Source organism: Diorhabda carinulata, chromosome 5 (assembly GCF_026250575.1).
Source record: "Diorhabda carinulata isolate Delta chromosome 5, icDioCari1.1, whole genome shotgun sequence".
NCBI classification, from domain to species: domain Eukaryota; kingdom Metazoa; phylum Arthropoda; class Insecta; order Coleoptera; family Chrysomelidae; genus Diorhabda; species Diorhabda carinulata.
Window position 1 is genome coordinate 23064256 of NC_079464.1, and position 144179 is coordinate 23208434.

Here is a 144179-nt window from a genome sequence, read left to right on the forward strand (position 1 = left end):
TATTTTTTATTTTTGTATACCTTTAAAATATTTCTTTATCCACACTCATTATATTATAAGGTCATGATTCAACTGCTTGGCGCCCTTTTTATTAGCGAAGATATATGAGTTTTAACTATATATATTTTTTATAATATATATAATATATAAATAATTTCGTCTATTTTCAATTTATCCGATTTATCATTTTTGAAGTAGCTTTCTAAGACACTCGACGAATTTCTTCAATCTATTTAAGGGTCAAAACATTTTTACATTGACTGGAGGCATTAAAATATTGAACAGATATTTTTTTAATTAATTTAGAAAATTTTCATCTCGTGTAACGTACTATACTTTTTCTACGTCCATTCATATTTTTCCATTTAATAAAGAACGTGCTTAAGAAAACGTGTCCTATTTTTAAAGAAATTGCATAATGTGCTGCCTACATTTATTTAGAGGCATTACTCTTTAAATTCTAAATATATCTCGCTAATGCTAAAAGTTTTTATGATTTTTAATTGACTAATTTTGTGTAAATAAACCAAATAAAATCTTATGTAAATAAAAATTTGATTGTAATTTGATTAAACCAAGAAGTTTAAGTTATCTTCTCAATATGCACGTTTATGTTATGAGATCTCATTACGTGCATGTTATTGTTAAATGTCATTTACAAAGAATGTTGGCAGTGCGATTTTTGACGTATACAGACATAGGCGTAGAAAAAAATATTTTTTCTACGACCGTGCGTTTTAACCCACTTTCCCTCACGCATTTTAGTTTTGGAAGTGTCACTTTCCCGCACTAGTGCGGGAAAGTAAAGTTATACAAATTTTGACCTTATTAGATAGTTTTTTACTTGGAAGGTTATAACTATTGTTACTACAGGTAAATAAATATTTACGAAATAGTCCATCAAATAAAATTAAAACCTTTTCTAGCTTTTTGTAGTATTTTTAATTTTTTGAAAATTTTTTCATATAACCATGTACATTCTTCAAAGGAGTGTCACAAAACAACTATTAAACCACCCGGGTTTGATATCAGTTGCTATGACAACCCAGGCGTGTAATTGTTACTAAAACGTCAAAGTTGTTCAAAACGTCTTGGAAGTGACCGAATAAGAACAATCTTCTTCTAAATTAAACCACATTAAACCGAATCCGATACAATACTATTAATGGATTCATCTGACGAAAAACTTCCCGAAGCCATTTTGAAGGCTGCAAATGAACCTAATTCAGAGCTGTTACCTGCCAAATCCAGACTAAGGTATGAGAAGCAATACGACCATTTTTTTACATGGTGTAAGGAGAAAGGGGCCAAAGCTTATAAGGAAGAGGTATTTCTGGCGTATTTTTCAGACCATAGTAGGGTTTTGAAATCTAATACATTATGGTCCCGTTATTCGATGGTAAAAAGTTTAGTAAAAATAAAACAAAATTTGTATATAGGAAACTTCCATAAGCTAACGTCGTTTCTTAAATAAAAAAAAAATATTAGTTTTCGAGCACAGAAAGCGCAAGTTGTTACCAAAGAAGATATATCCAGGGTTATGCTAGCTCCCGATGAGTTATACCTGATGATTAAAGTGAGTACCATTTTTGCACTGGTTGGCGCTCTCCGCAGATCCGAGCTTGTAAATATCACTGTCGACGACATTCAAGATAAAGGCAACCTAATTGTTGTGAAAAGTTCTGATTCCAAAAATCATTCGTCAAGATCATTTGGTTTATCTGAAGAAATAAATGATGGAACCTATTTGACGCTGTACAGAAAGTACGCAGATTTACGACCTCCTACCACTCCACACCGCCGATTTTTTATTCATTATAAGAATGGAAAATGCTCAGTTCAATGCGTTGACGTAAACACTTTTGGTAAGATGCCAGCAGAGATTGTTGCATATTTACGCCTACCTAATCCGGAAAGTTATGCGGGACACAGTTTCAGCCGTTCTTCGGCAACGTTCCTAGCAGACTCCGGCGAAGAAATAACCAACCTAAAGCGCCTCGGTGGCTGGAATTGAACAGGATTCAAACCCTGTTTAAATTTTAAATTAAATATCCTTATAGAAAGGTGATTTTCCGTGTTCAAATCATTATTTATTTAATGAAAAAAATTTAAGGGAATGTTATTTTAAAAAATAATATTCTTGCTCTACTGCTCAACGTCATTTAATCATGTAATATTTGAATACTTGAATAAAATTTATAATCTCCGTTTTTGCTACTCAAAGAATGCGGATATCGTCACTTGTTTTTCAGGTATAAAGGAAAGAACTATACAAATTGTTTCTATGTGTTGGAAATGAACATTCATTGTTAAGAAAACCACCTAGAGAATATTTATGCCTACTTCAATTTTCTATAAAGCAAACAATACAGTAATATTTTCAATAATAATATCTCACGCACCTATTCTACACATGCAATTCATATTTTGTACAGAAATTACTTTTAGTTAAGTTTTGGAAATATAACGAACTAAACAAAATTCATTCATATTGAAACAATAAAAACTAGGGAGGAGTTATTTTAAATATCTTTGAAATAATTTCTATTTTCATTATAAATATCTAACAATAAAATTTAATTCCTAACAAAGAGGTTTTCTGTGAATTCTGCGGCATTAAGTACTTTAATGAAAAAAATATATTGCTAATTAGGAAACATTTTATACATTGCGAAGATTTGCGATAATAATGGTATTTTTATAGGCTTATTTAGAACCTAAGATATTTCCATGACGACCTTTTCCATTTCTCATAGTCATTTAACATTTTCACAAGAACAAATGATTATAAAAGCTAGGAGAGAAAATATTGTAGCGAACAGCACAGGTGAACTACAATCTACAATCACTTGGTTGAATGCATTTTCTATAAAAATGCTAACGGTTAAGTCAGTTCAAAAAGTTTTTTGTGCGAAATACACTTATTAAACAAAGTAAATTTCTCATACTGATTATTGTCAATTTTATCATATGGTTTATATCCAACATACGTTGAAAATTAGTAATATTCCAAAGAAAAATGATTGGATCAAGTGGTTGGAATGAATAGTATTAGCATTGTATAAAGAATATTCTTTATACAATGGTATTAGCAAAATACCATTGAATTTAACGTGATAGAAGGATAACTACATATATCATTTTTACAGTTACATTTTAATAATGACTGTTTTCATCCAATCTCAAAGATAAAGGTAATCACATACTCTTTCGACAATAATTCTTATATTTTTTGTGAATTTTTAAATGTGTTTTATATCACAGTTCAACTTACAAAGATAAACCTCTACCAACGCCAGAAGCACCTATTGTAAATCCTTTTATCAATCCATGTAATAATTTAAAAGAAAAATTATGAATTAGAAACATGATGCTTTAAAAATTATAAAAATTCGGATACTGGGAAATTACTGCGCAACAGAAAAAAATCAATGATAAGTTTATTTGAAAAGAAATCTTGTTATGTTGACTGACTGTGAAACAATATTTTTGTAACATTTTGACACAAACTAAGAAATAATGGACTTTTTAGAAAAACTATCAGACAAAGTCTAGAACGTAAGAACGAGCAGTAATTGAGAGAGTTTCTAAGGCTACGGGTCTATTTTTTATATTACTTGTAAATAATGATTTTGATATAATTAATTTCCATAAAGTAAATAAGTAATTTTATTATTAATTATTCGACTTTTTAAATTATTTAATTGAGTTAAAGTTAAGGTGCTACATATAAATAAAAGTGACAATACTATTAAAACATGTATTATTTCTAAAACGTTACCAAGAAACATAATAAATAATTAAAAAATAATAAAAATAAAAAAATAATGGATTGATATTAGAAATATCAATCAATTTAAAGAAAAAAAATATAAAAATTTCATGCTACATGACAGTACTACATAATATTCTTTTATTGTGAGGCATTCTTTGTATTTTTAATTTTTTTAATAGCTAGCGAAACTCCTTAATATCAAAATCTATAATACAACTTCTGCAGATTATCGAGAAAATTGAAGTAGCCTAAAATATTTTGCCAGCGTCATCGATTTTCAAAAATGGTATTATGCCAAGCATAATTACCCAGAATATACGAAATAAGAATAAAGAATTGATATTACTTAGGAATGTTGAAATAAAATTTAGTACTAAACACACTGCAACTCAATTCCCTAATTACAAATTACAGTAGTTCCATCCTATAATAAGACATGTTGTACGTAGAAACCAATAAGTAAATATATAAAATTTTTAGTAAGTAATTGTAAAAAAAAAGTTATTATAGCAAAAAGTTTTATTATTGGATATGGCTATATTGTTTTTCAAAATATTCTTCATTAAAATCAATACACTTTTGCAAGAATTCGAACCAATTGTCTAAGCATTTTTCCATTCCAATTGAGGTACCTCCAGAACATGTGATTTGTACGCATCAACTGCTTTTTCAGATGTAAAAAATGTTGTACTCGCAATTTATTTTTGATTTAGGGAAATAAAAAAAGCATTGAATTCCAAACAAGATCTGTACGACAGGTGACCCATCAATTCGATAGTTCCACTATCAAAAATGTTTTTGTTTAAACTGATATGAGATAGCTCGAATTGTCGGGATGGAGAATGATTCATCTTCTGCGATTGGTTTCCCTAATTTTTTTGAACACTTGTTCTAATAGGACTGTGTTGACATGTCCAGTTATTCCGAAAAAACAGGCGACCATTTGCTTCTAAGTGCTTTGTACGCAAATATCTTTTGTTGAATTTTGCTCTTCTTGAAACACCCATGCAGTCGATAGATGTTTAGTTTTGGGTTGAAAAGCATAAATCCATGATTCGTCGTGTGTCACGTCAATCAAACGATCTTGCTATACCAGTTTACGCACAGCATCGATGTTTTCAGGCACAACAACCAATTTGAACAACCTTCACGAAAATCATCCTGTAGAGAAGTGCGACCAAAAATGAAAACCAGCTCAAGATAGTTCTTCTTTACCAAAATTCGAACCACAGCTCTTAGTTTGATCCACGTCAAAACTCATAAAAATTGTTTCAGTTATCTATAAACAACTCAAATAGCACTCGTATGAGTTCTGAGTACGTTCACCATTCAAAATGTCAAACTTTATTTGAGAGATTTGACATATTCACATCAGTATTGCCATATCTCAAAAATTAAGTAGTAATCCTCATACATCATTGCTTTCGAGTAATTACCGGTAATTGCTGTGCTAAATAGTTGTTTGCTAGATTTGTTATTTAGTGAATTTCTCCAATAAACCACTATGAAATGAAACCAGTAACTCAACTGATCCCTTCTCTTCGCTTCTAACCTAATTACAATAAAAAATGGCTACTGTCATTTTTTATTTTTCAATAAAATTTAAACTTTGGAAACATCTGGTAACCTCTTGATTGCCAAATCTGGAAAATATGCCGGATGCTCAACTAGTTCAAAACCTACTTGAGCTATCACGGCTGTTGAAATGACACACTTGACACTAATCGCGTTATCCTGGTGCAAAATAACATCTTTGTGCAAATTTTATTTCATCGCCTCACTTAATTTTAGAACCACGTTAAAGTAATAGGGTCCTGGATTTGTGACTAGCTTTTGTACGTAATCTACTAAAATCACACCTTCAGCATCCCAAATGAGTAATAGCTAAATGTTGCGTCTTAAGTTTTTTTAGAGGCGTTGAAACCTCTATGTTTCCACTCCTGACCCTGAATTTTGCCGTTACATCGTAGTGAACACCCATTCTTATTAGTTTTGCAAGAAAAATTTCCTTCGTCTGGTCTATCCTACCACAAAAATCTTTGCGTTTGGGTTAACGGTTCGGAGGGATCAGTCTAGGTATTCAATATATCTGTCTTTTTCACACCCTATATTTTTCAAAATTTATTGACTGAGTTTTTTTGGCTTGTTTCTGTTATGTCTATTTCACTATTTTACTAAACGTGGCGATAATTAGTAATGATAATTGGGGAACTTTGAAACAAATTTTCCTCTATATGATATTAACAATATATTTCAATAACTAACAATTTTTTTATACATCGCATTACCAAACTTAAAAATTTGACCTACTGAATCGACGAGGTATTTCTGCCGTTAAAATTATATTAAGTGATAATTTAGCAACTGTGACATAACTCAAGTAAAATGGTAACAGTTAGCTCTTTTTATTTTTGACAATAAAGGTGAGTGGAAATGATCCGATTCATCATGGTAAATTATCCGTTAAAATTGTGAACGGTACGGCATTCTTTAGTTTTTAAACTCTCGTCAAAATAGGTTCAAAAACCTAAAGAAATATAATTACTTTGAAATTATTTACTTTGAATGTACCGATGCGGTAATATGAAGACAAAAAGTAATCTATAATACTCATTGTTTTACAAAAATATTCATATGGATCAATTTAACGGTGTTGAAAAAGTTTAATTTGATAGAAAGGTGTTCAATATTTTTTTAATTGTTAAATAATTATACTTTTGTAATATTCAACTCAAGATAACTTGGGCTTAAAATACAAATCCAATTGTAGAATCAGTTATCAAAAAATTGTACAATTCTGAAGATCAAACATTTTTTAATTGTATAAGGTTATCAGGGGAGGTATTAACAGCTACTTTACCGAACTAGTGGAATGAACTTATTAAATTAAATTAAACACAACACCTATACAATTAGTGATGTTTATTCCAGCTGACGTGGAGGCAATTGAAGAATTGTAGTTTTCAATTTCAATTGAATGTTTTGTAGAAACGATTTTTTTGTTTTCTCAGGATGTTTCTACATATCCTTTAGCGACATTACTGGATTTCCATCCACCATGTCTCTTCAAAATGTGCATATCAACACCAGCATCAGCAAGTAGGGATGCTGATGATCTTCTAAAACCATGTATATTGTGACGGATTTGGTAGCTCTAAAACGTTGCTATTTCTTTTGGAATGCGCCCAAAAGTATTGATACCAATTGGTTGAGAAAAACATTTTCCATTTTTATATAAAATAAAAAACCGGTCATGGACTATATTTTGAGGTCGAAGTCGAACATATTTTCGGACGTTATTCAAGTAGTCAAAACCAGCGATATTTCCTCTGGTAATAGCAAATTCTCTTTGAATTTTAGTTTTGGTATTCGGTATTTTGATCGTTAGGAAGGTTACTTCGTCAATTACATCACCAATTTTTAACTTCATCAATTCTTCTCTTCGGCAGGCGCCTAACACACCCGCGATTAAGGAAACCTATAAAAATAATATACTACATGGAAATATCACCATATTTATGTATAATCATCATCAAGAATTGATCATCATTGGCTTCTTTCAAAAATCTGTGTATATTTTCCTTTGAAAATATACTGGATTTTTTCGGCTTATGACCTTCACTTTTCCGCTCCAAAAAAGCCAATAGCTGTGAATATTTACTTATGTCCACATTTTTCTTCACAGATATCATTGTTCTCAGCATACTATAATGTGTCCATAATGATAATATCTTTTCTTTTTCAGCTTTCCCAGCCAAATAAGCTAATAAAATTTTCTCCGATATATCCCGGACTTTTTTTGAACTGCACCAGTCTTCGAATCGCTTATATTCTTTTTCGTATCTATCGCGGGATTTAGCGGGTACTATGGTTTGTATTGCGTTATTTGCAGCAAGTTCTATATCAGAATCCACACTTTCATTGTCGGAACTCATGTCGATACGATAATCAACAATGAGCGCAACGCTTGTTTGTTACATGATTCTAATATCATTAATTTCAGGAATATTGACTAATTTTAAGTAAATAATTAACATTATTGGTAGTAGGTAAATTAAATGTAACAGACAAAGTTCCCATTTCGTAATATGAATCTTTACGACATTTTCAAGTTTTTTTAAAGTTTGTGGTTTTCCAGGGAGCCTTTACTGTATTTTATACGTAAAAATTCACTCTCCATTTATAAAATTACTTACATATGTAGTGCAATGGACCTTTATAATCTTTTATTCTCTTTATTAATATAATTATTAATCTAGTTATTAAATGTTACATCTTTCCATCTAATTTTATGGATAACATACTTATCTTACTTATATAATAATATCGTGTCAGCTCTATTTTGGTTTAATAATAAAATTGTTGTTCAAATAATAATTAGGACGAAGACACAGCGAAATAACAATGTATATCCAGCTTACGACAGAGTGACAAAGAAATGCAATAAAGATTGAAAAGAAAATTTAATTAATAGAGACTTAATATAAGCAAAGCGTGTTTGATAACCTTTCACTGAATCATGTAAACGCAAGTAGCTATATTCATCCTATTATATGGCGGTCTTGCCATGGGGTAGGATACGAAGAAGCAAGAGAGGAGACATTACTCGGTGATTCCGCCATCACACTTATAATATAAACAGATACCCTTGTGTATATGTGGAAGGCAGTTGAAGATCTATATGACTTCTAAGAATTGCTATATTTTCAATATCCTCTGATGCACTTAACATATAATTAAATCGGTTTAGGAGATCCCTTAATATTGGGCTTGTCATGGTCTCTTGAAGCATTGAGTAAGTAGCTACAGAAGTGGATGTTTTGCTTTAATTCATTCTATCTAAAGACCTCCTTTGCTCTATGATTCCCGCAATAAATATAAATGAGGTAAGATGTTTCTAGTTAATACAAGGGCGCCATTACTTATGAGAGGACCTACTATGTTCAACTAGCATCCTAAAAGATACCAAACCAAAGTCTACCAATATTTGGAAGAGAACTGACCATTTTCGATCTGTGTCAGGAAACAGAACCTCATTTTGTGCAACTATTTGAAGCAGGTTTAATTTTATTAACTCTTAGTTCGTATATTACTTTCTTGTAGTCCAAAATCCACTATCATACCCAACGTGGAACCTACTTTGGCCTTTTTTTGAACTAGTGGAAATCTAGTTTTCCCACAAAATATATTATGGATATATTTCTATTTACCCAACCACAAACTAGATTTCGCTAGTCATATCTATAAAATATACGAATTCGGGCTCTCTTTTCATGTACGTGATTTGAGATATATGTCACTAAACAAATGTGACAAGCCATGACGGGGTAAAGTCAGTCTTAAACAACTTCATAGCTTATAGACGTGCTTTCATCAAAAATTGAATTATTGATGAAAAAACATAGACTGTGATGACAATTTTAAAGAGCCGGGCAAAATAAATAATGTGAATAAAATGGATCGAGAGACGTATCAGTTTTCGTCTCTACACTGTTGAAAGAAAACCAAAATACGATAATCATCATCATATAAAGGCACGACCCCACTCGCAATAGAACACCGTCGTACATGAGAGAATATTTTATGGAAAAGAATTCTACAGAAAGATAAGATCGATGTTATAGTTTAGACTGCTTGATTCTGAAAAAAATTAAGGTTACAATGGAGATAATTATTTTTTTAAATAATCTTTAATTAAAAATAACTAAAACAATATGAATAGACAACCCGAGAACTTACCACCGACAATGATGTAAGTAAATCATCTATTTTGAAAGTTTTGCATAAAGAAAAATACTACCCTCCCAAAGTTCAGTTGGTTCAGCAGTTGAATAAAGATGATAGAAGGTAAGAATTCTAAGAATTGATGATGGACTGAATGAACGCAGATTTGCAGTTCATAAACAAAATAGTTTATTCTGATGCAGCGACTTTTCATTTAAACAGAAGGAGCCTAGAAAATCCTCACTGGATGTGTGATTCTCACACTCAGTATCTTAAAAAAGTGAACATTTGGGTATCATTAACAATAAAATTATTGGACCTTATTTTTTTGAGGGCCCATTTAATGGTGAGGTCTAGATTTTTTGATTAACTTCTTAGTACCTACATTAAAAAGACTTTTTCCTCGATCCTATATCGATCTACCAATAAGACGGAGCTCCACCGCATTTTGCACGTACTGTTAGAAATTATTTAAATGAGGTCTTCCCCAATAGGTGGATTGGAAGACGCGGAACGATCGAATGGCCAGCTAGATCCCCGATTTGACTCCTCTCGATTACTTCTTATGGAGTTATTCAAAATCCAAAGTATATTTCAATAGACCAGACAATATTGCTGATTTAAAAGTTAGGAAAACAGGAGAAATTAACAAAATAACCCCTGAGGTCATACAAAATGTTGTTGGAGAATTCCAAAATGGCCTCGGTTATTATTTAAATTAATTAATATGATTGTAAAATACATTGAGAACTACATTGCAAATATTATGCGACATTCTTATCTTCATTCTACGTAAAGTTTTGTTATAGACATTGTCAAAATTTTACATCTTAAAAATTATTTTTTCCAAGTTATAATTGCACCAAATTTAGAAAACTTTATATTGCTGAACAGAGGACTAAAATCCCTTTCCAATAAGGTGCCACACGACCCACTTTCTCATTTAAAATTTTCTAGGAGGTGCTTATAATTCAGAAAGGGTGCTGGAGGGGGATAGTATTTTTTTGATACTGTAAATTGCAATTTAAGAATAAAAATCGACCTGTTTCAGTGTGTGTACATATACATGTATATAATATGGGTTGAAATACATTGATTAAGGATTTAAAAACATAAATAGTATACTAAAACATCATGCGATCTTTATTTTGATCCTACAAATGGTTTTTTAACTTTCTAAATGCTTTAACTTTTATTTCATTTCCACCCGTTACAATAATTTGATGGAATTCTGAAGTGATACCATATTTTTACAATTGTTCACTGGACTATAAGTAAGATATCCGTGTTTAAAACAACACCTATCCAACTTTTGAACAACTTATTCCATATTTCAGAGAATCACTGTATAGAAAATTATTGGTAGGTTCCTTTGTTATAGAAATTAACTTTTTGACATTTTTGCTTTTTATCTTCTTCATGCCGATAAGGCATACATCTTTTCTGGCACTCCTCATTTGAGAAATGAAATCAGTCAATGCATCATTTTTGCAATGTTATTAAAATACCTGCATATCACAAAAAAATTGTTTCTACCTACAGCTGAATAATCAGTAAAATTGCCTCTTGTGGACGGTCAAATCTAAATCAATTATGGACATCAATTGATGATGACAAAATATTACTACAAACATCAAATTTAGTTTTGTGCGCAAAGTACTAACCAATCTAATTCTCTTGAAATAAAATTGGAAAAAATCTGATTGTTTGTGGTCTTTTTCGCATTACGGGACTCATTTTCCATCCATCTATCCAAATATGAACACGTTCGTGGAGCTGAACATTATTCAGTTTGTCTTACCTGTGTTTAGAACCTCATCATTAGCACTTCTAATCAATTTGACTTACGGCTCTCAAAATATAATAAAGAGATATTTTGACTAAGTGAAAAGCAGAAAATACTAAAACAGAACCTACGCTATATTGATTGATTGAAAATTGGAAGATTGAAAATTATTAAAAAAAACCAAATATGCAAAAACTAAATTAGTAGAAATGTTATAGTTGCAGTTAATAAAATTGTGAAACTTGAGAAAACTGGGTCAAAGTTGCCCGTGTCAAAAAAAAGGGCGACTATTTATTCCATTCTTGGGATGTGGATCTTCTTGATATCTTTGATCAAAAAAAGTGCTAAAAGATTATTAGAGAAATATACAATTTCGAACCAGAGCAGGAATTTGCGAATTCAAACAGTGTATCCAAGATACCTAATTGTTTCAGTGGCATGGAATCTTACTCGCATGGATTATGGTTAGGTGAGTTATACAAGATCTATTCACATTACGTAAAAACGTAATTGGAATAAGGAATAACCATTTTTCTTCTTCGTAATTCGCTCTTAGTCAAGCCATTGTAAATCATAATGCACGGAAAGAAGACCATCTCGTATCAAAAGTAACTTTGTGAGAAACTCATATAATCTATACTTTTTGTATTTATCATAATTTACCCAGATAAAGTGTTTAATAAATGAAACAATTAAACTCTTTTTATTTTCTTTATTCAATGTGGTTTGCAGCTTTGTAAAATAAATCACACGAAATGGCGTACTTTTAATCTGAAAGAACATTAATCAAATACTACTTAGAGATAAAGACTAAATACTTTGACTGTGAGATATAAACCTAACTCGAAACGTAATAATTCACATCGATTTTCTAATCTTTAGCACTAATGAGTATGTTTATCCCTACATTTATTATGTGTCGTTTATTAACGCATTCCTTGTTGTCTATTTGGTTGTGATACTTAATCGATGTTTTATAAACTCTTCCGTCTTCAGGGTTATTAGATCGCTATAAAAACGATTTCACTTTATCTATTTCTCCCACCAATTTGTTCTCGTTTGAGTTATATTTGAATAAGTATAGGTACTGAACAAGATATAAATTAAACTATTATCAGAGCTGGAACTAATACGGATCATTAAGATTCAAAGCAAGAGTGGGGAAATTTTATTATTTGTCTATAGATATAACAAAAAGGTAAGTTATAGATTAAATCACATATTCTGAGACCGAAATAACTTTATTGATTTAGTAGATCTGTGCATATAATTGCTTATATACCGAGGACGATAAAAACCTGTGTATTAAGGGAAAGATGGGTAAAACTGAATAAGTGGGCAATATGGGGTAAAGGTAGTGGAAATTACTACCTACCGTAACAATTTTAGGCACTTGAATTTCAATCGCGCTCTTCTTCCCTTGGATTCTTCTGACTCATAATATTTTAATAGTATGGTGATGTTAGTACACAGTTACCAATAAAAATGCGCTATAACTAGCGTTTCGTCCGTGGGTCCGTCTGTAACAGCGATATCTCCTCACAGTTCGAGTTTTTTGCATTTAATTCCTGTATAGCTGCAGATGTGTCAAAACGGGAAAACAATCAGGCATTATCAGGAAAATGTTAATTAAAACAACCAAAATGTGATTTTTCCCATACAAGGGAAGCTACAACAAACGGAAACACAACAATCGATGTAGTCTTCGCAAAATTGAAACTTGACAGTAAGTTATGTATTAATTAGATTTCGATAAAATATAGTTTTATTAATGCATCTAAATTTCTTTGATTTCAGATCACTTCTGTTTTAAAATTAGTTTTTTCAATAATTTTTTGAAGAAAAATGAAATTTTACGTTCCGACTTTTCTTTAAGTCCTTATCAAAATATGATATTGACACTGACAGTTTGCTTATTTATATTTATCTATAGATCATCTACATCATGAACATCAAAATAAGAATAAAATCAAAACAGAAAATGTTCTAATAAGAAAAATTAATTTTTCCTTAGTGCTTACATCTCAAATATATAGCAGTATTTAATCAATCAAATTATTTGTAGTTTTATTAGAATTTATAAAATAAAGCATCAAATTTTCCTTAAATTATTCAGGTCTTTTTTATCATTTATTGCTTTTTCGTTTTTATGATTGTAAAGAATTCCTAAAAATTCTTCTGGTGGGTGCATATTTTTCACGTTGTAGTTCCCAGTACGTCGAGGTATTTTTAATTAGGCAGCAATGGTACAGTTACTTTCGCTTAGACTATGAAGACTTGCAATTAGTTTCAACCGGTAGTTCCTTGGTTTCACCCATTTCAAAACTTTTTGCGAGAACGAAACAATTCGAAGACGAACTTGACAAAAAGATGACTTATTCCAAAAAGTATAAATCACAGCACGTTCTCGCGTCTCATAGGGCTAACTAAGGCTAAACTACAATCATAAACACCGAATAAATTCCCAATTCACAATCCAAAAATATAAACAAATTACAGACACTATTATGTTTTGTTTGTAAGACTCCGTTTCAATCTTCGCTTGCCAACACGAAAGAGAAATTTGTTAAAGTGTATAATTTTGAAATTTACTGAATGGATTATGGGATTAACAAAAGTTTTGACCAGTAGTGTATGTCGGGGTATGACTGTTATATTAATGTATGTTAACTAAATTATCTGAACATTTTTTATCATAACAATAACTGAGTTCATATTGAACAAACTTCATGTATATGTAAATTTGGCAATTAAATTTTGTATAAATGATTGGGCTTTTTAATTTAATATTTTAATTGAATGTTAATTATAAATTATATACAAAAGTTATCATTTATAATTAATCTAAAATTAAACAAAATTCAAAACCAAAAACAATTGTACAATTGAAGCCGTACTTTTTTGCGCAATAGGGTCCTTGCAGTGGTCGGTAATTTGAGTATTTACCATATTTAAAAATTTATATATCACTTCTCATTTAGGAATTTAGATAGAATTGTATCATACCATTAAAATATTATGAATCTCAAATATAAATTGATGATAATTTGAATATATAACACGTGAAAGAAAACATGTTCTATTGGTTGCTGCGGTTGTGACGTAGTAAGTAAGTAAATACTGAAACGTGGTCACCTCGTGTCGCCTTTCAAACGCCATTCTGTTGTTGTGAGTTGTTGTTTAGTGCGATTTGTGTTTTTGTAAGGCTATTCTAATTAAAATGATGGCCGAGATAGGATTTATCGAAGCAAGATCGGAAAATCTACCTAAGGTAGATGCATTCATGACTGCTACGTTCTTTGCTAATAATAAATCATTTACTTGGGCTGAAATACGTGAAGTAAAAGCAGATACGTAAGTACTACTAATTAAAGTTTCTTATAGTAACGTCATTGTCACATTTGTTTGCTTGAACTTTATTAAAATGTAGTGGTACAGATGATAACTTCGAAGGTTTTTTGTCGTTTTAATCCCAACGGACGAGGTGTTTCACGAAATGCCCTTTTCCGGTCTTTCTGGCAAAAAAACTGCTATTCTAACCAGAACCTGAATTCCTTTGCATTGTGTTAATTTCCACATCATATAATTCTCCAAATCTATTTCAAGCCACAGTCAAAAATAACAATAAGTTAACATTTTTTAAATACCAATAGATAAAACTTAAATTGAAATGGTCTTCCCAAACATATACAAAGCTACCAAGTTTGAAGCTCACATAATCACTTCTTACAGCTTGAAACCATTGATTTCGTCGCTTTTCTTCTCGAGGGATTTGCACGAAAACTTTATTTGGTGTTTTTATACTAGTGTTTGAACACTCTGGTACAATGCACCAACGATAAGTCATCTTGTATTCTACAAAATTGAATACTCACAGCCAGCAACTCTGTTTAAACTGTATTTACTTCTAACCTCATTTAAGTCTGTTTGCTTACTTTCTACGTCACACTCAGTCATGTGTCAACAAATGCGTTTTGGCGCGTCATTTAGGTATTCAAACTTATTTATTTTTTTTATGAACTAATATACAGTTTAGAAGAAAATTAAAAAATAGGGTGTGATTAAGAACGATACACTAAACGTAGTTAAGGTAAAAAAAAAGTATGCAAGGACCCTATTGGGAAAAATAGTTAATAGAAGCGTCATGGAAGCTGATAAGCTAAAGTGAATAAGGTTTTTTTGGTAATTATATCAAGGTAGATACTCAAATATTTGTGTATAAGTGTTTTTTATTAATATAGATAAAAAAGATCATAAATAAATATGCATGTATACAGGATTTTAAGTTATATATGGTAGTAAATTATAATTTATGATGAAAATTCGTGATAAAAGTGGTTTTTTTATTATAAACTTTATTGCTAATAGATTTGATGTTTATTGTTGATATAATTCTTTGTATCCTCTACACAATATACAGTTCTATTCAAAAGTTCTCTCCTCCGTTGAACGATAATTCATAAACTAGTAATGTTGAAAACTGAATATTTAGTGTTGTAAATTTCACTACTAGTACTGATAGACGGAATATTTTTCAAAATATGATGTAACAATGTAACTGTGTTATTAGAAAATAATAACCTTTTATATACCTCAACTTTTTCTTTAGAAAGTATGAAACACACCAGATTTAAGAATATCCTTTATCAATTGTAATTATTTTATGATAAATTTTACTTGCGACATTCGTTATTTATTTTATCAGTATCACTAATCAGCTCTAGCCGTTTCATCATAAAGTCGTATAGGATTTGCATCGGGCAGTCGGGCAGATAACACTTTCAGTCATTATCTGTTGAATCTCTGCAACATTTTCTTCATATCTGACATTAATTCCAGACTGGTAGTAACACAGACTGGCAATTGCATATGAATATAGAACTAAAAGAGAGGTAAATTAGGACAGATAAATCTTTGAGTTGGCTCTTAACTATGCAAACAAATATACATATCATAAATCTTAGCGAGAAAATCTAAATGGACATTAACGTCGTTTAGGGGATTTGTAATAACATGTAGATGTACTAAATTAAAAAAAAAAAATCTTTTACTAAAACAAATCCAATACACATTTTAGTAGGTAATCTCATTGAAAAAATTAATTAGAAATTAACTAAAAAAGCTTATCTTGTTCATAAAAAGATTTTAAAAGAAGTACTTTAAAATTGATGATTCTAGTTGTTGATTGAAAGTTTCTGTAATTATTACCTACAAATAATAATAATTCGAGCGATATTTCAATTACAAAATTTATTTATAAATAGATAATCTAATAGGTATGATTGCGATTCTTTGTCATACATCAAAAAATTGGTCCGTGTCATTGATGACGTATTGTTCTCCAACTTGATACTAGCAATCACCGGATCAGTTTATTCTTAAAATTTCATTATTTATGTCTCACTGTAAAGTTGTATATTATCAGTCAAACCGGGCAATCAGACAATCCGCAAAAAAAAATCATTACTACATTCGTCAAGTTATCGACTATCCTATGAGTAGCACATTACTTTATTCCATTATTTTGAGATTATTGTTTATACTAAATGCAAACGCCAAAGAAAGTTAAATATGCAAAAATAACAGGCAACTATGCTCAAATTCTTCTACTTAAGAATCCAAACAAAAAACCATGTATACGGCAAATATGGTGGTTCCTTTTCCTCGCTGAAGATCAAAAGAAAATCAAATTATGCAATATTCTTGAGTGAAAATGTATAAAAAGACTATAACTAGAAAAATCCGTATAGCAAAAGAAAGCGTCAAATGCTTCCAGCAACACCAAACAAATGTTGTATAGTAGGAATATAACCGCTCAATCAAGTTCGAGTTCTTTGAGTCATTCATTGTGATGAGGCAATCTTCGTTCAAACCATTTTTTTTAAGCTAAAGTTCATTGCATGTTTTTGCTTTTTCGGAGTCACGGAGTCCCATTTTGTTCAGATCACTTGTTACTTGACTTTCTCATTGGCTTTTTGATGTATTCTGATATTTTTTGAACTTCATTTCATATTTTTCATCCGTTTTATGTGTCCTTGCCATCTGTGTCCTTATAAATCTGGTGATAGTCTCTTCATTTAACATTTCTCTAATTTCAGCGTTCATAAGGATTCTATATTATCCGTCACTAAAGTTTTTTGGTCCATATATTCTTCTTATCATTTTTCTTCTGAAGGTGTTAAATTTTTCCTCATCAGCTGTTAGATTCATCGTTTCTCCTCCATAGGTTACTATTGGACTTATTGCTGTTCTGTAGATTTTCATTTTAGTACGTGTGCTGATTTTTTTGCATAGCATTAGAAGCCGGAATTCATTATATGCCCAGTAGACTGATTGGATTATTTGAGTAATTTCATCTCTTCGATCATTATGGTTGTTAACTGTTACTCCCAAGTATTTCAAATTGTTAACCCCCCTCGAATATATATTTCCCTATCTCTATAATCAAAAGTTTGTCTCCATTTTTTTCTTTTCAATTCCATATACTTAGTTTTCCCTCTATTTAGCTCTAGCCCCCTTTTACTAGCTTCACAGTGTGATAGTAGGAATAAATAAGTGCATCATAATGGCTAAGAGGCTGATTGTCTCAAAAGTTATAGAATTTAGAGCGGATTTAAAGAATCTTGAGTTGGAAACTTCCTGAAAGAAGAGTGAATTGGTAGAAAACCAGAACGTAGCTGTGGACGATGGCCGCTTGAATTTGGAAACATTTTTATTTAAAGACGAGACTTGCTAATGACATTTCAACTAATATGGATAAACAGAACTTCACGATATCTTTTAATATGGATGGGAGGATTTTAATTATGAAGGAACATATTTCTGTGACTATTTCCTTCGAAAAATTTAAGCCAACCAAAAAGCTGTAATATTTTATGTTTACCTAGCAACGATCATATTTCAGCGATAATACTGCACTAGTGCAAATTATCGATAATTTGCACTAGTGCCAAATTTTCGTCTAGGATTAATAAACATCATTTGGTTTTAATTTTATATTTTAAGAAAAGGAACAATTATTGAAAATGCAATTAGAATATACAACTTTACTGGAGGCCGACGATGGTGTTTCTATGCTGCTTCCACCACTTCTTATTATAATTTAAAGAATAACAAATTTTAAACACAGAATTAAGTTTATTTTAAATTAAATTTTTCTCAGGAAATAGTCTGCCAAAATGCCCTCTCGTGCATGTCAAATTGTCTCATAATTTTCTCTCGTCCGCATTCGCGCACTCGAGAAAATTAAATTATCGACAATTTGACATGCACTCGGGACATTAATATTGAACATTAACAGAAGTTCTGCCAATATCTGTCAAATTAGATTGACGAGAAAATCAAAAAGTTCGAGAAAAACGTGGCAGAATTATGAACACAAGATACACCAGCGGAGAAAATAGAAGTAAGCGATTTAAATGTAGCCAAAAATAGAGGCCAAGATAATAAATAGTAGCAGTTTTATTTAAGAAGAGACATCTTAGATAAATGATGTAGAACAGCCGCTAGATGGAATAAAATCGAAAATTAATTTACCGATATTGTTCAATTTTAATAAATGGTTTCGTGTAAATTTCAATTTGTTCCCTAAAAGAGAATGGTTGGTAGACGCCACTGTATATCCATATCTATAATAAACAAGCACATACATACTTACATACAGTGCTACTGTTTCAAACCCTTGGACCTGCGGCAGTTAAACCGAGTTTTAAACTTCTTGCAGATTAACATAGCTGACGTGTAATAACCACTTTGTGATTTCATTCATTATTTATAAGGTTTTGAGTTACATCTTTTATGGAGATTATACTCAATATCGGATTAATTATTGATCACTTTTGCTTTCCCTGATTGTTATCTATTAATTACGAAGAATATTTTCAAAATCTTATGCACTAATGGCGCTTCGAATAATAACCGCGTAGGTTATATTTGTATCTATATTTATCTGGATATAAATTGATGAAGGAAAAATAGACACCCACAATATTTCCATAAAATGAAATATGAAACGAAAAATTTGTTGTCACTCTTTTAGAAGTTTATTTATTTTTAGCAAAAGTTCTCAACTTTTCTTCGATATGTTTCAGATCATAAAGAATCAGAAACAGAGTAGAATATGGTCAAAAGTGAATGGTAATTAGTAGAAATAGTAAAATTATTGCTAATATACCCTTTTATTTCAAGCCATATTCACACAATTTTAGGGTTTTTGAAACGTTTAATCATATCCAATTTTGATTTCCAAAAGTCTTTAGATATTATATTTAAATCTGGTGTTGCCTAGAGACCTTATTGACTTGTTATAAATGATTTTTGATTCTTCATTTGTTCGAAGTCAGCACAGTTATCTCATCTATCTAGTACATACATTCTTAGTATAATTCGTTAGGAATTGAATAGGTCGACACTGCAATGACTCGTGTTTTTGATCATATATTATGATGGGTCTAATTAACAATAAGTTTATTCCGATTTTCAATTATTAGGTGAAAATAACAATAATATATTACTATATTTAAGAAAATTTTGAAGGGGCGGCAATATGCCGGGATTCATAAGCGACGTACTGATATAGAAGAAAAAATAAAATTTTCTCATTAAAAATTTTCCTTAGGCCCAAACCAAGTCTGATAATCTATAAAATATTGCATCAATTTTTATTTTTCACCAATGTGAGTTTAGTAATTTTATTTCTACTATATTTGTTTTTATTATTTCTATTTGCTAAACTATGAATCAGGTTTATTAATATAAAATGTATTACGTTTTGGAGACAATTTAAAATTAATGATACTGAAGGAATCTCGGCGAATAATTGAACTAAAAGCTACGTTTACATCTGGCACAATCACAGGACAAGTATAGGGATTTGTATCAGAACTTGTGTCGGGATTTGTATGAGTGTATCAGGATTTGTATCAGTGTATCAGTTGTCACATTTGCGCATTGTGTTTGAACTCCTCTGTTTATATTTTACTTTTGAAAATGTCTTCTTCTGAAGAAGAAAACATTTTGTTTTTGTGTATGTTCGAGTATACCTTAAAAAATAAATCAAAAAGAAAACGTAGATGGTGCCAAAGGCAGTTTTTAAGTGATCGGGAAACTGCAGGCGGGCATGCTCTATTAATGAATGAGCTTATTTTGGAAGATGGTAGTTGCTTTAAAAATTTTGTGAGAATGGGCACATCAGATTTTGAACACTTATTAACATTAGTAGCTCCACTTATTAAAAGGAAAGACACAAATTTTAGAAATGCTACTTCTCCGCTGATCAGCTAGCTGTACCACTCAGATTTTTGGCAACTGGGGATTCTTATTCATCCTTGATGTATATGCACCGTATCTCAAAAAGTTCCATATGTTTAATTATTGAAAGAGTTTGCGAAGCTCTCACTACAGTGTTATAAAAGAAAATAAAAGTAAGTACAATACAAATATTAAGTACACCTATATACCTATACCTATAAGCCTTTAGACTTATACTAATTGACTTAATTGAGGCGTGCAGAGTCAAAATGGCCCTTGTCCACTCCAATCGATTTTGAGAAAAACTTTTACGGAATGAGGTTAGTACTTAATTTTATACAATTTCCTTTTAGTATTTCGTTTTTTTTGCTTGTCCAGGTTGTAGGTACTTCGAAGAGATTTTATTTTGCTTTAACTTCGGCAATGCCAAAATCGTCCAACTTCACTTCATCTTGAACGCCGTTTGCCGAGTGAGTTTGTTTTTGTATAACGGACCAAACTGGTTCCACAAACATTCTTTTTCTCTGTAGGCTTCAACAAACTTCACATTCAAATCATCGCCCCACTTTTACAGTGGCATATCGAACTTTGAATCGCGAAACACAAAACGAAACAAAAGGCACGTGCACTCTCTGGAACTGGAGGCCCAACTGGACTGGAACGCCTCCTGTCATTCACACGATTCAAGTGAGTCACGCCAGTTGAATTTTCGGTGTTGGGGGGAACTGGGCTAGTCTGAAACCTACTCATGAGGCCAGTCAACTGGAGCGACTTTTTTTCACTGGACTGGAGCGTAAGGACGCCACTGCCATCCAGTGGCGTCCTAACTGATAATTCTCCACCATGAACTCCATAAGTTATCTACATCCAATATATTCTACGAAATTGAAAGGAAGATCTTGCAAACAAACCATTTCAGAAATCAATATATCTAACTCCATTTATTTAGGGCTAAAACTACAAACAATTTTTAATTATTCATCAAAGTATCTTTAAGAGTAATTTGTTTTTTGGCTTCTTGGAAAGGTGTTGAAGTCGAAGACTGTACTACAAATTTCTTTTCTTACTTGTAGTTTTTCCATGTCCTTTATAATCTTCCTCCTTTTCAGACTGTCAAATGCTTGTTTAAAATCGATGAATAGCATTTGCATATTAATGTTGTGCTCATAGCTTTTTACAACCACTTGCTTTATAGTATGTATGGCATCTACTGTAGATTTTTTCAGTTTATCATTTATTAAAGTTGTTAGTATTTTGTATACGGTATTAAGCAAACTAATACCTCTATAATTACTACATATGTTGGGATTTCCTCCTTTTAGTATTGGTATAATCAATCTTGGCATTGCTTCTGTTTCCCACACTCTTTCTATGATCTTAACTATCTTGTACTTTAGTTTATCTCCTCCATATTTTATTAGTTCATTCACTATTTCGTCTGGTCCTCCTATTTTATTGTGTTTTGATAAGTGGTGCAGTTATGTCTCATTATCAGATTGTTTATTTCATTTTATAATAACAAGGATGTTTAAACCTCACAATGGATTTATTCATTTTTGTAACAAGTATTTTATATACTATTTTTAAGATAATAAATAAAATTGAGCTAAACTTTTATTTAGTAAGAGTTACAGTGAGGATCAGATTGAACTAATCACACTTAATGAGTTTCCTAATCATAAAACACTCTCTACTACCTACAATATTATATTACCACAGAATGTATTTGTTAATTTTATGAATCTTTAAAAATAAATATTGTACATATTACATTATAGCTTAAAACTTCCTATTTCACCCACACTACTCAATAAAAATCTTTTAAGAAAACAATTTTCTATTGGAACAAGTATTTACAAAATGCTACTAGATAAACATAATTGTCATGTAATATTGGTTGGTCTAGGTCTCAGAATTAGTTTACCACTGTCGTCACAAGACATATTGAAATCTCCTAAAACTTCTCGTGTCCTTGAGGTAATTATTGAAGCTGCAATTACTCTTTTATGTACTCCAAGTAACAATATCACAACTGAAAGTAGAATATTTATTAATGTGATTACTTCAAACAATGATTTTAAATAAAATTACTATAATAGAAGTGAATAACATTTGAAAAAATATGCAGAATTTGAAATTTTAAGTAGCATATTAAGTTTTTAAGCATTATTGAACTTACTTAAAACTATTGTAGACAGAATGAAAAATGGATGATTAGTTAAAGATTGTGATAAAGAGACTATCCGAGTTTCTGGATCAAATATCCATTGACTAGCCCCCGTTGCAACGCACAGGGAAACGCCAAGAAGTACAACTAAAAAGTATTCAATTAAACACAGTTTGACATAATTTTTAGAATACTAACTTCTCCATCTCGTTGTAGAAGGATGTAAACAAGCTATTACTTCAGTCAGACGTCTTTCGAAAGCCTTCAAATCTGCAACAACATCTATTTTATAGGTAAACATAATGTTTCTTTAAGTAGAATGGTAATACCTTCACATGCTGTTTGTTCTAAAGACATTCTTCGGATTTAATTGGAACTCGTCCAATAGTCACTTTATTTTCTAAAATGTTACATTTATTATCGATTCAAGTACTCAAAATCAAACATCTACAATGAAACTTAACCTTACTTTTGAAAATACTGCCAACAAAAATGACAGCTTGTATAAAAATCCCACTGACAGAAAAAAACATTTAACTCTATTATATTTTTCGTAATACTTTCCACTAAAAACCATAGAATAGAAATTATATGAGTTCTTTTGATAAATCATTCACCGTTTATTCTTTATTTCGTATTTTTTTAATGGATATTATTTTTTGACTTTTTCAATGTACATCCTTGTACAATGTACCTTTCAAAGTATTCAGTATGATCCGCAGCTCTAATAAAAAAAGAAGAAGTGGAAGACCCGAGAATCAATTTGCTTAAAAAAGTTCATTAAAATGAGTTATAGTGCTTATTGTATATTAAATATCAGAAAATGCATAATAACAAAATTTTCTCTTTCTTTTCCAAAAAATGGTTACGCAAAAAAAGATTCCGGTAGTAAGTGTCTTTTTCTCAAATATTCACCCTATTTCAATTATGGATTAATTACAAATAAAAAATGATAAATTTTCATAAATTATACTTTTAAGGTATAAGTATGATAGGAGGAACCTTAAAGAAAAAGAAATTAAGTAAATTGGGACCTATCACAGAGAAAAAACTATTACCAGTTGAAGAAGATCCCAATAAATTGGTTTCATATGTTTGTGGTACTAATATTTACAAAACTGGAGAAGATGTAATTTTAAAAGAAAATTCTGAGTATCCAGATTGGTTATGGAGCATAAGGTTAGGCCCTCCCCCCACATTAGAAGAATTGGATCCAGATTCAAAGGAGTATTGGAGAAAAATAAGAAAAATGGGTATGAGAAGAAATAACCAAATGGCAAAATTCAAAAAACTATAAATAAAATGTATAGATATTTTTGTGGGTTTACATTTAATTTAACAAAGAAAGTCCACTATTCATATATATGAACTTAAATAGAAAAATATCATAGTGTCAAGTAATATCTTATTGCCTTGTTGTTTATTTTTTAAATAAAGTAATGTACATTTTTATCTTACTGATTTTCAAACTATTAATGATTTATTTGGACTAAAACAAGCTGAATATTGATTAAAAGCAAAATGCTTTCAAAGAATATAGAGCTTAATTTTTGAAGAAAACAAACTAGTAATAGTTTTTAATAAGATTTGTTGATACAGAATCTAGTGGTTAACACAATGACAATGACTTCCAAGGCAATTTTATTCACTAATTTTAAATCATGAAAAATACTAATTTATATACAAATTTATCACTTAAAGATATAAAAAATGGACTTTTTAAAGAAGTTTTATTTCTCAGTTGAATTATTTAAAAAAAAATAGGGAAATAGGGTCGGGGAAATTATGAGTTATTTTATAGTTGGCAATCAACATGTTAAATTGTTTTTGAAAGGACAGTAATATATTAATAGTCTGTTACTTAATACCATATGAAAAACTATTGTAAGGAAACTGATCAAGGTAATTAGGTCATGGTCATTTGATATGATCCTTTCTACCTAACCAAATCATTACATTATAGCACGGTCTTACACACAGATCTTCAAATGAAGGCAGCAGGGAAGCTCAAATAACGGGTACATTGCCAAATGATGTAACATGACAAATTGGTCTGGGTTTAAACACTGTGCTTTATAGTAAAATGTTGAACAACATAATAATAATTAATGTGCTTCTTCAAAAATTATTATAAGCACAAAATGAGAAACAGACTCAATCAATTCGGACTGCTGTATCAACTCAAAAGATTGAAGAAACATTAACTGAACTTGATAAGACCATTGCTCTTCTGAATGTTACCAAGATGTAATTTGTGCAATATTGGATTGTGTGTATTTAATGGAAGTAGACCTTGCTATTCCTTGTGGAAGAGTCCTTGGGTAGTTATTGTGACTTGGGGTTTCAATATTTTTCGACATTTCAGCTTAGTGACATAAAACTTTAGTGTAAAATCAGCCTGAGAGGGTAAATCAATGATAACTCTTCAATTCTAATTATTATACAACTAAATAAATATCATGGAAGAATTGACGCATGAAAAACGTAATAATCAAATGAACTTGTATATCAAGTTTTGAAATTTACTCCAAAAATTGAAAGCGATAACCACAGAACATACCCTAAGATGTTATGTTCTGTGGCGAAAACTGTGAATAAAATCTCGTTATAGATTGAAGATCCAAACGGATAAGTGATCTATCTGATCATTAATTTCGAAAAGCCCTAAACTGATTTTAGTTAAGTGATCAAGGAAAAAAATTAAGCCACGGTCTTACATGTAACATCGTGAATTAAATTTATATTCTTCTTCACTTAGTTTTTGTGCCCCACCTTGTATGAATTGGTTTTCGTATTCAACATAATTCAGTATATTCCTACTATTATTTTGATTTTCTGCGGTATCGATTGAGCATATTGACGAACAAAATTACAAGGGTTACATAACTTCTCAATTGGAAGCAGCGCGTTGCAACGACCCAGTATTTCATAAACCTATTCAATTAATATCTGTTCCATGTTCTTTGACATTGCTTTGATGTTATTTGTGATTACACTTACCTAATCTAAGCATAACACTGCATAGTCGAAAAATCCACGTTTCCAGGAGGAAATTTCACACTTTTTTAAATAATCAAAATAATGAGGTCTAAAAACCAACAAATAACTCCGTACTCAAAAGCTTACGGAAAAATCATTTGGTTACCCTGCGGCAGCCATTTTTAAATGGGCATCAACTCATTTTGACAGTTCATTAGATTCCCTCATGGCGAGTGACAAACATAAAAGAAGTTTTACTTTATATCAATAAAAAAAACAAGAAGAAGAACCCGGTGTTAATTTTGTACCTCAACTGAAACTACTAGTTTTTTGTAAGTTCAAAACTTCATGTTCAAATGATTAAAAATTTGATCATTCACAACCCATTAAAATATAAGATAAAAAGCGGTTTCCTCGTTTAGTGATTGATGGAGTCATGTAAAAACATGGCGCAATGGGTTGGCTATTTGGTTTCAATTAAATGTGCTGATGATATTGGAACCTTTCAAGGAGAGATTATCTCAGCAAGTGCATCGGCAATAACTTTAACTAAAGTATTTTGTAATGGATTTCCTTGTGATCAAAATGAAATAAAAATCAGGTACAAATAAAACTAACATCTGTGATATATTATTTAAAAGGTTTATCTAGCAATTATTGCTAGTAGTTTCAAGTTTTACTTTCAAAATTATTTTTAATTACTAATTTTTTCAATTTTAGAGCTGATTGTATCTTAGATTTAAAATTAATTGACAAACAAAAGGACAATTTAGAGGAGCCTAGCATTATTACTATAGCAAAACCTATTGCTAAAAGGGTTACAAGGACTCAGAGTACATCAGAAACACATAATACAATTAATAAAAACCCAGAAAGTACAGGAGTACATAATAAATCTAAACCTATTGATATAGAGGTTGGTATTAGTTTATAATTAAATTTATTTTATAAATTATTCCAAACTTAATCCTAAATTAATAAAAAGTTATTGAAAACTGAAAGACTTCGACTCAATAAAACATCTCTAGAATGTATATACAATAATATTTTTCTTGCTGTTTAGCAGAACAGATACCAAAATAATAGATTATTTCTAAAGTATATTTTAATAAACTAATAATTTTAATATTGCTGATTTGAAGTATAGGATAATGGAAGAAATTAACAAAATAACCTCTGAGGTCATATAAACTGTACGAGAATTCTAAAATCGCCTCGTTTATTGTAAAGAAGTGAATGGTATTCATTTTGAACATTTAATTTAATTGTAAAGTACATTAAAAAATACATTCTAAATATTAAGCGACATTATTATTTTCATTTTATGTAAAGCTTTGGGATAGAGACATTATCACAATTTTACTCAGTTATGATTGCAGCAAATTTTAAAAAAACTTCCTATTGCTGAACAGAGGGCTGAAATATTTTTCCAACAACGTGCCACACCACTCCCTTTCTTATTTAAAATTTTTGAGTGGGTGCTTATAATTCAGAGGTGCTGGAGGGGGATAATCTTTTCATACTGTAAATTGTCAATTTAAAAATAAAAATCTATCTGTTTCTGGTTTTTCTCTTTTGGTACATTATAACATCTAAATTGAATTTATTCCATTCATATGGACTTTAAGATTTCCCAAAAATTCTTGTGTACACTATAGCCCAAGAGCCCACGACGGCCAGACCTTCGTTATAAAAACTGAAAATTTCTCTGTGTATGTATCCAACTGAGGTAAGAATGACCACCGACTATTAAGTTCTGATTGTGGTTACTTGGGCAGGTAAAAGGTAGTAAAGTTGTATAAAATAGTACCTAAAATTCTTAAAAGTATAAACTCAAATTTGTTAATATTTTCTTCATTATAATTATATTTTCATTATAGTATGAAAGCTGAATTTTATTAACAGGGTGTTTCTATATTCAATCGATAAATTCTCTATCAAAAAGAGGTCTCAATAAAAAATAAATTAAATGGAGCAATTTATACGCGTTTTCTGGAAGAAATAAATGAATTGTTGGAGAATGTATTGTTAAATCTTAGACAATACATGTGGTTTCAACACGATGGGGCATCTGTTCATTCTATTTGTTGTGAACTACTTACGCTTAATCATTATTTGAAATTAAATGAATAATTTATTAATTTTTAAATTACTTACGTGCTTGCGGACATTTTTTTAGAGATAAATTTCTACAACACCGTTTATTTTAGCTCCATAAAGGGTAATCAAATTTTCAACTAATAATAATCAGGCAATTTAAAACAAAATTAAAAAAGAATTTGCTCCAGTGGCATAAAAATAGAGGAATAAAAGTGACAACTAACCCTGAAACGCCCCACTGGTTAAATTTTTTCAGAGTTTTTTATGTCACCATTTGGGGGAAAAAAATTTAAAGGCGTTCTTGATTTATGGCAAATTTGTGATTTTGATTTAAAATATTGAACACTCTATAACTCAGCAACTAGGCCCCATAAAGATTCATATTCCTTTATCAACATGAATCATTTATTGAGACCTCTTTGTGGTAGAGCATTTATCGATTGAATATAGAAACACCCTGTTAATAAAATTCAGCTTTCATACTATAATGAAAATATAATGAAGAAAATATTAACAAATTTGAGTTTATACTTTTAAGAATTTTAGGAACTATTTTATACAACTTTACTACCTTTTACCTGCCGTCGTGGGCTCTTGCTCTACTAGGGATATTTCAAAGAATCCATTTCCACAAAACATAAATAATAATTTTTTGTGCTAATTTGAATAATTAATATAAATGTTTACATACAAATTTTCAGCGATTTACTCAATGAAATATACCGTAAATAATAATATTCATATATAATCCTGTCTGGACACATTAAAAATCCACCTAGGATGATTGTTACGCATTGTACCATAAAATGCATATTGTTGGAATTCATCTTATGTGTTTGTAATCTAAAACACTGTGTCGAAAACTTGAAAAAAAAAAGAGTGATTTTTGCAATTTAATTATTGAAATATTTTTTTAATCATTATAAAAAAATAGTTCACACACATGTATTAATAGATTCTTTTTGATTTTTTGTTCTCGGCCGATTAAAAAAAAAATAATTTTTAAGTAATATTTGACAAGAAAGACTATCGTATAAAAAAAGTGGCAATTGAAATTATCGCTGCAGGTTCCCACACCATGCTTTTCTCGCCATATTCTTTTGGTACATTTTTTTGTGAAATTGATGGTTAAGTTTCCAAGACATCATTTTTTATTAATACTAGAAATAAATGTAGTTGGAATGTCTATAATAAAATTGTCATCAGTATTAAAATCTTTAGAACTTGTAATAAGCTCTGATTTAGTCTGTAACAATTGGATTAAAAGCCGGGTTTAATACCGTTTATTTCAAAGTTTTATATTTTAAGAGACTATCATAATTGGGAGGTCTTATCAGTCATAATTGCCAGGGTCATACGTATGCAATCTCCTTGAACGCACTCATTCTATTTCATAAAGGCTCTCCAGAGGCGGAGAGTTCTTCAAGGGTCTTTGGTGTTGAAGCAAGGCTCTTCTACTAGCTCTTCCAAGAGCTTCACAGTTGCAAAAAATATGTATTGTAGTTTTCCCCTCTATTCAAGAATCAACAGTACAGATCTTCAAACTTGTATGTCTTGATCTGTGATAACCGGCTTCCATTTGCTCTGTGGTTAGGCTTTCTAGTCCCTCTACTGCCCCCCTCTAGTTAGCTGCAGTATCATCCCCACTGAGTCTGAGAATTTTGATATGATAGCTTCTTAGATTCCCATACCTTAAGATCTTCCTCGATCCATTAATAAAAGATTCCCAATGCATTGTTCTAAACTATCAACTGACTTGTGATATTTTTTGGAGTATTGTATACATATGAGAAATTCTTGGGTGCAATATTTGAAATGGTTTTCTCCTGACTAAAATACATTTTTACTTGCAGGTAAAGCCATCAAATGAACCAACAAACAATTCTTTTAAAAATAATACCCCAAACAAAAAAGAAAAAATCAATAGAAAATGGATGAAAGGTTGGAAAGATGAAGAATGTTTTGGTATGTCAATGGAACAGAGCAATATCAGTAAAGATTTTGATTTTGAGAAAAATTTAGCCCTTTTCAATAAACAAGCTATTTGGGAGGAAATTAATGCTCATAAACCAGATGTTGTGAAACATCTTTATAATAGAAAGCCTACAAAATATAGGTATGTGGTATGTATTTGTATTTATAACTTAGCAAAGTAAGTAAGTTTCTTAAGTGGACTTCATTAGTAAATTCATATATCTCAAGTTAACGGTTTTTGTAGAAACTTGAAAAAACTGAAATCTTCATGGTTTTTAATTATCTTTTGTCTGGAGCGACCAAAAAAAAACAAACCCCATCGCATTCCCCTATATTAACAGAAAATTTGCACTTTTCTATTTATATCTCATCACAAGTGATGCAGGAAATATTTTTAAAAAAGCGAATTTCTTCATGAACCTCTTTTATTTTTTATAAAACTGCATAATAAAATCATTTTACTATAAATCTGTTAAAACTACATAATTCAGATTTTGACATAAATTTAAAACTGTAACAACTTTGTATGATTTTGCTAATTTGAAATTGAATCTACTTTTCACTTGTTAAATAAATAAATTTTTCCACTTGTTATTTGCCAGGGATAATAATACATGAACTTCTGAAGCCAAGTAGTATTTGCAAAAAAATTTGGTCAAATAGGAAAAAATTGTACACCGTAAATATTTTGGACAAACAATGTTTTCAGGTAATATACACCTTTTGGAAAATCGGAATTTGATAAATTTAATTACTAGACGAGAAGTTTTCACATTTTACAAATTTCTAATATTTAACCCACCAGACCATTTTGACAGTTCTAAGATGATTTGGAATATAATATGTACATGTGAAAATATTGAAAACCAAATTTCCTAAAAATTGTGAATATTCATATACATTCATATTCATTAGAACTTATTGCTATATTTAACATGCTTTTATTAGCCTTACCTGTATTTGGTAATTGCGTTGGTTAGTCGAGCGGGCTAAAGCGTTTTCTATTTACATCGAAACAAATTTTATAACTGTCTGCTACCTGTTTGAGATTTAATATACTACCTGCATCAGTATTACTTTAGAATTTAACACCTTAATTTTATTATGTTGTTCGAGAACAATTCGTGCACCTTCTGTTTGAGATTTGCAATACTAATAACTAGAAAAAAATTTTATTTTTGACATTAAACCGAACTAAAAAGTGGAAAATATAGAAACTAAAAAACACGCTTTTAAAGCAAATCAAACTATTTTTTTTTTTTAAATAGGTTTAAAACAATAATGATTGAAAAATACTAGTATTATTGTGAAAAAAGAGTGGAGCGCTATGTTCCATATTTCTCAAACATCGAGCGCCCGACGTTTTTTTCACAATAATACTAGTATTTTTCATTCATTATTGTTTTGAGCTTATATTAAAAAAATATTCCCAACATTTTAATTTGATGTTCTTGAAACTATATTTATATATTTTGATAAAGATTAAAAGTAGTCGAAACGTCGTCAAATTTTATTTTTAAATGTCATTTGACAGAGAATAGAAAGATGCATCTCTAGATAATTGATACAAAAATATTGAAATCGATGATCTATGTTTATAAATTTTCAAAAAAATAAATGTATTATCGTTGTCATTTTTGACTTAGGCGGTGTTAGAACTCAAGAGATGATTCGTAGTATATCTATTTATCAAATATTTCAGACATGATGAAAACGTTATAACGACATGTCCGGCTTCATACAGACAAATAACAGTACCGAAACAAGATTTTTGTGAATATGTAACTGATGATGGTTTGATTATACCCAGTATATCCAGGGCATTAAGAAGACGGTTGTGGGAAGTTGCCGAAAGAGTTGGTCTTACATGGGAAAAGAGGATAGACTTGATAGGAAGGGCAGCTTGCGAAATATCTATACAACTTTTGGGCGGCGGACATAGATTAAATCCACGTAACACACATCAGTGGCCCACTGTTGTTTTGTTATGCGGACCTCATAAGTAAGTTTTTTTACACCTATTGTCTCGGTATATGTGTATTTATTATCCAAGTTATTTCCTCAGGATTACATAACCTTGATTCCATGTTTTCTACTATTCTTAGATTCTTAGGATGTCCTTGTACATGGTGCGGCAGTCAATCATACATTTTTGATATGGCTGTGGATACGTAGAAAGTGAGCGGGGCGAGTTGTCATTATTGCCGTTCTATTCCCCACCTCAAAAAGTTTCAGTCACCATGTAACAGTGGTCAAAACAACGAGCGTTTGTTTTATGAGCGTTTTATTAAATCGGGTTATGGATGACAAATTTTGAAAATATCGGTAAAACAACTAGCAAAGGAAGTGGAAATACGGGATCCGTTCGACCTCCTGAGAATGTTGAACGCATGAAGGTTGCTGTAGGAAGAAGCCTGTGAAGGTCGGCGCGACGGCAGAGTGGAAGCAGGCGGTTTGTTACGGTGAACGTAAAGAGGTATTCGGAAATGTTAATACATTCCTCAACTTCGTTAAAAAGCAGTGAATGATGAAACCTTATTCTAAAAAGACGTAACCACAAACAACACAGCCCTTGTGAGCATTATTATTGTTAATTAGATTGGCCTCCCTATTTGCCCAACCTCACACCATGTGATTTTTTCTTGTGAGGATTCCATAAAAGTAAAATGTACGCAGAACAACCGCGTACAGTTGAAGAACTTAAGGAAAGGATCCGATTGGAAATCCTGATAATTCTTCAGCGCATGCATAATGAAGTGATGGACAATTTCAGAATTAGCAAGAATCAACAAAAATTAGAAAGGAAGCCAACTGACTGGCCTTATATTTAAACGTTGATTAGTTACAATCACATTTTATCTAAGCTCTTTAATACACAATAAGATCATAATAATGAAATGTATCCGTTTATTTTTCACGGCCATTTCATAGAATTGACCGCCACACCTTGTATATTGTAACTATATTCATCCAACAACTCATAATTCTAATAAATGATAATGTTTTCAACTTCTTTTTTAAAAGCCTTAAAGATAATCTGCTCTGCAGTCTTACAATTCCCGAAGGTAATATTTTGGTAAATTGTCTAACACCATATTATTTTATAAATCTCTAAATTAAAAGTTATCCTATCGCAGGATTGTCTGAATGCATTAAAGTGTATCTTCATTCTTTCACCCCATCTTAAATTTGATGTTTCCCACTAGCAGAGCCAGCATTATTAAAAGGATATTTTTATTTACCATTAATATTTCTTATCCATGTAAGGGTGGTTATTATATTATGCCGTTGCCTTTTATTAATAGTAATTATTGTTATGTATATTTCATAATTATTCACACTGTCACTGAAAGTTTTGGTAATCCTAAGTTTTGCTGACCGCCCAAATTTCATATCAGCAATTAGTGCAGTCATTGAAGCGTTATTGATCTGAATTTTTTTACTGTGAACCGATTTGCATGAAATTTTGGAATTAGGTTCATCTTACCCTTAACTTCAAAAGAGAAAATGATCTGAACTCCGCACCCACCCTGGGTTGCCACCTCTTTCAAAATAATGTTCCATAAAGTTTTTCAAAAAACCCAATACTTTTCAAGTTATTGGCAATTGAAAATTCGGAATTTTTTCACGTTTTTCATCGGTTTTTTCAATATCTCCAATAATATGCATTTTAACGAAAATATTATGAAGAAAAAATTGTAAAAAGTAAAAAACTGCACAGATCGGTTTTTTATAAAGTGTTCTAAGTGCAATATCAAGCGAGATATTAAAGATCAAAGCCGTTTTTGATTTTGTCTGAAATTTAATCGATGTATTCTATGCCACCTAGCGGGGAGCAGATACATTATATGCATTCTAATGAAATAGGGTTTTGTAGTGCTTGAAATAATTATGTTAGAGAACACTTTACAATTTCACCACTTAATATTAAACACGTTTTCTAGCGATAAAATGGCTCAATGTCAATTTTTCCATTAAGGGGTTGTTTACACCCGTTAAAAATAATAGGCGGAGCTCAGATCATTTTCACTTGTGAAATTAAGGGTAAGATGATAATTCCAAAATTTCATGCAAATCGCTTCACAGTAAAAAAATTCTGAGGTAAGACTCTATTTTTCGCTTCAACGACTGCTCTAAATTTAATACTTATGTGATTAGATATGTAAAGTTGTGATCTTATTAACTGGCTCTTGTTTAGTTTCGACCTTTCAAGTGTCAAGTGCCAAAAAAACGAAAAAAATTTTTTATTGTTGCTCTTTAAACAAATTTTCAAAAAAGTTCAGAACATACCTATATATTTAATCACATTTTATTTTTCCCAGACAAGGAGCTATTGGAGTAAACACTGCCAGACAACTAGCAAGTCATGGTGTAGAGACTATAGTGTTCACAGTATCCATGGATGCAGCAATATTGAAAAAAGAAATTTCCCTGTACATGTTAACAAAGAATAGAGTACTGAATAACGTTTCTGATTTACCAACTGTTTCGGATTTAATAATTGTGGCACTTTGTGAAGATACTGATAATCCCAAGCATTATCCCTTACTGTCTGATTGGGTAAACAAAAATAAGGCCCCCATTTTAGCATTGGATCCTCCTCCTACTGGAACTCCGGGTATAACTCCGAAATTCTCATTGCTACCAGTATTACCCTTACCACATTCATCCAATAATGGAAAATTATATTTATGTAATTTGGGTTTCCCCGTTGATATATTCAACGAAGTCGGGATAAAATATAAATCTCCTTTTGGACCTAAATTTGTAATACCTTTACACCCAAAGGAAGATTAAAACATACTAAGCATAATTATTGGTATAATGATAAAAAGTCTAAATATATTTTGAAAAGAGCTTTTTTATTAATTTTTCAAGATATTTATAAGAGAAACGTTTGCTGTAAGCGACTCTTCCAATAAATCATGATTATTATTGATTTTCATATGATTGACTGTATTTTTATAAATTTGACTTGAATTTCATCGAATTGAACTTTGTCATTGTTATAATAAAAATTAATTTAAAAAAGTATCTTTTTCTATTACCTTAACTTTCTGATGAACGAACAAAAATTACAATGAACTTGAAAAATGATTGAATAAGCGCAGTATGGCGAAAAAAGCTAGAATAGTCTAGAAACAATGCAATCTAAATTTGACTAGGGCAGCATAATGAAGGTAACAGTACACTAACAGGATGTAAGATTAATTTGAAAAATACGAAAATAAGAAAGTATATATAGGAGTAGTTTTATGAAAAGAAGATGGGTCATTTTAAAATCCGTTGCAGAAAATCATGACAATAAATCTAGATTTTAAAAAAATTGATTACGGTTAATTTGGATGTATAGGTATTTATGTTATGTGGATAACATTATAAGATATAACTATAACTACTAGATCAGGGTCCAAAAAATAACAACTCTGTTACCATAATATACTTACTAGCAGTTAAGCAACAAAAACATTTTGTTATTCTTTTTTGGAATCAATATTGAATAAGTCTTTATTCTCACATTTCACATGAAAAATCAAAGTATTTTTTATTCCTATCAGAGGTACTGGAAGAATATTTGGATGATCTCTATTTAGAAGCACGTAACCAAATTTATTTCCAACAAGATGGAGCTCCTCCCCAACAGGAACACGAAGTCAGAATATTGTTGGAAAGACTTTTTCAAGATATGTGGATTGCTACAAATGGTCCTACACGTTGGCCCCCTAGATCTCCTGATATAATCCTCTAGACTTTTACTTTTGGGGTTATGTCAAGAACGAGGTCTATAAAAGAAGATATACGTGTCCTAAAGAATACTTGAAAATGTATTTAAGGAAACGGAGATATTTTTGCACATTTAATCTAGTTTGTTTTATACTGTAATAAAATATTTAGATTATACTTGAGTTTAATCCCAGCCAATAAATTATAGTTAATTTGCTTGTGAAGTTAAGTGTAATTTTGAGCTAAATAACGTTTTTAAAAACATATTTTCGGCCATCGAAAATATAATTCCCATGTGCCGCAAACTTACGTGGACAAACTGTATATTAATAATTATTTTTTTTTTCATACTTTCGGCTAAATAAATCGACGCTCACCGAGTGAATTTTGTTCCTCTAATTCAAGGGTCTCCAAACTACGGCCCGCGGACAGATTAAATTTTGTTTACTGAAGTATTCTAATTTTATGTTGAATAATTATTAATATGACATCTACATTGTGGCCTTTACAATCCTATTATCTTCTAAATAAACATTATTAATTATGTGGTCCGTACAACCACTATATTTCATTACTACTTACATCATTTAATTCAATATTGTGAGCCTCATGGTGCGCAATCGTTTAACCCATGCACTGTTTCTGTCCTCGTTTTTGGTCGACACAATGCGCTCTTCCCACGCGCTAACTGCCGATTTTCGTCTTTTTTTATTTTTGAACTCTGTCATTTTAACATAATCGGGGGGTTTGATCTTCATTAAACGTTTAATTAGATTACCGATATAACTAAATGAATCGGGCAGATTGTTCAACATATAATTAAGTTTCCATTTTCCGACACTTTCGCACCTGCGCTTTTTAAGTCGTTTACACATTTTTCATAGTCATGAAAAAATGTCGCGGAGTCACTAAAGTTTTTCGATCGTATTCTTTCTAATTTATTTCGACAAATAATTTGCAATGTCCATGATTCTTTCAAATATATATTATCAAATTTTTTAATTATATCATATGCAGGTGTTTCTTCACAAACAAATTTAAATTGTTCATTCGAAATAGCACTATATATATAGTTCATAGCTTTTAAATTATTTTCATCCGAAATTTCTTCATCATTTACCATTTTCGCTCGCATCGCATTCCTATAATTTCAAAAATAACATAATAAGACGCTTTTTCTACATGTCATAGTCTTCTCGATCAAACACTGGTATAGCTATGTTATCAGTTTTCGCCATTTTGTATCACACGTGCTTTCCTTCGTAGACTGGACAAAGTCTAATAATTTTAATTGAACGATACATTGCTTAAATCACGTTATTCTGCTACCAAGTTAAGGTACGTGGTTAATCAAACAATCACTCGAAGTAAAAAAGAATTTATTGCCTGTTGATAAGAACAATAAAAGAAACATCTACAAAATAACATAACTTACATAGAACAGGGAACTGTCAAGACACACGTCGTGCGCATGAGCTCTTCTACACATACAAGAGATCATGCGCTCTCCGCATAACGATACACATGCGCAGAAATTTAAATATAGTACTTTCAACAGCACAATTCAAGAGAATAATGATATTTTTTGCCTCAACATAATTATGCGCTTTTCAAAGAAGTTCCACGTATTTAGCTATTAATAGTTATAATTCTCTTCATAAGGGCCTTCAATTGTGTTGTATAAATTCTTTTAAACCTAAGTACGGAGCAATTTTGTTTAGTAAGCAAATATGTGCCAGAATATCTTATTTTGGTAATCATTTATTCAATTTATAGATGAGACTACAAAAGGGCATTCTAAGATCCATTAAACGTTTAAAACTGACTTCATTTAACCTAACAATATAAAGTTGAAAGAACTTCATTCGTACGTCAAAATGTCAAAAAAGTAACTTCAAATGTGACATCTTTCAGCCATTAGCGTGCTAGCTGGGTGTATTTAGCTGGGATTTTTTCTTTTCTTGCACTTCGTTGACTATTGTTATTTGTTTCCAAATAAAATATGACTTATATGAAACTTCGTTTTTTATTAAATATTAAATAACGTTGATTGATGCTAAAGTTGTACTCACTAGTAGACATGTTACGTGATTTTTCTATAGACAGTATAGAGATACCATATACAGATCACAACAATATGGAGATTTAGACTCTCCCTTGTCGGAGTATTTTTTTTCCGCTCACTGTTTAACGATTTCCTTAAATTATGAATTTTCTTTTCAACTTCCGCCATTATCACAATGTGCTTTGCAGCTAAAGATTCTAGGGCCAATTTCCTTTTTATCCGGTTTTTGTAGTCGGGACTTGTAACATCCCACAAACAATGATGAGATGCTTGGAAGTTTTAAAACCTCCTCGTTCGACCACATCTTTACAAAGCACTGTTTAAACGAAAAATAACTAATCACACCAAGAGCCGAACACAAAAACAATCGAACCACGCCGCTCGGTAGCTGAAGTCAGACTGGGACGTCTCGTCTCTAGACTCCGATTGACGTCCACACTGTCAAAATGTCTAGCGTTGTAGTAGACAACCTTAGACACGTCTACTAATGTGTACAAGCCTTAACTAGACGATCAAAGGATTGTTACTGATTGCATCGGCTATAATACCGAGTATATTAACAGTGAGAAGGGACAACAAATCGGCATTATTTACAATATTATCTGTATACAAAACAACATAATATTTCCCCATATAAAATACAACAGCATGAGATTACAGAGAAACTTACAATACTCATATCACTCTTAAAGCGAATAACGGTTTCGGTTGTTTTTTATGACGTTTTATAGATTTCGGAATTATAAAATGAGAAATATATGCCTAGATTCTGTGTAATTTTGATAAGTGAAAATTTATAATGAGAAAGTTTACACAAGGATAAACTGAGGCTAATAAATACATTGTAATGAGAAATTTGCGAAAAATTAACCTTATTTAAAATTTGTTGTGTATCATACTAATTATTGTTGCATGAAATTCACAATACATTACGACATTTAATACTTCAACGACCTAATGCTTGAATTTCATAAGCAGATTAAAGCGAGCCACTCACGATACTGCGGCGTCGTACAATTTGTTCGCACCCAACGAAATTGAACGCAATTGTTTTTTATGTTTTATCAAGAGCAACAACCAAACATCAATTCGACGCCGAAAATTTCTAGAGCTGTTAGGATATGAGCTTATTCGGGATCATATTTCAAGAAGATCTACAAATAATAGACTTCCACGTACAATTCGATTGCACCTTCAGGAAATATGTGGAAAAGAAGCTGAAAATGTTCCTGCAAACCAAAATCAAATTTATGGCCGATGTCTTCTATGTTAGTCCAAGAAAAATAGAAAAACCAAGTACAAATGCCTAAAATGTAGCCGGTTCTTGGCTAGAACACCCCTCAATGGAATTTGTCATGACTGTTATACAGGGGAAGATACCGATGAGTAGTTCCAGTTAAGAATGATAGTCTAAATGTACTTATATGAATAAAACATATTTTCTGATTAGTTTGTACATTAAATTAATCCTTCTAGAAGTTTTTCAACTGAAAAATATTATTTTGTTTTATGCATGCCCATTATCAAATATAATGCCGTTCTATGGTATGTATAATTACATGGTTATTTTGTGCCACAAAAGTATAATAAAATGTATCAAAAACTTAGCGAGGTTTAATAAAAGATGTATAACGGACTTGTTACCGCAAAAAAAATAACAACTGACAATAATTATTTGACTTCTACAGCATGTTGCAGACAGAGGTTTAAAGGACAATAAGCTAATACCATACAACTGATGGTTCTATATTTGCTCTTGGTTTCATTATAAAATACATCAGTAATTCATTTTAACATTAATCTCCCTTTCAGTTTCCATTATCAAATTGTCTATTTCTTCTATAGTAAATATTTTCTTCTTTGTCGGATTTCCATTCTGCAATATTCCTTTATCCTGAAAAAAAATTAAAAATGAACTTTTGGTTCTCCACGAGATTCTCAGCGAGAACGTTGTGAGAACTTCTTTTGGGTACACACTCTCACAAAGTTCTCACTTCAGTTCTCCGTTCGATAACGATGGACGCTGATGTGACTACTGTTATGCGCATTTGCATATTATAATTATGCGTATATTCATTCAAATCGGCGACTCGCTCGTTACTGAGAAACATGCGAGTGTGAAGTCAATAAACCTTATCGCCCATTCTCACGTTCTCGCGCTCCTTTCTCTCCTACTATGCAAAAAATCCTCTGCTTGACACACACAATCGTCTTTACTAAATAATAATTTCGTTGGTGTATTGTAGACTAAAAAACAAGACTTTGGACCGGAATTACTTGCGGTGGAAGTGGTGTAGAATCACAGCTAAGAAAAACGGTTAGCTGATCTCATAAATGAAAAAAATCACATTTATCTCTAGTGACACTGCTACATATAAGTCGAGTAATTCCAGCAAACTAAATTATCTTTTAGACTTTATTTTGACTAAAAACTAAACGTAATAGATAATTACACCCCAATATGATTAATCCTCAGATCATTCGTCAATAATAGCACGTCTATAATAAATTGTAATTTTTTTGTTTATTTCATAAGTTCTTGATATTAAATAATGTTAGAAAGTGAAATATTTAATTAAAAGTGAAAAAACGGTATCTAAATATTTGATCAAAAATCGCAAATTTTCAAATTAACTACTTAAGAAAACGATTCTCATTGGTTTCCAGTTGTGATGTCATAGGTTTGATAAAAACATTGAGCAATTGTCTGATTGATGATCGCGCGGTTATCGTTGCCGGCAACGTAGCGCGTGCTATTATAACACAGTTTTTATTTATTAGCTACGTATAAATAAAGAATTTTTCTATATATAAGAATAAAGTGAATACACCTTTTATAGGTTGAGTTCTTGTATTATTACATAATCACGTTAAAAATTAGAAGAATAATAAACTTAATTACTATAAAATATTAAAATAAGTTAAATTTAAATCTTACTTAAATTATCAGGTATTTTAGTCGAGGTATTTTCACAAAACACGATTCATATACCAATATTCCTATCAATCAAAGTTTAATAATAGCACTTATTTTAGAATAACCGAGAGAATATATTATGTTTATTTTATACTTATGACGTCACTCAATATGACGGACTTTCTAAAATGTTTAAACTACCCACAAAATGTTTGAATCTTCAAAAATTTTTTTCTCTATAAATATTTATCCAATAATTTAAAAAAGTATAATAAAAGTTGTATATAAATTATCCAAAACTATTTTTTTCTCAAACCATGCAAGTACTCTATTCAACAAAAGTCTGGGACAAATGCAATTAAGAAAATAAACATTTAAGAAAATTGAGTGATATTGTGAAAACACATTTATAAATGTTATACTGAAAGTTGTACTCAAAATATAATCATCCACTATAAGGGCGAGGTGATATAGAAGTTATGCACTGAGAGCTCCATAACATTTTAGTTGTCCCGTCCTGCCTATTGATATTTCATTTTATGAGATTTCAAAGCAAAAGGGCGAAATTTTTGCTTACATTCCGCTTTTGAGTTTATTTTTCTTATTTTCGAAGAATTGGGGATAAATTAAGTACTTCTACTCACTAGTATATCAGAACAAGATTAAAACATAAGTTCACTTCAACTAAGAACGTTTCATGTTATTCAATAAGGCAGATAAAGTCGTGTTTTTGGTAACAAAGATTGGATGGAGCACTCCACTATGAGTTGTGCTACTGCCTCGTAAACTTATCTGCATTTATTATTTCTCCCGCTGTTTTATTTGAAAAAATTTTATCCGGATTTTTTTTGTAATCAACTACATATAGATATACAATACAAAATAGTAGGGATTGGAAAAAAATCCAATACCACAGTAATTCAAAGAGCTCAGTTGAAAATTCTCTACTTCCAGTTATTATAAAGAAAATATTACACCATGATACAAGCAAAACAACGCTTATAAACTAATAGTTTCAATTCTCCACGAAACAAACAACAGAAGATTAAAACAGCCTTTGTGCATCGACCTTGTCGGAAATATAATCTAACAATAAATATATACATAATTGTATTATTATTCAGTTATCTCTGTTTGCAATTTGAGTCCCAGATACAACCTTGAATATTTTGTTACATTTTCAAGTCAAATGATAATCAATTGTCACAAATTATTCAAGTTAATCGATGATTTTAATAACATAATTAAAACGGCATCCAAAAAATAATATCAATATACACCGAATTAATTATTATGATTTTTTCACAATTATGGGTCAGTATCACGTACAGCTGTAACTTAAAGATCCTACTGTGGATGTACACGACAATTGTAAGACCAATCATCGGTGATTTGGGGTACTGGTCTGACTACCACTAGGAAGAACATCTCGAAAGTACAAAGAATAACTTGCAAATGCGCAACCGGGGCTATGAAATCATGCCCAACAGCTGCACTATGAGTAAGTTGGAATTGCTGGAGTCGTTGGTGATATTCATACTGAACACACTGTTTTTACACCACTACTTCAGAAACTGGAGATAAACTTCAGTTAGAAGATAATTTTATTATCGAAACGCGCGTCAGACAATGTAGTGGTGGTATAAACAGTGTGTTCAGTATGCACTAGAAGTGATTCAAATCACCACATAGTACTGGAAAGCGTGGCGGAAAAGCAACACTCAGCATGATATTTGTGGATATCCATATTGAATACACTGTTTAAACCAGCACTACACCAACACTCACGATTACACTGTCTGACGCGCGTTTCGATAACCAAGTTATGACTATGACACCTGTTGTTTCAACAATTTGAACACCTAGTTGTAATATTTCCAGGTCGTTAACAAAGGTTAACTCTCAAACCTGAGAGTTTTTCAGTGAAGAATCCGTTAGAGTTTATCAACAAAGTGTAGAAGTGGAAGGATTATTTAGAAGAGTGGTTATTAAATAGGTTTATAAATCCAACAATCCATTAAAACAATTGTTGAGCAATCCTAATTATAAAATACCAAATTTGGAAAAGAGTGGTATATATGAAATTAGCTGTGGTGATTGTGACGGAAAGTATATTGGGCAAACTAAGAGATCCGTTATTATCTGATTAAAAGAGCACATAGCTTATTTAAAATATGGACGGACCAGAAATTCAGGTATTGTCCGGTTTAAAGAGCACATAGCTCATTTAAAATATGGACGGACCGGAAAATCAGGTTTTACCGATCATGCAGCCAGTCATAATCATGACATAAATATTAATAATGTAAAATTGTTAAAAAATGTATCCAATAATAAATTGTTGGATGCATATGAAAGCATTCAAATTGCTAAATTTAAGAGTAGCTTAGATAGGGACAAAGGGCTCAATTCCTTACAGCCTACTATATAGTTTAGTAGTGAAGGAATAAGTGTGAAGATTCTCGCCAAGAGGTTTTCCTGCTGGAATTAATTTTCGCGGGAGAAGGTTTATTGGAAAATTTAGTATAAAACAGATAAGTTAGGTCATTAAATTTTAGTTCACCTTCAGTCTATGAAGACGATAACTTGGTTATCGAAACGTGCGTCAGATAGTGTAATTGTGAGTGTTGGTGTAGTGATGTGAACAGTGTATATGATATATGATAAAACTGAAACTTCACAGAAATTTATAAAATCATTCTAATCAAATGCTTTACAATACAATTCATTTTAATTAATCGACAACTCTACGCGCACATATATGACATGAAATTTTCCGAAAAACTGTATAAAAGAAAAATATATATTTATCCAACTTACCCAAAATTGTATATATTCTGGAGACACAGATTCCATCTGCAACAACCTATTTTCTATATTTTTAAGGCGATCGTAAATATTTTTTGGGACTGGTGTGGTCAAACTCAGTTGTTTCTCAACATTAACCAATCTTTCTTCAATTCCATTTGAAGGAATATGTTTGGTTAAATAAGAGGAATCAGTTTGATCCCTCCATGCATATGAATTTATGACTCTATTGACTAAAATAATAAAATTGTATAAAATAAAGTGATAATTGTTTTATTTTTTATGGAATTATAAGACATTCATCTTAATATATTACATTTACCTTGTAAGTGACTTGATGAATCCTTCCTTTTGTGAACTGTTGCATCTATCCTGGCACAAGTAAATTCCAAATTTTGATTATTTTGACAAAATTCACGAACATTGTTAATATTAATATCACTTCTTTTTCTTTCAATAAATTTGTTTATTCTATTTCTTACTTCAAGTTTTGTTGCCTTCACTTGTCTTAAATGTGGAACCGCGGGAGCTTCAACATTCTGTCGAATTTCTATTCTTCTAATAGCATCGTTATTATCTAAAAAAAAATTAAAATAAAGTAGTAATACAAGAGGTGAAAAATAATGTTAGATTGTATTTACAAGATTCAATTACGGATATATTTATTATAAATGTTTTCTCATTGTTTCCTTAATTCCTATTAAATCTACTTTTCCTTCAAATCCTCTCCAAAATTACCTTGCTTCGCATAACATCATTATTCAATTGAAATAGGTACAATGTCTTCAAGAGATATATTTCGAAAACCTGATTTAATTTCCTTTTTTCTTCTTTCTTGTACTTCAAAATTAGTGATATGATATAAAATTATATTTACCGACCTCATTTTTTAGATAAATGGTTATTAACAAGTCGTTCTTCTAATCATAATTTTTAGTATGTATCTAGAAATAAGGAAGGCAATCAGAAATACATTTTCTATGAGCTATCTGTTGGCTATTGGCCTAGGATGGTCCTGGGAATGTCCTGATGAGACTTCTCCAGTGAGAAGGTCTCTTGCACTTTTTTTTGAGATCAATTGGCCAGCTTCGTTTCAGTCTTCTGTTGTTTGGTTCTTGGGTTTCTGACTGTAGTAGTAGATTAGGATGGCTGTTCAGCTTTAGGTAGTGGTTACTGCTTCTTTCTTGTACTGTCTCTTGTATTGTTGGAGTACGGATCAATTTTTTTGTGACGTACCATGGTGCATCGACTAGTGATCGAAGAATTTTAGATTGTCCTCGTTGTATGAGAGCAACACTAGATTTGCTGGCACATCCCCCTAATTATATTCCGTAGGGCCAGATGGGTAAGATGACTGCCTTATATAATAAGATTTTATTTTGTAGGCCACCATCCGAGTAGCCAATATGGTTCTAGGAACTTTAGGTTGATTTGCTTTTGTTTCTTGACTAGATGTTCCCTCCAGTTGAGTTTAGAGTCTAATGCAATTGTACAATCCAAATACACTGCGGAGCATAAAATTAGAGTCACCTAGTAATTTTAGAAATTTATTTGGGTTTATGTTGTATGTACCATAGTTTCCTAAGGCCGACCGCTCACGACGCAACTGTTTTGAAACAAAGGTTGCAAATCAGTTATTCTTGCAACAGTCAGATGGTGCAGCAGTGAAATGTAGTTTTTCAAGGCGTCATTGATTATTATCAATACCGCAGACAACGCAGGGTACATAGAGAATATTCGATCCATTCATACCTTAGTCAATATGTGAACTCTAGACTGTTCATAGCTGCACAAAAACTGTCTCAGACAGATAGAACGTTTATAGATTTTTATCAAATGTCGTTAAAAAGCTGTTTTTCCACTTCTTCACAAATTTGAGGTGTAGTTCTTGATCACTGATATTGAAAATAATAAAATATACATGTAATAATAAAATGAAGCAACCTTTGTTTTAGAGCAGTTACATCGTGCTTGAATAAACAAAAATTTTTTGTTAATCAATAAACGTTTGACAGAAAAGGCCCTCTCACCTAAGTTTCCAAAAACCCTTATCAGCATATCTTTTGTTTCTGTCGTTTTATCGGTATATTTCAAATTGTTTGAATAGTATCACTGTCGATGTATTGCAATGAGCATAAATTCTGTTTTTGCGGCACGAATCGTGGCGGCTTTAGAAGATAGCAACTGTCAGAGCGAAACGTTGGTGTAAGTCTATCGAGTTGCAATGATTATAACAGCAGTAGGACTTTGTAACTCCATAAACTGACCACTAAGACAACTAGATACTCGCAATTGGGGGGTATGTGATTTCGATTGCATCCTCGTGGTGACCCTGTTGAAACTGAATATAGCTGATTTAGACCAGGAGGTCCATAAACATCCCCCGAATCAAAGTTGGAGGACATCGTGGCGATGGATGAATGGTAGCAGAGCAGAGTAATTGATGTCGCAAAGCATTCCCCTGGGGCACCGGGTCGCAACTCACTGTATTCAGACGATACTTCAGCATGCGGGAAAAAAACAGCGGGCACAAACCGCTAAAACTGAAAAACCATACACCTCTCAAGTGAGAATACCTAACAAGACAGGAAAACAGGGAGAAGAGGGGTTCTCCCTCTTCTATAAAAAAGGAAAAAACATGCCAGAACGGGGAAAGCTAGGAGGTAGAGATGACCCACTGAGGCATGAACTCAGTAGAGCAGGATACCTCAGCAAATGGCTTGCACCAGAGGAAGCAAGAACCAAAGCATTGGAGCATAATCCATGGGTAGTCAAACAAAAATACTACCTTCAGCTTCAAAGAGAAAGAGAGTTAAGACTACTCCAACCCAAAATCGGGACGCGACTGCTGCCAAGCTCGAGAGAGTGGCTATTCTGCCGAAGGCGTTCCCTGAGACTGTCCTAAGTGTGGAAGAACAAACTTAATTGGAAGAAGCACTAGAGGATGAGATGTTCTCTGGATGGTAGCAAAAGATCCGAATCAGGGGCATCCACTTTGTGGCTGGGACTAATTCTGATCGACTGTGAAACACCACACTCGGCTGAAGGTTACACAACTCGCAAGCTGAATTAACGACGTATATGGGATAAGATATCCCAAAAAAACGGCTTCTACAGCTAATAGAAGCGCAGAATGAGGGACTTCACATTTCACAATGGAAAGTCTTAGATTGGAAAGACTAAAGTAATAGTCAGCCCTTAAGGGTATGTATAGACGAACAATTCTACCTGACCATCAAGGCTAATGGTTACATCATCTATTATAGGTTTGGGAAAATATCAGTTCATAGCCTAAAGAAAAAGGAGGAAAAAAATCACTCTCATCCCACTAAGGAAAATGTGGAGGGCACAGATCACCTTCACATCGAAAGTCTGAGCCAAAGAGAATTGACCTCTGAACTTCCCAATGGAAATAGAATGCACAAGGAACGAGACTGACGTGGAAGAACACCAAGGGGAAAACAACCTCTATCTACATTATCTTGAAGTGTGAAACGCTACAGAACTCCAGAGCACAGCTGAGAGCATATGACATAGAATACAATGATCTCTGGCAGCTACAGCCATACCACATTCTGGACTTTCTAAAAGGAGTGGGATCACAGAAAGGGGGACACAATAGATCTTTTGGGTCGCAGTATTTATAATACTCCAATATCTACATACATAGATACATGGCAGCAGTATGAAGAGACTGGTTTGCTCACACGAAGACATAGTTCAGGATGAGGCAGGATTAGTACAACTAGAAATGACCACTTTCTTGTTTTAAGTGCTTTGAGGAACCAAACAGTTTTCCTTCAACATCATCTGCGAGAAGTTAGGAGGTGACTTCATACTGCTTATTATCTTCTCGAATTGGTAAAGGATCAGTTATGGTAAGGGAGGTATATCTTTTGATGCTCATCTGGAGTTAGTCTTTATCAAGAACGGGACATTGACTGCACTCAGGTACCTGACAGAGGTTCTAGAAGACCATGTTTTACCATTCATACTGCTAGCAGTCCAAACTTAAATCCCATTTAACACATTTGGGTTGAGATGGGGAGACGTTTACGATGACATGTCCTGGTCCCCAAAAATTCTACAGAGTTCACTACATACTGGTGCATGAATGGGACAGTGGTTTGCAGAATATTGTCCAAATTCTAATTCAAAGCATACCACGTCCTTTGCAAGCTGTTATCACTGCCAGAAGAATAAATAATTGCTACTGAAGACATTAAAATTGCACTTTTGTTTCAACGAAAATTATAGCAAAGTAAAAGTTTTCATTTTCATTGCTTTCAATAAACTTTCAACAACAGCAACTTTTCTTTTATTCAAGCAAATAGTCAGTAAACTATGCTACAGTAGAAAAAGACTGAGAAACAAAAATTCCTTGAATAACTTCAAATTGTAGGGCGACCCTAATTTTATGCTCGACAGTGTATTTTATTATAAAAAAATAATTGACTCCAATGTATTTTCTATTGATACATTTTTTTTAATATCTACAAATGATAACCTGTTAACCCACAAATTTCATGTGAACATTATCAAAGATTGTTAGGTAATCTGGAAAGAGAAAAGCTTAAAATATAATTAAGAGGTTTTTAATAAACCCTTGAAATAATCCATTTATCTGTAATTATACGTAACTAACCACATTTTAAAATAGCTATCAATTCTTATTAATAGAAGCCCACGCACATTCTTTATTTTCTTTCCATTGAGGTACATCATCTTTATAATATTCTTTTTTCCAAATTGGAACACTCTCTTTTACACTATTAATACAAAATTCGGTAGCTTTGATTGCATCAATTCTATGAGGTGATGATGTTCCAATTATTATACTAGCTTCTTTTATAGGAACCAATCCCAACCTTAAATATAAGACAAACATTCAATATATCTTCTAAATTTAAATTACTTACAACTTACCTGTGATAAATAGCAATATTTTCAATTGATGGCCATTGGTTCCGAATATTCTTACATATATTTTCCATATTTTTTAAACACATAGATTCATAAGCTTCATATTCCAATTTTTCTACTGGTCTTCCCTCAAAATTATCTCTTGTTGTTCCTATAAATAGTGAAATAGCCCCGCACGAATTTGAACTTACAAGATTAGTTATTAAATCTGAATTTAATTTTTCGGAAGTAATTTTTAAATAATTCATCTTCTTTATCCTCCACTAAGAGGTGGTATAACAGCAACCTCGTCACCTGCTTTTAAGGAGATAATTTCATCAGATTGCAAGAAACGTTCATTAACTGCTAAAACTATCTGGCTTTCTAAATCTTGCAATTCATAAGCAACTATAATACTTTTTAACAAAGATTTTTGAGAAATCGGAGAACTAACTGTTAATGTGTCGGATGGTTTTCCAATAATTTCTCTAGCTTTCGCAAAAAATAATACAACAATTTTAATATTTTCGATGCACATAACAGCTTGGCTACTAAACTATAATTAACCAAAACATATTTTTGTAACTGGTAATAAAGGTTATCTTTGTAGTGGGGGACATCTAACAGTTAACTTACACCACAGAACGTACATTCTGTAGCTTAGACCAATAATCGTGTAATAAATATTTCAGTAATGCTAATAACCATCTTTAAGATTGGTTATGTTTTATTTTTGTTCATTATAGGCTTTTCGTGAATTATAAAATAATATCAAAATTGTTTTGTTTATTTAAATTATTCTTTTTAATAACAGTGAGTTTTCCTGTTCTCCTTACTCTATTTTTTAGTATTTGAAGAAACTTTTAAGTCTTTTTTCTGTTGTTTACATCCGAAAGTGCATTTTTAAACGTCTTTATTGATTATTATATCCTGGTTTTTCATTTTACAATAGGGGTTTTCGGAAACTATAAACCGGGATCTGTTAGATCACCAATCAGCTGATTGTGGATATTAACACAAATCTCCTATATTGGTGGTTTTTAGATCATAACACAGAACGGGATTTTTAGTTAACAAACGTCGCGTTTCGGTTTTGGTGGGTATTTCATATTTAAAACTCAACTAACGAGAGTCTTTATTTTTATTACTCTAGTTTCGTGCGTTAATTCATAACTGTTCATTTCTTTTGTGTTCATGGATCTTAATTCAAAAGTGTAATAGATTTTAGGTGTTTTAATCATTATTATTGAGCAATTATCAGCGATTTACCAACACACATGTATTTTCCAACATACTCCTTTACTAATTAACTATTCTTATGTCAAAAGGCCAAAAAGATACAAATATCGCCGTTGACTGCTCATAAGATTTAATAAAAAATAACCATATCCGGGAATTAATACCTGAGAGATCGGAAAGATTCCGGCAGAATAGATTGATTCATTAGAAAAATAACACATAGTTAACTTCATTTTTATTTGTACTACCAGAAAAATATTATTAAATAATTTACAACACCCCAAAAAAAACGTATACTTCTGGCAGAAAAATGGAAGCTTTGATTAAATCAAGGAGAAAATATTTTAACTTGCACTATCTAAATATGTAGAATTTTCTATTTTCCCCACTCTAAAAACGAGGGAAAAATGATTTTTAAAAGGCTAAATAAACTGTCCCAATGATCGTACCTTCTGCGCATGTACGGTAGAAAATCCGGTTTCTAGAAAAAATTACACATGATCCGTAAGAAAAAAAATATTTATTTTAATTTGTACCACCTGAAAATTTTTATTTGCATCCCTAGAAACAGCATCGGATTTAAGGAGGGCTGCAGGGGCCCCACAAAATTACTAATTTTGATCATTTATTTTAAAGGCAATATTGAAAATGCGGCAAAATTTGCATTTTTTTCAAAAATTATATGAGAATATTATGTTTCAAAAAGTTAGCTATTTTTGATTTTTATAAGTGGACTCTGGTTCGTTAAAGAAAAAGAGTTCAATCCTTTTTGCATTCCGTTATTTCTTATTCAATCTTCAGTATATTTTTAGCGCCTGCTAAATCAAAATATAAAAATCCTGTTTTATGCAAACAAATTTTTATTATTTATAGCAAAACTGCAAAAGTGATTACAATATGTCTGAAAACGATGTCATGTTTATATTTTTTAATTATTGGGCACGTCGGAACATAAATTTTGCAATTTACCGGACGTCTCTAGCACTCATAACAGCGCTAATATAAATTTTTAAAATTGGAATATTTTTACTCAGCCCTCTTTTCTTCTTGCAACGCACCAATCGCGAGTTTCACCCGCCAAGCTGCAACAGGTTCCACAGTTTTGTTTTACCATCGAAGTAATGGGTCGACAATTACGATATAGGGTAGCTTGACGTATTATTGTAACAATTATATAGTAGTTTTAAGGTGTCACTTGTAATTTTATTTTTATTTGAAATGGCATGGTGTCTGTACAGGAAAGTATCACTTTCCTCACTTGTTAGGAAAATAACTATTTCATACTGTTATTTGTCTATTTAATAATAAAAATCGAGAGATTCAGGTTTTTTTCACACGGCATTGTGTATGACTACAATTATATCCTCTTTGGCGAGAACGTTCCTATTGTGAGGAGATGGCATGAGAATCGAGACAACAATGAATTTTGATCCCCTAGCATTCAACATTCAATGATATCGCTCCAAGCGAGGATTTGAGAATACTTGTCCAGATCAGTTAAATGAATATATAGGTTCTCTCTTCATTTTTCCCATATGCATTGACTTTTTGTATAAGTAAATAGAGAACTAATTGCAAACATTCATTTATTATCTCTCTGGAAGTAAAGACATCAAAATTAAAACAATAAAAATTATGAAACTAGAAACTAACTTACAACCTTACTATAAAACTCTATGTCATAAAAACAAAAATGGCTGGCACACATTATTCACATTATATCAGGTGCAATTTAAGTGATTCTTAAAAATATAGCACCTGGCAATCTATCAAACACGCCTAAGTTAACATCCCTCAAAAAATTAGCAAGAAAATGATTCAAGTATGCATAACATAATAATAATAAAGAAGCCGTTGCCATTCTTATGAATCACCATGTACATCTTTATACAATATTTATAATATATAAACAAATTTGAGCTCAAGGTGAAAATCCATATAAATGTCTCAAATATGAAAAAATAACTCTCACAAATAGAATATTGTCCACATCAAAATATTTCGTTTTAATTAAAGGAACATGTATAAAAATTCACTTATAAAAACATTTTATCGATCAAAATTTAGTAAATTAAAAGATAATATATGTATTTTAACCAAACTTAAGTACTTTCCTTAAATATGATACCAGAGCAATAACCTTTAGAGTGGTAGCACGTTTTTTATGAATTACACATTTCTTTGTGATAATTGTATTGTAATTTTTACAGAAAAGAAAAATGTTTTTATGTTTGAAGGGAAATGGCATACATTTTGATTTGTTTTATTATAGTTTTTCAAACAATTCTCACAAATCTCATGTTTTTTTTTTAAATTAAATTCTACATTTTTCCAAATAAAAATTAGCAAAATAAGCAAAATCAAACAAATACACTGAATAAAGTGTTGAAAAAAAAGTTTATATAACCAAACTGAAATTAAGATTCAAAAGGCTGAAAAAAATAAATAATATGAAAACTAGAGAAATATTTACTATAGAAAAGTCTTGATATATTGTACTTTAGTCAAAATCACTTATCTGACAAAGAAAAAACTGGAAGATACTAACAAATATATACAATTAAGAATAAAATGAAGTTGAAGAAAATGACTACATAATATCGAGTGAAAAAGAATAAATCTCAGGAATTTCATGTTTTTATGCCAAGATCCCATAGAAAACTTGCGATAATGAAATTAATTCACTATTACATAATCATTTCACCAGGAAACTAGTGATAGTGTATCTTCTCAAAGATCTCGTAAATGATAATTTGAACAACAATAGTAACAAATTAGTCATACTTGCAAAGCCTAAGTTATTTGTTAAATTTATTGTAAAATATCATTAAACCAAAAATGGTTTAATTCAATTGGATGCAAACTTCTGTATACTTTGTAAGTTTTCATAAGAAATAACACAGGGAGGATTTTTAGAGCTTGCTTCCAACTAAGTATGTATCAGTACTTTTGATAATAAAGTCAAAATATATTGAAAACACACAACTTAGTTTTACAAGATTGGTTACTAATTTGTATTGTATGAGAGAAGATTAAAAAGGTTATGCTAATCTTAAAATAGAGGAATCTATTAAACTCTGTCAATCTGTTGACACTGACTAGCTTATTGAAAATATTTTTTCACTGTAATTTACTAGTTACTTTTTTCAATGGAAAAAAATTTTAATCTATATATCAGAAATATTTGAGTCAGCGATTTCAAATTCAATTAGATATATTAAAAAAAGCATACATAAGCTATTATAGAGTAGGTAACAATTTTAAACCATAAATACCAAGACAGTTACAGTCCCTTAATTTTGCAATAGAAAACTGTTCCTTTAGTTAAAACAATTTGATGCATATATTTTTTTTTAATCTGTGATTAAATTTAAGGCACTATTGGTTAAACACTACTTGGCATTTTAAACTATATTTGAGTGTCGTTTTGTTCCTTCTCACGTTGTCGTACTGCAACCGCAGTTTCCACAAGTAAGTATAAGCATTTGAATTTGTCCCTGTCCTCTGTATCGCTTATTAAAGGATCTTGATTAACGTGTTCATCAGAGTGAGTAGGAACTACTTGTACTTTAGGATTTGGAAGTGGGGATAGCTGTGATAGATGAGAAATTTGAGAATGAGGAGCATTCCAATAATCGCTGCCCCCGATGTTCTCCTTGAGTGTTCTGAAAGAAAGATAAAACAATCATTTACAATTTTCTTCCAAAAATATATTGTTCTGTGAATAAGATATAAAATTTTAATTCAATCCATTTTAAAATATATTTACTAAATAATAATAGTATTTTTTAAGCAATAATATATGATAGAAAAACAAAAATTACTGATGCGACAAAATAATTTATTAAAAACTGATAAAACTAATCTGGTATGGGCATGTACTCGTAAAAAGTCAAGAGAACAGAATACCTAAACAGGTCCTAAAGTGGACCTACTTCAGAAACCATATTAAAAGTCCAACAATTGAGAAAAAGTTCAATAGTGTTTCATTCATTTAGTTATTTTTGAGGTTAACAAAATATCATCCTCGTGTTTTCTGTTTTACTGTTGTTTATCACCCTTATTATAAAACCTCTTGAAACAAAAACAAAATATTGTTCTGTCAGATTCATAACACTTTATATAAGAAGAATATATATTAATTAGGATAATTAGGATAATGAATTAATATTTTTATGCTTACCCTCGATTAGCAGGATGATTTACATCTCTTGGAACACCATAACGGATGACAGTTTGCCAAGGTGTAAACTTCTCTTCTTCACTAGGACTTGAGCTTTCATACTCATTAGGGCTATCTTCTTCAGAGCGATACATCAATGTCATGCTGTCCCCATAGTCATGATCAAGCCTAATACGCTTTCTTCTCATATCTGGCAAATCCCCATTCCAGTTTACAGATGGCTGATCAATCATACCATTTACACTGCTCAATTTTTTACCTCGTCGAGATATTGTATAGTGTAGTGGATCATGTCCTTCTCTTCTAATCATTTCAGGTAAAATTCTTCTTCTTGCATTGATAAACCAATTACAAACCTACATGTAAAAAGCAAAATTTCATATTTTTATAGAATGTAAAAAAAATCGAGATAAATAGCTGAATAATACGAAATACGAAACAAAATACTTTTTCTAGTGGAGCATCTAAGTTTGGTTCAAAGTCTTTTTTAAATGATAAATTTTCTATCTCACTAGATATAATTTTAAATATGTGAAAAGCCTATAACAAATTTTTTTGCAATGCAGAGAAATCAAAAAATCAAATTGAGAGATGCTTTCCTATTGTTATTGATCACTAGAAAAATATTTTAACCAATTTTGGTACACTTTCTATTTTTTGTGAAAGTACCATTGGTGAGCAAGGGATCAAATTCTGGGAGGATTTTTGGAGGTTTTAGTTAAAATTTTCCTCTTATGATATTCTATCATCTAGGTAAAATTCAGTTTTGCCCTAATTTTTTAAAGAAGTCCTTTATTAACTATGCTTAAGTAAGTCACTTTCATTTATTTCACAATTCACTTCGTTAAATTTTTATATTTCAATCAAAATTTAGGTAAAAGAAACTAGAGTTATTAGAATACTGTCAGAATACTAATACTATCATAATTTTTGTTAATTACCTGTAAAACTGTCAGGTTGGCTTCTTGAGAGAGTGTTAATTTTTCAGCATCACTTGGATAAGCATTATACCGATGTTCATACAACCATCTCTTTAAGATTTTCACTGAATGTTTAGGCAAGTTTCCCCTTCGTTTGCGGACGGGAGCTCCGATAGAATTAATCATTGCAAGTTCATTTTGGGACATGAGTTCATGTTCTTGTTCAGATCCGGATTCATTTTCGTCAGTACTGCTGCCAGATCTAAATCTTTCTCGATCTGCAAAATAGTTATTCATTGGGTCCATTTCAAAACTTTTAAATGGAATGCAAACTCAAATAAATAAAATCTTCATGACAACGTAAAACAAATGACAAACAGTTGAAAGTGACAATTTATTTGCCAACTTTGTCAAATGTATCCTAAATGACTATCACAACAAAAGTAAATAAAGTTTCAAAGTTTTAAATACTAATTTCCAAATAAACAAAATTGAAGCATATCATTGGCTCAATTCACTATTCCTTGCTCTTGTTTCTTTTGTTATTGGCTATTTATATATATCATTGGTATTTAATTGTGGAAATAGAAATAAATCCGAACGTAGCATCGTTAATTTTCAAACATTTAAAATGAAAAGCATTTTTGGATGACATTAAAAATGACAGCTGACAAATAGCAAGCAACCTCGTGGTCGCTTAGAATCTTACAAAATAATAAACAAATCTAATACATTCCTTAAAATCAAATTTAACCATATACCACCAGTTATAATACAGTTAAATCGTTATAGAAATCTTATATACCAATTTAGAGGCCACGAAAACAAATTATACTTACGAACATTCATTTTCATCGTTGACAACTAGTACGAAAATATTTTTATTTTGATGAAACAAACTCGAAATCTATTTCACATTCACTAGCGTATACAAGTGTCTCAACTGCTTTCTAAATGAAAAAATAAAAAGTTGCTACATTTATGTAAGTTTTCAAAATAACACTAATATTTCTGGATATTGAGAAGCATTAAAATAATTCGCAAAAACAAAGCTTGATCACGTTAATTGCTACCTATTAAATAAAACTAAAACTCGTTTTTGTTGATAATTTACCGAACTAAACTGAAATCCACATTAATTTTAAAACACAGTGATTGTCACGCGGGCTTGAAATTTATAGGTACAAAATTGACATTATACATGAGCACTGCACAGTGCACATCGTGTGGCGGTAGCCGGTATATGTATCACAAATGTTACCAACCAAAAATTTATCTCATAACTAAGAACAGCAAAAACTAACTGTGATTGATACCTCTGGCATTACACAGTATTTCAAATGGACTCTAATTTAACATTTCCTCAAAATTATGTTATGATTTGATACTTTAGAAACAGGAAAGTTTTGTCACAATGGAACTCAGATAAATATTCACACTTTTAAATGCAACTGATGGATTTAGAAAATAGTAGATTTCTCCTTCGAGGAATGGTAGACCCCCTTTGCAAATTGTTAAAAATCGAAACAATTAAGATAAAAGTAGTAAGTATATTTTTATACGTATTTTGTGCTAATACATCAAAGGTGAATACCTTTAATTTGTTGTTCCCTAAAGCAGACTCCAGAATGTTGGTTAAACTGATTTATATCTGTTAGAGTGTTAGAGCGCCAATAGCACTTCGGTTGTCATTTGCCAAACTCGCGTCCTTTTTTCCTCAAAAAGATTTGACGTAAATAGCTGTTTATTTAATTTTTGCAAATTATTTTTAAAACTTGCCATTCTACACCCGAAAATGGCAACTCGTGTTTTTGTTGGAGGACTTACATATAAAATACGTGAACGGGACCTCGAAAAGTTCTTCAGAAAGTATGGAAGAATTAAAGAAGTGTCGATGAAAAATGGTTATGCTTTTGTGGAATTTGATGATCATAGAGACGCCGATGATGCGTGTTACGAATTAAATGGTAAAGAGTTGATGGGTGAACGTATTACCGTCGAAAGGGCAAGAGGAACTCCGAGGGGAAGCGATCAATGGCGTGGAAGTGGTCGAGATAGAGGTTATGGTGCTTCACGCGGTAGAAATGATAATTCCAGAGCTCGTGATAAATATGGCCCTCCTACCCGTACTGAGTATAGAGTTATTGTTGAAAACTTATCCAGTCGTTGTAGCTGGCAAGATTTGAAGGATTACATGCGAAAAGCAGGTGAAGTAACATTTGCAGATGCTCATAAATTAGTTCCAAATGAAGGAGTTGTAGAATTTGTATCCTATAGTGATATGAAAAATGCTATTGAAAAACTTGATGATACTGAGATTAACGGTCGTAGAATTAGAGTTTTTGAAGACAGAAGAGGAGGACGAAAGAATAGATCAGTAAGTCGGAGCAGATCAAGATCTAGACGTCGTTCTAAGTCTAGAAGCGTCAGTCGTAATAAAAGTCACTCTAAGTCGAGGTCTAGATCACATTCCAAAGACAATAAGAGAAGATCAAACTCTAGGTCTGAAGATCGAAGTTAAGTCGTTCCAATAGATTTCACAATGTATGTTGTCTAAACATTAAAATTAAGTTTAATGGCATATATCTGATTGCATCATTCTGTTTTTCATAATTTCATGTTTGGTACTGTGTGGACAATATTTTTTATTTTCTTAGATTTTGTTGTATTTTGTAGGCATCTTATTAAATCGAGTACATAACTTTTTTTGTTTATTTTAATGGGCAGTGGAACTAAGTACTGCCATGTAATATATTTTGACTACCTTGAAATTTTTCAATATATATGTATTAAATCTGATATTGTATTATTTAGGTGTGAAAAAAAATGATAACAGAGCCATGACTTTTTTGTAATTTTTGAAATGTACTTTCTACTAACAATATGTTTATTTGATTGATGTATTATTATGTAATTCTTTACTGATTGTATAAGAAAATATATTTCAAATTTGGTAAGTAACTTTCAGATTTTAGTCTTTCCATTAGATTCTCTAGGACTTCCAGGAAATTACCTACAACTTGTACGTGAAACCCATTTGAATGTAATATAAGATGCTTTTCTTCCTACACATGGATTTGTATAACTCCCTTTATCTATATACTTTAAGCACCAAATTTCCCCAATAAACACAAGTTCAATTTAATGGACAAATTAAATTAGCTGAATATTAACTTAAACTTGAAAATGTTCAGAAGCCAAAATTTGAGAGAAAATTTATTCAGCATTGACAGTTTAAATGTATTCTCTTTAATAATCCAAATAGTCCAAATAATTTTCAATATTTCTTCCCAGTTTTACTACGAAGTTCCAGTTATCAATAAAGTGTTAGTTAACCCTCATTTATATTGTAAATATTTCTTCACCATAAATATTTTCTAAAGTACTTGAATCATAGTATTAACTTTCCTATTATTTATATATTTCTTAGTTTTATATTTGTTAAACTGTGATATCATGTGAACTTTTGACACCAGAATTAGTTAATATTAATTAAAAATCATTTCCTCAAACTACATAATTATATAAGGGACTACACTACTTTTTACCCAAACCTATTCTGTACATAAAAAGTTGAAACAATGATGTTGCATACAAATGGAGTTTTACTAAAAACTATAGAACTTACACGTTTTTATAAAAAAAGTAATTATGAGAAGTAAATTCTGTACTAAAATCACAATTTTGAAAAAATATCTGCACTAAAAATCTTTACGATAAAATTGGAATTGTATTTACAGTAATTTCGAGTGAAAACAGTAGAGCAGCGAGTCAAGCCCGTTCTTAAATTGACGCACTAGTTAGCGATGAGCAACGATTCATGAATCTTAACTCCCCGCCTGTGAAATAATGAATGATTCAAGTGCTGGTCCAATTGACTGGGATTTTTGTGTTGGAATTATTTTAATATAAACTTTAAAATATTTCAACATAAAATATGAATGTAGAATCTTGGAATTTTTCTCAATGGTGGCGCGATATTATGGAACCAACATCTGAGTGACCATGAAAATAGGTTTAAATTGGACTATTAAGTTGGAATTTCTGGAACCGTTGGTGATTTCATACTGAACAGACTGTTTACATCAACACACAATTACACTGTCTGATCGCGCTTCGATAACCAAGTCTTTAGAGACTGAAGGTAAACTGTTTAAATAAGCGCGTCAGACAGAGTAATTGTGAGTGGTGGTGTAAACAGTGTGCTCAGTTTAAATTGGACAAGTTATGGACGAAAATAATTGTTCAGGTATGCTTGTTTATTATATTATTTTTTTATGTAAAAAGCAAACACAAGAGAGTAAATCCTTTTACACTCGGGTAATTCGAGAGGTGCCTGCCATGTGGAGATGCCTGTAGATATTGATCTTGACCTTCTGTAAGTTATGGTGTTCGGGAGAGATGTGTCTTGGTAGCTGATTTAACAGACTTGCTATTCTCCAAAAAAAGAATTCCCGATACAAGTTCCGGACGTCCGCAGGCTTGGTATTCATGAGACACGCTTGCTGTCGAATAAGTATTGTTAATGCTGCTCTAGGTGGTATTATATTGGACAACTCTGAAGAGCATTTGCCGTGGCAGTATCGATAAAAACAGAGTCTGATAAGCGACCTTTCTTCTATCCTCTAAGCTGTTTCTAAGTTTCTGGTCAACTCTGCCAGGACATATTGCTTCCAACCTTAACACCCAACAAGCGATTTTGTCATGATGGTGATATTTTATGTCCAGACAGGACCACTGAGTCGCATTGCGAACCTTATTTGTATATTTGTGTAAACCTGAGTCTTTGCTACATTAAACTCAATCAGTTAGATTGCTTCCACCCCACTCCAGAATGCTTTCAAAATCGGTATTGATGGTGGTGGTCTGTTGCTGCCTACGGATTTGGGTGTTAGCCGAATTTATTGGGGCGGTTAATTTGAAGGACGACGCCAGTGTGCTATCGTCGGAGAAGCTATAGATCGAGTTAGTGTACAGGAGAAGGAGAGTAGGACACAAAATACATCCCTGGAGAACACCAGGATTGACTTCAAACCTACTTATTGTTGAAGGTAAGTTTTAAGAGATGTCATTTACAGTGTGTGTTCATCAATAACGACCTGGTGGATCTTTTTTTGGTATGGGTTTATTCCAAGCAATTTTCCAATCTGCACGGAAGAAACCTATTTTATATGATAGAGAAAAAGAGTTTACATAGTAGACTTGTTAGTTCAGCTGCGCAATACTTCGATACGATTGGTGGTATTCTATCTGGGCCAGTCGCTTTATTGATGTTCAAGCCTTTGAGAAGTTTTGCCACCATTATGGTGCCGAAATTTCTGGCATCGATGTATCAACTCCAGGCAGATTGGGTGGTATTTTTCACTGCGAATCAAGAGTTGAATTTGAACCGATCCAACAAGTCCGTCTTCTTTTTTACGGTAAGTGAGATCCATATTCTTTAGTGAATGGTAAAATTTTTTACTTACCTGACTGCTTTACAGACCAGAAAGAACATGATCCATTTGGATAATTGAGTTTTTCATTCTCTCATTAAATCGTTCTTGCAGGCATCTATGGTCTGCTTGCAGGTATTTCTCGAGACAACAAAGTTTATACGATTTGCGACACTAGGATTTGAGCACTATTTGCGATGAGCAGCATTTTATTGTTGACCATAGTTGTCCAAAGTTATACCTGAATTGGATGTGTAAGTCTGAATTGAATTGTATCTGTTATATCTGAATTGGATATCTAGGGTATACAAGGTGAACCTTGAAGGCTGTTAAATTCACCATTGTTTCTGCTAGGGTCGGAATATGGTCTCTACGACTATAGATGTTGGTGTACAGCAGAGATGTCAAACTCAATTTCGCAGAGGACAAACATAAAAAAAATGAACTGAATTATTATAACATTTTATTTATTAAATTATATAAGTGTATAATATACAGCTGTATCATATCAAAGTTATAAAAGTTGGTAGTTAATCATGTTGAGTTCGAGCATCCAGACACCTGAATTCTCTTGTTTTTGGCATTTCAAGTATCATTCGTTGTAGTTATTTTAAGAATTAATTGGAGATGTTCATTCATAAGTCTTGTGCGATGTTTATTCTTATTTATTTTCAATCTGCTCACATAAATAGGTGCTACCAAACATACAGAGAATACGTGCTGCATGCTTTGTCAATTCCGGGTAATTATCGAAACTCTTGAAATATTGTGTATAAAATGTAAGAGCGTTAATCTCATTAAATTTTTCTTTCAAAATACTGTCCGATTGAAGATCTATCAACAACATTTGCAAATGAACTGGTGCCTGTGAAATTGAATGGATTGTTTAAAATTGGGAATTCCATTTCATTCATTTTGTGACAGACTTCAAAACGATTGTTGAATTCCGTATCAAATTTTGCAGAAGTTGAGAATATTCATCCAAATTTTTTTGGTCCACTATGCCAAATGATGAGGGAAATGGTCCAAAGTTTGATTTTTTACCCGATTTTCTCACAGCCTCAACTTTGTTTCAAAGGCTTGAATATATGAATACGTTTGAGTGACAATCAGCTTTTTACCCTGTAACTTTATATTCAGATCAGTCAAGTGTTTATTCATATCTACCAAAAAGGCACAATCAATCCACCAATCATTGTCATAATCAATTGGTTTTCCTTTTTCTATAACATGAAAGCTTGAATAGGGTCACGTAATGCAAAAAATCTCTTTAAAACTACTCCTCGACTGAGCCAACGAACTTCGGTGAAATAAAGGACATCAGAAAACTTTTCTTCCAAATCTTGTAAAAATTGCCTGAACTGTCGGTGATTTAGTCCTCTGCTCCTTATAAAATTTACAATTTTAATTATAGGTTGGATGCCAATGATTCTTGATAAAATATACAGGGAAATCTCACAAAATTCCCTGATGTTTTCTGTTTTAATTTAGTTACAACGCCTGAATGTTTGCCAGCCATGGAAGGAGCGGTATCCGTAGTTGTGCTGCTAAGTATATTCCAGTCGAGTTCATATTCTGCTATCAATAAATATCATTTGCTGTTGTAGTACCTGTTAATAGAATTCACTTTAATGTTTCTTCAGTTATTTCAAAGTTACTGTCATTGCATCGTTTAAAAACAGCAAGTTGAGCTGTATCAACAGTGTCAGTGCTCTCGTCAACAGCCAGTGAAAAGTTTGTAAATTCCTTAATTTTCTCCTTCAGTTGAAGAACCAAATTTTAAGATAAATAATTTATTCTTGAAGCAACAGTGTTTAATGAAAGCGAAATATCAACATACAGTCTTTAATAAAATCACCATCATTGAAAGGTATCGATCTTTTCGAAATTTTTTATGCAATAATAAAATTTGGTTTCGAGGCATCTTCGCTCTCTGTATTAGATTTAGTAAACATCGATTGTTGACCTTAAAGCTTAAATTTTAGAGATGACAATGTATCGATTCTTAGTTTGTCTAGTGTATCTTCAATTAAACTCATTACAAACAGCAACTGTTCGATTACAAATTAAATACAGTGGTTTACTTTTCCATTGTATGAAAAAATATGCAATTTCCCATTTAGTGGCGACTTTGAGTTTCACCGTTATTTAGTTATAATATTTACATTTAAACACTTTCTGTAAATATTTCTAGCGATAGCAACAATAATGCGATGATAGCGTTTTTACTTTAATATTTCAAAGTTCAATAAACAGTATTGCATAGTCGCGGCCCGTTTGATGTTTTTTCATTGTAGCAGGCGATTTATTTACATTGTTTCTTTTAAACTAATTTCTAGGAAGGACCATTTATTTATTTATTTTGTTTCATTATTTTCTAGAATTTTTGAGAACTTCTTTTTATATATATAAACGAGTTTGTGTAGCGAAGTTAGTTTATAATAAATAGTGGTCAACGGAACGTAAGAGAGAAGGAACCGAAGAATTTAAATTAATTTTTTAAGTAAGCTAAGTGTTATTGATAATTTAATTATTAAACAAATAAGTTAAGTATAGTGTAAAATGATTAAATAAATTAAGAACGAAAGAGATAGTGTTTATAAATTTACCCGACGAATAGAAAGAGTGTAAATAAATAAGAAAAACATTATATTATTGAGCAACTCAGTAAATGGATTTATTTATACGCACAGAGTATTGGGATTGATATCAAGAAGGTGAAAATAACCAATAATTCCAATATTTTTTTATCAAATATTTGTTTTTCCAAACAACGAACTGAACAATTCCATTTTCGCCTCATCGCTCCACAAATTATCTACAATTGGAGAAACAAAGTGAACCAACTTCTTATGTACATCATATCTGATTTTCCTTCCTTTAGTAGCTTTTGTATCAATCTTCCTTTTCATTTTATTCCTCAAACTCTGTAATTGCATCCACCTTCTACTTAACTGCACAGGATCTGTCAAATCGGCAGATTTAAACTCTATCAATTCCCTAAGAAGTTGGTGATAGAAATCGTCATCATCAAATATTTCTTTATTGTAAATAGCAACTGATCCTTCTAAATTATTTTTATCAGTATCATTTTCAATATTTTCTCCTACTATCTTGTAGGTAGTCCTTCTCAATTGAGTCTTCCTAATTAGCTTGTCTTTATTTGTTAAAACGTGTTCAATGTGACTAATAATAGGTAGAACATTTGTATCATTATTTGTTGAAGTAATTCTAATTTTTTCATGCCATTTTTTGATAACATGATCTCTATAATTTTTAAACGTATCATTCTTCTCTTTCAAGTCTCTTTCAAAATCAGATAATTTCCTTTTCTTGCTTGGTGTACTATTTTTGATTTCGTCCTCATTCTCATCTTCATCACTATCACTTGGGATCTCCTCATCATCTGGATTGTTATCTGGTTTTTGGATTTTTTTAATTTCAGGACACCTATCCCATAAAAGTTTTTGTAAAAGCAACAATTTATTTAATAATGTTGATAAAGATTTTTTTGTATCTTTCACACTATTTGTAAAATCCTGTCCAAATGTATTCTTCATATTTCTATAATATTCACATTGGGGCATTTTATTTGCAGCCATTAGACTTTTCTGCATTTGAATTCTCATTTCTAAAATATATTCCCAGAGAGTCATTTGGTTTTTCACACATTGTCCTTTTTTAAAACTTTTCATAACATCCTCATGGTTAGTAGATTTAAATTTATCATCAGTATGTGAATTATCTATGGATTCACGATCTTCATCTGATTCATATTCTTCTTGCAAGTTATCTGAAGAATTATCTTCAGAATCTTGATCTGAATCATAATCTTTCTGTAATCCATGTGTTCCTTCATTTGAAGTGACTGATTCAGATTCTGAAACAGGAAAAAAACATTTTTCGGTCTTCATTTTTGAAGATTAAAGGTAAGATACAACTGACTATTTTGTTTATTCCAAAAAAATTGGAGCATGGATACTAATACTGAAGTATTAATAATAATGATAATGTCTACTGAACTTTTAGCAATACTAAATACTATGAATATTGTAGGACAGATATTCGATGATAAATAATATGGAATAATTTTTAATTAAGCTATAATTCTTATTTATGGATAAAGCCAGTAGCTACAAAATGTATTGAAAAATCATTCCAGCACCCAGTGTAAGAAAAATATGAGGTTTTTCTATGTGTAAAAGAAATTGAGAACAAAGCTGGAAATTCAACATCTAGGATTAACGAACATTAATAGAAACAATTTTTTCTTGACATTAGAAATAAGCCCAATTGCATATTAATTCATTTATAATAAATAAATGAACATTCTACTAGCTCCATTTATTACCCACATACCTAATTAAAACTTATTCAGGGAGGGTGCAATACTTATGAATTGTGTTTACAGCTACTAGTTTCAAATATAAATACGTACTTCTCTTTTTGTGGATTGGTAGTAAAAAAACCTTTAAAAGTTCATACCTGTATTATTTTCAAACTCCTCCAAGTCGCTTTCTTGGTAGTTTAAACTTTTTCTACTTTCTATTGTGCCCCCATAACGGCTATCAATGTCGGCTAATAAATTTACATTTTTCTTTCTAAAGGTACTTTCTTCAACAGTTTCTGCATCTTCAGTATTTGTTTTCAATACTGATAGTGAGTTATCGTCAAAATCATCTTCTATATCAACTTGAGCTGGAGTTGTTACTAAAACTGATGTAATTCTTTCGGCTAAGCTCTCTTTCCTCATTTTTTAAACAGCAATTAAGCTAGTGTAGTATAATTATATTTATGAATTAAACAATAAGCCAATATGTTTTGGTTACCTACAATATATGTCAAATTTCACATTTGAAGCCACGTGCACATTACTAATGTTGTGATTAATCTTTTGTACATATTTTAAATAGAGATGGGTACTTGCCAACGATATAATACAAAATAATTGACCAATGTTTTAAATTCAAAAATTGCTTTTATATTGATAACAATAGAATGTACAGATGGATCTGAAATTAATAAGATATATCTCAATTAATTACTATAACATCAAAAGAAAATTATTTTTTATTAGTGTTTTATGATTTATGGGGACCTTTCTGGATAAGGTAGTATAGCTGGTAATAAAAATACAGAAGAAGATCTAACCTATGAATATTGAATCTGTCAATTGAAGTTCTTTATTAGATATTATCATAACAGTAGCAATGAGTTCAGGGTTTATAACAGAATCAGAAGTTTTAGAAATACGGAAACGCAGACAAGAAGAATGGGAAAAAGTTCGTCAACCTAACGATGCGTTAGGTGAATACCTATAAAACAGGAGCTAATATATAAATATAAATTTTTTCAATAATTATTAGATTTGTATTTGAAGTATCGTGTATATAAAAAGTCATAGTTTGTACATTATTTATACATAATTTGTTAGCTATGGATACATCACAGTGAACGTTTTTTAAAACTTTTTCAGTACTTTAATACATTATAGTCATCTTTTATATTTCTAAGGGTATTCTATACTTGGTTTTATTCTTCTACTAAAATTCACTTATATTGATACTCTAACCGATCTATTTGAAACACATAAATGAACAAATTTACTGAAGCAATTTAGTGGATCCTTAGAGATATGTTATTAGACTCAACATAATACTTTTGCTGTGTTGGACTTTCAAGATGTACTAAGAAACATAGATGACAGCTAACAAATTGTCTGCTTTTTATCACATGAACCTTAAGTTATATGTGTAAAAATTTTTATAATTTTACAGAAAGACCTGAAGAACCTTATGACAATAGAAGTTTATTTGATAAATTACAAGAACAGAAGCAAAAAAAGGATCTTGAATATGAGGAAGCTCACAAGTTAAGTAAGATTATGTTACTTTTGATATTTGTATTTACTGAAATTTCATTCTTATTGTTAGTTTGATTAATTTGTTTTTTGTTTGTGGTAACCACGCAATGCGCCCTCCCATTCAAAAATACATATACTAGTACACTTTCTTTACACTATTTTTCATCTTTCTACTGTTTCCTGGAACAACTTCTTTAATAAAATAAGAATCCTCAAACCCCTGACTGACGGATTACCTGACCCAGGGAATTTCAAGTTACCTACTTTTGAGTAATCCAAGTTACCTTTTTTATAATCTTTTCAATGTCCTAATAGCATGCAATTAACTTAATCCTCCCCCATATACCTAGTAGCATGTTTTAGGGAAAACCAACATAGCTAAATCCTTGTACCTGCCACAATGTTTCATGATTCCCCCTCCTATTCATTACTTACACCAACTTAGGCAAGATGTTGGATTGAACTGTCAACACTTTTCTTCAGGACAGTGAAGTGAGCAGATTTTTTACGCCTAGATATCTGTGGAGCTACGCTGCTCCTAAAAATTCATCACATGCGACTATGTTTAGTTTTATTTTTTATATACATTTTTGTGTGGATATTGTTTTTTTGGCATACATGTATATAAAATGAGTTTAAGTAGTTATCAAACTTTGATTGTGTTACATTTCCGGCATCCTCGAACCTTAGACTATGGCACTTTAATATCTCTATTCTATCAACTTGTTTCTTTACAATTTTATTATTATATGTATAAGGTTGGCAACTAATTACTTTCGCTTTTTATTGATAGAGAGCTTTGCTTTTATTTTTTGAATAACTTAGAATAACTACATCTATCGTACACAACAATTCAAAAACACTTGTGCTAGTTAAGAAGCTTGATATTTGGGTACCTCATGAATTGAAAGAAATTCATTTAACACAAAGAAGCAATATTGAGATATGCACCTTTACTGAAATGAAACTGACTCTTTCTTCAAAAGAATCATCACAGGTGATGACAAATGGGTGCTGTACAGTAACATAGTTCAAAAACTATCATCGAGCAAACATGATGAACCAGCACAAACCACATTGAAAGCTGAACAACAACAAAAAAGCTCATGCTGGCATTACAAAGGTGTTGTGTTTTATGAGTTGCTTCCAATGAACCAAACGATCAGTCTGATGTTTACTGTCAACAATTAATGTAACTGAAGAAGGAATCAAAGAATAACGGCTAGAATTGTTAAATCAGAAAGGTTTAGTGTTTCACAGTGATAATTGCAAGGCCTCACACATCTTTGGCAACTCGAGGGACACTATTGGAGCTTAGCTGGGAAGTGATGAAGATGGTTAACTTTCACAATGACCTTCAATCCCACTTGGTTTAGTTTTTTGCTGATAAGGACCAGAATTTTTATAGCAGTGGAATCATGAAGCTGAAAGAAAGATGGCTGAAGGTCATGAGCAAAATGGGAAATATATAATTGATTAAAAATTATTCTTTGCTAAAAAAAAAGTGTTTTTATATTACTTTGTCGCCGACCTAACACATAATAATAATTATTATTATTCTATTGCAATTTTCATCACAGTTTTTTAATATAGTTTTTATTCATTTTCTAGATCTGTATAATGTAAATTTGTTTCAATTTTTTCTCCATATCATCTGGTTTCTGTTTCCGTTTAATTCATAGCTACGTATTTTTGTTCTCTGTTGTATCCTCTTTAACAACTTGCATTTTTCCTTATTAAAATCTGATTTTTGATAATACTGAGTAGTATATTTGTTACTTATTTTTCACTTTAGCGTATAGTTTTTATTTTCTGTTATTATTTATGCTTACATAATCTATAATGGATTTTTCTTTTTAACTCATAAGTTTCTGTTTTGTTTTATTATAATTCAACCCCACTCTTGTTCTCCCTTTCTCTTTTTTTCTTACACCTTGGTATATTAATAAGTTACTTCCAGTGAGTATTTTATATCTATAGCCTATATTGTTATATTGTGCTGTTTATGATTTATTTATTATTATATTATCTTAGAAAATTAATATTGGACTATATATATATATATATATATATATATATATATATATATATATATATATATATATATATATATATATATATATATATTTAGTGTATAAACGAAAAAGTACAATAACAGTATATGATAGAATTGTTTCAAATGTCAACTAATTAAACTTAGAAAATATTATTGCTTTAATCCAGTCGAATTTTTTTACTTTTTTATTATGTTCAATTTTTTTTGTGATGGCTAGTTCTCTTTATCATTTACATATATTTTTTTATAATATACTTCCATTTGATTGCCCCTTTTTATGCCTATCTCGCTTATCTGCTTATGTATTTCTATTTTTTTAAAGATACATTTCAATACAAATTTCTCTCTCAATCTTTCTTAGATTTTTCAGCTTTTTAATACTCAATGTAGCCTATTTACAATTTTAATGTTTGTCTTCAAAATTGTTCGTTTATTTATCTATTTGTATAAGAAATTTTTTCTTTTTCCAGAAAATATGATAAAAGGACTTGATGATGATGAAATAGAATTTCTAGACTTAGTTGATCGTACAAAGAGTGAAGTAAACCGCAAAAAGGAAGTTGAAGAGGAACAAGAGCTACTCGATTATCGTAACAGAGTCTCAACATTGCAAGAAAAGTACATAAATGATATGTATCATTCCAACATAATAATTAATCAGACCAAGTGCAACAGACAACAAAATCCACAGAAAAAAAGTTTGAAGGGAATTGTTATTAAAAAAAATGAAAATCTAAAAAGGAAAGGTATAATTAGTGAGACCACAGAAGAACCTGATAGGAAAAAAACTGCTGCTAATACAATAGGTAACATAAATACTGATTAACTTGCAATATATAATCTAAGAGCCAGGTTAAATCTGACAACACATATTTTATGGTACTCCATTCGGGTACCTAAGGTGAGCCAGGTATGAAAATTTAGTGAATTTTAAAGTGTTTTACGTTGTCTGCCATTTTAATATATCATATATTGAACTATTTTGAGCTAATATTAAAAATGGCTCCCTTTTTTTTCGGTTTACTCTGATGCCTTACCTAGTCCTTGCGTCTGTATATCCATAGTTGTAATTTACACATTCGTAAAATTTATAAAACATTGAAATTATATCAGTAAATGTAATTATAAATAATAAGGAAAAGCCATGTAGCAAATATTGATTTTTAGATATAATGATAAAAAATATAATAAAGCTGAAATTGCCAGACATTGGAATCGGAATTTTCTCCAGCAACTGATAAATCATAATTAAAATAAAAGTAACAATGTTGTTATTACCTTTATAGTTAATAGGTAGTCTCATTTGAACCATTTAAACACACACCAGTTTTCCATCTCCATCCAGCCATCACCAAATTTCATAACTTATTTTTAACAAATGATTGGATTGATCTTTCTGTCGATATTGATCCTAAATTTTCGAACTATACAGCATTTCCTCTTCGCCTTCATAAAACTAATCATCACAAATCATGGACTACCAAAGAAACACATACTTGTACATTAAAAAGTTCACAGACAATCCTCACATGCTCAATTATATCAATAACTATAGATTATTGTATCGGAAAATTATCAAAACTATTACAACAATCGCATCTTGAGAAATAAAAATTCGTCGAAAGAAACTTTGTCTGTAATCAATGATTTGAGAAAAAAAAAACGCGTTCAACAAACATTATTGACTTCGACCAAGACGAACTTAACAATTATTTTGTGAATGTTAGTAAGAATATTAGCTCTAAAATATCCCCAAGTCGTAACGCTCTTTTTTTTCTCGTTCCTTCTAAAAGAATCACTGACAGTTTCTTCTTTAGACCTGTAAATAGATCTGAGTTAGAGCAAACCATACTCAGAATTCAAAAAAAGACTTTCTGCGGCATCTATAGGTTATCAGCTAAGTTAGTGATGATTAACGTTTTATGATTTCTAATCAATGAATCCTTTGAAAAGTAGCCTTTCCCTAGTTTTAAAAACAGCTCTAATTGTTCCTCTGCACAAAGGTGGTGAGGAAAATAACACTAGTAACTATAAAATATTTCTATTATCTTTAAGTCAAATTTTAAATATTTTTAGGGGATAAAACAAATACTGAAATCAATAAAGAAGCTCCAATTACAATTCTACCTGGAATTGGATGTTACAAAGATTCTTCCTCTGAAAATGAAGATTCTGTGGACAATGATGATACATTATTACAGAAGAAAGTCAAAAAAGTTGAAAGTACTGAAAAATTGAATTAACGTGAAATTATTATCTGTAATTAATATTTGGTACTATTTATAACTGTATAAAATAATTTTATAGTGAAATTAGTATATAATATAATGTATTTGTTCATTTTTATACTTTTTAAATTTAGTTTGCACTGCAGTCCATTTACCCAAGTTCTTGAAAACAAAATCCGAACAATGTAGGGATGAAGGGGGGTATTGGAGTCTACAATGTAAAAGTTCAATAAAAGGCAAATTTATAGATACTTTAGCAACATTTTATTAGAAACTCATTTGACTATCTTGTAATCACATGGTTAACGTTACATTATTAGGCATTTGGCCACAGATAAACTTTAAATAACAAAACAGAATCGTTCCCATTACTCAAATTTGCTGGAAATGAGAGCCTATAAAATACTATATGCGTAATCGGTGCTAATTATTAAATCAGTCCCGAAAATTTCTGTTAGTCTGAGATCTCACTTTTTCATATAAATTTTAATATAAACGTAAATTTATAACTAAGTATCCAAGCAAAAAATGCAAATATAATTAACTAGGCTGCCAGAACCAGAACATCTTTGTGTGCATTAATCGCAACATCAACAATGATATCACATTTTGAAATTTTTTCACAGCAGATAACACACATCTCTTCTTCTGAATATTCTGACTCATCTTGAGCAAAGATTTTTAACGTCTTCTTCTTGAGACGTGTCACTATCATTATCCAAAATTCTCTTTTTCACTCTTATTTGTCTTATTTCATTTTTCCCCTTCTAAAGGGTGTAATCGATATGATTAATGTGGTGGAATGGAAAGCATTACAACATGGTTAGGTTTAGCCACTTCCAAAATACAATGGCTGTTGTGGTTGTCCATAACCAGTAAAACACGTTGTTCAGCAGTGCGTTTTGAGTACTTAATCAAATGTCGCAGCGATTTAATGTATGTGCTTTCACTTGGGAACATATGTAAACAGCTCCTGATGGACCATTGTTTTCTATATGCGCTGTTAAAATAAAATGAGATGGAATTAAAATTACTGAGCATTCATAACAGAGATAGCCGTAACTTTTTTAACTCTTTCCCATTTTTTTTGTTCTCTAGTAAATATGAGTCGGAAGGTGGTATTTTAGCATTTTCAAAGAATCGATCCACCTTGGTTTTATTAAATCCAAGTATTCTATTGATGCTTGTCGCTTTCTAATACTTATATCAGGATGCCGTTGGAAAAAGCCAATTAAAAAATCTCTGCTCACAGACTTCTTGCTTTTATTAAATCGATCTGCAACACTAATTTTTTCCGTCATGGCATTTACAAAACTGAACTCTCGTCAGTCCGTGAAAGTTATTTGAAATTGTATGTAGATTATCAGCCAGAATAGCTTCTTGTTTCTCAGTGAACACAGAGGACCTTTCTCGTTTTAAAGGACATTTGTTGCTAGTATCGTTGGATTTAGCTTATCTGAATCTCTTCCAAGGCGCTGTAGGGTAATCCAATTTCTTTTGATACTTTGTATTATAAGTATTTTTATATTTTAATTCGAATTTCGCGCTCTAGAAAAGGAATTTTTAGAGGTTAGGTTGGTAACACTGATCGAGACTTGGGTCAGACAGATATAAACACAATATAAATAAAGATTATTTTGAAAAGTTTTTTTTGAATTTATTCTGGCCATCCAAGAAAGTTTAAAGTATTGTATATTGATGTACCGTACGCCGATGTTTTTTGACAGCATTTTCTAATTCTACCATAATCTTTTCTACATCCTTCCGGCATCTATAACTGCGCCCTTGTTTTTTTTTTATATAGGTACCCTAGCTAGAGCAATTCTATGTACAGGGCTACTTTATTTCATTCAGGGTGATAAAGCACAAGGACCTTGTATTGATGGATCAATTATCTAATATTTTGGAAGAAAAATATATTTTTTCAAGAAATAAAACTGATTTGAGCAAACAAACAGACGAACTATTTAAGGCCTCTTATACCACCCACTATGTCTCAGTCACCAAAACTCAAACGTAAGTTCACTAGTGCAAATGCTTAAGATTTAATTTGGTCTTCATACATCTATCATAAAATAACACCCTGCACTACTTGTTATGATAGTTTTGAATAAGGAAGGTAGCATAATTTGAATTGCGTTTAACTATGAATTGGTGAGAAAACATTTATTCGGAAATATTTGCGAAAATTATTCACAACTACGAGGTCTGGCTATTAAATAACGAGACCGCGCGCCTAGAGAGCGCCATAAATGGGTGGATGCGTATCTAGATATGTTGTCTATGCACGTTCCAAAACACTATTATAGTATTTGTTCAGTAGCGGTTTGAAACGATTTTTTTTCACTTGCCGAAAAACAGAAGCAACGTATCAATTTCAAATTTCTCGTTAAATTGAAAAAAACTTGCACTGAGTGCTATAAATTGTTGGAAGAGGCCTATGGGGACATTTCTCTATCTCGTGCGTGTGTTTTTAAGTGGTATGAAGGCCGAGAGAGCACTGAAGAACAGCGCCCAGGTTGCCCTGTGACTGTTTCAACTCCGGAAATAGTGACCAAAATCAACCAAATTGTGCGATCAGATCGTCGAATGAGCATCCGGATTATTGTCTGTAAACGGCAACATGAGATTTGTGTGCAGGTGCCTTGTCCTGCAAAAACAAAACACCTTTGGATAGCTTTCCGCATCTTTTCTCTTTAATTTTTTCCCGTAGATTGGTCAGTAATGTCGAATAGTAATCTACAGTTATTGTTCTACCCTTATCCAAAAAATCAATCAGAGCAGACTTCAATTCTAAAAATCTTGAATGGAGGTCTAAGGGGAACGACTCGAGACTAGGAGTGCTGGACGGCGGCACAACGAGCAAAAAACCACTGGGAGACAACTCGAAAACTGCCGACGGAGAATGTATAAAACACAAAGCACCTAGTGAAGGCAACCGTGAAACTCATCAAGAGCACATACGCAAACTCAACCCTATGGAAAACAAATAAAAAATAAAGATCTTCCGCCTATTAGTAGAAAGATGGAATCACGAACCTGAGAATAGTCAGTCAACGCTTATGAAGGAAAAAGGAAAGGAAAAATATGAAGAGTGAGGTAGGGGACAGACAAACCCTTCATACGTCCTGAATCCTTCTGTAATATCATCTACAGAACAATAAAACAAGTTACTGGGTGAACCTACATGGGCTGAGATAAATACTCTCCTGTAAAACTATAACTATAGAAGATATGCTGAATTCATCACCCTAAGTAAGAACAACCTACGAATACTAATAGGAGTCCTATCGGGACACAGATAATGGAGCAGGCAGATTCTGTTGCGCAGAAGACGAAACTTCTATCCGAAATGTGAGACATTACGGAACTCCAGAGCACTACACCTGGGAGCATATGAAATAGAAGACAAAGATCTTTGGCAGCTACAGCCATCCCACATTCTGAACTTTTTAAGAGGAGTGGAATTAACAGATCAGCTGTACACACTGGGCTCCGCAGTATCGCAGCAAGAAAGGGGGAACACAATAGATCCTTTGGGTTGCGGTTTATATAATACCCCAATACATACATACTGCCATGGGTCAAGAAAAATGTCTTTAAAAAATATATTATTCATGAAAGTAGATCTAAAATTTAATCATAAGTTATGAAGCAAAACAAAATTCGGTGCTTCATATAGGAGTTTTTATTTAGTTATTTTTTTCAATAACATTTTTCAGTTGGCTAAGTTGTTTATAACCAAACTTTATATAAAATTTATTAATCGTAGATTTGGTTTATTTACAATATCGGCGGAATAAAATTTAACGAAAAAAAGTGCATAATGATAAATGTACTTCTAAGATAAATTTAATATCACTTAATTCATATTATTACGAGAATGAATTATATACACTGTTTTGTTTACTTGTTCGGACTAACTTTGGTACAGGTAATAATTAATTAGTTTTAATAGATATACAGATACTTCATATTAAATGTACTTTCCAGTGTTTTAGTAGAAATCACACCAATAATTGGGCTGTATTAGTTGACACTAGTAGATTCTGGTTCAATTATAGACATGTAGCGAATGTATTATCAATATATAGAAGTGTGAAACGTCTGGGTATACCAGATAGCCAAATTGTTCTAATGATAGCAGATGATATGGCCTGTAATCCAAGGAATCCGAGACCTGCTACAGTCTTCAACAATGCTGATCAACATATTAACGTTTATGGGGATGATGTAGAAGTTGATTATAGAGGATATGAGGTAGGTGAAATATATTTTTAATTTAAATATAACATCAATTAAACCCACTTCAAACTTAGCTTTATTCAAAACTAACTTGTTAACACATTCCCGAATTATACTTAAGTACAATATGTAGTATTTGCTTATTAATTATTGTATATTCAATTAAATCTCATCCAATAATTATTTACTTAGTTGATTTATTCATTATATCTTCAAATCATACAGTTAATTAATTATCAAATGTAGTCTGACCCATTTTATTGTTTTTATGTAGCTCAAAAAAAATGATTTACTTTTTTTATATTCTAATTTGAAATAACACAAGATGTATTGGTAGATGTATTAATTTTAGGTCACTGTAGAGAATTTTGTAAGACTTTTAACTGGAAGATTACATCCAGGTACACCAAGATCAAAACAATTGTTAACAGATGAGGGTAGCAATGTATTAATTTATTTGACGGGGCATGGTGGGGATGGTTTCTTGAAATTTCAAGATTCTGAGGAAATAACTAGTCAAGAAATGGCAGATGCTTTACAACAGATGTGGCAAAAACAAAGGTAATTACGAATGATGACAAACAATACTCATTATGTAATGTGTTTGCGCTTTGTATACGTGTTGAGAAAAAAAACAGTTTTACAATTTAGAGGCCTGTTTCTCTGGGTCTTTGAGATACTTACATAGGGCCCATCACATGCCTCAAACAATGAGATTTATTAAGCTATTAAACATTGTATCAGTAAAGTGGCATTGATTTGGGGATCAGTCAAAAATTCTAGGAAACTCAAAATTCATGTGACGCCTATTCATAACGAATTGAGATACAATCTACAATAGGCAAATAGAAAGAAAATTATGTGAAATTCCTCCAAATGGGTCAGCTATGAAAATGTTAATGGTAAACGAAGTTCCACAGGAAATCAATTGTAAAAACCCAGCTTACTGCTAATCCTGTCGAAAGTTCTTGAAAGATTACTATCACAAAGTATAAACTCAGACCTAATCAATGAGGAATGGAGTCCATTACATCAATTTGGATTTAGGAAGAAAGATTCAACTATACAACAAATCCGCAGTATAACCCATACAATAAATCAAGAAGAAAAAAATACTGCACATCGGTGTTTTTAGATATTAGCTAGGCTTCCTGCAAGGATTTGGCATTTAAAATTAAACACTATCTTCCAATTAAGTACCTCAAACTATTAAAATTATACCTAAGCAATAGAGATTTCAGAACAAAAATTAATGAGAGCACTTCCGGGAATCATCCAATAAAAGCAGGCATATCACAATCACAGATCAACCAGGAAATAATGAAACCATTATGGGCACCTTCACCGACGACACAATCATAATTAGCCAGCAACGAAAATCCAGGATTCTACAGACACATCTAAATGATATCAAAACGTAGCTGGGCAAATCGAAAATTAAGACAAACGAAACAAAATCCTTCCAAGTGACCTTCACCCTAAGAAAAGAACAGTGCCTTCTATTGGAACAATGTACAATTGCTACAAGCTACAACATAAAATACTTATGTGATCACCTAAACACAAAGCTCAAATGGAAAACCATCTCGTTAAAAATTGCAAAACAAATAGACCTGAAATTAAAAGAGTTAAACTGGCTAATTTGTAGAAAATCCATATTAATACTCGAAAACAGGCTCCTACTCTATAAAACAAAAAGTGAGCCTATCTTAATGCACTGTATTGAGCTCTGGAATTGTGTAAATAAATCCAATGTAGCCATCATGCAGAGAAGCCAGCCCACAATATTTCGCATGATAGCTGATTCACTATGGTATATGTCGATTCTAACCCTACATAAAGACTTGAACGTTTGTTTTCTTAATGTCATAAAAGAAAGGAGCTCGAAACATCATTAAAGATTGGCTGACCATGAAAACACATTACTCCATTGACTTATGAAACGACAAGATGGTAGAAGACTAAAAAGAAATTGGCCAGCAGACCTACAAAATTAATAGAGGACTTGTGGCTGGAGAAGACCTCTTCATGCCATAGTAGAGCTTATATACTCTGAAGCCATCCCATTAGCTTAAAGAACTGTATATGTATTAATTTTGCTAATAAAGTAAAAAAAGAAAAGAAAGAAACAATGAGGAATTATCTAGTAGAATTTAATGAAAAAAAATAAGTTTGCAACAAGCTATTTATATTTTGGTGTGGTTATCATTGACAATAGCGAAGGAACAATAATACATTAAGATCTGGAAATGAAATGTGGATACTGAACACAGCAAAGGAGAAATACCCTGGTTATTAGGAAGAGATGGAGAATTATTGTCAGAAATTAATTAATTTCGGAATAGAGTGACGACTAAAGAATGCCACATTTGATAACAAATATAAATTAATATAGAAGAAACAGAAACAAGAAGTAAAAGCAAACCAAAGAAAAGATGGTGATATACAATAGTGGTTGAAGAGTTGGAAGAAAGCTGAATTTAAAAATGAAGACAAAAGAAAGAGTGAAAGGTAATCACTTCCAAGTTATGAACCTAAAATGCTTTCATGGAGCATTTATAACATATGTGACATTGAAATATTGAACATTAAAAAATCTTCAACCACACTGATCTTCTTCCATTGTCTATTTTAAAAACATTTTGCTCCATCAAGGTCATGTTTCAGTCCCGCAATAGATTAAAGGCAGCAATTGAAAAATTTTGAAAAAAATTTAATTTAGAATGTTGTTTCAGATACAATGAAATTTTCTTCATGATAGATACATGTCAAGCTGCATCTATGTATGAACGATTTTATTCTCCTAACATTTTAGCAGTTGGTAGTAGTTTAGTTGGAGAAGATTCCTTATCTGTAAGTATCATCTTCACAATAATACACCAAATTCAACTTTCAGATAATATTTCATGACCTAGTTATACTCTTTAGAGGAAATTATTTATTGCAGTAATTCATTTTGTCTATTGCCCATAGGTGGAATGTTCTGATTAGCTTAATAATAATATAGGAATAGATCTTACCTGTTCGTAGGTGATACTACTTTGACTAAAAAAGAAAGGAAATAATATTAAACTTAAAACAATAGGTACGTGAAAAGTAGGCAACACCTAGAATATTATTAGCCCTTCAATTGGTACACATCAATGCTGTACCAATAAAACCTTGTGAAGAGGACTAAAATGAAGATAAAACAACGATATTAAATTTACAAATATTTATAATTTAATAAATAACTTTTTCACATATTGAAATTAAGACAAAGGAAACTTTCAATTGAAAATGAGATTTTTAATCCAATGAGAACTTACAAATTTATTAAAGTCTAATACAATTATAAAATTATTGGAACTTCAATGTTCATAGTAGCATTGTGACCGGCTAAGGGCTGTTGAGCACATATACCTTCAGATAGACCCGTCGTGTCCCTCTTGACGTTACTAAAGGCCAATGCCATTAGGTAAGTTGTGAGGTTTGTTCAAGTGTTTAAACCGCGCTCGTGTGAGTGTTGGGCACTCACAGATGATGTGGTCTGCAGTTTCATCCTCCTCCATGCACCAGCGGCACTCCAGATCTTTTATTATGCCCACGGTGTGGAGATGGCGTCTTAGAAGACCGTGTCCGGTCACTAGTTGTATTTCACTCCTATTTAAATGGAGGAGTCTTTTGGTAAGAAACGCACAAGATACATCTAAGTGTACTTTCGTTTGTCTCATGCCAAGTGTCTCTATACATCTCTGCCGAGCCTGCCTTGCAAGCAGACCGTTGAGGGACACGATAGCAACTTTTAGTTTATCGCAAATATTTATTTAATAAAAAAATTATATTAGTAAATTTTTTTAGCATCATGTAGATCCAGCAATTGGAGTTTATATAATAGATCGTTATACATACTATGCTTTATATTTCTTGGAAAATGTGAACCCACAAAGCAATAGAACATTAGGAGAATTTGTAAGTATATAGCCAGTATATAATATTTCTGACTTCCAGGGCTTTTCTTATAGAGAATTTAGCTTTTTAACTTATTTCTATTCTTATTAACTTAATAAATAACACAATGCAACTTTGTTTGACAAATACAATTTGAAAGAATGAAATTACTTTTGATTTTAGTTGAAAGTGTGTCCTAAAAGTGTCTGTATATCCACTGTTGGAGTAAGAAGAGATTTATTCAGAAGAAATCCAGATAAAGTACCAATAACAGATTTTTTTGGATCTATAAGACCTGTAGAAATTATTGAAGAACTTCCAATTGTGCCAGCTTTCACAAAACTAGAAATGGTCCCGAAACAACCACAAAAGCCAAAAAAATATGTATATGTTGAACCTCTTGTTAATTTCAACAAAATGAACAAATAATGTAATTGCAAAAAATATTTATTAAAGATGAAAAATAAATAGTGAAAACAATTATGATATTTATTAAAAACATCTCCTTTTAAACCAAGGCAAAAGCCTTTAAAATAATAAAAATTGAAAAAAAAATAATAGTAGCATGAAACCCATTAGAAAAGTAGGAGAATATAATAAAAAGAAAAATAATTTACTGGTGATCTGAGGTCGGTAAGGGAAAGGGGGTGAGTTTTTAAGGGTAAAAACGGTTTATCTCGATTTCCGGCAGAACTAAAAGTCTTATGGAAAAAAGTTACATAGCAATTTTGGGGTAATAAGGTAATAAGAAGATCTACAATTTTTATATTTTCACTTTTGTCCCATAACCTCAAAATTTATGTGAAAAATTCAAAAAACAAAGTTTTTTGTTTTTCTTTTACAAAAAACATTTTTTTCACGTAATGTGATGAAAACTCATTTTCTTATGTCCAAAATATACTGTAATTTATTTGAATTGAAATATTTTATTTTTCACGTTATTTAGGCATAATATCAAGAAAGCACCCTAATTTTTGAACGAAAATTCTCCCGTCAAAATATCAGCTTTTTTTAAAAAAATCATTGACTTTGGTTCGTTGAAATCTCTACTTCCGGATGGTGTACAAAAATATTACCATCGACATGGTAAATTTTCTCAGAAAAGTAAAACAAAACGAAAAAAAATTCGCATCCGAATTTTTCAGCAGATCTACTCTGGTTATAGTTTCCCAGGAGAGTCATTTTCTATCTCAGCCCCTGTAGGTTGTCCCAATAATTGGTTTTGCTCCTATCTACCTTCTTTTTTATTGTTCTGTAACTGATACCACAGAAGGGTTCTGGTTCCATGAATGGTTTGTCTGCCCCCGCTTTAGAGAGCTGATTCCGTCCACTTGGAATGGTTGAAAGGTGTTTGTGTTGTTATTTTCTCTCATAGTTTTGCTTTGTTCCGTGCTTTTTTGTAATGAGGCTGAATTTAAAATTTTAAAAGATTTATAGAATAAATATTAGGTTTTATCTTCTAAAATCATCATAATCTAATGGGTACAGTAACAAAAGCTCTTTTTGCTCTCAAATTTGATAAACTAGGTCGCGAGCGCGGTGGATTGACTTCTCTAATATTTTGACATATTTTCTATTGTGGAATAGTTATCAGTCAGGTTTCAACTTTCCTGATCTGAAAACTATGTTTATATTATCTATTCAGTTAATTACCACGTTGTTTCTCTAATTCACATTAAAATATGATCTAGCTTAATATACATTGAATTGGTCTATAACAAGAATATCAATTTAAACATTAGTTCTGTTCATGTTTAGTATTGTTGATGGCTGCTGAGTTTTGGTATTTTTTAAAACATCTTTGCTGTGGAGTTTGTGAGTTATTTCTCAATTCATTCTTATCCTATATTCCCCTTCACTAATTTTTACTGGTCCCATTATTTTTCTGATTATTTTTCTTTCCCTTGCTTACAATTTTATTTCAGTTACTGGTTCAATCATTATTTTATATATATTGATCATCGCTCGTTTTGTAACTAGTATGCTTTTCAAAAATTTCCTATGAGCTCTATTTGTAGTAATTATTTTTTCTTCAATCTCATTACGCTTGCCTCCTCTATAATTGATCATAATACTGAGATACTTACATTTTTCTACTTCCATACTTGCCAACTTTCACTTTTCTCCCTTGACATGGCTTTCCAAATCTCATTATTTTTGTTTTGTTTCCATTGATTTTTAACCCATCTGTTTTCCTTATGTCACTATCTCATGAGCAATTATTTGTCCACCACTTAAATTTTCCTTATAATTTATCATAATACTAAGTTGAATAGTGTTGCCTATAGCAAGTTGGTTAATCTTCACAGTTTTGCATCTATACTTTGTTCTTTTAGTGCTATCAATAAACAGTTTCTTTTTGTTAAGTAAAAGGCCACACATAATAGATAGTCAATTTAATAACACAATTGTAAGATTCTGGATTCCTATACAAAATTATCTTACTAGTAGCCAATATTTATTTAACTACTTGAATGTTCTAGACTGTTTAAAATCAACAGATAACCATTCAAATTCCTAGGTTGTTGTCATAAGTGTGTCTTATTATTATAAATTAACAAGATGAAATTGTAATTTGAAATAGCCTGCAGTTTATACAAAGAATCTGGTATTTTTCACTAGCTAGATTCCAGATGTAATGTTATTTAACTGTTGCAAATTATTCAAAAGGAATTAGGAATTGAAAAAGTACTGATTTAATTCTATAAAATAAATGTTTATTACATTTAAAATTATTTCTTTATCCACACTGTATAAATTCACATCTGACCACACTGAATAATAGTCACTGGTATTTTTGGTTTGTTATTAGGTCCCGTTGGAACATTTTCTATCTTTCTCATAACTAGGAGACCATCAATAACTCTCCCAAAAACAACATGCTTACCATCTAAAAAGTTACATTTGGCACACGTTATGAAAAACTGGCATCCATTTGTGTCTTTACCACTATTAGCCATTGACAGTAAACCCGGCGTATCATGTTTTAAAGTGAAGTTTTCGTCGGCAAATGTACCTCCACCATATATACTCATTACACCAGTTCCGTCTCCATTTACAAAATCTCCTCCTTGAATCATGAAATCTTTAATTACACGGTGGAAACTAGCTCCTTTAAACCCAAGTGGCACAGCGTCTTTGCGAAATTCTCCAGTGCAAAATTGTCTAAAGTTTTCACTCGTTTTTGGAACGATGTCTGCAAATAGTTCAAATATCATTCGACCAATTTCTGTAGTTCCTACTGATACATCAAAAAACACTACAGGATTAGCAGGATGCCTTAATTGGGACTGAATTTGATTCCAATTAGGCATTATAAGTAATTTATCACTGTAATAGATTCAAATGAAATTTGTTTTGCTTTCAGGCGGGCGCATACATTTGATATAAATCTTCTTCGTTTTTTATATACGTTACTTTCATCTACTATTTGGAGTTAGAGGTGGATGTGCTCCAGCAAATATCAAATGCTTAATTGTGTTTTTCTTATGACCTCGCAACATTTATTTATCAGATAATGAAAGTGAAAGTGAAGGATTAAGATCGATAAGAATACAAATATTTGTATGCATATAGGTGTGTGGAGGTGTGCCTCAATAGGAGATCATTACCTCTTCCTCATAGTGATAATTTCTTAAGGTGTCTGAAGGATGTTAAACAATGGGTCCACAACAGGTAATAACCGTATTGTTATTGGTTTTTAGATTGGCAATTTTTGTGAAATTATACTTTTTATAGTTCTTTATATATGTATATGATTAATTTACCAGAAGCATATGTTGCAATTTTTTTAACAATTGGTATGTTAACTAAGTAGATACATACGCAAAATATAAATTGGTGTTTTAGAATATTACATCACAAAAAAATGAATTATAGAAGATTGTGAATAAATTATAGTTTTAGAAATTATATAAGCTTTTTTATAAATACATACTATCCATAAGTAAATAAAATCTTTAAATCCATAAAAATACATCTTATTGTTCATTTTATGTATGGGGTTTATTTATCCAAATAAAAAAAGTTTTGGTTTAGGATTAGAAGTGTAAAAATCTGTTTTAAACAATATAACTTGGTTCTATATTCATTTTATATGTAACGATTCTCTTTGCTAATGTTCATTTTAATTCCGGTTAAAATATCTTTATATTGTAACATGAAAATCAGGAAGGGTATGCTTTTTTCTCAAACTGAATATAACTCTTAACAGGTTGAACACTATTTTTTCCAATATTTACCAAACTATTTTATTTACAGATTCATAAATTGGAAGCAGTTATAAGACATAATATGAATATAGGGTAGCTTTGGGGTTAAATTTTTCATTATTTAGAGAAATTAATTCAAATACTGTTCCCTTAGAGTTTTCTTTGAAAAAAAGATGCATTTGTGATAATACAATATAAAATACATATACATATATACAATTATTCAAATTCTAAAATCCTATGGGATAAGGCTTAGAAAAAAGTGTAGATGAAATGAAATATGAAATTATTGGATTGAAGTCTCATTTTGGATCATCTTATATAAGTTCTCATATATATTTCCAGGCTAATAAAATTGTTGTTAGTTTTTAAGAAATATATTCGATATATTTCTCTTATTTTGCTTTTTTAGAATAATGAGGATTTATACAATCCAAATCTATTGAAAAATTTGAATTGGGGGTCTGTAAAGTCCTTCCTAAATCCAGAAATAAGTAGTGATAATCCTGGAGAGTCATGGATTGTTGTGAGGCCACTAAAAATATCAGATTATGACAAAGGATTTCTACAAATATTATCTCAGTTAACAACTGTTGGAAACATAGGAAGAACTGACTTTGAACGTTGGTATTTTTTATTGCATTTGAAGCTATTCTTTAAATTACATTAAAATGACTTAGTTTGAATGCACTAAAGTATAATTTGTTTTTAAGGTCAATTCAGAAACATGCAAAAAGCAGGAGGTTATTATGTAACAGTCATTGAAGACACCAGAAGTAAAACTATCATTGGTTCCTCAACATTAATAACTGAGTATAAATTTATACATGGTTGTGCTTTGAGAGCTCGATTAGAAGATGTAGTTGTGAATAACACATATAGAGGGAAGCAGTTAGGAAAATTGTAAGTAATAACATGTATAAATATTAGTACCTGGATGCACTTGCGATTTTTAAATAGTCATGTCAAATGCAGATCTAACAGAAAATTGGTGACTCTGCATGGTGCATACAATCTGTCCTTTTGATGAATCAAGTTATCCTTGATTCTCACGTAACCTGAAATCGAGCTTAAAAGATAGAAAGTAAATTTCAGTTTATTTTGCTGAAATAAATTAAAATATGGGTCAACACCAAGCTCAGTACATTCTGGGCATGCTTTGCATTCCCAAACAGTTTATTTTTTTATTTTTTTGTCATAACACTTCCTACATATTTTTCTAGATCTCCTAGTTTGACCGTTAATTATCTCAATTTAAGTTGGATAATGATCAGAAACATTTTTCTTGCTTGGTACATGTTGTAATAACTTTTCAATCACATTTAGACGAAAATCGTAAGTACTCATTGATACATCGAAGTATTTACAGAATATTTTAATGGAATTATAAAGAAGTTTGAAAATGTGAATTCCAATCTTTTTGTACCAGAATAAGTTTTAATAATAATAATGTTTTTGTTATTGAGGGATAACATTCCAATATTTGATCTTTAACATCTAATCCTCCTATGAATTGATTATACTTGGTAATAACCCTTGTAATTGTTGAAAAGTTCTCTGTGCATGCTCCAACTTCAGCCATGTTTTTCGGTCACTTTCTTTACAAATATATGACAATAATAACAATTTCTTATAAACAGTTCAATTCAAATTATTGTGCATACATAATAAAGTTGTGATGTTGGGCGTAAACTAATATTACAACATCGTCATGTGACATACCGTAAGATTGAGGTCATGTGACATACCATAAGATTGAGGTATACTTGGGCATTAGTTCCAATCGCATACATTCAATATTGCATGAAAATTTGGCTTGGTCAAAAAGATTTGTTCGCGTTGGATACTGTATAATTTGACAATCCCCCCCAAACTTGTGTCGATTTGTGCATCGTTATTAAAAAATAATAAGCAATATAATTATCTAGATATATATTTTGTTCTGATCTTAATTCAAACTTTATTTTTTTTTTCTGTTTTAGGATAGTACTAACTGTAACTCTTCTCGCAAAAAAATTAGAGTGTTACAAAATGTCTTTAGATTGTAAAGATCCACTTATTGCATTTTACAAGTCCCTGGGATATAAACTTGAGCCTGGAAATTCTAATTCTATGATGATAAGGTTCGAAAATACAGATCCATCCTGACAATTAGCCACCAATGCTTCCACAATATCAAAACTGTAAATAAGTATGCAAAAATTACTTTTCATGTATTTCTATACGGCTGATGAGAAAGAATTTTTTGCGTTTGAAACTTTTTCTACAATTGTTTTTATTTAAATAAAAAAAACTATAAATATATGAAAAATGAAATGCGAGATATACAATTTGGTCAAAAATGATGATGTACATTTATTTCTAGAGCTGGTACACCCATAGATAAGAGTACTGCTTCTGCATACTTTATTTTTAATTGAAAATCAAATTGTTTGAAATATATGCGTTTTTTATTACATATTTCATGTTTTGGGATGTTTATAAGACAGTAAGATAATAGAATTTAATTTCTACCTTGTCCCAAGTATATGGGTACTTTTGGTCGACACGTAGTTAGTCACATTTTTTAATAATTGTTTATTTAAACTTTTTTGTGCAAAGGTGCTTTTCATAGCTATTTTCAATGTATTAAATATCGAATGTGTATATCCTAACGTTTTTGCAATAGTTTTTGAATACCCTTTCTATATAGAAAAGTCCACAATTTGAAAAAAATTCCTTTTAATAATTAAAATTTTTAAAAACGTAACGTGATAATCCTCACTCTCCAAAACTACACTGTATTCATTTGGTATGGGTCATATGATTACATGAAATTATTTCCCCTAACATTTTATACTAATCACAATAAAAACTTTTTCGCAGATATTTGAAAATATATTTTTACAAAAGATTTTTAGTACATTTTTGAAGTATCTATCCCCATACCACTTGAAGGGTGGTTAGGTTTAATTAATAATTTTTTTGAGAAAGTGCAAATACTACTGTCAGATCTAAACATTGATATATAAAAGTCTGCACCAACCTATATAATTGTCAATTGAGGGCTCCAGAATAAGAGGAGTATATTGCAGTTTTATCTATTTTGAGAGAAGTCAAAACTCAAAAAAGTATTTATAGCGTTTCAGTCCCAACTTTTTATTTAAAAAACACAAAAATATGCTTTTATTTTAAAGAAAAATACATCCTCGATGTTAAGTGGAAAATGAATTGAAGGGTGTACTAGGAAATGGAGGCTGGCCATCTTATGTTGGTTACAATGAAAATAATCTGGAGGAGATTGTATCTGCACGTAGCGATGCTTTTCCTAAATACATCGAATTCTAGCCTATTGCTATTCGTAATTACTGTATATAAAAATGGTAACTGTCCATTATTTTTCATATAGGTAAACTTTATAGATGGATATTTTGAATTGAGTTCCAAAATGAATTCGTCTACGTTTGCCCAATTGCCCGTGAGCCTCGACTAGCGACTGTTTCATCCCATACATACATGTTTGATTGTCCTGTCTCAAGATTGTTTATACAAAAATTGTTTGTCCACAGTTGTCTAAGATAAAAAACTTTTGATGTTTTGAGGAGGGTTAGCAAAGCTTGAAGGTCGAAGCTCACCACAGAAGTATCTGGTGATTATTTGCTTAGATTTGAATAAGGTGACCAGATTTTTAGATGGGCAACTCTGAAGGAGGAGGAGGGTATCAACAAAAATTTTCATACAGAATAAATATATTTATATATTTAAATAATATTTTTTTATTTTTAATATAAAATCAATTTATAAATATAAGAAAATGTATAATATTTTATTCCTGACATATTTCTTATTTGAGTGAGTTTGTTTCAGTAGATTGTCGTCATTTTTGAAAATATTGTAAAAATCCTCAAAAGAATTTGTCAAATTATATTTGACACATAAAATGCCTTTTAAAGTTTGAACACTTGATTTTTCTGAGTATTTTAAGCTAAGTTTTAAGAAAATTTATGTATATATGAAATATAGAAATAAATTACTTACCTTAATTTTCTATAGTAAGTAGCTGATTTGTAATATTTAATTGTTTAATTAGCTTGCTAGCATGCAGTACGAACACGAAGTGTATCATCTAACACACAAATACAATGTGACTGGATAGCAAAAGCTATATGCTAGTCGTCGTAGCCCGTAGGATTCTTAGCAAAACAAATTGAAGGATTCTTAGAACACAAAACAATTATTTTCATAAATATAAAATTCAACTCAATTTTAAAAGTCATTTTCTTTTGAAGGTTGTGCCTTTTCTGCTCCTCTGAGGTGAACCATATGCTATCTTAGCATCTTCAACTTTTCCTGCTTCCTAAGAAAGTTTAATGATAGTAGCAAACTATTACACTTACTAAAAGTTTCAGAATTAGAGCGGTGGAATTTTAAGTTAAATTCTGTATTAAAAACATCGATAATAAGACTGTTTAAAAGGAATAATGTTTCTGTCCTTACAGTTAAGATATACAAATCGTACATTTTTTTTATATTGAGTTCTGGTGATAAATATTGAGTGTTAAAGTTGGAATTTTTGGAATAATGACTCCGGTATTTTGGAACCAATTTTATGTGCTCAATGATCAAATTTTGTCTTACTGGAATCATTTTTCTGGCAGAACCGCCTCGCCTCGGGTTCTTTTTACAAATACCAACATCGCTACTTTGGTAACAGACTGTAGTAAATATTTTTTGCCAATGTCAAAGATTCGAAGAAAGAACACGCTTATTGAACAGAAATATTTCAGTACCGAAACTTTGCCTTTAATTTCAGCTTTTTTTCTTTATACACAAAGATAAAAATGAATTTTGTAAGTCATGAGATAATAGAGTACAAAATTCTTCAAAAAGTTTATGTCATCTGCTTCCAATATATTTTTATTGCAGTTAAAGCGACAGCTATGGCATGTTTTCACTTAGTGTTGTAAATGAGTCTTCTTTTTGTGTCGAAGATACCCATCTTCTGTATTAGACGTATCCATAGCAAAATATGGTACCCAAACCCCAAATGTAAAGGGCAATAAGAGGTAATCAGTATTCTTACAAAAGAGGTAACAACCAAAGTATTTAACGCCGTAACAATATTTGACCAAGCCAATACTAAAGATTATTGTTTGGTTGTTTCTAAGTAAATGAGGAATATTAGGAATAAAATGAGTAAAAGTGAGACTTATACCTATTTTATTCCAATCAAACAGCAGAATTGATTCCTATAGTATTCCTACTTAAGACACATATTTCACTTGTATCAGTTTTATCCCAAACAAATTTTAACTTTAAATTTTGATATATGCCCATATTTCCAAATTAAAAAATGGCATATGTACCCTTTTTATTCCAAGATACAATATAGATATGTGCATTTTTAATTCTTATGCTATGAATATTAGAAGCGTTTACATTATTAAGTTAAGGTTGAATTTGATAAGAGGAATGAATTGCTGTAATTCACACAATAATAACTTGTAGATCATTCGAATATATTTCTACTAGAGAGTTTACTTGCATTTCTAAATCATCATTTACGTTTTGAATGTATGGAATAGAGAATTTATAATTATTTAGAGTATAAAATTATTATAGAGAGTGAGGATTATTATTATTATTATTATTATATAGTGTGTGCATTAAATTACATTAATTCATTCATTTCATTTAAATTTCCAAACAATTTTTGGAGAAAATGTAAATTTTGCTGTAGATATATTTTGCTTCTAAAATAAATGATCAAATTAGTAATTTTGCTTAAACCTTCCTAAATCCCCAACACTGTGTATAGATATAAAAATTTATTTTATAAGGTTTGAGGAACTATTATTTGGTCTCCTTATATTTGATTGTAGAAAAAGTATGTTTTGATTATTATAAATATTCCATCTTTCATTGTGGTTGCATTGGTTACTCGGAAAATGTCTAAAAGTAATCTAACTAATGAATAAAATTCAATTTTTATTAAATTTGACTTTTTAATTTCCCATCCTTTTTATCATGAACTATAAGGAGTTGAGTTTATTGTTATGAATATCTTCCTTTGGTGCGCTTTTTTTGAAAGATCTCTATGATTTTAACTCGCTTCTACCTACTGATCCTTTCATGTTTTCCTTTGTCTTATATTATATTTTTTTCGTTTCGTATCTTGTCAGTATCTGGCGTCATCAAGTTAACCTCGCGCGTGGATCCTTGGACACTTTAAAATCTTGCTAAACAACGCAGATGTTCGCATCTTTATGAAAAACTTTATTCACGAAGAAGGTAAGCTGAGGTGAATCTTAAGAATAAGTGATTCGATGATGCATAGCAAAAAAGAAGTTCGCAGGGGTACCACCCGAATCTGGAGCAGTTGAGTCAATAAAGTGGTACTGTAAGCTTAGATCAGTCTCAAACGTCACGGGTCAGGTAACCTACGCCAACTAAGTCTGAAAATAATTTCTTTTCTTCATAACCAAGTTTTAGATTTCGTATTAATTCAAGTATTTTTATTAATAACATCATTTTTTACGGGGTTGAAGGGGTAAAGGAAGATTCTGTTTTTAATTTGAATCTATATTAAAATTATTTCGAATTTTAGTGTTTCATTATATACAAATGTTCTTTGAGACACTTTTAACATTTTTTAAAAAGTATTTTTATTTACAATAAACGACTTATAATTTCTACAGAAAATAACTTTACAGGCAAATTAATATTATAACAATTGTAATTGTAACAATGTGAAAGCTCCCCGACACTGCCACACGATCAGCGGATTCCAAAGAGCAATAAATAATATTCACATAGTCAGCGAATTCCAAAGTACGGATCAAATAAATATAAGTTCATTGCAATAAATTCGAGTTCATTCATTGTTAAAGTATTGATTTGTCTGTTAAGTTATTTTCTGTAGAAATTATAAGTCGGTTCTCAAAAAACATTTCTAAATATCAAGAAATGTGACACTTGGTTGCCACAATCCCACAAAAAAACCGTTTAGACTTTTATTTCTTCCGTTCATATGTACTAAGTTCTGTAACTTTCTGAATTCTTTGTTAGGTAAAATCTAGCGTAGTGGCCGATAATATAGATTTCGATGGTAAATAAGGTGTGCAAAATGTATCAAAATAAGGGATTTCTACTATTAACCTCTTAAATAATTCCGAAATTCCATATGCCGTTCTTCAAAGGAGAAAACAGCTACTTTCCTCGACGAATATTGAATTACAACCCCTCTGAAGAGCGTGATGTAAATCGACCTTTTTATCGATGGCACCTTTTAGCGTTCGCTGGAAAATGTTTAATTACATGTACCAAATGCGACACTCTTTGACGTTGTCTTGAGTTCGGGTCTCAAGCCCGAACTAGAGGTGTTAAACTGCTCTGATGAGACGTAGTAACGTCGAAACTAGTCAGTAGTTGCACCCTCTCCTTGCAATTGTAAGCCATTGGTGAGGTTAATATCGACAAAACAATTGTATTTATAGTCTTACCAAATATATAAATATTAATCCAGTTGCATACTACTCATTAAAAATAGTCTAGGGAACTAATAATTTTGTTGGTACATAAAATCTTACCTTTTATTTTTTTTTTCGTCCTATTCAACATGGTTCATCCATTAATATTTCTAAATTATACTGATATGAGTAAATCAAAATCAAAAACTCGTCAATATTAAGCATTTATTTATTTCATACACCTTTCATTCAAACAAAATCTAAATAATAAAAATTATATATCAACTTCTTTCAAAGTAACAAATCTAGAAACAATGAACACTACGATAATAGTACTGATTACAACTGTTACTGCAAATATATAAAATGTATCTTCAGTAAATATGTCTGTAAAAGCTGGAATATTATCATAAACATGTTCAATAAGTTTAAGGTGGAAATCCTTCTTTTTACCCATATCACTTTCTACCTTTTCTTTTGGTTTCTAGCTTAGATGAAACTGATAAAACCGGTTCTGGCTTCACTTTTGAACTGATGTGCTTGTTGAATTGCTGTAGTATTTCTAAAACTGTCAAATTGTTGGCTAAAAACTTCACTGATCTAAAATGAGAAATACACAATACAAATAATTGTTATGCTTTAAATGAACAATATTGAACTGCACCAAACGTTGAAAAAGTAAGAGCTTGAGGTTATACCAAAACTTTTAGAAATTTCAGTTTCAGAGTTAGATTGTAAAAATATAAGCAAATTAGATCAAGATTATACTTTGGAGAAATTGATTTTAAAACTGAGGATAACATGGAACTAGCAAGAGAAAAAAATCTGATCAGGAATCTTATGGGAACATGTTTATGTATTTTTTTAAATAGCTCTTATTCGTCTGAATAAGATTGTTTTATTGAGGTGGTAAAAACATTCGCAAAAGAAAAATTATACAGGGCTACTATAGCACCACAAGAGAACTCTTGTCTTTCTATTATACAACTATAATTTTTTTTGTTTTATTAGCAGTCGAAACTTCAAATTTTTATCTTTTTTTTCCAAAAATTTATCTAAAATCAAGACGATTTAGAAACATAAAAATATTTTATTCGATATGATTTATTTTTTAGGTGAGAAGGGAATTAATTCGATTTGGCACTGATAAGGAATTGCTCCTCTGCAGAGCTGGAGCGGTGGTGGTTAGTGTGGGAATATTGAGTGCAAGAATCCTTCTCTTTTAAGATATTATAATTTTACATTTTTACCCTTAATATAATTTTAGAAGTAGAGTTTTCTATTTTAATAACATCTACTAATTTCTAATCTTGTGAAAGAGTATATTTTAGTATTTCCTAAAAATAAAGATAAAGGTTTTGGAGTTACAAGTCATAAAATCAGGTATAAGTTTAAATATAAAATAAATCATAAAAACCAAAAATATATGAAGTTAAGGGGCAACCATACAACAATTTTAAGTAGTCAGTTCTCTTTGATCCTTAATATTGTAAGGACATACCTCAGAAACTATAATAGAAATAAAATAATCTTCCAATCATTAAGGTATTTGATTATTTTTCATAAATACACAGTTATCTAATCCCTAATCCCAACAGGTGATTTGCGATGTGTACTATACCAGATTGAAAAAAAAATGATGTGAGATTCGAAAAAAAACGGCTCTTTTCTTGTTTGATGATAGTTTGGTAATTTTTATTTTTAAATTTTTTTTTCTTGATTTTTGTTCATTATTTACTAGGTAAGCGGGTAATTGGGTGCGGGTATTCTGTGTGTATCGACTTCTACCAGAAAATGGATCCAAGTTAAGAAGACAGATGACACGAAACCCTGCTGGCTGGGATTAAATCTCATTTAACATTAGCCTCAGCAAGATATACTTTAGAGTCTATAGAATAAGATAATAATTTGAGTAAAGTTGACTTTATGGTACTTCATAGTGTTTAACCCACCAAATACAAGAATTATTTTTCATCAAAAATTTGTTTTACATTTCTTGATTCAATGTGATAATTTCAAAAAATGTTACCAAGTTTTAGTGATGAGTAGGGGAGGGAGGTGAAGTGAAATTTTATCTTTTTTTTTTATTTTAATGGGTCTGTTCCTGAAAACAACAACAAATTGGTCGTTATTGTTCCTTACATTTTGATAAAATCACTATAGAATAATTGTGCATTATTTCAGAAAAAATCACTGAAAAGCAAATAATTCGAAATAAGCATTTTATATTTTATTATTCAGCAACTGTTAAGTAAACAAATACATTATTTCACTTTATTTATGCATTTTCAATCAACTGCCCTATATAATGCTGATACTCTTCTTGGATTTTCCAGAGGTAATGTACAAGACATTGGCAAAAATGTTACAGTTTTTCATCAATTCTGAAAAATTTGCTATTTTGACTTAGTGCAATTTTTTTCTATGTGTGCTATATAAAGATGCACATTATCAATGATGTAGGTTAAAAATTGATACCAACTATACACTTTCAACACTACAGTTTGTTTTGTAAAAATTAAAATGCAAAGTATATGTTAAATCATAGCTCAGTGGATTATTTTTGCTTTTAACCATTTTTTAGTATGACAAGAAACATAAAATCAGTTAAGCATAAGAACTAATTTCTTCCCTATTTTGGTGTGTGAAGGAAACTTGGATTGATGCTAATATGTATCGGGAATTTTCTAGGGTTTGTTTCAAGACACAAATATACTCACCCTGCATCACCTAAATCTATTTTGATTTCTGGTTCACTTCGGTCACATACAACAATAGTTTTGACAGCACAACTTAAATTTGTTTCACTTACTTTTGGAGTTGTGATGTGGAAGATAAAATCTCTGAAAAATATTCATTATGGAAAAATCAGTTTAAGCACGCTTGCGCTGACCTATATTTAGAAAATCAATAAAACACTATGGTTATGTGTGACTTCGCTTCTTACCTTGCAGTTGCAGCATTTTCATGAAAAGGATCGAACTGAACCTGGATTTTTTTAACAGGTTTCAAATTAATCAATTTCAATTGCTTACTAATTGCACTAATAACCCCAGCAGATTTTTTAAATCCTCCACTGAAATAAATAGACATTTTTATGAAATCTATAAATAAGCAGAATAAATATAACCTAACATGTTTCTGGGGGCATATTTCTAAGATTTTGACAGTGACATTTATGACAGAGAACTGTTCATTTCTTATGTTTTTGCCGGTCGATGGTATGTCACTCCTGTAAATTCTCAGAATATTTCAACAAAGTAAAGATTTTTGATAGTCAATACTAATCAAAGTATCTATCCTCTCAAAATTAATTCGGTATACGAAAATTTTTAACAAAAAGTGATAATAAATATATTTTCAAGAAACAACATTGCCAAATGACAACTTGTCATTTTGAGGTACTGATGGTTATTAACCGAATGTTGGCGTATTAGTGTTGGTTCGTCCATCCGTCACCGCACCCAGATAGATGCGATGACTGATGCCTTTTGTTACAGGAAGTGATAATTAATATGCATAAAATTTATTGGAACGTATTAACAATTAACTGAGTTATACGTACAAAATCGGAATATAACTGTTACTATGTAATCAGAAAATGTGTTCTTAAATAGTGAACTGTTGTGTACTTAGTTGTTGATAGTTTTAGACATGGATGAAGGAACTTTAAACGATTTATTAGAGTGTTCAGTTTGTTTAGAACGATTAGATACATCTAGTAAAGTGCTTCCTTGCCAGCACACATTTTGCAAGAAATGTTTGGAAGAAATAGTGCAAACACATAAGGAATTGAGATGTCCTGAGTGTCGAGTATTAGTCTTGATTAAAGTGGATGATTTACCCCCTAACGTTCTTTTGATGCGAATACTAGAGGGTATTAAGAATGCTGGGAACCCGTTTCCCAAAAAAATCACCAAGCCTACTAAAACACCAAATCTGCTTTCTGCAGCACAGACAACTCCATTACATACCCCTCATGGAACTCCTGATCATAGATTAAATGCTAATAAGCAACATTCGCATCTGTTACCTCATCAGCCTTATGCTAAAGCAATTTATGACTACATAGCGAAAGAAGCGGGGTAAGTGATTGTTTTTTACATTTTTTGTTAATGTATATGTATAAGGTTTATCTATAATAAAAATTAATATACATAAAAAATTTCATATTCCAAACAATAATAAATCAGATGTGATCCCCTCAAGAGAGCTTGATGACAAGAAACTTATTAAAATATAATTATCAAAAGTTGTCATACATAAAAATCATCCCTCAAAACATTTTTGAAAATTTTCACTTTAAAAAATTTTTTTGCAATAAATTTCGACACATTCCATTTAAAATTTAATTTTAAAAAAGATATTGAAATTTTCAGCGATTATATAGTGAAATATCTATAATTTTACATAAAATCTTTAGCAAATTCCATTTGTTTAGAAGGTAATTGATTGTGGCCAATTGTTCTGAACCTTGCCCAATATTAGCTCAAAGCAAGCTGATTAAAAGTCTCAATAGGCACTAAACCCAACCCACCCAAAAACCAGTGAAGATCTCAAGAGTACCCTAAGAGGTACTGGTTACAGTCTCCTTGGGCTTGAAATCCCAAAACCTCCCAACCCCCTTATAAGTATATTATTGACAATATCTGTTCTACAGTCCTTTTCAGAAAGAGTGGGAAGCAATTCATTTGCTCAAATTTTCGACAATTTTTATAAATCAGTTGAATTTGAAAAATTTTGAATCACTTAGCATGTATTACTTGCGGTAGACAAATGCAGCAACACCAATGGTGACAAAAATATTAAGGAATGGAAAATTGTCCTATTTATAATTAATATTGATAATAGAGATCCTCTTATTGCGAGAACTGCTACTAGATTACGAAACAATTGTAACATATCCATAGTGAATCAAATAAAAGCTTCTCAAGATGATCCTATGGCATTTTGTCAAATGTAAACATCATCTAATATCTGCTTTATATGTGGGCACAATTAAAACATATTAAGATTGAGTATTGAATTCCATGACAAAATATCTATACTTCTGAAAATACAAAAGCATGTATGATACTTCTAGGGTAGTTTTGATAGGGTTGGGGTTTTTAAAGTCAAAATTTTCAAAAACTGTTTTGTGAGATGATTTTTAAATATAACTACTTTTGATAATTATATTTTATTAAGTTTTCTATCATCAAGAGGTAAAAGGGGGACATGATCTGACTCTAACATAAGTTTAATTTTTTCTAAAACTAGAGTTGAGTGAGATTAGTAGAGAATAGAACTGTTTTTTATGATCTATTGTGAGTTGATTAAGGATTAGAGGGTAGGATTATATTGGTAGTACAAATTGTGTGATTAAGAATTGAGATGAACTCTTGAAAGTTAAAATTGCAGTGGAATTAAGGTGAAGTACATTAAATATTATGGAAACAATATTGGTTATAGACATAACTAGAAAATTGGTATTAGGAGTTTGAAATATACATTGAGAATGATATCCATCCACCCACATAAAAACTGTTTTTATTTTCAGAGATCTGAATTTTAAGAGAGGTGATGTTATTATTTTGAAAAAGAGAATTGATAGCAATTGGTATCAAGGAGAATGTGGTGGAAAACAAGGTGTATTTCCGTTAAGTTATGTTCAGGTAAATATTAAATACAGTGAATATAAATGTGAACAACAAATATCTAATATTATTTTGTGTCATTCACAAGAATCTATAAATAATCAATAAATTAGAAAAACATGCTGGTGTAATGTCGAATTACATCAGTAAATTTCTCATTTCTTAGATCTTTTGATATATTATTGCTTTTAAATGTTCTTGATTTTAGGTCTCTTCTATTTTAAAATTATACTTTTTTTTAAATTTTTGGAAGATTGATAAAAAATTGACGTTTCCGACTTAATTTCAGTCTTTATACTGAGTGATACATTTTATCTACTACACCTTCCTTTCCAAAAAACAAAACCATGGCCACTTGTGAAGGGATTTCATGCTATTAATTAATAAACATAAACCACAGAGAGAGGAGAAAAAATAATATATACTTAGGAAAAATTATATTATATTTTATGCTTTTATATAAAAGTAGTGACTATAATAAAATAAAACAAAACTTCATATAATATATTATATATATATAAGAAATAAATATAATTATAACTATGATATACATAAAAATTTTACTCTTTAAAAGTTCGTTTTTAATTGGATATATTAGATCGACTAAAAAGTGTATTCACATTGTAAACAATTATATGTGTTTTTTTGTACTGTAATTTCTCTGCCTTCATCATTTTTTACCTTGCAATTTAGATCATCTACAGAGATGACGGAATATTGACCACTGATCCACAAATAAAGTTTTTAACGACCTTCATTAGTTTAAGAATGAATTATTTTGACTTAAGGCCTATTTGTTTTATAGTCTGTATCTGTTTGTACTGGGCTTGAGTTGTAATAAAAGCAAAATATTGTGTCTATATGTCCTAATTGGTATGTGTATTGTTTACGTACATTCTCATGAATTTTGTTGACAGCACTATTATTCCGTTCACAACCTCCAATATTATGCTGAACGTTAAGTAATTTCGAAAGGATTTTAAACAGTTCATTCTTGTATTCAATACCTAGATTTGTCCGAATTTCTCTTATGTGTCCTTATATGGGGACAAAATTTTTGTAGATAACATGTAAAATGTAACTGCTTTCTTATTTTTTATTGGTGTGCTAATGACTTATTTCATTAACTGACATTGAATTGTTACTGCATAAACGTCACTCTTCTGGTAGGGTGGCCATTTAATATCAAATTAAACGAGTGTATACCAAGTGATATATTTTTTTCTCTACACCGGTTGGAGGATGATAAATAACTGTAACTATTTAAATCATTTAAAATAATGTTATTCATATGATCGTGGGCAGTGAGTAACTATGATTTCTATTTATTCTCATTTTCGCTCTTTTATAGACTTCCACCACTTAATTCTAAATCTCTTATAAATTGTGTTCTAACACAATTTGATTGAAGACTCTTCTTGGATTTAATTGAAGACTCTGCTAAAGAGAACAGAAAAGACTGTATTATTGATAATGGTCAAGGTTAGGTTAGGGTCTTGTATACACTGCGACCCTTTCTTGCTGCCATACTGGAGAACTCAGTGTTTACAGCTAATCCATCAATCCCACTCTTTTTAAAAAGTCTAAAATGTGGGAAAGCTTTAATTGCCAGAGGTCTTCATCTGAGTGCTCTGGAGTTCCTTCTTACATAATCACGTTAAAAATTAAAAGCATAATAAACTTAATTACTATAAAATATTAAAATAAGTTGAATTTAAATCTTACTTACATTATAATGATCCTGGCAACATAAATAATCACATCTCGCAGGATCGTCAAAATGACCAACACTTTCAAACCATTTTTGTTGTATATTCGAATTTCTTGGTATCTTAAAAAAACTTTATCAATGCTTTAGTCGTGGTATTTTTACATCCTGCCACAAAATACGATTCATATACCATTTTTCAGATTTATAAAAGTTTAAGAATAACCCTTATATTAGAATAACTGAGAGAATAACTGTCGTATTTATTTTGTATCATATGTTCAGTGTTTATTTTAAACCTCTGACGTCATGCAATATGGCGGCCTTACTGAAATGTTGAAACTACCTACAAAATTTTTTTTCTTTATAAAATTTGACGAAAGAATTAAAAAAATATATAATAAGAGTTTCATTTAACTATCCAAAACTATTTTAGGGTTCTGGCAAAATCTAGTCTTCAATCTAGTATTCAACGTGTCCCTCTTGAAAAACTTGAAATAAAAAGTATTGAACTTATTTCAAGAAAAACAAAATGAAATACAAAAAATTCTGTTTTATATAAAGTGTTCAATACTCTAGTATTCCATCCAACCATTTTTTACGAGAAGAGGAAGAAATTTATTTCAGAAATTTCCCATTTTTTAATGATGTTTTAGATTATTACTCCAGTACCCAGCCATATACCACAATGTAAGGCACAATATGATTTTCGTATGACAAATGATGAAGAAGAAGGCTGCTTATCATTTAATAAAGGTGACATAATTAATGTTATAAGAAGAGTTGATGAAAATTGGGCCGAAGGAAAGCTAAATGGTAGAATTGGAATTTTTCCTTTAGCTTTTGTTGAACTGAATAATTTGGCAAGATCATTAATGAAACTATCCACAAAGTGAGTTAACTGTTTTTTATGTGACTATTTTTTATATTATCTTTTCATAGCACAAACAAATTTCACTTGAATATTATATAACAAAATCATAAAATAAAAATAATTGACATTTTCTAATTTTTTAACAATGTTTCAATGTTTATTAGTGCTCAACCAGGACCATCTCGTGTTGCACCTCCTACTCCAACTTCCGAAGATACTTCACCACTTATACCAACAGATCACACACACAATGTAATACCTCAACAAATACAACCTCAGCCTCCTATACCTATGGCTCGTGCTCCAGTCTCAAATTTACAACATGCTCCACTTGCTGCTTCCGACTCCAGCTCAACTTTAAGCTCAGGTACATCTGGAGGTACTTCAAATATATCTTCTGCAAATGCTTCATCGGGTAACACTTCAACCAGTTCAAGCAGTCCCTCGTCTCCAGCTTCTCCTCCTCCACCTAAGAACCAGCAAATACTACCACCCAAGAATACAATAAGGTAAATATTTTAGGTATAAATATGATTTAAGGTTAGTCAGCATCCATTAGTGAATCATATAATTAAGTCTCGGTGTAATTATAGGTACTACACTAGTTTTAATATCTGCTAAGAAATCTTGTAAGTAGCGATTAGTGGTTTCAACTCATTCATACTTAATTGATTTATATAAGCATGTAGCATTACTAGATAATTCTTAATGAATCTTTCTTCTTCTACTCTTGAATATAAATCATAAATCTGCAAAACCATAACTAGTTTTTTGGACCTATTGTTCAAACTCAAAGAATTTTGCTGTCGTGTTTTCTGGATTGTTTAGGTATAAGGTTTTATATGTGACATGAGGCAGTTCTTCAAAGACTATTGTACTTGTCTCATGAGTTTATGTAGTCCAATTAGTTGAATTGTCAATTACCTCACCATCTGTTCCGATTACATTATGTACGTCGTAGTTTTAGCATAGTTAATTATGTCTCAATTATGTTCATGGTAGTCCGGTCAATTTAGACATTCGATGTTACATGAATTCCCACCAAGCTGAAAATCAGTAAAAAAAATTTATTAAATTTAATCGTAACTTTCAAATTCTTCTTCTTCATTCTGAGCGGTTCGAAAACGATCATGGAGCAAACGACATAAACTGGCACAAACCACATTGAAAGCTGAAAAACAACATAGAAGGCTCATGCTGTCAGTTTGGTGGAATTATCAAGGTGTTGTGTTTTTTGAGCTGTTTCCAAGGAACGATCACTTCTGATGTTTACTGTCAACAATTGATGAAACTGGATGAAACAATCAAAGAAAAACGGCCAGAATTGTCAAATCGAAAAGGTTTGGTGTTCCACCATGATAATGCAAAGCCTCACACATATTTGGCAACTTGTGGTACTTGTGGCACTTGTGATACAGCCCTGATCTGGCATCATCTGATTACCATTTATTTCGAAGTTTGGAGAATTCTAAGAATGTTCAAACTTTCTCAAATGACGATGAACTTCAATCGCACCTGGTTCAGTTTTTTGCTGATAAGGTCCAGAAATTTAATGAGCGTGGAATCATGAAGCTGAAAGAAAGATGGCAAAAGGTCATTGACCAAAATGGAAAATATATAATTGATGATTTATTTTATACTACAGATATAAGACATTACATGTTCCTTATATTTTAAAGTGAAATTTGCATTTTATAAAATTTATTTGATTTTTATACAGGGCATAGTTGTTTTACATTCTTTGGTTTAAAATTACAATATGAAGAGAATGTTGAATTTCAATTTTAAATCTACTAAATGATACACATTATATCAATACAGCAAAACAAACCTGCAATTCTCTTGGATTTTAACAGGCTAGGCAAACAAGCAGAAAAAGCTAGAATCCAGGATCAATGCTCTAAAAGAGGATAATTACTTTTGAGGTTCAAAATAAACGCAGGCAACTGAATACCGGAAATCAAGACCTATGCCGCGCCTGTTTTAACGTATTCTATTAGAATCCAGAAGTAGACAAAAACAGAGATTAACACAAACAATGATAACACCTGAAGTCATCCACTATAAGAACAACATTACCCAGAAAAGAGAAAGGAAGAAGGTTAATCAACCTTTGTTAACCTACTCTCTCGACAGGTAATGAAAATACGTGAATGGGATGTGATTCTACAGGAAATAGGAAACCTCAGTTCTACATAGTATTAAATACAAGCCGGATAAAAATTACTCATTTCGCCAGAATCGGACTTCAAGTTAATATTAGATACCGAGAAGCTAGATTAATGGTCACATAAGGCGTTGCACGGTAGACATCATCACGACATGAACCAATCATATATTGACAAAGAAGCTTCAAACAGACGGCTTACTAGCGGAAACATCTTCTCGGAGACCGAAGGCCGTATGATAGCTATCAACACTAACAAGAAACATTCAATCAGAAAAATGCAGAAAGTGTCAACAAACGTCAGAGACCATTCAACATATAACATCTGGTTGTAGTGTGTTAGCTGGTATCTATCTGCGCCGGCATAATCAAGTGTGCAACATCATTCAACCAGAAACTGGCCAACAAGTTCGGTCTTCTCAATACCTATACACCATACTACAAGTACCAGCCGCAGAAGGTTTTTGAAAGTCACAATTTCAAACCCTACTACGATAGATCCATTTATCACCCAGGTGACGAATAACAGATCTGACTTCGTGGTGGTTGATAGAAGAATCAATTCAGTCCTTTTCAACAAACACCAGGTGAAACTGGCCAAATACGCGGATCTAGCAATTGAGATTAAACAGATGCTGCACTGTGAAAATGTTAAAATCATCTCAACTGGCGTCGTGCCTACGACCATTCACAATAGCATTGGCAAACTGGGATTAAGAAATAACATCTCCGCTGACATCCAGAAGGCTGTGATAATTAATATTTGCCACACCTTACCAGCTCTAAGCTGAGTAGTGCATAAGTCTTTCATATAATAATAATATAATGACATCTGCCTCTACCCAGAATTTTGATACATGAATTTTAATAAAACATTTTTTGAACAAAATATTATTAAAATCCACTTTACTGGATTTCAACAGTTGTCATATATTCATTTTTCAAGAAAATACACATAAAGGCAAAATAATTCTTGTATATGGATTGAATTAACATATATAATTAAAAACTAAATTAAATCAAGTGAAATTAAACTGAGGAAAAACATTAATTGATTATGAACTAAATGATATACTTTTATTGTAGTAATTTGAATGGTAATACATAATCCACGACTCTTACTTTTCTCAGGTTTTCTCATGCAAATACATCTTGATTCTTAATTAATCAATAGTAGTAATTAAATAATACACAAATAAAATATTTATAGAAATATAATACAAAGGACCGAGCTATAGAAGCTTTTATGTAAAGTAACATAGAAAAACTTCATCTTAAATACTATAATAATTTGATTATAGAATAATGTCATTAAGTTTACCATTTGACATTATCGATTATTATCTGCTTATGAATGTTCTAGTAGACCTGACCTTCTCAACACTGCTAAGTTATCAACTCCACAACGTTCTCCGCAAAATCAGCCTTGTTCGTCTGAACCACATCTCACTACTCACCACCAACATTCGAAAGAAAAACGACATAGTTTCACAAGTATTGCTACTACACATCTTCCAAATACTCTTATGACCAATCAGAACCGATTATCTGCTGAAATTCTGGCTGGAAACGAGAATGGACACTTGACAACGACAAATGAGAGGAGAGCTCGCAATATGCCGGATGTACAATTACCTGCAACTTATGTTGCTTTATATCCTTACAAACCGCAAAAAGCAGATGAATTAGAATTAAAGAAAGGCGGCATTTACATGGTTACTGAAATGTAAGTTTAATTTTTTTATGTATCTTTAATTATTATTAGGTATAATAAAAAAAAGGCCCTCTCCCTAAACTCACCAGAAAGTCAGCTAAGATAACATAGTGATAGAGATTTATAGACCCTAGAGAATTAGAGAATGTAGTTGAGTTTTCAATTCACTCTTGTGTTGTATGAGACTTTATACTTGTAGGCTTGATTCTATGGTATAGAGAGTTTCCAGACAAGCTTTTTGTTTACTTTTAATTGAAATATGATACATAAACATGTTAACTTGATCTATAACGAAAATGCTACGTTAGTTTACGAAGTGTCTCCGCGCACCGTTTGTTAAAAACAAAATAAAATTGTCATCCCTAACATTCAGTACATATATGATATGAACGAGAAGTGTACGTATTTAAATAGTTTTTTTATTAATTTTTTATAAAATTTGGATTACTTTTTGCACTTTTCCAATTTCTAGTAGTGTTTTTATTATTTTCACATAATTATATTACTTTGAAGGTGAGTAAATTTTCTTGTTTTGTGCCATTACTTCCAGTAATCTTGTAGTCAATATAATAAATTTTCATCTGTTCTGTTCTTGAGGTATTATACTAAAGTTAACATCTATTTAAGGACATTTATATTATATATTTCCCAAAACCATTTAGTCAACATCTCGTTTAAATCTAAAATACCGAATGTACCCTAGGAACCAAAATGGCGATATACTTATATAACATGTATGAACAAAGTAAGTACACTAACACGTGAAACAATAATATAATAACTTCTTCAATTTTACTTTCAAAGACATTTCCTAAAATTTCATAGTGAAATTAGAACTAATAAAAAAGTTTAATAGTTCGAGCGCGCACGCATTTTAGTATGTTTTATTTGATTTGTTGTATTTTACCGTAATTTACCAGAAAATTGTGAAAAAATTGAAAAAATGGAGAAAAAGAAACGTTTATTTTGAAAATTTGTTTTAACAGCCGCCATTTTGTTTTTTTTTTCAATTTTTTATTCAAAGGTGGTAAATTTTTTGTTTCATATTTACCAAATTCCAGATTATCTCAGCGTAGAGGGAGACTATCATTTTCGCAGTCCCAACTTTGACGTCCTCTATAAATTGATGTGAAAAAAAAAATTCAAAAAAATTTTTTATAACACTTTATTATCAAAAAATAATGAAAAAAAGTTTTATATGGAATTACAATAAAGAAAACATGAAAAAAAAATATTTAATTATGCGTCATTTTTTACCCTTATAACGGTAATAGTTCCTTAAATAAAATCAAGGAAAATTAGGTTTACACATCATAGAGCATGTAGTATTATCTATACAGTATGATTTTTCACTAGTTGCTTATAGTGTGGTATCTGAAGGTCTTAGAAAACTGGCAATTTAATGGTAGTTTGAGCATAGAGGTTTTGAGTCATGGAGCAATAATTTATGTCTGCACTGACAGAATAAATTGCTAGAAATTCTGTTCCAAGAATTTTTGAATCTTTATAATTGAGTTTATGTTTTTTGATATTTCTTCGGCTCGTTAATACAGTTCTATTTTTTTATCGTATTAATGACCTTTTAGTCTATTTTCTTCATATTGAGATGTCTGCCCTACCTAAGCATCGTCACAATTAGTACAGGGCACTCGATGTATAATATTAACGAACCACGAAATATAAAATAAAACGTAAATTTAATTATTAAAATGGAATCTAATACACGAAAAAAAGAACTTTTAGAAATGATTCACATTCATAAGAACGAAAAAAACTATAAATTATGTAATGATATAAAACACCTAAAGAATTCAAACAAAGAGACAGAGATTTGGCAATAAATTAAGTTCTTGACAGGACAATAATATTAATTTTCGACTTTGTAACTTATTCACCCAGTATGTCGATATGGATTTCTTTTTAAATTACCAATTCGTAAAATGCCGTCCTTTGGAATATTAGTCATAACGATTATTTCTACTAAGTACACAGAAATTTTAATTTGCTTCATAAATGAATATTAGTCACGTGATAAAAGACCTCCGTCGTTTTCACGGCATGCATGGTTGTGTGATAAGATGATAAATCATGAAGCAAATGCTTATGATTTATTAACTTGTTACACTCGTATGAAGTCCTATTGTCAGCATTAATTGCACAATATACTCTGATTGAATTTGTTATAATTCATTCCTCATTAGTATTTTCAGAACTTGACAATAAGTGGATTATGTATGTACAACTGAATCAATTTAATTATTAGACATTTTTAAAATTTTTTCTATATTTTTTAATATTGTTTTTATTTTATTAGATGTCATGATGGATGGTTCAAAGGTACATCAAACAGAACTCAAAAATGTGGTGTATTCCCGGGCAATTATGTAACACCAGCTAGAGGAGTTCCTAATCCGCTTGGTACCAAGGAACATTCTGATTCTAAATTACCCGTAAGTTTTACACGAAGTGGTAAAAATGTGTCCGCTTCAACGCAGCATGTCGTTTCCACTAACCCTCCTGAATTACCGGCTCGAGCGACTAGTCCTTCCAATTCATTTTCTAGCAGTTGGCATGGGGCCCCTCAAGATCCTCAAGCTGTACCATTAGGTAGAAGTAGCAGTGCCATTATGACAGGAGGAAATGCTGTGGCATTGACAAATAAAACGGACAAGGTGGGTGGTTGTTTGATTGTCTTTGGGTTGTTATCCGGCGTTTTCTGTTCCTGGTGGTGGGTAACGAAGATTTTAAATGATGGTATTTATTACCCAAATGATGTATAATTTGTTATTGATAATTTTTGAACTCCTTTCAATTTTTTCATTTTGTTTTTAACCAATATGAGTAAAATTATAAAGTGTATTGTGTATTGACTGAGGTATTTAAACTTAAACATATGTTAACTATTAAAGGTAAATAATGCTCATTGCAAAATTTATTTCCTATATCAGTGAATGAAACTACTCTTCTGGGAGGAAATATTACTACTTCTGAAGACCACTAAAATATTAAAGTACTCTAGATGCATATCTTAATGGTTAAACATCAAAGCTATTTTCATAGGAAGTTAAATAGTATCGAATTTTGTACTAATGATAAAGGAGGAACAAGTAAATATCTTATATTTTGTTTTTCTTTCCGTATTCAAGAAAAATCAACACATTTTGCTTTTTTCGATTATTAATAATATCTAATAATATAATAATCATGGCTTAACACCTCTAATAGGGTTGCGCTGTAAAAATGCTGTCTATATCCTGTTATTAAGGTGAATCAGACCTCATAATCTATGTTTACACTTTTTCGCTTATTTCCCGCCAGAAATTGTTATTTCCTGGTTTCTGCTGGTAAGCCTTTGGCAATATAGGGCTGGTTTGGGGCGTGATGATGCTTTTCATAACCATTGTTCCAGCTTTCCAGTGTCTTATCCGCCTTGGATTGGATATAATCCAATAACAATAATGTAGTGCTGAGGTTTTTGATTTCATGTAAAAGAACTCACCTAGTCTCTACTTGTTGAAACTGTAGGTTGACAAGATCAATTAAGCCGCTTCCCTCTTTTCGGGGTAATGTACTTCTTATAGTGGATGATTTCATGTTATTGTTTTTTGTCATCATTGTTCTTGTTACCCTCTGAATACCTTCCAGTTCTGTTTTCATCCATTTCAGGATTCCAAAAGAGTACGATAAAACAGAAGTGGCATAGATTTTAATTGCCTGCATTTATTTCAGACTTTATAATTGATTTTACTCTTTTAGTGTATTGTACTGGTTTGTAGCTTTTGCCTTCTTGTAGTTCAGTAAACCTGCTGAAATCCCAAGTATTTTTAGGTTTTCCCTTTTCCATTATTATTATTACTTATTATTATTTAAAAGAACAATTTCAGAAATTATCTAAGGAACGGAATTGTGTACGGAAAAGCGGATAAAAAGCAACCAATCAAAACTAAAAGGACGTTACCTAGCTCGAGAAAAAAAATTAAGAAAATTGATAAACATCTAATTTATTCTTGTTCCATATTGTTCTATCGAATACTATTGTAAAACAAATTAACGAAATAATTAGGACATATATCCTAACGTCATGAATATAACATTGATTAAAAATTTGAAGTTTTTAAAAAATTCGGTGCGTCAACTTTCCTCCTCCATTCATAGCAAGCGATAATTTAGATAATTGGTTTCCAAAATTTTTTATTTCAAAAACCACATTGAAAATATTGCAGCTACATAATTATTCCAACTGAAAAGGTGTGTGTAAATTAAAACTTAAAAGTATTTCTGATGTTTTGTTATAAGGAATGAAGTATTTTGATATTTTAAAAAAATTCGGTTTTTTAGTGAGGATTTTGTTGTTGGGGCTGATTTCTAATATCCTGTTGTGGATTCCAGTGATGAATGTTAGCATGAAATATATTCACTACATTCCCCCTGCAAAAATTATTGTATAATTTGTTATTTGGCTAAAACTCTTTTTATACTAGATAAATTTTGTTGGCTCAAAATAAAAATATATAAATACTTTTTGCCGCTGTGCAAAAGATATAAATTTGCTACAATTCAAGAATGGTTTATACTGAAATAGTTGTGTCCAAGTACGTGACTCAGTATTACAGCTTAATTGAAACTTTTAAAAACGAACCATATACCAAAATCGTCTATATCTAGAGCATTAAGAAAAGATATGACTTACATTTATATTTTTGACCTATTAAAACCACAAGTTTTAGGTTTGGCTCCCTTTTTGTGAGAAATTTTTTTCTTTGTGCATTATCATGAGACCATATATCTCAAGAATCGTCCAAAATTACCTCAAAGAGGACAAAATCCAAGCAATGCTGTGGCCAGCTAATAGCCCTGATCTCCATCTACTAGAGCTACTAAAATATAACTATTAATATAATTATATATCATATAATTAAAAATAAAATAATATACGGGAAGTATATTTTAGATCCTTGAAATAAGGAATGCTTTTGCCCAAATAATATTTAAAGCGTGCCCATATGCTAGAGTAGAAAATAGCAATTAAAAATTGACCCTTTCACTGTTTTCTGTTTCAAATTTTTTTTTCAGTATATACTCTGTTCAATCTCTGCATTTCCTACAATGATAGTAGAAAATAGACTACATAAATTTAATATTTTCTGTGTAAATTCATTATATTTTTTAAGACTGAAACATCAAAATTATATTGTAATGTTTTATTATTTATTTATTTATTTATATGATTTCTATTCGTGGGGTTAATTAATAAATACTGTCTCTTACGTTCTTAATGTATTTAAATATTATACACTACACTTAACTAACTTATAATAATTCACTTAACTAACTCAATTCAATAATTTATTTAAATTCTTTGATTACTTTGGTAAATCGTTCTGTTCACTACGACTATTTATTAGAACCGAACTAAATTGCGCTACACGAACCACTCATATATCCCAAAAGAATTCCAAAAGTTTTTCTGGAATTATTCGAAAGAAACAATGTAAATAAACCGCCCGATATAATTAAAAGTTATATAAAAAGTAAACATCAAAGGTCGCCGAGTTTTAGAATTCCGGTAAATCCAGACAGGACCAGACCCATTTTAAGTACGTTAAATCATTACATTGTACACTTTATTGAGAGACTAATGGAGTTATCTGCCTAAAAATGTGGAAATGAATTTTGAATAATTAACAAAAACATTCAAAGTATGATCTTCATTGTAAATTGGGTAAGAAATAAGGATAATGTGCATCCTTTGTATTGGTATATGTGTATATTATGTTTCTAGAGGATGTTTGCTGGAATAGTATAAAAAGAAATAAACAGAAGACTACAAGTAAACTGGAAATATTTTTGTGTGATTATTGTTTTCAAATTAACCTCAGCTTTTTATATCCAAATAAATTGCTTGTTTTAAGTTTTTGTTAGTGGTTATTTTTAAATACTAAATTTGATGGCTTTCCTATTTATGTTATCTAATTATAATTTAAAAGCAAAAAACTTCGAATATTGCACATATTGTTAAATTATATGTATATCTAAACAGTCGGATCAGTTAATGACATATTTTCATTACCATGCATGGTAATGTGAATTATTTCAAGTAAAGAAGCTAAATACGAATTGCAAATCATTCATCTGATTTCATTAATCAATGTCATCACCAAAATTGAGCGATATATCATTGCGAAAGATCTTGAAAAACAGTAGCTGTCTCTTTGTGAAAAATAAAGTAAAAATAATTTGAAATTATAGTAAGAGCGGGTTTATCACAAAAAAGTGAGAACTCTATATATTATTTATCAAAAGACTTAACACTTTTATTTAATAATTTTATGTAATCACCGATTTATCATTTTTACATACATAATTTTGGACCAAATTGTATATGAACTTACCACTACTGTTTTTTCAAATGTAAGAGGTGTTCCACCCTAATGTGAAAAGTCCACACTTGACTTATTTTCTAACTGGATTTACTAATTAGGAGCAAAGTAAAATCAATTACCAGACCAGTACAATAACATCATTTAACAGTGGATAATATAATTTAAAAATAAAACTGATTGAGGAGTGAAATAAATTATGAAATAAAGTTCATTGGGATAGGAAAAGTTCATTTAAATATTTTCACATCACCATGTTATAAAAGAATGAAATTCTGAAACCGCATAAAATTGGATATAACTTCGCTTTTTATATTATAAATCACCTTGTTTATTAGATTTTTTTTATCCAGCACATTACAAAGGATCATATCGTCTCTTAAGTTCTAACACCGCGTGAGTCAAAAATGACAACTTTTTAGGATAACAAAAAAAAACTGTGCTTTGTTTATACTGTATATAGCGATCATAATACGAAAAGAAAATTTATTCGTTTTGAAAATTTATAAACATATATCAATTTCAAGATTTTTGTGTCGATTCTCTATCGAATGACATTCAAAAATTAAAAAAGCATGTGTTGGACTTACGCAGTGTCGAAACTTGAGCGCGAAATTTCAAATAGCAGCTAGGTTTAATAAAAGGGCATGTTTGGAATGGCATTTGAATATATACAGGCTTTGCCAAATTTTTTCAATTACAGACTGTATCAAAAATTTGATATCGTGATATTAAAAACTGATTAATAACATTATTCACTACCGGAAAAGGATATGTCATAAAGATACTGCAATATTAATATATGTTTTTCTATTATACATGTTTAAATAAACGCATTGTTACATGTAAACAAAAAATTTGGCACATCCTGCATGAAATTGAATAATAAACTACATATCAAGTTTTTTAAAATGCCTCAATTAGTCTAAGGAACATCGAAAAGAGAAAGGGACTGTTGGCTTAATGAAACGATTAGCCAGTATGAAAAGGTCCAAATCACCCCCACCGTCTACGTATTCAATGGATAATCCAGTTTTTGAGGACGCTAGTGCTAAAACTTCAACCACGCCTGTTCACGTCAGGTAGGGATTTCTAGCACGCATTATTTTCTGGGCTTCATCGCATGCTATTTGGCTGTTTGGTCTAGCTGTACTATTTGGTCTTTTGGGTATTGGGTGTATTAATTATAATACAAATTTCGCCAATTTGGATCGCTAGCTTAAGTTATGAAATCGTAGAAATTGGTTTGTAACTGAACAAGATAGTTCAAAATCATCCATTTTAGAATCTTACTAGGTGTAACCCAATTGTGTGTTATGAAACAGTAGGTCTTTTGACATCAACACTATATCAAATTTTTCACTATATTATACAATTGTAGTATTTTAAGAATCCATTTGATTTTTTCATATGTTATCATTTTTCATAGATCATCTAATACATCAAAAACAATTCTATAATACTAAATTATTTTTTCAAATTTATATATAGAATAAAAGACATAAGAGATTTAATGAAGTAGTATTGTAGTAGTAGTATTGATTCAACAATTTATCAAAATAAAACCAACATAGGCAATATTTGTTCTCAATTTCTTAAAAATAGGTGAACTTCCGTGATTTTCTTTTTTTGATTAAATATTTATGATAAAACTATGTATTGGGATGAAGTCTTTGCCAGCTATATTATGAGAGTTTCATAGTGGGATTGTGGCAAAATTAAACACCAACGTGTACTAACTCTAATGTATTTCCAGCTTTCGAATACTTATGTATTCATCATATGGGACTGAAATTATGGTCAAGTACAATATAAAGATATATATACAATATATATATATATATATATATATATATATATATATATATATATATATATATACGAAAACGCACATAATCTAACTTGAAAAGATTGGGGTTGCATAAATTTGGAAAATGAGAACTATTAAACTATAAATTCAAGCTATCGGGAAGTGTATATATATTTTAAAATCAAATCTAATTTTTACGATTTCAAAATTACTTAGTAAGTGCATGTTGTATTCTAAATGAAGTGCCAAATATTTAATATAAATGAACAAATATAATTTTGCATGTCTGTACACTTATTGCGAGCTTGAGGAATCAGTATAATATGTAATAATATTAAATGTATGAATATTTGCTGTCACAAAGATTTTTCGATTGAATTCTTTATTATTTGACGATTCCTCAAAAATTTATTATAGAAAAATTGTACAAACTGTATGCAGATTTTAACTTTTGGCGCTATGCTGATATTGATATCTAGCCTAGACCAGTTCCACGCATAAACAAAATATTGTGTTACCATAGCAACGAATAATAACCTACCCAGAGTTACGCAATAAATTAAAAGAAAAAAAATGTCCACCAAAATTGTGAAAAGCGAAAAATTGGAGTATCGAGCCATCATCAAGTACCTGTCTTTAAAAGTGTTATGAGGAACGCGTTCATCATATAGTTCACGTCAATTTGGACATGAGAAAAATTGTTGCAAAATGGATCCCAAATGTTTGAATGTTGACCAAAAGCGTGCAAGGGTAGAAGCATTGCGTTCGATCTGTACTCGATTTGAAAACGATGTAGACTTCTTAAACAGAATTGTTACTATGGATGAAACTTGGGTACATTTGTACTAATCAAAAATAAAGCAACAATCGATGGAATAGCGACACTCTGGTTCTCTTAAGACCTAAGAAGTTTCGTGTCCAAAAATTTGCTGGACTGCTGAAAACTGAAGAAACTATTCAACACGCGAAAAAATTGAGAATTCATTTATATGTATATATTTAGTAGAGTTAAAATCGAAATTTAACAGTCTCGTCATATTAAAATTTCAAACCTAACAATGTAAACCAAATATCAAATAGATTTTATAAAACGCCAATTTCTCTGAACTATAAGGAAAATGCCAGGTATTATATTGGGTTGACGACAAAGTAATTCCAGTTGTGAAGTATAAAATAAAACACTTTTTTTTAACAAAGAATAGTTGTTAATCAATTATATATTTTCCAATTTGCTTAATGACCTTTTGCCATCTTTCTTTCAGCTTCATGATTCCGAGCTCATAAAAATTCTGGTCCTTATCAGCAAAAAACTGAACCAAGTGCGATTGAAGGTCATTGGGAAATTTTAACCATTCAAAGAATTCTGCAAACTTCGAAATAATTGGTAATCAATTGGTGCCAGATCAGGGCTGTATGGGGGGGTGTGGAATCACTCCCCAGTCAAGCTCCAATAGTTTCCAAAGATGTGTGAGGCCTTCCATTATCATGGTGGTACACTAAACCTTTCCGATTTGACAATTCTGGTGGTTTTTCTTTGATTGCTTCATCCAGTTTCATTAATTATTGACAGTGAACACCTTTGTAATCCTATCTCAGCTTTCGATGTGGTTTGTGCTGGTTCATCGTGTTTGCTCCATGATCGTTACTGTACAGGAACTCTTTTTTATCACCAGTGTTGATTTTTCTCAAGAAAAGATTGGTTTCATTTCGTTTAAGGTGCATATCGCAAATGTTGATTCTTTGTGTTTAATGAATTTCTGTCAATTCGTAAGGAACCTAATTATTAAGCTTCTTTACTATCCCAAGATATTTTAAGTGTTTTTCAATTGTTGTGTGTGATACATGTAGCCTCTTTGCAACCTCTTGGTCAGTTATATGACGATCCTTTTCAATTATGACTTTGATTTGGTCATCATCAACATCAGCAGGCCGATCAAAATGGAATTTTTTATACCAATTACGACACGCTCTCTCTGTTAAGCAATCAGCATCATAAACTTCACATGTCTCTTTGTAAGACGCAACAGCTTTACAGAAATTAAAAAGAAATATATGCCTAAAATTCTCGTTTCTGCACTACATATAAAACTAACCTACAACTAATAGCTTTAATCACATCCTACTTGCTTCTAAAGTTACGTCAATGTGACCAGTATCACGTGAAAAACGGAAAAGTACAGCACTAACATAAGTTATTCAAAAAATGAAGCAACGCTCTCTATCAGTAAAAAGCGAAAATACTTAGTTGCCAACCTTATAATATAATAGTGCGTTTCTGCACAACGCCCTCCATATAAATAGCCATAAATTTACGACTTTTGAGTCTTATAGAATTTTATATAGGTTTCTGTAGTAAGCGCACCTACTTGAAAGATTTTGAAAGATACTATACCAACTTGATCACTAGAGACTGTAATATATAATCTGCTCAATCGGAGAAGCCGGTGAAAATGAAGCTGAATCAATCTTAAGGTAAATTTATTCAAGTAGAAGTAACAATTGAATACGAAGCTGCAATTTTGAGGTTTTAATTTTTAGAGTATTATGATCTAAAAGAAGATTAACCGAAAAGTAGTATTTGTGGAAACTAATTTCCTTCTAACTTTGTGTTAGTACTTCAAACACTGATCATCAAATGTTTCAATTCTGACGCTATTTCTACAAAATCATTAGCAGCAGGCTAATTTTGTTAAAGAAACTTCATTTATAAAAATTGAGAAAACAGGATATTGACAAAGTGAATAGGTGCAAAAGACGTTGATTTACTGAATTAATAACTATTTTCTATACTAAAAGTTGAGATCATTTTATAACATTTTTCCTAAATAGTTTGGTCTAGGGTTCTTGAACTTAATGTAATAAAACTTGAAAATAAATAACTAACAATATATTTCGTACAGAATAACAGACTACATCTTCTGTCTCTTATAATGTTTATTTTTACGTAGCTGCATGTCTAACAAATTAATTACCAAAAAGCTACTTTCAAGTATTTACTTCAGGTCGGGATCGTGTCCGAGTCAACTGCTTCAGATCCAACCAAGTGACCATCACCGTATGTTTGGATCTACCTCCCAACGTCACAAACATAAAGAGCGCCCTTCCATACTTACGCACAGTCCCAGGTGTGTTTGCACGTTTTCCTTCACTAAATATATATCTATAATAAGGATGTTAGTTTATTAAAGTATTAAGACCGAATAATTAGATATATTTTATTGATACAGTGATAATATGGATTCATATTTATGTATGTCACGTTTGTAATAACTTTGAGAAAAAAAACTAACAATTAATCAGCTGTGATGATAATAACTTTGTTCGCGGGTCAAATTTCGAATAAGTTTTAGAACCAATCGCATGCGCACTTACAAAATTGTCGTTTGAGGCATCGATCTGCAAACGACAATTTTGAAAGTGCGTATGTGATCGGTCCTTAAACTGATTCTGAATTTCCAATCGCGAACAAAGATAATGTAACCTAACTGATAGGGAACATATGGCACTGAAAGAATTTTAACGGTTGAAAATTATGGTTTGGTCCGGTCAAAATAAAAAAGTCAAGTCGATAAATATAGAGAAAGTGTAATTTTGTTTCAATTGCTATATCTTTCTAGTGTATTGTAACTATTGTATCCAAGAAACATCCTTATTTCCCGAATCCATTCAGTAAATGCATGCTGTTTTGTGTATTATCATTACTACTACCAGTGAGATGCTACTGTGTAGCTTTCTAATGACATTACTTAGCTTAAATAATATGAATTAAAAAAGTCTTTGTTGTGCAAACGGAACATTTATATGCCACTCGTTTTAGATTATAACCCAGTCGAATAAGTTATAAGAAAAAAAGGTTGATTCGGTAAACTAAGAGTACATGAAGATATACCGATTAATGGAAACATTACAAGAAAGAAAAACTATAAACCTCAATATTTTAACATGTATCCGTTTTATCGATGGAGTCTCTTTCATGCGACTTGAATTCACATAATGTATGATAATTAATAATTTTATTACATATTAATAACTTTATCATTTATTCATAACAGCATCAACTGATACTCCATAATATTCCAAACAAAATATTTCGAAAATGGTAAATGAGTTGGCTTGAAATTTTTATAAATAAATCCAACATAAACATATCCGTATACAATTTAATAACAATTCTGCCAGTAGCTTAGGCAAAATTAGAAATGTGTATAATTTTTTTCTTCAGCGATCTTGTTGAATCAAGATATACCCCAGTTGTTGGAGGCAATTTTTCTCGATAAAAAAAGGTCCTTCACACTTTTTTTTGTAAAAGTATTTCTCAGAAAAAATTCGTAAATATATAAAGTCTTTTTTTCTAATGCCATCAAGCTTATAAATACCTTCTATAGACGCCAAAATTCTCAAATTTCATTGATCATCAAAGAATTGGAAATTTTGGAAAAATTTCGAAATTTCCCGAAAATTTTTAAATAATTTTTTTTGAATGATTTGTAGGCAATATGGAAAATATAGAAAAATTTATTTAATTTCTTATTTCTTAGACCTTTTGATATATTAATGCTTCTAAATGTTCTTGATTTTAAGTCTCTTCTGTTTTAAAATTTTTTTAATAATTTTTGAGAGATCTAAAATCAAGAGCATTAATATAGAAAAATCTACATCAATCAATGTCGATATCGGAATCTGATATTTCACTCTCAGATTCATCATCACTTTACTCATTTGAGAGTTGGGTAAAATTTTTACAATTAGCAGCTGCCACGTCGGCAGCCCGTCACCAGCGAATTCTATACATTTGGGCTCATTATATTTTGTACCTGTACGATACTTACATTCTATTCCCTGACCCTCTTATATGTTATGCAGACTCGAATTTTATAATAGAGTGATGATAGAGATCGAGCCTCACAACGAGAAAAACTGATATTTCCTTGATGTATTCAAAAAATTATTTGTACTGACAAATTTCTCGTACCCAGTGATCTTACACTTATATATTCTTAAAGTGTATCATTTTCTCAACATTTAAAAAAAATTATTCAAATTGATCAAGTTTAAGCAAAGTTATAGATACTTATATATTTTAGTAAAAATTTGAGAAATCGAAACACTGGTTGTGTTATTAAACGAAGTGAGATTAATTCTAGAATTAATTTTAAAAATATAATTCTATAATAGAAGAGACCTATGTATGTATGTATGGATTTGGGGTCTCGTACACCCTTCGACTCAAAGGATCTATTGTGTCCCTCTTTCTTGCTGTGATACTGGAGAACACAGTGTTTACAGCTAAACCATCAATCCCACTCTTTTTAGTCTAGAATGTGGGATGGATTTAAATGCCAGAGATCTTCATCTTCTATTTCATAGACACCCAGGTGTAGTGTTTTGGACCTCCTTAGTGTTTCACACATTGAGAGAATGTGGATACAGGTTTCGTCTTCTGTGCTACAAAACCTGCATTATCTACTATGTCTAGCGTTTTAAGATTTTTGTTGAGGCGACAGTGCCCCGATAGAACTCCTGTTATTATTCGCAGATTGTTCTTACTTAGGTTGATACATTCAACAGATCTATTCTAGTTTCATATAAGAGTCTTCACCAGTCTCAGCCCTTGTAGGTTACCCAATAATTGGTTTTTTATCCTATCTACCTTCTTTTCTAGTACTTCTTCCATTGTTCTGTAGCTAATACCACAGAAGGGTTCGGGTCCCACGAAGGCCTTGTCTGCTCCCGCTTTAGCAGATATTTCATTTCCCTTCGCTCCGATGTGTCCCGGAATCTATGTAGGGTAATTTTATTTTTCTTGCCCTGCTCGTTTAATTTTTCTAGGCAATCCCAAACGAGTTGGATTTTATGATATTGGAGCTTAGAGCTGTAATGTCTGCTTAATTATCGGATAGAATGATGATCTGTTTGCGATAGTTCCTCTCTAGATTGAACCGAACACATTTTTCAATTGTATAAATTTCTGCTTGAAAAACGCTTGGTGCTCTGCCCAGACTTTCAAAGTGGTTCTGGGCCCGTACACTCCTATTCCAGTTCTTTCTGCTGTTTTTGATCCATCCGTATACCATTTAATGGCATTTCTGTTCATTTCTTGTATGGTGTTTTGATCCCACTTGCTTTTACAATTTATTATTGAGGTGAAGTTTTTCTTGAAGCTAAACTTTTTCGATGTAACGTCCTGAGACATGTCCCAAGGTTGGTCATTATTTAGGAACGGGTTTTCTTTGATGATTCCGTCTCTGAACATTCTAAGTGATGTTTTCCTTGCTACGCTTCCCAGTGGAGAGGTGGAAGATTTAGACTCGCTTCTAGTGCAGCTATTGGGCAAGATTTCATGGCCCCAGTTGCACATAAACAAGCCAGTCTTTGTAACATTTAAGAGATTGTTCTTCCTAGTATCCCGATTAGCTCTAGTACTCCAAACCAATGCTCCATATGTGATGATTGGTGTCACAATTGCCATTTACATCCACCGCAGGATCTTTGGGTTACAAATCCAATTCCTCCCTGCAAAGTTTCTGCATACCATTAGGGCTGTTGTGGCTTTGGTGAATATTAAAATTAATTAACGTGGTGCGTATCTCTAAAATTACAACTTGCATGCAATAAAAATGAAACCAAACCAATAACGTTCCAAGTTTGAGATTTTGTATTAAGCAATCAGCTGAGCTACATTTGTACATGATTTGTATTGCTCCACGCAAAATGTAAAACATATATTAAATAAGAAATTCCAGAACTTATCTTAAAATCTATTATTTATCATAAAATTTATTAATTGAAATTGTAGAAATAAAACTCACTTTAAATTAGGAGATAAAATATATACATAATTTTATGGCTGTCCTAGAGACATCTGTATCAAGTGTATAGCATAATCAGAAATAGAAGTTCTTCAGGAAACTACCATAAGAAAACAACAAAACATAGCCCATTCTTCTCTATTATTTATTATTATATAGACTACTTAACTGCTGTAACAAAAAAGAAGTGAACAATGTGACACATATTCTTTTTTTAATCATATAAAACTGAATTTGATAATCAAGATTGAGAAAAAATTAGAATTGGAAGAATTCAATTGATGTAACATTATATAAAATCAAAAATAATATAAAAAAATGGTGTGCTAAACTAACTTCAAGTTATTCAAACTTCAATTCATTTCATTATATCTCAAAAAGATCCACAATTATTAGTTTGGCTGATAGATCTATCCAACTATCAAAAACGGAATTTATATAAACAGCTATTGAAAAAGCAGAAACTTTAAATCAAAACTTATCAAGTATCAAAATAGAAAATATCTTGATATCAAAATCAAAATAACGAATTATTATAATAAATTTGGAATTAGAAGTCATAAATGACAAAAAAATATATTATCAACCTATTTCAGTAGTCTAAAATCTAAAACACCAAAAAATAAACATAGCAATATTATTTATGTTCCTTGTAATAATTGTGATGCTGTTTATATAGAACAAACATGTCAATATTCAGAAAATAGATTGAGTAGTCATCAGCACCATAAAAAATAAAACTGAATCAACAAACAATGAAATAGCAAAAAACATACATTTGATTTTAAAAATTGGAAACAATCCTTAAAACAGAGTCAAATAAGAATAGAATGAAAAAAACAAACAAATCTAGCAATGATAATCAAGTATTTATCAATTTGAATAAAATATACAATTCTATTTCATAGAAATTCAGTGCAACTATTAATAATTCTAATTGATAATTCTTTTTCATATACTAAAATTTGGATATTCTTATGCTAGCTTATCTATCAATTAATATATCAGAATTGTCAATGCCAGGTCATATTTTGCTAATGACTAAAATCAAGATTATGTATTCAAAAGAGTATTATGTGGTTACTAATTATGTGATGACAAGTACCACTGATATATTGTTTAAAGTATTTATATTCTGAAATTTGCAATGTTTGATTAAACACAAATCAATAAAAAAAATAGTAACTCAATTTTTAATTATAAGTATTTTGTCTTGCTCATTAAGACGCTTTCAATAAATGGCTTATGAAATAAAGTTCTAAGATGTTGCTTTTAATATATGAATTGTAACGAAGCCTTTGCCAGCTATATTGCTACATTATGAGCGGTTTGTTATTGGGAATGTGGCAATGAAACACCAAAGTGGACACTACTAACTTTAATATATTTTCCGAGCTTTCGAATACTTATGTATTCATCGTTTCATTCAAATTTAAATTCATAGGTTTTAAAATTCAACATTCAAATTGACGTTGATAGAAATATTGATTAATGGAAATATTTCAATTATTAATTATTTCCCAGACGATGAATACATAAGTATTCGGAAGCACGGAAAATGTATTAAAGTTAGCCCATTTTGATGTTTCATTGCCACGTTCCCAATAAGAAACCGAAATTACAGATTATATTATTCAGTTTTTATTCACATTATCAGTTTTTAATTCATATTTATGTTGCAAACAGTATCACTCCTCGAAACAACGAAAACCCGGCAGGAAGTTCTGGTTCAAGTCCGGACGTTCAACGCCATAGAAAATCCAATTCTTTAGATGGTGGTAACAAGACAAAAACTACAGTCCAAACTGTAAGAGAACGTTTCAGATGCATCGCTCCATATCCACCTAATAGTGACTATGAACTGGAATTGCAAGTGAATGACATCATTTATGTACACAAGAAACGTGAAGACGGATGGTATAAGGGCACACAACAGAGAACTGGAAAGACTGGATTATTTCCTGCTAGTTTTGTAGAAAGTTATTAGTAATTGTGATTTTTGGGTATGTGAAGTAGTAGCTTCAAAGTTACTATTGCGGTGTATACGTTCTTGTAAAAGAAGCACATTACTTTGAGTAATGTTTTTCTATAACAGAATTTTGCGCACTTTCCTTATAAAAAATTACAACTAAATTTGAGTTTTATATCAGATATGGAATGTGCTTCTTTAATGGTTTCCACTCATTATATTTTCAACTATTTTACCTAGTCAGTTGATCAATTTTAAAAAGTGTTGATTTATTAAACGATCAAATTAATATACACTAATAAATATTTGAATATATCTTACAATAATTACAAACTAATTTATTATTTATATTAATGTTTAAACTGTTAATCCAGTGCTTTTGTTTATACATACATGTGATGTATGGATATTTGGAGATATTTTTGATGCACTATATTTACTGTGATATAAAATTTGAATTTCAAGATATAAACTGGGATATTTTCAAATGAGAGAATTCGTATATTTTTCGATTTTGTATAGTGAAATATTATATAGAGAAATTGGTATTATAAATGGAGAAGGTGGGTAAAGATCATGTTGCTTATACCGTTCATTAATTCATATAACTTTCCAACCGCCTTCCTCTGCAATACTTTGAATGTATTTACAAGAGAATGTTGATGATTTATAAAATTACTAGACAGTTGGGTTAATTAAAATTCTAAAAATAGTTAACAGGTATATATAATATATATATTTTTCTTACATGTTTGTGTATTTAGCGTTTGAGTTTTCATTATTCAATGTAGATTAACGATGAAAAATAATTTTTATACAACAAAAAATTCTAATTTAAAATAGAATTTGACGGCTTATCGTCGTCTGTCAGTTTTTGTACTGTAGAAAGATTTTGCTTTCAAATATTTACCAATGGTTATTTGTTTAATGTTATTATATGTTATAGTGTCAAAATTCTTGAATTATCATTATTTACAGACAATCAAAAATATCTTCAATGTCCAAAATATATGGCAGGGGTGGTCTACTTGATTAGACCCAAGATCTACTGTTAACTAATGAAACCCTGTGTGTCTACCGATTACAAATTTCTTGAAATCTTTAAAGAAATTGTTTTGTACACAATTATGTAGTATTTTCTATTTTAATTAAAGGGAAAACATGAAACTGGAAATTATTATTCGTAGCTACTTATTTATTCTAACTGCATCTGAGCATCTTCCGCTAGATTAGCAAAATAAGGTTTGAGGATGGAATTTGCCAACATTAAAAAATCCAATGTATGACCGTCGGTCAAGCGAGAACGGTGTTTATTTTTTGTTTGTTTGAACTAGGAAAATGCTGACTCACATAAATATGTTAAACCCCAACACGATCGCTGTTATTCAACAAATTTCTTCAAATTTCGATTTTTTCGTTGTAAACCAATGCCCAGAATCTAGACCTAAGGATGACCTTGCTCTTAAAAATATGTCGCATCTAGTCCAGACTACCAAGGCTTTGACCTCCGATTCCCATGAACCTACATCGATTTTTATGAAATTTTGACAGCATATAGGGAATACCTCAAAAAGCAAAATCTACCCTACGCCGATGTGTGCTTTTGTCATAGGGGGTGAAAATTTTTATGCTGAAAATAACCACGGAAATTGATAGAGGATCAAATTTCAAACAAAAAATGTTAGTATTTTTTTGAAAAATCAATAATCAATAATTTACCTATTAGTTATGCGCGATTGAAAACTTGAATTTTTTTGAAAAAAAAAACACATTTTTAATGATTTTTCATGAATAATTCAAATACTTTTGATTTTATCAAAAAAAATGAGAGTAACAAAAATGAAGCTTTGAAAAACACAAAGAGATTGTTTTCTTTTAATTTGCTTTAGGCATAATACAAACCGAGTTTGATTTATTGTAAGTTGAATATGTTTATCGAACGAAATTTTTTTAAAATTCAACGTCGGGAAATTGCACAAAATCTTTTTCAAAGTACTTTTAAAAAGCTTTAACATGAAAGTCAGTAAAACTCTCTAGCATAAAAACTAAGATAGCTATGGCCGAATTAAAATCTATTTATATTTTCTTTGTAGAAAAAAACCTCAATTTCACTCTTAGCAATAGTACCTACGCAAATTGCAACAAAAATATAATCCGGTAATGATTTACTTTATTTACGCACTAATAATGATTTCTGGAAGTTTGAACGATTTAGAATACATAATTTCGAAAGAATTGTGTTTAAAGTCGAAAAATCATTTTCGAAATTTTTAAAAATTTCTCCCTTTTTTCAAAATTTGTGAAAAACTATAGAATATTCATAAAAATTGATAAGGAATGAACAGTTATTTTTTTAAACAAGTTTTTTGCTTTTTTTAAATTTTTTGTAACTTTAGAATAACTGAGATTATGTCCTTTCAAATCGTACCCTAACGGATGACTGATACAATTTCCGAACCCTTTAAACGTTGCCCTTTAAAAAATAGAGTGCTAATGAAATTTAAAATGTTTATAAACTTATAGAGGTTATAAAATTCCCTACAAATCCACGTTTGAAGCAACTTATTTGCTTGGAAATTGACCGATATATCACACCCTAATTTCAACAGTGCAATAAGCACATAAATGCTAATTTTACAGGAAAGCAAAAACAAAAACGATTGCTTTAGATCAGTTAGTTCGGTACTTAGGCGTACCAAATTCGGTGCACATACCGTTTGAAGTTATCTTTACTGATTAGTGATGTAAAATCTACAGACAGCTCATTTGTATTTTAGTTTAATGTTTTAGATAACAGGAAAATACCCAAAAAGTTTTAAGCTAAAATTCGTCCACAAAAGTTGTGTTTAAACTTAGTAAATCTAAGAAAGAACAACATCAGAAAAACGGAATAATATTGAGCAACATGGAACGAGGATTTTAAATTAAAATTGATTCCTTAAACCTAGCATAGAGATAGTTACGACTTGGGAATCACACTGGCTTCAAATAAATATAATAAGTCTTTTCTTTTTGTTTGCGTCAATCTTTAACTTTTTATATAAGGCGGGGTCAGTCACTTTCTCTTCCTCTTTTTCTTATTAACACTTCTTCGAAATCTTCACTCTCATAGGAGGTTTTCCCCTGAAAGGAAAAGGGATTTCCTTCTCGTATCTCATTTGATTTTTGTATCATCTCTCGATGACATAGTGGCTTACGGTGCATACAGTTGCGATTAATTAATTGTAATAGTGACAATTGACTCGTCACGCGGAATCTGTTAGTGCTACTGATAGCACTATTGATGATGGTGATGCACTATAGAAATAGGAGTACGATATGCCCAAAAAACTTAAAACACATTTTTTTAATTTTGGAATATAAGTGAAAGTATCTAGCATGTAGATTGGAGAGATACAAGGATAAAACAAGATATGAAGGATGTACTGTCTTTGCGAGAGTTTTTAATAGAACATAATCCTTTGATATTAATAATCTGCGCAATATTGCCACTGGAATGATCGCAACAGAAGAAATAAATTGTTATGATGCTATGAAGGCAATACACAATAAAAATTCGAAATCAATCAATCCTAGAAATATAAGGTCATTCCGTTACTTGGAGTTAATAGCAAATTCAAAATTGGCGAAAAAAATTGTGACAGTGGATCCTTTATTACTGTGTGATGAAAAAAGTGACGAGGAACTACAATTTTATTTAAAATTTGAATTTACTCCTTATCCACTCTCTTTGTTTGATAATGCAGGCATTGGAAACACTGCAAAAGCGTTTCGGATTCGTTATTTCAACTAATCGATATCACCTTGGATAAAAATAATTCTGCATACATCATTGATAGGGAGATGTTATTGTATATGTTGCATTTGATTGTTACCTTGAAGAAAGTACTAAAATGGTAGAAAGATGCCGACTTTCACAAAAATACTCTCAAAAGAATATCATTTTTCCAAAGATATGACTGTCCCAGTTTCTCTAGATAAATTTTTATTTACAGAAACATTCGATCAACTGTTGTAATTGTAACAACAGAAATAGTAAAAAATGTTCAAGTACAAATTTAATTTACTGTAAAATTGATAATTTCAATAAATTAGTAAGCAATACTTAACTTGATATTTTAAGTATACTTTTTATTCTGAAGAATACAATTTAGGAAAATTTAACATAACTAGTCTATATTGTACTGATCATTTAACTATATTTTTAAAACCTGTCTTGAAAAAGATATACAAATTTCGTATTTTCGCGATGAAACATTTTTTTTTTTATTAAAAACAAATAACAACTTTATTAACACAAAAATACAAAAAATATTAACTGAACAAAAGTTACAAAATCTTAACTAATATCTCAATTAAATGCTTAACACCAAATCTTTATATAAAATCTAAAATACAAGTATATATAATAAAATAAATGCTGATTGTACAAATGATTATCTTATAAAAGATTAACAATTTCCAGGTCCGTAATTTACAAGATAATGACACCATCACCACAATCATCTACTAGTTACTAGTACTATGGTGACCATATATTTTTTTATTTCAAATCCGGGACAGAAACTTGTAGCGGAGGGAGGAGGTAGTTGAGTGAAATAACTTGAATATGATTTTTTCAATTATTTTTTCTAATAAATCAAATCAAATTATTTAAATAAGAAATATTGAGTACAAAACTTATTATATTTTTCGGAACTATGGCTCTTTTTTAGTAGGTCTTTTTCGCTTTGAAGCATTGCATAAAATTCTGTACAATTTTCTTCATAATTAACTTTAGTAACTAATATCGTTTTTAGAATGTATATTTCAAGTCTTGTCACTTGTCCAAAAGATATTTTGAGAGAGAAATGCTTCGTTGTTAAAAAATTGTTACAATTTGTAGACAAAAGCTTGTAAAAACTAAAAAACAAATGTAAAAATAACTTGATGAAGATAAAACAAATGAAATAAAATTTCAATATATAGAATAAAATAATAATCAATAACTAAATTATAGTTAATAGTAATAGGTAATAATTAGTAAATAAGTCCATAGCACAAATTAAAGCAGTATACAGCATGTCCATAATTAAATATTATTATTAGAATAGAAGTTGTTTACAGAGTAGAAGGCACTTTCAAGTAAATATGTACTCAAATTTTTGCGGAAAGCGGGAAAAGATGATATCGATTTGATTTCAATTGGCAAGTGATTGTGCAATTTTTTGAATTGTAAAATATTGAGCACTTAACTAATTCTGAGCATGAAGTAAAGGTCGTGATCCGCGTTCCTAAGTGTATAGCCGTGCAAGGATCTTTCTGAAATTGGAGAAGCGTGCTTACGAATTAGGCAAACGGATTCAAACATGAATAAGGAAGGAAGAATCAGAATTTTTAATCTTTTAGTGTGCCCTGCTGTTCAGTCCGAGTAAATAAATATTTATTAAAGAAAATATTCTGCCCATAGAAGCACTGGTACCAAGCAGGCAGAAAAAGAACTCTGCAAATTTTCGTAAATTTGAAAATGGAAGTTCACGGTTATTAAAGGGAGAGACCATTTCAAACCACCTTTGGATTGATGCAGCTCGGCTATTTCCTTTTCCGTAATGTATATCATATTCATATAAGCATACTCTTCGTATATATCATTTTCAGATATTTGATGGGTTGGGTAATTTTATTAACAATTAATAGCGAAGATTCAATTTCAACCCATACTGGTGTTTTGTTTAAAGTCACCTAGATCCTGAAAACTTATCTTTGTCCTTTTCTGTATATAACTGAGTGCAGTCTGATAAAATGAAACAGCGTCGGCTCGGAACTGAATAATCTGCTATTCAGGTACTTTTTTTCTTCTTTAAATTTATCTAATTTAGTATAAACCGCTGTAGGAATAGGTGAATCTTGAATCTTGCTTGTCAAAATTGTTTTCAAATTCTTAATGGTTGCAATAACATCGAAGACACGTACTGTCTCTTTTTTCTATTTGAATTATTACTGTGTGCAATCCTATTGCTTGACTATGTACGAATTGTCAATTTGTAGTACTCTTTCAATGGCTGGCAGTAATGCTAGCCACCTTGTTTGGGAGTAGCCCAATAACATTGAAAATTCTGTTTCAACAATGCTACAAAAATGATTTAGAGTTTCCAATCTAACGGTGTAAGACTTGAAATATAAATATAATTTTGAAAAGAAATTAATTCAACGTATCAGTGAAAAATCGGCAGCTGTTGCTAACAGTATTGTGGAAAGTATGACCTGCACATCCAAATTATATTAAATTATGGTTCAGCTTTTGCTGCAATTTGATAAAAACTTTGTTCCGTCCTTTTCTATTCGCTCCGCCAAAATTAGAATTTGTGTTGTCTGCACAAGTCCAGCAACTTTTTCTTTTAAATTATTTTTATTATGCAATCAGCAAAATAATTGCTGACTGTCTCAGTCGTTTCATTTGGCAATGAGTTCAGTTCCAAAAGTTTTACTTACTCCAGATTTCGAGTCAAAATATTTTGATAACATTCGAAATAACTCTATTTCTTTGTGATTGGATGCATCAATTAGTAAAGAAACATAATATGTGCTCTGTTTTAGGTTACGGTGCAATAAAATTTGCAATATTTTGGGCAAAATTGTAACTTATAATTGCTTCCGCTTTGGTGCTTACGAAAATTTAGGTTCTAGAGTTGTTTGCGACAATTTGGATGTGCAATCTATAGATCTAAAACTATTATTGTGACAAACAGTATGGTATGCAAAAGTCTGCCTTCTATTACGGCTAACAGTTCTTCTTTGGAACCCATTTTTTCATATTTTAAAGTTTTGTACAGACGAGGTCGATGCAACAACAGAAGCCGAATTTTGATGTTTCCAACTGTTAAAATGAGCTTTAGTATCATTACGTTCACCATGAATGATTGATAAAGTTGCAGCGCATATGTTGTACCCAACATCAGAATCGCTAATCGTTTTTTTTTACAAGGATTTTTTGTAACTCTTTATTTAAAGTACATTTTCTTTTTTTAGATCAATTTCTTTAAAAAAATATTGACTATTTTATTTAGGAATTTAATAACTTACAACATACAACAAAAGCAAATAAAAATTACAAACCGAATATTAGGTAACTTAACCTTAAACTGACAATAACCTGGTGACTAAGGATATCTCTTCATACTGTCCAACTACCACATTCTGCATTTCCTCTTCCATCTGACGCTCAGATACACGATTTGTAACGAACGAGATGGAAGGGGATTCGCAGAATCGAGAGTTCACTATGCTTCAAATGGTTTAAAGCGTATTTTGTATGCTGTGCAATTTTTTCGGTTTAAAGTTTGTAAAAATAATTCTAGTTGAAATATATTTAAAAGAAATATAGAAAACAAGAACCTTTTCGAAAATTCGGACTTCGAACCTTGCTAGTACACCAATTTGGTTTTGTTGAAGTACGAATATTTTATTTGAATAATGTTAATAATAAAGCTGCTCATACTATGTATTTTTTATTTTGTTGTTTTCTATCCAGTTAAAATATTTCTTTACAAAGTATACCATTTATTTATATTTTTTTAATTCATTATTGAGAAAAAAACTGAAACTAAATAGCCTCAAATTCACCTTGGAGCCACTTAGTGACAGAATTTAATAATTAGTAGGCGTCCATTCTTCTTCACTTGTCTAAGATATGTATAAACGATATTTGCGAAATTATGAAATGAAATCATTAAATATAATGTACAATTTAATATTTTCAAAATTATGTCATAAAAATATTAGAATGGTTAGATGCATAATAACTAAACATTTGGTTTATTTTGTAATTGAGCCAAATCAATACAATGACGTGAATCGATAATTTTGGTACTTTTTCATCATTTCTATTCTTTCAACCATAAATACTGCATCATTATATACAGATCTATAGGTACAAAATAAATTCTGAAATAATACTTCCAGAAATAAATACACTACAATAAAAAAAAATGGATCGTCTGCTAAAATATATTAACAACACTTTGTCAAATCATTCAATTCATTTGCCTTTCCTTGTCCAAGTCTATTTCTAAACTTACATTGATGCAGTTTCTTTACTTTTTACCACACACACAGCACCCGTATTTTATATTTTTTTTATTGTGCCAACGGGGTATTAAGTGAATATTTGTACTTTGTATTGAGAATTTTGGACTGCTTTTCTACATATAGTGACAAAAAACTAAATGAAAGCGACAAGTTTTTGTGTACGTTTATCCTTTAAATTCTCGTAAATGCAGGCCATAATTAGATTTTCAAAATGTCTACCGGGCCGAAGACCGCATGCTACGGACACACGAATGGTTTAGAAAAGTTTTTCCCTGCCCGACATTTTTTTTACCAAAACACTCAACAAGACAAAGGAGTTTGACAGTAAATAATAGATAATAATAATAATAACTTAAATCCTAACTATTTGTGCGTTGTATAATATGTATGTAATTTTTGAAGACAATATATTTAAAATACTTACAAGAAATCCACTTTTTCAATTTATTATTTCATTTGCAGAAATACAAACATTAGAGATTAAAAAATGCATGGCGGCATTTCTCAAAGGGCCGCATAAAGCAAGCAAAAAGGCCGCGTCCGGCCCACGGGCCGACTTTTTCCCACCTCGGCTTTAAATGGATAATGTATTGTTTTAAATCAATATCATTTCTAAAGGTTGTTAGAAGGTATTGTAAAGTGTTTCTATGTTGATTTTTGGGTATATTTATATTAAAACCTTATCAGGAGATTAATACTTATGCATCCCCTGTGAATGGTTCTCTAGTATAAAAATATATTTTTAGAATAATCATAGTCATAATTGTTTCCCTTCTCAAACTCCTTATTCATTATATTCTGTGTAAATTAACTGTAATGATGATACCGCCAGATTTATTTACGTTAATCTACTATTACGAGACATTGAACTTCTTAGTAGTTACTGTATTGTTTTTTTTACTCTTATTTAAAATCACCGGTTATTATTTACTATTTCGTTCCATTCATTGTGGCATTCAATAATATACTGACTTCAGCTTCAGAAAGAGAGGTTCTTTGGATAATTTTTAGGTAGGATAGCGGAAATTTCGAAGATTTGTTAATATAGATAATATAGGACTGCAGGACTGGGGTTGTGGAGGTTGCGTGGTGTTGTGCTTGCTGTCCTGGCTGGAAAAAAGGAAAAGAGAACGACCATTGGCCAGAAAAAGGTTGCAGGGAAACCGTAGAAAACCTACAACACCGACGATGACTTCAGCTAATAAATAATTATATATATATATATATATATATATATATATATATATATATATATATATATATAAACATGTAGAAAAAAATATCAAACTGTTTCCGCTTCACTTCACCACGAAATCCGTACCCAGCGGACCATCATACTTTCCACTATATTAAAATGATCGAACAGAACCGGCTTCACGGTTCATGTTGCTCAATATTACTTTACGATCATATCTCATTAAGTATATTAAAGAATTAAGTACCTATCTCATCATTTATAACAAATATTTCCCATATATTTTATGGAGAGCCTTTCAGATAATATTATATGAGATACGATATTAATCTGAATCTTCATCTTCCATAGACTCTTCAAATAATCATCATGTGCACGTTCAGAAGATACATTGGTAATCTGTTCATCCATGCTAGAGATTCATCTATTTACTTTGATTATATATTGGCTACTGTTAAACAAATAATTCAGTCAATGTTCTAACTTCGCGAATATATTAGAGCTAGTTTCAAGAAATCAACATAAATTCTGTCAAATTGGTTCGGACAACCTGACGGAAATCAAATCATGCTTATTAACTGTTGTTGAAAGAGGAGCAATCCAAAGCCTTGTCGTTTAAATTCCTTAAGCGAATTGATTTCTTTGACTATACTTATTTGATTATAATTACTTACTAGAAAAAGCATTTAGAAGAAGGCGTAAAATCACTACAGTATTTAGATGTATTTTGTTGGATTTAAATAAAATTAGAACCATGTAAAAATTAAGTCTTGTGGTAATGATTTTTTTAATGTTATAAATTATTATGTATTTAGCACTATTGTGATAAAAATTTAACAAATTGTCTTTTGCCTTATAATATTGGCATAAGTAAAAATTTAGTAGTAACAGTTTGAATTATTATTAAAATTAATGTTGTAAATGTGACCTAACCATATTTGTATATAATATATTAAATAATTTATGTAGATGATTTTTGGTTTTTTAGATGTTTTGATATAAGATAAATAAATTGAAAAGTACCTAAAATAATGACGCTGGAATTGTAAAAGTACGGGGATATTTATAAACATAGTGGACATTTTGTATGTGAATGTAATCTACTTATTACTAATATTCATAATGTAGAGTCCTTTATCTTATGTTTTAACATAATCTAGTTATATTGTTTGAAAACTTTGATTGCAAAAATAGATAAAACACAAACAAATTTTAACAAGATCTAAATAATTCTAATAGAAGTAGTAACTGTAGTTTAGACTTCAGTGAAAATTTTATTTACTCAGTAAATTCCTACTTTCTGAACTATTTACAATAATGAATATATCTTATCACGGTAAAATTTAGAAAATCACTGTGCCCCACGTTATTGACACATAGTTAGGAAAACTTGATGGGTTTAGGGTCACATTGGTATCAAAACAAAATAAAGAGGCCAACAGATGGCGAGAGGAAAAGAACAAATGCATCTTGTTGACCAGAGTTTATCTGTAGTGTAGAAAAATATTTCTGTAAGAGTTTCGGAATAAGGAGGAAACCGAAAGAGAAACACTTTGAAGGTGCTCCAAAAAGTTTTTGTCAGTGAAACTCTGCCTCAGGAAGGACGTGATGAAATTAGGTCAGTGAGAAGAAAGTCCAGTTCACCTTGTTCCTGAATGCCTCGCCATTGCAAGTATGCAGATAAGTGATTTGGATAATGAATCTATGAGAGCGAAGTTCTAACATCCTTGAAGCGAGCATAATGAAGTTCATGAGAAGTAATAGGGGACAATGAACATGAAGGTTGCAGATAATGTAACCCCTAGTTAAATATATCTATAATATTTTTCGTGATAAATCGTTTTGATTTTCCATAAAAAGAGACCAAGCAAATCAATATTTTTTATTAAATTATCATTTCCCAAATGCAATACTGAAAATATATTTTAAATAGATCGATTGTGATTCTTTGGTGATTGCTTATCACAAAAAAATTCCTTCATTACGTTTTTTTGCGTATATTTGCCTTGATACCAGGTTGCCTTCTATTTTTTTACAATAGGTGGCGTTTATGAGTTGTAGCACCACTATTTGTGGTGCCACATTGACGTTTGTTATTGCGAATCCGGAATTTAGAAATTAACTGAGTAATTTGCTAATAGGGAACGTTTAAAAGAAGCAAGTTTGTGGAAAAATAGAAATCATACATGAAGATTTACGTTGAATGATTCAAAAAAGGCCTTACTGAAACACCAAGACATAGAATCGTCTCATGCAACTTTTCATAATTAAACACCACCCGAGGAAACTGTTTACAACTGGATTGCAGAAGTTCTTCATGGTCGTGCGTCCATTGCAATACAATAGATTGTACATGAACATTTAGATGTGAGCTCCCATAAAACAAATGAAACAACTGAATATTTGAAGGAGAAAAACATCGAATTAATGTCTCATTGCCCGTATTCACCCAAATTTTCGCCTAATTGACCTTTTCTTGTTCTCCACTGTCAAACAAAAGATCCGCGGACACAGATTTTCGTCACCTCAACCATGTTCCTACAACATCAGCTTCAGAGTGGAAAAAAGTTACCAAAATTGTTTGCAAAATGAGTGTTTGCAAAAATGTTGCAAAATATTTCGAAAAGCAAAGACCGATTTTAAGATTTCGGCTTCTTTGGCACTTTTTTTAACTTGAAACAAAACTTAATATCAATGTGTTCAAAACCATGTTTCACGATACTGCAAACACTAAAGCAACTATAGTACCTGATTGAGAAGCCGTAACGGGTTCGAACGTGTCACTGCTTGTTTCATCATATGGAGGTGTGTGAGATATTAATTATATATTTATTAAATATATGTCACAAATAATGGTCATTATTGAAATTAAAAAAAAACAATTATCTATTTTTGCATTTATACCTATTTTTGTTACCTGTTGCATTTTCAAACATACTCAAGTTTTGAGGAAAAAAGTATAAAAATTTCTTAAATACATTTTGGCAACTAGACACATTGTCTAATCAACACACATATTCCATCATACACACAAAAGTGGTTTCATCCAATGTAGCTCAAATTAATGAAAGAAAAAAAAATACGAATTAGTGGATTCAATTGGAAAAAAGATTTTGTATATAAAAATGTGATTGTCTAGTGGTAACACATCACTTAATAAATCGTGTAACTAACATTTTTGGCTAAAAATCGATTTTATTTAACAATTTAATCTCCTTCAAGAGCAACATAATCCTTCTAACTTGTCGATGCCGTGCTTATAGAAGGATTTGTCTTTTGCCTCAAAATACGTTTCTTACCAGCGAGATTCTTTTGAGAACAGCCAATAGCCAGTAGTCACTGGGGTCCATATCTGGACTATACGGTGGATGAAGAAGCCATTAGAAGTGTAATCGTTCAATTTAACCATATTTGCCATCGATTCGTGGATCGGTGCATTGTTTTGGCGAAACAAAGGTTTTTCTTCGCCATATAAGGCGTTTTTTGCTTGATTTTAGTATTCTAACGATCCAACAACTCTAAGTAGGATTCGCTATTGATTATCTCTCCGTTTAGAAGATAGTCGATGAACAATATTCCATGCGCAAACCAAAATACTGAAGCCATAATCTTCCCAGCTGACTGTTGTGCCTTTGAACGCTTCAGACTTGGTTCACCGGCTGCAGTCCACTCAGATAATGATCGTTTTATATGTTGTTTTTGATCGACAGTGAGTAAACACGGCACCCACTTTGAAAAAAGCTTTCCCATGGACAAATGTTCATTCATAAGTAAAAGCACACTTCTTTCTGATATCTTCACGGCCTCAACTATATAACGCAATTCCAATTTACGATTATATATGACCAATTTGTGGACTTTGATATTTTCTGAAGTAACCACCTCAATTGGACGACCAGAACCTTCACCATCATCAGTGTCAGTACGACCATGTTTAAATTCAGCAAACCGATAACAAATGGCTCTTTCCGATAGAGCAGAGTCCAGATAACACTTTTGAAGTCATTGCCGAATTTGTACAGTACTTTTTTTCATCAAGAAGCAAGAAGCAAGTAGCCTCAATGAAATGGCTATTACCTTTTTCTGACTAATGTCATGAAATTGGTAGTCCATAACCGTCATATGGATTTGATAAAGGCAGCGCTATCTGTGTGTCAGTTACACACTTATTGAATGATGTAACAACTATTAGAAATATAGTAAACTTTGAATTATAACTGAACTCAGTGTGAAACAGAGTTCACTAGAAATCGTTTCATGGATTTTCATATTTTGTGTGTATGTTTCTGTATACACCTTTTGGGATGACAGATTTAGGTCAGGAGAGAAAGTCTAATAATATCAAATAGGGATTTATTATTTTTAATTTTTATAATAAAATTTTTTAAATTGTAGATAAACAGTAATCACCCTATATATTCAACAAGTCACTTAAGTATGAGACTGAAATCCTCAAAACTTCAAATTTAAGTAATGTATTCAACAAATAATTTGTGTTCCTCGTTTAATATATTATTTTAATGATTCAAAGTAATGTTTTTTTTCCTAGAACATATCACTACTATAGTTATGACTATAGTTAGACTACTAAAAAAATGTTATTTATTTATACTGACTGAAAATTTTGTGTAATTATTAAAATGATTTTCTATTTATTACTGACTTTAATGTATTATACAATGTATCCTGTAGGGAGAATAAAAATATTAATCTTTTTTTGTTTCCCTTTTCTTTTAACACCTTTTTATCTTTTTACTTTTTATATCTTATTATTATTGTCATATCTCTCAGATAATACGGACAAGCTCCTGATTCATATAATGTTTCTGAGAAATGGGTGGTGTAGAGAGCTTCATAAAAACCCCGATGGAACTTGCAAACTTGTTTTTAATGTCAATCTGGAACAAATACTTTTTCAAGCAACCTGAAACAGGAGCAAGAAATGAAGGTTGCAAGTGGATGGGCAGTTTGAGCTAAGATCATTACAAACATTTGAAAAATTGTGTTCGAGTAGAAGAGAAGATCTAATTATATACAGATATACAATTTATATTTGGGATAGCAGACCATTGGACACGGACTATCTGGAACAGTATAAAGGTGATGAAAAGCTAATTCTGTTATCTTTTCAACATGTAGTGAGAGATTGGTTAAAATATTTCAGTATTTAAAAATTGAGAAATCAAAGTTACTTTTTATATCTTGTCTACTTTTTGATGAAATTGGGCAATAGGAAAATTATAAGATAAACATGTTTCGTATAAGTTTCAAACTTACCTTCATATCCCCGAATTGGTGTTATTCTTTATTATTTGATGAGTGACATCCTCCAAAGAAACAATACAGAAAAGCAATTTTCTTTTATCGCATACATCACATCAATTTCGACTGTTTCTTTGTCATCCAACAGGTGTCGGTTGACGGCACTTCTAATTTATGAAGCAGAGAGCTGCGTATGTACTTTATGGAGGATGAATGAGCTACACATTGTGGTAAAGTAGCCAATCAGCGCACTGCTGTAGCCGTTTTCTTCTGATTGCATCATACAATCTTTTCAATACTTCAGGGTAATATTCTGTAGTAACCGCGTGAAATAGAGGATTCTTGTGGTTCACGAGACATGTGGGCTGCATTTTTTGCCCCATGTGACGCGAGCACCATCTAGCGGCCAGATACAACTGGGTATCGGCCATATTGTTGATGCATTTTTCGTAAACAAACCAGGGTGATCATAGCACCATACCTTTGTCTTTCAATTACTTGAAAGAATCACTAAAAAATGGTGGACTGCGCTGTAGTGAAGTGTATTCATAGGACAGATAAATACCTTGTCAAACTAAAAAATGAATCGTGGGGCGCGTGAAAACTCTTCACCGCTCATATATATTAACTGCTTTTTAACATTACGCCAAATGTAGTTTTTTCAAAAGTCTAGATTGATGTCTATACGCATCATCAAACCATATTCCTAATGAAAACGTTAAACATGAATTTGGATTTTTCGCACAGGAAATAATGAGTCTGGACTAGACTCCTTAAAACACTGGAAATATCGAAATGTCAAAGATGATCTGAGACTTTGAATTTATTAATTTGATATGTAAATATCTGAAAAAAATCTCAATTACTCCTGGTGACGCAAGACATAAACTTCAGTTGTAAATTGTTTCATCGATTGGAAAGATAGGGACACACATAAAATGATTTAGGGGAATTGAAAGCAATGAAAGTGAGAAAAAAAGTTATTCGGACATTAAGACAAAATGTGAAATCCTGATTCCAGACGAACAAGAGGAAATAAGAACATTACGGTGCCGCATGCACCACAGGTGGAATAAAACCAATAAGTTCCCCTGGCAGCACTTTCACACGAGGAGGAAATACAAGGTTTGAGGTGAGGAAATTGTGAGCTTCTAAGCTCTTGCAATTCTTCATAGCTTCTTTGGTCGTGAAGTTCGTGCGGAAAACTAGGTACTCTAGTCTATCTAATTCGGTCACATCGGTCCTTATCTTCCTTCAACCACACTCCTGAACTTTGATAGCGTTCATGGTCATGATGAGTCAATGTCTCACTATGTCCCTTCAAAAAAGTCAAACTTCATCAAACATTAATTATTAGCAATGGTCCGGTATGTCCATTTTCCTCGAAATGCATCAACAACATGGCCAACACCTTGACATGACTGCTCAATAGATGGCGCTCGCGTCGCGTCGCCCTGCCAAGATCTCGTGCATCCCAAAGATATTCGTTTACAATCAAAGACAACAATGAGTATTGTCTTGACTTGGCTCCGACGAATTTTTTTGGTCTTATGAAGGTTGTCGCTTTCTTTCTGGATCATCCCTATAATTGGATACTTATAATAAACTAGTTAGTTTTTCCAGGTTTGAAGAAAAACTTCGTTGACATAGTTTCTCAGTAATTTTTTTCAGAACAGAATGGCCATCATAATTTTTGACTACAGTGATGGCACTGTAGTCAAAAATTATTTTTTCAACGATCTGATCTGCTTCTTTTGATCAATTTCATGATTTGAAGAGATAATAAATAACTGTCCTGTGTACAAATCTTCAGTGGCTGAAATTAAAATAAAAACAATGGAGTCATTGAATCTTATAATTAATTATTTATATTTAAACAAACTTCATTCACATTCATTTTGGAAACCAGTTGGGCCTACACTCGAGGTTTTTCTTTCTCTGTAAGTTCACTTATCTTCGTTTTCAGACCAGTAAAACGTGTGATATGATTTTTTTAATTAGTATTTTATGTATTTTATGTACCTTTATCAGTAACACTTTTATCACAATGAGCTGCTATAAGTCCTATTAAGTTTTAAAGTTTTTTCTATAGGATGGAGAGCGTTATATTAATAGCAGGACTTCCACCGGTATCATGATTATATTTATACATATTATCCGATTTGGCTTCAGTTTTAGACTTCCAGTCTGCAATTTTTTTTCCATTCTTCTACAGATCTTTCACCTTGGCCCAGACTATGTAATTTTGTGGTCAATTCTTTCCATACCTCCGCATTTTTTTGTTTTGTGTGTTAAATTTATTTGTAATTATTTCATTATGCACTTCTGAGAACTCTAATTCTGCTACCCAATTTTAGTTATTAATTGTATTGAAGTTTTGGTCTATTATTAAGATTGAAATATTAAAGTTCCTCATGACGTCATGACTAACGTTTACGACGACGTTTGTAAAGAGGTGAGTCGAAGTGAGCGTTGAAAGAATTAGCGGAATTTTCAAAATTCAAGCAACGCAGATTCTATCTCATTATTAGATGCGGTATGGGATATTATAAGTACTTTTTAAGCATTCTTGTGACACAACACTAGATATTTTACTATCGCTACAGAAAATATTTTGATTTTACTTTAATGTAAATCAGTTAAGCATTCCATTACAAAATTTCAATAACTTACAAATTATAACATGTCCTTTATTAATATTTATTTCAACGCTCAAAACGCCTATTAAGTCATTCCATTTACGATTTTTCAACACTCTGGACTAAATGGAACAGGAAAGATCGTGGTCGTGAACGTGATTGCAGTGAGTGCTTAGTGGAAGGCACCAAATGAACCGCAAGTTATTCTTTAAACATAGAGAATATCTCTCTCTGCTAACAAAATCTTTGTAGGATATAATTACAGCAGCAAAACTTTTCATCGGAGTACCATATTTCGATTCATTTCAGTTCTACTACGCGTTTCTATTTCCGCTCCAGAATGTAGAATCGTTTGCCTTGCAAGGTATGGACTGGAAAGTACGCCTGTGTTGATTTTCTATGCACCGATCTTAAACAAGGAAAGAAGTCTTTCCTTTTCTAAGGTACCGATGTTAACATGGCGTTTCTGTATGTACGATTAATTAAACAAAATAAAAATATTAGTCATGAAGCGGTTAGTCCACTGTCACTTTATAAGCCGCTTTAATATAAGCACACACGAATATATCACTATCTATCTGTTCGAAGTGACAGTTCCGAACTAATATTGATAAAAAGAGATAGCCTCTGTTATAGTCCGAGTTCAAATACAGAACGTAGCTATTGAAAATTATATGCGTGCGCAAGTGATGAAAGGCATCATCCGCCGCGAATACGAAAGTGTGGAAACAAAACTTCAGTTTGAGGAAAGACTTAGTTGAGTGAGCACTAAACATGGATTTTGATCTAAAAATTGGTGATTTAGTATGGTAAGAATTTAAATAATTATTATAAAGAATGATATAGAGTTTCACAGTAAATTTGATATTTTTTTTGTTTTTTTAGGGCAAAAATGAAGACATTTTCGCCTTGGCCAGCTCGTGTAAGTATTCTACCGCCGCTTATTCAATCCAACCGTTAGCTTGTGTGTGTTTGTTGCGCGCTTCACCGTAAACTTAACCTACATGTTTATTTTGATTTTAGATTGTAGAACCCGGCCCAAATACACCTACCAAAACAGGAAGAAAAGAAATGCAATGGGTCTATTTTTTTGGTACCAAAAACTAGTGAGTATATCTATAAATCTTTTTATCCATAAATAATTCTTATTCTTTTATTCTAATGCTAATTTATAAAAACAAATTGAATAGTGAAAACTTAGGTTAAGTTGTAGAAAAGTTAAGGGATTTTAAAAACAATGTAAAATTAATTTCATTTTGCCATTGATATCTTAAATTTGAGTTACACATTCCAAAAACTATTATTCAAAACTCCTTGTAGTTGTAGATAAATACTATATTAAAAAATATATTGTCATACACTTTATGATTTTTTTAATGTAAAAACAATTGGGTAAGTAAAGTTTATTCAACTATTTTTCATAGTAATTTGATTTAGTACAAGTTTAGTATATTAACCTGCTACCCATTGTATTTCTAATGATTTCAATATATTTTAAACTATGTTGAATAATTGTTTCACTTCACTTGTTCTGGCTATGCACAATTTATTGATATGGTAAACTAAAACATAATTTTCTTTAAATATTAAATATGAAAATTATAATCTAATCTAAAAACAAATAACTAAATTTTATTTAAGCTGGTAGTTTGAGACAATTGTTAGTTGGAAAAATTCTTTTTGAACATTAGTTAATGAGGGAAAGGTTAAAGTGTTCATCTATAAGGGGTAGATGCAATCACAGAAGAAAATATTGAGATCTTTATCTACAGTTTTGTTTCAGATGCGTCATTGTGGCTTTAGTTGCCGGTTGTATTATTTGGATATGTTTAGTAACTTAATTATTTGAATTTGTGTTTATGATAAGTTACCACATATCATCTTTCAGTTTGATGTGGTGATTTGGCTAGTTGTTGAATGCCATTTATATCTTCTGTTTGAATAACAATTGTTGAAGCATATGTGGGTATGTCTGCAGTAAAACTTATTTATATGAATAGGTCAAGTTCACTTTTATTGTACTCTAGATTTCAATTGATAGCAATATTGTGATATTTCACTGTATCTGATTGGCAAATATTATTGGATGAGAATGGTTGATTGTTCCTGTAGGCAAGATGTCACATGTTATCAAAAGATTTATCAAGTATCGAAATTATGATATGTGTATTTGTTTTTCTTCATTGTAAGAAAGATCACTGTTTTGGTATTTTAGATTAACACATTGACTGCCAAATATGACATAACTCATAATTTACTCCCCCCTCCACAGAGATCTTTTTTTTAATAGTTCAACTAAGAAATAAAACTCATTTTCTATACCTTTCAGTGATAACTAAATTAGTATTAATGAATTAATGCAATTAAATAAAAAGGGAAAAATGCCTTGGCAGTAAATGTGTTAAATTAATCTAATTGCACTATATATAATGGGTATACTGCAGAGTTTAGTATACAATTTTTGACCATTAAGTAAAAATTGTCTAAATATATTGAATAATGCTTTTTTTCTATAGTGCTTGGATAGAAAATACAAACATTAAACCATATGCTGAATTCAAAGAAAAAAACATTTCTTCTAACAAAGCAAGTAATACGGCTCCATTCAAGAAGGCGATAAATGAAATTGAAGAATTCAGAGCCAAATTATTAGTAAGTACCTACAACATCTATCATTTCTTTTTTTTTAATAAGTTATGAGTCATTGGTCATTGAAAAGCAATTAATTTTTTATACCTTCCGATCAAATACATGCATCTTTATAAGAAAATTAAGCCTTAAATTATCAGCAAAAAGTAGAAAGTAAGATCAGTAAATAATCAATTTTTTATGAAATTAACCTGGAGGCGTGAACAGCATTAACTTCATGAACATATCTTTTGGTTTTCTTGTAATTTTGAATGAAATATTTAGTTTTCCCATTTTCTTGTTTATCTTTATGTTTTCAATTAATTGAAAAACGCAATATACTAATTTTGATTTATGTTATTTGTTAATTTGTTCCATTTGGTCAACATTACTGTTATCCATATAACTTTTAGGTAATTTATCAGCTTCTTCTATTGTAGAAATCTTTATGTCCCTTCGAGCGTCAAAGTATTGGGATTTTAGTTTTCATCCATTATTTCCTCTCTTTCCAAACCTTTGCTACTTCATTCATCTGCTGTATTGTTTTCCCTTGTCTTCCCCCTTCCTGTGCTACTTGTTGCCGTCAAGATCATTTCTGGGTCTTCTTTTCTTATATTTTTTTGCTTCTGTCACTTTTCTTATTAGGCTTTGTGATGTTTCTCTCTTTATGTGCTCGTACCAGTTTAAACATCTTTCAACTATGTTGTTTTCTATTGGTTCCTTAGCTCATTTCTTATCCTATCCATCATCGTTTTCCCTGCGATGTTCTTCTGTTACTTCATCTCTGGTACTACTATTCCACTCAATATCTTTTTGTTCTTTAACCAAGTTTTACTTTCATATATTAACGTAAGTACAGTTATCTTATACTTTTGTGAGCATAGTGATTTGCTTTTCTTACTATGTTCGTGATCTCTACATCTATTTTTCCATCTTCTGTGAAAATGACTCCCAGATATTCAAACTATTCATTTTCATTCCATTATTAAATTTCCCCCATGTTTTTTTTATTTATTACCGTCCTTTTGCATTTCTTGATATTTACTTCCAATCTCAGGTCTTCTTTGACTTTATCCACATATGTCTAATTTCTCTTCCATTTTTTTAAATGTATCTGTTGGGGTTACTATATCGCATGCATATACTAGCCCGCCAGCTTATGAAGCAAATTAATATATTTTGTTATAATTTGAATATTATAACATCAACTTATATTTTTCTACTTATATTTTTCTAATATTTTGTTTTTCAATTGTAGATATATTAATATCAATGTAAAATATTGGCAATAAATTATAATAAACTTTACCAGAGTGTAGTTGAAATGTGTGAAAATTATTTCGCTCTCTTCACACAGTTAATATAATGTAATTTTAAGAAATATTTACAAAAGATAAAAAAGGTTACTGTTGCTTCAAAGACACAAATTCAACAATCATTTCCCAATAACAATATGAAACTGATATATTTGTGTAAAATTATGGTTCAAAATTCAAAATCAAAAAAGCAAACATGATATTTTTTTGGAATTCTATTGTGTCAGCACTTTAATTGTCCTGCTCACATGCTTGAGATTAAAAATTATTTTAATGATAGAATTATTTCTACACATATTGCAACCAAGTGGCCTCATAGATCTCCAGCAGTATCCAAATAATTTTTTTTTGTATTACTGCAAACAAAATGTTTATCTTGGTTTTGAATATAATTGATATTTTTTCTGCAACATATATTTCATAGTATGATTAATTTGGAACTGTTGGTGACTTTTGTACTAAATACAATACACATATTTTTAAAATAAAAATTTGTTGCAAGCCTTTTAGAACAAGCTTTGTTCATATATTTTATAAATAAGTTAACTGACCAGTACTTATTAATTGCAATTAATATGAGATGTTGCATTGCTCACTGATACATAGGTTCTCCACTTCTGTATTGATCTTCAACTTCCCAAATTTTAATGATAAACAACATGCTAAATGGATAAATTTGTTATTTGTAATCTGATAAAATTCCTATTTCAGTTGAAATACAAGTAATGAAATTATTGTTTGTATCATTATAGTTTATCACTATTACTAGTCATATGGAAACATTTCCTTAGATCTATTTTTTGCAGAATTCATTTTACTTCCAAAATAAATACAGTCATAAAATAATTCAGAAATCTCATAGTTATTAATCTTCAACGTTGAACATTTTAAAAATATTTTTTGTTAGATTTCTCAATTTTTGTTTTCAATTTCTTATTCCTGTCGTCCGAATTTGATGTATTTATGTTTTTATGTTAAGTATGAAGGGGAGAACATATTTTTACCAAATTATTGAATGTGTCATATTCATAGTAAAAAATTTTGTTCATAACCTGTCCAAAATGAAGAATGCTGATTATATCCTACTTTTAATTTTTTAGGAGGATCCTAATTATGAATTGCCTTTACCTGTTACCAGGACACCATCAAAAGAGAAAAATGATCCCGATAAAAAATTCAACAAGCTGATATCACCAAAGAAATCGACAAAGAAGGTAATATATGTGAATAATGACAGTCAGTTTTTCATTACAGTATATTTTATGAATCAGAGAGTAATAAAATAATGAAGCATTCGTAATCCATAGGCGTAACTTAGTAGATACAGTGCAACCTTAATATAACGTACTTCATTAAAACGACTTCCTCGATTTAACAAATTCTTCATAATCTCCCTGAATTGTCAACAAGAGTTAATGTAAAATATACCATCACATTGCGAAAATTTGTTGAAGAACAACCTCTTTATAATGACTTTTTAACTATCAAGAAAAAGTATAAGCACCTCTAATTAATGAATTTTGTCATCCCAAAACCTTTATATAAAGTTTCCATCAATGTATGACTCTTAACATCATAGTATGTGATTTATGTCGCGATTGGGTTCGACAGGCTTTTGTTCATAAAACAATTATTGTTGTTTGATTTGCTCACCTCTTTGTTACAAATTTTAGACCAATGTAACCTTAACATAACGAACCTCAGTTCAACATTTGATATAATGAATATTTACTTGTTCCCTTTGGATTTTTTGTATTGAGGTTGCACAGTTAAAATATTTTTCTAAGTTATACCTCGAGTATTTTCCTATCAAATACCGTTTGTATAAATATAATGAATATATATCCCATTTTGAATGAGATTGCACAAATATAATGAATATATATACCATTTTGAATGAGATTGCTCTGTATCTCAGCTATTATTAAAGATACAGACATGCGGTTTTCGCGACCCTATATAACTTTTTTGTAAAATTTTTAAAGCCGCCAACAGAAATATTTCAACTACTTTTGTTCCTCAAATATAAGGCGAAAACAAAAATGTTCATTTTTGGAGATGTCATTATTTCTCGGGTCCTGTATAAAATTGAAAAAAATGAAAACTGCTTGTAATAGATATTTTTACATAAAAGTCAGTGGCGTATTTAAAACTTTTTTTTCAGCACTGTTTTTAAGATTGGGCACAATTTTTTCTGGATACAACCTAATCTTCAATAAATTTCAGCTTCAAAAATCAGAAAAATCCAAATATATATTTGTTTATTTAATAGTAGACCATGAATCCTTTCACACATGCATTTAATTATAACTTTCTTAAAACGCTAGGTGTTTAAAACCTTTTTATTTAATTATATTTTAAACATAAACTCAAAATATCACTCTTTAACATAAACTTAAAAATGCTTAAAACCAAAAAAATATATAGGTACAGATTCAATATTGAAAACTATAATTACAAGAATGAATCAAACTAGAAAATGAATTACAAAAACCGAAAAAAAAACATATAAATCTAATAAAATTGTTCAAACTGTTGTCCACATACAGTTTCAATTCGCCTTAAGGCATTAAAAATCATAAAGGCCTTTGTAACCTACGGTTACAATACCTGATCTATGACGGGCAAAAATATTGGACTTTTGCAAAAAGAAGGAATAACATGTCGTATGTTACACTGAATTATCCATCAGGAGACATTATGTGCTTTATACATAGAACTAAAGATGTAATGGACAAAGTTTCCAAAATTACTAATTTATTTTGCTGTGGAAATCGAAACCTAAAATTTAAAACATTTTTGGATGAATTAGAAACTGAGTATGGGGATATGTTTTTACATAGTAACATTCATTGGTTAAATGCTGAAAAGTGCTTGAGGAGATTCTTTAAACTTCGAAAAGAAGTTCATCTTTTTAACATCAAATTTGGTTGATAAATTTTTTTTAATCACTTGCTTTCCTAACGGATATTACAAATTATTTAAATGTTTTGAATAAATCCTTGCAAGGATAAGATCAAAATTTGTGTTGCCTTTATAAATCTGTTACTGAATTTAAAAATAAATTCGAATTGTTAAGGTTTAATTTAGAGCAAAATAATTTATTTCATTTTGAATCTTGCAAAGAGATCTATGAAGAGAGGAAAGAATGTAATGTAGAAGCGAATTTTCAAGTATTTCTACTAAAATTGGATATGCTAAGTAAAGATTTCAACGAAATATTTTCTCAATTTGATGATCTTAAACTGTCTATTGATTTGTTTTGTGATCCAATTAATATTAATATAAACTCCTTTGATCTCAATTATCAAATAGAATTATGCGACCTGCAGGTTGACCCATTTTTACATCTCGTGGAGTAATTGACATAGAAATATTCAAATTTTTAGATAAAGAGAAATATCCAAATTTGAGAGATTTTGGACCTCAAATTGTTTCAATGTTTAGAAGTGCATATATTTGCGAGCGTGTGAAATATATAAGATCAAAATATAGAAATAGTTTGGAAGATTCCACTCTTGAAGATATAATTAGACTTTCCACAACAAATATTGATGGGAACATAAAAGATATTGTTGCTAAACAATTAAGGCCACAATGTTCTCATTAATATATTATGATTATTTCAAAGTTTTCTGTTTAGTATAAATATTTTTTTTAATTTACATAAATTGACTTTTCATGTATCAACTTTCTTTGCCTCCAAAGTGTTTGGTGAAGAAAATATGGCCCTCGGGCTATGAGTTGTACAGTGCTGATGTATATTATTATGCCGATTTGCGTAAATCTTATTTTTCAAGTATGACTATACAAAGAAGTCTATAATACTGAAGTCCGGTAACCTCGGGGGCCATCTGATTGGCCCTTGTGTGCCAATCCAGCTTCTACCAAAATGAGCACTGAAATATTCTCTAAATACCCTTGAATTATGAGCGGGCGCTCCATCTGCCTGGAAATATATATGATGTCGCTGTGCCAAAAGTATGTCCTCCAGCAACTCTGGCATATTAGTTTGTAATACAAGGTTATTCTAAATGATGGGCCCATTTTTAAAAATGCGTATTTATTAAAGTACAA

The 144179-nt window shown here is 30.9% G+C and overlaps 14 protein-coding genes across 22 annotated transcripts in view; 8 read left to right on the forward strand and 6 right to left on the reverse strand.

Annotated features, from left to right (window-relative positions):
• Positions 1-22353: 22353 nt before the first annotated feature.
• LOC130893621 (nuclear envelope phosphatase-regulatory subunit 1-like) lies at positions 22354-25811 on the reverse strand. Of its 4 annotated transcripts, none has more exons than XM_057799857.1 (5): positions 25702-25811; positions 23031-23101; positions 22900-22983; positions 22714-22848; positions 22354-22566 (listed from the first exon to the last, which is right to left on the reverse strand). In XM_057799857.1, the coding sequence occupies exons 2-5, from the start codon at positions 23056-23058 to the stop codon at positions 22418-22420; spliced, it is 396 nt and encodes a 131-aa protein (XP_057655840.1). In that variant the 5' UTR covers positions 23059-23101; positions 25702-25811; the 3' UTR covers positions 22354-22417. The 4 variants fall into 4 exon arrangements, with proteins under 4 accessions (XP_057655840.1, XP_057655842.1, XP_057655841.1 ...); XM_057799859.1 differs by having other exon boundaries at positions 22900-22971; positions 25702-25717; XM_057799858.1 differs by lacking the exon at positions 25702-25811 and having other exon boundaries at positions 22900-22971; positions 23031-23299.
• LOC130893619 (39S ribosomal protein L54, mitochondrial) lies at positions 23421-26525 on the forward strand. Its single transcript, XM_057799854.1, has 2 exons — positions 23421-23589; positions 23682-26525. Exons 1-2 carry the CDS (start codon positions 23487-23489, stop codon positions 23996-23998), a joined length of 420 nt encoding a protein of 139 aa, XP_057655837.1. The 5' UTR covers positions 23421-23486; the 3' UTR covers positions 23999-26525.
• LOC130893611 (enhancer of mRNA-decapping protein 3) lies at positions 25859-35546 on the forward strand. The gene is made up of 5 exons (XM_057799843.1): positions 25859-26281; positions 26401-26596; positions 29634-29896; positions 31457-31756; positions 34077-35546. The coding sequence occupies exons 1-5, from the start codon at positions 26109-26111 to the stop codon at positions 34549-34551; spliced, it is 1407 nt and encodes a 468-aa protein (XP_057655826.1). The 5' UTR covers positions 25859-26108; the 3' UTR covers positions 34552-35546.
• Positions 35547-36840: 1294 nt separating this feature from the next.
• On the reverse strand, positions 36841-48777 carry LOC130893612 (molybdopterin synthase catalytic subunit). Its single transcript, XM_057799845.1, has 5 exons — positions 48195-48777; positions 47961-48136; positions 43591-43845; positions 43281-43501; positions 36841-39437 (listed from the first exon to the last, which is right to left on the reverse strand). Exons 1-5 carry the CDS (start codon positions 48437-48439, stop codon positions 39321-39323), a joined length of 1014 nt encoding a protein of 337 aa, XP_057655828.1. The 5' UTR covers positions 48440-48777; the 3' UTR covers positions 36841-39320.
• Positions 48778-50978: 2201 nt separating this feature from the next.
• LOC130893614 (homeobox protein TGIF2-like) lies at positions 50979-55800 on the reverse strand. Of its 2 annotated transcripts, XM_057799848.1 has the most exons (4): positions 55352-55800; positions 54534-54790; positions 53593-53948; positions 50979-53074 (listed from the first exon to the last, which is right to left on the reverse strand). In XM_057799848.1, the coding sequence occupies exons 1-4, from the start codon at positions 55365-55367 to the stop codon at positions 52819-52821; spliced, it is 885 nt and encodes a 294-aa protein (XP_057655831.1). In that variant the 5' UTR covers positions 55368-55800; the 3' UTR covers positions 50979-52818. The 2 variants fall into 2 exon arrangements, with proteins under 2 accessions (XP_057655831.1, XP_057655830.1); XM_057799847.1 differs by lacking the exon at positions 55352-55800 and having other exon boundaries at positions 54534-54957.
• Positions 55801-56165: 365 nt separating this feature from the next.
• Positions 56166-57580, forward strand: LOC130893615 (serine-arginine protein 55-like). The gene has a single exon (XM_057799849.1). It carries the CDS (start codon positions 56308-56310, stop codon positions 57031-57033), a length of 726 nt encoding a protein of 241 aa, XP_057655832.1. The 5' UTR covers positions 56166-56307; the 3' UTR covers positions 57034-57580.
• Positions 57581-62594: 5014 nt separating this feature from the next.
• LOC130893610 (protein AATF) lies at positions 62595-65091 on the reverse strand. The gene is made up of 2 exons (XM_057799842.1): positions 64433-65091; positions 62595-63827 (listed from the first exon to the last, which is right to left on the reverse strand). Exons 1-2 carry the CDS (start codon positions 64698-64700, stop codon positions 62698-62700), a joined length of 1398 nt encoding a protein of 465 aa, XP_057655825.1. The 5' UTR covers positions 64701-65091; the 3' UTR covers positions 62595-62697.
• On the forward strand, positions 65089-70223 carry LOC130893616 (PSME3-interacting protein). The gene is made up of 4 exons (XM_057799850.1): positions 65089-65254; positions 65725-65823; positions 68337-68672; positions 69943-70223. The coding sequence occupies exons 1-4, from the start codon at positions 65158-65160 to the stop codon at positions 70107-70109; spliced, it is 699 nt and encodes a 232-aa protein (XP_057655833.1). The 5' UTR covers positions 65089-65157; the 3' UTR covers positions 70110-70223.
• Positions 70224-73814: 3591 nt separating this feature from the next.
• Positions 73815-78749, forward strand: LOC130893613 (putative GPI-anchor transamidase). The gene is made up of 6 exons (XM_057799846.1): positions 73815-74028; positions 74088-74354; positions 74692-74900; positions 77075-77192; positions 78180-78290; positions 78453-78749. The coding sequence occupies exons 1-6, from the start codon at positions 73978-73980 to the stop codon at positions 78696-78698; spliced, it is 1002 nt and encodes a 333-aa protein (XP_057655829.1). The 5' UTR covers positions 73815-73977; the 3' UTR covers positions 78699-78749.
• A 2200-nt stretch (positions 78750-80949) lies between these two features.
• On the reverse strand, positions 80950-81704 carry LOC130893618 (peptidyl-prolyl cis-trans isomerase H). Its single transcript, XM_057799853.1, has one exon. It carries the CDS (start codon positions 81581-81583, stop codon positions 81029-81031), a length of 555 nt encoding a protein of 184 aa, XP_057655836.1. The 5' UTR covers positions 81584-81704; the 3' UTR covers positions 80950-81028.
• A 44-nt stretch (positions 81705-81748) lies between these two features.
• LOC130893617 (probable glucosamine 6-phosphate N-acetyltransferase) lies at positions 81749-88455 on the forward strand. Its single transcript, XM_057799851.1, has 4 exons — positions 81749-81944; positions 82893-83103; positions 83194-83383; positions 84463-88455. The coding sequence occupies exons 1-4, from the start codon at positions 81930-81932 to the stop codon at positions 84626-84628; spliced, it is 582 nt and encodes a 193-aa protein (XP_057655834.1). The 5' UTR covers positions 81749-81929; the 3' UTR covers positions 84629-88455.
• Positions 88456-90139: 1684 nt separating this feature from the next.
• LOC130893620 (39S ribosomal protein L53, mitochondrial) lies at positions 90140-93115 on the reverse strand. The gene is made up of 3 exons (XM_057799855.1): positions 92876-93115; positions 92649-92771; positions 90140-90528 (listed from the first exon to the last, which is right to left on the reverse strand). Exons 1-3 carry the CDS (start codon positions 93019-93021, stop codon positions 90387-90389), a joined length of 411 nt encoding a protein of 136 aa, XP_057655838.1. The 5' UTR covers positions 93022-93115; the 3' UTR covers positions 90140-90386.
• A 30-nt stretch (positions 93116-93145) lies between these two features.
• LOC130893606 (E3 ubiquitin-protein ligase SH3RF1) lies at positions 93146-120169 on the forward strand. 4 transcript variants are annotated; one of them, XM_057799836.1, is made up of 9 exons: positions 93147-94013; positions 95468-95582; positions 97929-98164; positions 98311-98655; positions 101680-102039; positions 104342-104699; positions 109332-109489; positions 113220-113342; positions 118713-120169. In XM_057799836.1, exons 1-9 carry the CDS (start codon positions 93583-93585, stop codon positions 119011-119013), a joined length of 2427 nt encoding a protein of 808 aa, XP_057655819.1. In that variant the 5' UTR covers positions 93147-93582; the 3' UTR covers positions 119014-120169. The 4 variants fall into 4 exon arrangements, with proteins under 4 accessions (XP_057655821.1, XP_057655819.1, XP_057655820.1 ...); XM_057799835.1 differs by having other exon boundaries at positions 93148-94013; positions 101677-102039; XM_057799838.1 differs by lacking the exon at positions 113220-113342 and having other exon boundaries at positions 93146-94013.
• A 16661-nt stretch (positions 120170-136830) lies between these two features.
• Positions 136831-144179, forward strand: part of LOC130893607 (cytokine-like nuclear factor N-PAC) — a 93291-nt gene continuing 85942 nt past the window's right edge. The window contains exons 1-5 of one of the 2 annotated variants that reach the window (XM_057799840.1): positions 136831-136967; positions 137044-137080; positions 137182-137264; positions 138675-138810; positions 141203-141316. In XM_057799840.1, the coding sequence (XP_057655823.1) occupies positions 136933-136967; positions 137044-137080; positions 137182-137264; positions 138675-138810; positions 141203-141316 (405 nt within the window). In that variant the 5' untranslated portion in view covers positions 136831-136932. The remainder of the gene's footprint in view (positions 136968-137043; positions 137081-137181; positions 137265-138674; positions 138811-141202; positions 141317-144179) is intronic. The other variant, XM_057799839.1, reaches the window with a different exon arrangement.

Excerpts from the sequence above, each read along its gene's own strand:
- LOC130893621 (XM_057799857.1), bottom strand. The coding sequence starts at position 23,058 with ATGTCTTTAGAACAAACAGCATGTGAAG. Across the intron at positions 22,984-23,030 it reads AGAACAAACAGCATGTGAAG|ATGTTGTTGCAGATTTGAAG; the intron begins GTATTACCATTC and ends CCTATAAAATAG. Across the intron at positions 22,849-22,899 it reads TTCTACAACGAGATGGAGAA|TTGTACTTCTTGGCGTTTCC; the intron begins GTTAGTATTCTA and ends AATACTTTTTAG.
- LOC130893619 (XM_057799854.1), top strand. The coding sequence starts at position 23,487 with ATGAGTTATAGTGCTTATTGTATATTAAATATCAGAAAATGCATAATA. Across the intron at positions 23,590-23,681 it reads CGCAAAAAAAGATTCCGGTA|GTATAAGTATGATAGGAGGA; the intron begins GTAAGTGTCTTT and ends TATACTTTTAAG.
- LOC130893611 (XM_057799843.1), top strand. The coding sequence starts at position 26,109 with ATGGAGTCATGTAAAAACATGGCGCAATGGGTTGGCTATTTGGTTTCA. Across the intron at positions 26,282-26,400 it reads CAAAATGAAATAAAAATCAG|AGCTGATTGTATCTTAGATT; the intron begins GTACAAATAAAA and ends TTTCAATTTTAG. Across the intron at positions 29,897-31,456 it reads AGAAAGCCTACAAAATATAG|ACATGATGAAAACGTTATAA; the intron begins GTATGTGGTATG and ends CAAATATTTCAG.
- LOC130893612 (XM_057799845.1), bottom strand. The coding sequence starts at position 48,439 with ATGAATTATTTAAAAATTACTTCCGAAAAATTAAATTCAGATTTAATA. Across the intron at positions 43,846-47,960 it reads ATGGAAAGAAAATAAAGAAT|ATAATAACGATGCTATTAGA; the intron begins GTGCGTGGGCTT and ends ATTTTTTTTTAG. Across the intron at positions 43,502-43,590 it reads TTCATCAAGTCACTTACAAG|TCAATAGAGTCATAAATTCA; the intron begins GTAAATGTAATA and ends TTATTATTTTAG.
- LOC130893614 (XM_057799847.1), bottom strand. The coding sequence starts at position 54,818 with ATGGACCCAATGAATAACTATTTTGCAGATCGAGAAAGATTTAGATCT. Across the intron at positions 53,949-54,533 it reads CCAACCTGACAGTTTTACAG|GTTTGTAATTGGTTTATCAA; the intron begins GTAATTAACAAA and ends TTTTACATGTAG. Across the intron at positions 53,075-53,592 it reads AATCATCCTGCTAATCGAGG|AACACTCAAGGAGAACATCG; the intron begins GTAAGCATAAAA and ends TCTTTCTTTCAG.
- LOC130893615 (XM_057799849.1), top strand. The coding sequence starts at position 56,308 with ATGGCAACTCGTGTTTTTGTTGGAGGACTTACATATAAAATACGTGAA.
- LOC130893610 (XM_057799842.1), bottom strand. The coding sequence starts at position 64,700 with ATGAGGAAAGAGAGCTTAGCCGAAAGAATTACATCAGTTTTAGTAACA. Across the intron at positions 63,828-64,432 it reads GGAGTTTGAAAATAATACAG|AATCTGAATCAGTCACTTCA; the intron begins GTATGAACTTTT and ends TTCCTGTTTCAG.
- LOC130893616 (XM_057799850.1), top strand. The coding sequence starts at position 65,158 with ATGAGTTCAGGGTTTATAACAGAATCAGAAGTTTTAGAAATACGGAAA. Across the intron at positions 65,255-65,724 it reads TCAACCTAACGATGCGTTAG|AAAGACCTGAAGAACCTTAT; the intron begins GTGAATACCTAT and ends ATAATTTTACAG. Across the intron at positions 65,824-68,336 it reads TGAGGAAGCTCACAAGTTAA|AAAATATGATAAAAGGACTT; the intron begins GTAAGATTATGT and ends TTCTTTTTCCAG.
- LOC130893613 (XM_057799846.1), top strand. The coding sequence starts at position 73,978 with ATGAATTATATACACTGTTTTGTTTACTTGTTCGGACTAACTTTGGTA. Across the intron at positions 74,355-74,691 it reads TTGATTATAGAGGATATGAG|GTCACTGTAGAGAATTTTGT; the intron begins GTAGGTGAAATA and ends TATTAATTTTAG. Across the intron at positions 74,901-77,074 it reads CAGATGTGGCAAAAACAAAG|ATACAATGAAATTTTCTTCA; the intron begins GTAATTACGAAT and ends ATGTTGTTTCAG.
- LOC130893618 (XM_057799853.1), bottom strand. The coding sequence starts at position 81,583 with ATGCCTAATTGGAATCAAATTCAGTCCCAATTAAGGCATCCTGCTAAT.
- LOC130893617 (XM_057799851.1), top strand. Across the intron at positions 83,104-83,193 it reads AGGAAGAACTGACTTTGAAC|GTCAATTCAGAAACATGCAA; the intron begins GTTGGTATTTTT and ends TTTGTTTTTAAG. Across the intron at positions 83,384-84,462 it reads GGGAAGCAGTTAGGAAAATT|GATAGTACTAACTGTAACTC; the intron begins GTAAGTAATAAC and ends TTTCTGTTTTAG.
- LOC130893620 (XM_057799855.1), bottom strand. The coding sequence starts at position 93,021 with ATGTCTATTTATTTCAGTGGAGGATTTAAAAAATCTGCTGGGGTTATT. Across the intron at positions 92,772-92,875 it reads GAAAATGCTGCAACTGCAAG|AGATTTTATCTTCCACATCA; the intron begins GTAAGAAGCGAA and ends AATATTTTTCAG. Across the intron at positions 90,529-92,648 it reads ATAGATTTAGGTGATGCAGG|ATCAGTGAAGTTTTTAGCCA; the intron begins GTGAGTATATTT and ends TTCTCATTTTAG.
- LOC130893606 (XM_057799835.1), top strand. The coding sequence starts at position 93,583 with ATGGATGAAGGAACTTTAAACGATTTATTAGAGTGTTCAGTTTGTTTA. Across the intron at positions 94,014-95,467 it reads TACATAGCGAAAGAAGCGGG|AGATCTGAATTTTAAGAGAG; the intron begins GTAAGTGATTGT and ends TTTTATTTTCAG. Across the intron at positions 109,490-113,219 it reads ACCACGCCTGTTCACGTCAG|GTCGGGATCGTGTCCGAGTC; the intron begins GTAGGGATTTCT and ends TATTTACTTCAG.